A 144179-nucleotide genomic window follows, 5' to 3' on the forward strand; every position below is an offset into this window, starting at 1 on the left:
TACCTCGTAGTACAACCCGTTTTCATCACTCGGTTGGGGGGGGGGGGGGGGGGGGGCGCAGCATTCCTGGAGCTGCTGGGCTGCCCACAGATACTCTGGCTGCACTACTGGCTCTTCCTCAGTGACAGACAGGAACCGAATTCTGTACAATAATGTCACAGTGAAGCACCCTGCTTACTGTCATTGAGGAGGAGTCTGCATTTTGGTGTCACCCCCCTGACAGGGTGATACCCAGGTGAGGTCTGCATCCACCTAGTGACCCAGTGATTTTATGGACTGTGCTAGATAACTGATAACTAGAACCTTATTGCAACTTCTGCACTTCATTTCTCTTGAAGGTTTGATTCATCTCCCCTACCGTCATACTTGCCTACTCTCTCGGAAAGGGCAGGGACGCTTCTGAATCTCAGATGGCACTCCCCGCCGCCCAGAAGAGTATTCAACTCTCCAGGAGCCTTCCCACAATCACCGATGCCACCCACTTCCGAAGTAATGTGAACAGTCACCCACTGTGCCAACCGGGCGGCCCGAAGGAGGCAAGTATGCGCTACCATCATACTGCTATACAGTGACTGCTATACACTAATTATTCCAGGGCGATTTGTGTCCCAGTGCACTAACACCCTCTTTCCACACATAGTCAATGATTGAGGGGTTCAGTGGCCTTTAAATGGACGGGAAACGTGGTTCTTGTTGCACTCACATAAATCATTGCACCCGCTTCATATATAGCTGAAAAAAAGAAAAAGGATCCATGATTTAGTGACATTCCTTAGCAAGAGCAAGATGAAATAAATGTGCTAAAGTGAAAAGAGTCTATTTACAGAAACTGCAGCTACGCCTAAGGGGAACAAATACAATGAGCAGTAAATCTTTAAGAACAATGTGCAGGATTACGTTTGATAACAGTCATTATCTTTCATTACCTGTAGAGAGGAGAAGAGGAATATATGAATTCTGCCTCCTTTTCAATAGGTGGCATGAACCTATTTTTGTTCCAGTTTGTTGGTCGTCTAAGATCGTAGCTGATAAGAAACATCTCCTGGGATGTTGAGGACAGGGAGCTACAGTGGCATTAGGAGCTGTAATTAAAGGACACATCCCCTTTTGAAGGACATGCCTTATATTGATGTCTTGGACCCAGTCATACATATTTGTCACCACACCACAGAAACAGAATTTGACGACAGATAAGAACCACTTGGCCCATCTAGCCTGCCCTAAACATGTACATGAATGCACTTACACACTGGGGTTCATTTTTATTTTGGGAACTAATTAACAAACAAGTATATTTTTGGATTGAGGGAGGAAACCAGAGTACCCAGAGAAAACCCACGAAAGCACGGGGAGAATATACAAACTCCACACTGTTAGGGCCATGGTGGTAATCGAACTCAAGACCTCAGTGTTGTGAGGCAGTAATGCTAGCCATTACACCATCCGTACTGCCCTATGTCACCTCTGAGGTTTATTTATTACTAGACTTTGGGCTCTATTCATGTACATTATGAATCGGTTACAGTAAAATATCACTATATATTGTATCATATTGATGTGATATATAGTAATGTTTTGTAGTATTTACCTGTCTGCCAATAAATGTCCCCTCCACGATCCTTGCAAGCAGTGCGAAGACTGACATATCGGGAGTCTGATAAGGCCTCTTCCAAGTGTGCATGAGCTGGCAGTGTATTGCTCTCCAGTGTAAACCCAAGTTACATGACAGACGTTGGACTAAGTGGCAGTGCCGTTTCTTGCTGCGGGCGAGCCGTGCAACAGCATGGGGTGCCCGCCGCGGCACTTCCTGAGCACTTTCAAACCCACCTCCCCTCTCCTCCCAAGTGCCCAGCTCGGGGGGCGGGGTTTCGCGGAATGACGCGTTTGCGTCGTGATGTCACGACGCAATCGCGTCATTCCGCGAAACCCCGCCCCCCGAGCTGGGCACTCGGGAGGAGGGAGAAGGGGGAGCCAAGCCGGCCAGCGCTGTGCAGACGAGGGAGAGGCGGCTGAAGAGCGGGAAGAACCGCTTCAAATGTAAGTCAGCCCCTCTCCCTCTCTCTCTCTCCCTTCCCCCCCCCCACCACCACCTGCCGTACTGTGTAAAATGGGGACACTTGTCTGCCGGAATGTGTAAAATGGGGACGCTTGCCTGCCGTAATGTGTAAAATGGGGACTCTTGTCTGCCGGAATGTGTAAAATGGGGACACTTGCCTGCCGGAATGTGTAAAATGGGGACACTTTCCTGCCGCAATGTGTAAAATGGGGACACTTTCCTGCCGCAATGTGTAAAATGGGGAAACCTGCCTGCCATGCTGTGTAAAATGGGGTCACGTGCCTGCCGCAATGTGTAAAATGGGGACACTTGCCTGTTGTACTGTGTAAAATGGGGGCACGTGCCTGCCGCAATGTGTAAAATGGGGACACTTGCCTGTTGTACTGTGTAAAATGGGGGCACGTGCCTGCCGCTATGTGTAAAATGGGGACACTTTCCTGCCGCAATGTGTAAAATGGGGGCACGTGCCTACCGTGCTGTGTAAAATGGGGACACTTGCCTACCGTGCTGTGTAAAATGGGGACACTTGCCTGCTGTAATGTGTAAAATGAGGACTTTTTTTTTTTTATATATCCTGTGGTGGCCGTGATGATGAGATCAGATGAGATCACACCCATCTTAACAAAGCCACGCCCATTTTAACGAAGTCATGCCCCTTGCCGGGAGCGCGCATACTTTTCCTCTTTATATCTATGGGGGGGCGCATTTTTTCTTATGTGAATGGGGGGGGGGCGCATTTTTAAATCTCGCACTGGGAGCCAAATTGGCTAGAAACGGCCCTGCTAAGTGGGCCGGAGACACAGAGATGCAGCAGGAGCACCTTTACCCCTACAGACGCAAAATAAAATGTAGAAGCGAAATGGAAGCATGGCCTTTTCCGTTCTTCTCTGAATCTCACTCCCCATAATAGTATATGGTGAAACAATATTTACACTCATCAGGGGAAGCACTGGAGAAATCTTAAGGCGTGTACACACGGTGAGATTTATCCTTGCGAGTTTGCATATATAGTAAAAATCGCAAGGAAAGTTAGTGCAAATCTCACTGTGTTAGGTAGCTTGGGATACCGATGCGATACAGGTGCGCACTCCCACGGGGTCGGTTTCGCAAGGCTAGATAGACTGTGCAGGCAAGTCAATCTTGACTATATAGTGTACTATCTAGTACAAAGTATAGTCAAAATTTGCAAGGTACAACTAGTCAAAAAATCGGTGCTACTGGGCTCTAGGGGAGTTCAGGGCAAATCGCATAGTCAAAAATAAGATTTTAAACCTACCGGTAAATCTTTTTCTCCTAGTCCGTAGAGGATGCTGGGGACTCCGTAAGGACCATGGGGAATAGACGGGCTCCGCAGGAGACATGGGCACTATAAAGAACTTTAAATATGGGTGTGCACTGGCTCCTCCCTCTATGCCCCTCCTTCAGGCCTCAGTTAGAGAAACTGTGCCCAGAGGAGACGGACAGTACAAGGAAAGGATTTTTGTTAATCTAAGGGCAAGATTCATACCAGCCCACACTATCCACACCGTATAACATGGAATATACGAACCAGTTAACAGTATGAAACAAAACAGCATCAGCCCGAGACTGATCAAAACTGTAACATAACCCTTATGTAAGCAATAACTATATACAAGTCATGCAGAATGTAGTCCGCACTGGGACGGGCGCCCGGCATCCTCTACGGACAAGGAGAAAAAGATTTACCGGTAGGTTTAAAATCTTATTTTCTCTTACGTCCTAGAGGATGCTGGGAACTCCGTAAGGACCATGGGGATTATACCAAAGCTCCAAAACGGGCGGGAGAGTGCGGATGACTCTGCAGCACCGATTGAGCAAACATGAGGTCCACATCAGCCCCAGGGTATCAAACTTGTAGAACTTTGCAAAGGTGTTTGAACCCGACCAAGTCGCTGCTCGGCAAAGCTGTAATGCCGAGACCCCTCGGGCAGCCGCCCAAGAAGAGCCCACCTTCCTAGTGGAATGGGCCTTTACCGAATTTGGTACCGGCAATCCAGCCGTAGAATGAGCCTGCTGAATCGTGTTACAGATCCAGCGAGCAATAGTCTGCTTAGAAGCAGGAGCGCCAACCTTGTTGGCTGCATACAGGACAAACAGAGCCTCTGTTTTCCTCACCCTAGCCGTTCTGGCTACATAAATTTTCAATGCCCTGACCACATCAAGGGACTCGGAATCCTCCCAGTCCCGTGTAGCCACAGGCACCACAATAGGTTGGTTCATATGAAAAGATGAAACCACCTTGGGCAAAAATTGAGGACGAGTCCGCAACTCTGCTCTATCCACATGGAAAACCAGATAGGGGCTTTTGTGAGATAAAGCCGCCAATTCCGACACTCGCCTTGCCGATGCCAAGGCCAACAACATGACCACTTTCCAAGTGAGATACTTAAATTCCACCGTTTTAAGAGGTTCAAACCAGTGAGACTTAAAGAAACGTAACACCATGTTAAGGTCCCAGGGTGCCACTGGAGGCACAAAAGGAGGCTGTATATTCAGCACTCCCTTCACAAAAGTCTGTACTTCCGGAAGAGAAGCCAATCCCTTCTGAAAGAAAAGGGATAGGGCCGAAATCTGAACCTTAATGGAGCCTAATTTTAGGTCCAAATTCACTCCAGTCTGTAGGAAGTGAAGGAAACGGCCCAGATGGAATTCCTCCGGAGGAGCATTCCTGGACTCACACCAAGAGACATACTTCCTCCAAATACGGTGATAATGTTTCGCTGTCACGTCTTTCCTAGCCTTTATCAGAGTAGGAATGACCTCATCCAGAATGCCCTTTTCCGCTAGGATCCGGCGTTCAACCGCCATGCCGTCAAACGCAGCCGCGGTAAGTCTTGGAACAGACAGGGCCCCTGTTGTAACAAGTCCTCTCTGAGAGGAAGAGGCCACGGATCTTCTGTGAGCATTTCCTGCAGATCCGGATACCAGGCCCTTCGAGGCCAATCTGGAACAATGAGAATTGTCTGTACTCCTCTTCGTCTTATGATTCTCAATATCTTGGAGATGAGAGGAAGAGGAGGAAACACATAGACCGACTGGAACACCCATGGTGTCACCAGGGCGTCCACTGCTACCGCCTAAGGGTCTCTTGACCTGGCGCAATACCTCGGTAGCTTTTTGTTGAGGCGGGACGCCATCATGTCTATCTGAGGCAGTCCCCACTGACTTGCAATCTCTGTGAAGACTTCCTGATGAAGTCCCCACTCTCCTGGATGTAGATCGTGTCTGCTGAGGAAGTCTGCTTCCCAGTTGTCCACACCCGGAATGAAGACTGCTGTCAGAGCGCTTACATGATTTTCCGCCCAGCGAAGAATCCTGGAAGCTTCTGCCATTGCCACTCTACTCCTTGTTCCGCCTTGGCGGTTTACATGAGCCACTGCGGTGATGTCTGACTGAATCAGAACCGGTAGGTCGCCAAGCAAATTCTCCGCTTGATGAAGGCCGTTGTATATGGCCCTCAACTCCAGTACGTTAAAGTGAAGACCAGCCTCCTGGCTTGACCAGAGACCCTGGAAGTTTCTCCCCTGTGTGACTGCTCCCCAACCTCGGAGGCTCGCGTCCGTGGTTACCGGAACCTAGTCCTGAATGCCAAACCTGCGACCCTCCAGAAGGTGAGCACTCTGCAGCCACCACAGAAGAGATACCCTGGCCTTGGGGGACAGGGTGATCATCTGATGGATCTGTAGATGAGACCCGGACCACTTGTCCAGAAGGTCCCATTAAAAAGTCCTCACATGGAACCTGCCGAATGGAATGGCCTCGTAAGTCGCCACCATCTTTCCCAGAACTCGAGTGCAGTGATGCACCGACACCCTTTTTGGCTTCAATAGGTCCTTGACCAAAGACACGAGTTCTTGGGCCTTTTCTGTCGGAAGATAAACCCTTTTCTGGTCTGTATCCAGAACCATGCCTAAGAAAGGCAACCGAGTCGTTGGAAGCAACTGTGACTTCGGGATATTGAGAATCCAGCCGTGCTGTTGCAATACCCTCAGGGAGAGTGATACGCTGTCCAGTAACCGTTCTCTCGATCTCACTTTTATTAGGAGATCGTCCAAGTAGGGGATAATTGTGACACCCTGCTTGCGCAGGAGCACCATCATTTCCGCCATTACCTTTGTGAAAATCCTCGGGGCCGTGGAAAGCCCAAACGGCAACGTCTGAAATTGGTAATGACAATCCTGTACAGCAAACCTCAGGAACGCCTGATGAGGCTGATATATGGGGACATGAAGGTATGCATCCTTTATGTCCAGGGACACCATATAATCCCTCCCTTCCAGGCTGGCGATGACCGCTCTGAGCGACTCCATCTTGAACTTGAACCTTTTTAAGTATAGGTTTAAGGATTTTAAATTCAAAATGGGCCTGACCGAACCGTCCGGTTTCGGGACTACAAACAGGGTTGAGTAATACCCCATCCCCTGCTGCAGCAGGGGGACTTTGACCACCACTTGCTGAAGACACAATTTTTGAATTGCATTTAAAACTATCTCCCTTTCTGGGGGAGAAGCCGGTAGGGCCGATTTGAAAAACCGTCGAGGAGGCACCTCTTCGAATTCCAGCTTGTAACCCTGGGACAAAATTTCTATTGCCCAGGGATCCACCTGTGAGTGAACCCAGACGTGGCTGAAAAGTCGAAGACGTGCCCCCACTGGGGCGGACTCCCTCAGCGGAGCCCCAGCGTCATGCGGTGGATTTTGTAGAGGCCGGGGAGGACTTCTGCTCCTGGGAACTAGCTGTGGTTGGCAGCTTTTTCCCTTGCCCTTACCTCTGGCAAGAAAGGAAGATCCCCACACTCTCTTGGGTTTATGCGACCGAAAGGACTGCATCTGATAATGTGGTGCTTTCTTAGGCTGTGAGGAAACATAAGGCAAAAAAGCTGATTTACCTGCCGTAGCCGTGGAGACCAGGTCCGTGAGACCTTCCCCAAACAATTCCTCACCCTTGTAAGGTAAAACCTCCATATGCCTCTTCGAGTCGGCATCGCCCTTCCATTGTCGGGTCCATAGGGCTCGTCTAGCCGAAATCGCCATAGCACTGGCTCTGGAACCCAGTAGGCCAATGTCTCTCTGAGCATCTCTCATATACAGGACAGCATCTTTAATATGACCCAGGGTCAATAAAATGGTTTCCTTATCCAGCGTATCTATATCAGCAGATGAGGTATCTATCCATGCTGCTACAGCGCTACAGACCCAAGCCTACACTATAGCCGGTCTGAGTAAGGTACCAGTACGTGTGTAAATAGACTTCAAGGTAGTCTCCTGCCTGCGATCAGCAGGATCCTTGAGGGTTGCCGTATCTTGAGATGGCAGCGCTACCTTCTTGGATAAGCGTGTCAACGCTTTATCCACCCTCGGGGAGGATTCCCACCGTATCCTGTCCTTAGTCGGGAAAGGATACGCCATAAGAATCGTTTTGGGAATCTGCAGCTTCTTGTCTGGAGATTCCCAAGCCTTTTCAAATAATTCGTTCAGCTCGTGAGATGGGGGAAAGGTTACCTCAGGTTTCTTTTCCTTACACATGCGCACCCTCGTGTCAGGGACAGAGGGGTCATCTGTGATATGTAACACCTCTTTTATAGCAATGATCATATAATGAATACTTTTAGCCAATTTTGGCTGCAACTTTGCATCATCGTAGTCGACACTGGAGTCTGAATCCGTGTCGGTATCAGTGTCTACTATTTGGGATAGTGAACGCTTTTGAGACCCAGAAGGTCCCTGCGGCATAGTGAAAGGCAGGGTTTGACTCCCTGTACACTACCTGGACTCAGTTTTGTCCAAACTTTTGTGCAATAAATTCACATTGCATTTACAACATTCCACATATCCAGCCAGTCAGGTGTCGGCGTTGCCGACGGAGACACCACACTCATTTGCTCCACCTCCTCCCTAGAAGAGCCTTCCGCTTCAGACATACCGACACACGCGTACCAACACACCACACACTCAGGGAATTCTCTATCTGGAGACAGTTCCCCCACAAGGCCCTTTGGAGAGACAGAGAGAGAGTATGCCAGCACACACCCAGCACTAATGACCCAGGGAAAAAAGAAAATTACCCAGATAGCGCTTTTAGTATATATCTATATAACACTGCGCCAATTTATGTGCCCCCCCCCCTCTTTCAAACCCTCTGTCACCGTGTTCAGCAGGGAAGAGTCGTGTTCAGCAGGGAAGAGTCCAGGGAGCCAGCTTCTCAGCGGTGTGCTGTGGAGAAAATGGCGCTGGTGAGTGCTGAGGATCAAGCTCCGCCCCCTCAGCGGATCTCGATCTATTTAAAAAAACCGGCGGGGGATCTCTGATATATCACGTAGAGCCCATATATGCCCTGATTTTGCCAGCCAGAGGTTTAATTGCTGCCCAGGGCGCCCCCCCCTACGCCCTGCACCCTTACAGTGCCTGCCGTGTGTGTGTTGTGTGGGAGCAATGGCGCGCAGCGTTACCGCTGCGCGTTACCTCAGTGAAGATCCGAAGTCTTCTGCCGCCTCTGAAGTCTTCTTTCTTCTCATACTCACCCGGCTTCTATCTTCCGGCTCTGTGAGGAGGACGGCGGCGCGGCTCCGGGACGAACAGCTAGGAGAGACCTGCATTCCGACTCCCTCTGGAGCTAATGGTGTCCAGTAGCCTAAGAAGCAGAGCCTAGCAGTTAAGTAGGACTGCTTCTCTCTCCTCAGTCCCTCGATGCAGGGAGTCTGTTGCCAGCAGGCTCCCTGAAAATAAAAAACTTAACAAAATTACTTTCTTTCAGGAAACTCGGGAGAGCTCCCTGTAATGCACCCAGTCTCCTCTGGGCACAATATCAAACTGAGGTCTGGAGGAGGGGCATAGAGGGAGGAGCCAGTGCACACCCATATCTAAAGTTCTTTTTAGTGCCCATGTCTCCTGCGGAGCCCGTCTATTCCCCTTTGTCCTTACGGAGTCCCCAGCATCCTCTAGGACGTAAGAGAAATCAAAGATAGTCAATATCTCACCGTATGTATGCACCTTTAGACATCTCCATTGTATATCCCTCCCCATGTGTATGCACCTTTAGACATCTCTATGGTATATCCCTCCCCGTGTGTATGCACCTTTAGAGATCTCCATGGTATCCCTCCCCGTATGTATGCACCTTTAGACATCTCTATGGCAGGGCCGAAACTAGGTTTCTCGGCACCCGGGGCGAGGCGGTAATTTAGCGCCCCACTCCCACCCACCCCCCCAAAAAATAATAATAATAATAATAATAAATATATATATATATATATATATACATAAAAATAAATAAATAAATAAAAATAATAAAAATATCTATATATATACGTGTACAGTGTGTATATATATATATATATATATATATATATATATATATACACACACGCACACACTATATAGTGCCAGTCAAAAGTTTGGACACACTTTCTCATTCATTTGAATGAAAAAGTGTGTCCAAACTTTTGACTGGTGGTGTGTGTGTGTGTGTGTGTGTGTGTGTGTATATATATATACACACACATGTATATGTATATATACACATGTGTGTATGTATATATATATATATATAGAGAGAGAGAGAGAAATGAAGTGCATGAGAGCGCCTAATAGTGTTTAAAAATTGTCAAATCAATTCACGATGTGAAAAAGTGCAAAGTGTAAATTTTAAAAAAGAATCGACTTAGCTTCCTTGGGAAACTGCTTCAGTCTGATGACACTTTGAGACATGCAAAATAGAAAAAGCCAACATAGTGTGTACTGTTTACATGGTATGCAATGCTCCAAAAGTTTAGGGGCCTTGCTGGTCCCAATATAAATAAAAGAACTGGATGAGCAATTCCAATTCCAATAGGTAGGAGCTATACACAATTGTAATACATAAACAATATAAAAATGAATAAACAGCTTATCTATCCATAGGTAAAAGTCACAAGGTGAGCAGCAGCCCAATCCTGTTAGCACGTAAACAAATGTCCTGAAGCAAATGCAGGTAGCATACGTACAGAATAAATAGATTAAAATGGCTTAATGTCCATTCAAGGAAGTCAAGGGTGAGTAGTAAGTCCCGGTCCCGACGCGTTTCGTCCTGTAGCATAGGACTTCATCAAGGGGATACTCAGTGGGAGCACAGCAGGATATTTATAAGGTAGACAATTGATCACATGTCTACCAGGAAGTGGACATCACTTCCTGTGAGTGCTGGAGTGATGTCCACTTCCTGGTAGACATGTGATCAATTGTCTACCTTATAAATATCCTGCTGTGCTCCCACTGAGTATCCCCTTGATGAAGTCCTATGCTACAGGACGAAACGCGTCGGGACCGGGACTTACTACTCACCCTTGACTTCCTTGAATGGACAGATAAGCCATTTTAATCTATTTATTCTGTACGTATGCTACCTGCATTTGCTTCAGGACATTTGTTTACGTGCTAACAGGATTGGGCTGCTGCTCACCTTGTGACTTTTACCTATGGATAGATAAGCTGTTTATTCATTTTTATCTTGTACGTGTGCTACCTACATTGGCTTCAGGAGATATTATATTAAAATTATTGTTTATGTATTACAATTGTGTATAGCTCCTACCTATTGGAATTGGAATTGCTCATCCAGTTCTTTTATTTATATTGGGACCAGCAAGGCCCCTAAACTTTTGGAGCATTGTATACCATGTAAACAGTACACACTATGTTGGCTTTTTCTATTTTGCATGTCTCAAAAGTGTCATCAGACTGAAGCAGTTTCCCAAGGAAGCTAAGTCGATTCTTTTTTAAAATTTACACTTTGCACTTTTTCACATGGTGAATTGATTTGACAATTTTTAAACACTATTAGGCGCTCTCATGCACTTCATTTCTCTACATTTTATCCATATACTGGGCACGAGCTGCCACCCATAAATTCATGGGGGTGTTAAAACATTTTCCATTCAATCATAAATATTTTGTCACCTAAGCACATCCATTATACTTTAGCTTGTGTGTCATTTAGGATCAGCATTGGCGCTATTCTCCATTTTTATATATATATATATATATATATATATATATATATACACACATATACTATATATATTGTAAAGCCTCTTTCCCAGCCCCCCTCCCTCACAATGCCCACTTGCCTCAGTGCAAAGTATTGGAAGCTGTTAACTTGTCTCCGGCTCTGTACTCTCTCAGCATCCCTCCGGAGGTCTTGGCAAGCAGTTAGACCGCCGGGCAGGAGAGAGTGCGGAGGCGCTCCGAAGCGGGAGGGCAGAGGGTGGCCGGCGGCCGCACATGCAGAGGGAGGCAGATGGAGACTTTGCAGCAGCGGCTGGACCGTAACGTGACGGTCACGGTGTCATGCGCGGCTGCTGCTGCTGCAGGAGATGATCGCGGCGGGCAGGTGGGGAGAAGCAACCAGGTAAGGGGACCTGGGAAGTGTTCTCTGTTGTCTGCGCCCCCCTCAAGTCCCGCGCCGGGGCACGTGACCCCTTAGCTTCCCCCTAGTTACGCCCGTGTCTATGGTATATCCCTCCCGGAATACCAGGAAGCCATGAGAAGCACTGTTTTCTGAAGTGCTGCATAAACAGGACTATTCACTGTTGCATGAACAGACTCCTTTGTCAGAATATTTACACTCAATTACCAATTCCACACATTTTACGACAGAAAAGTAGGTTTTTGGTAACTAAGGACCAAGTGAACACATGATAAGTTTACAAATTGGAATGTTGTATGCATGGCACTTATCTTGTGCATAATTATACTAGTGATGTGCACCTGAAATTTTTCGGGTTTTGTGTTTTGGTTTTGGGTTCGGTTCCGTGGCCGTGTTTTGGGTTCTGACGCGTTTTGGCAAAACCTCACCGAATTTTTTTTGTCGGATTCGGGTGTGTTTTGGATTCGGGTGTTTTTTTCAAAAGACCCTAAAAAACAGCTTAAATCATAGAATTTGGGGGTCATTTTGATCCCATAGTATTATTAACCTCAATAACCATAATTTCCACTAATTTTCAGTCTATTCTGAACACCTCACACCTCACAATATTATTTTTAGTCCTAAAATTTGCACCGAGGTCGCTGGATGGCTAAGCTAAGCGACCCTAGTGGCCGACACAAACACCTGGCCCATCTAGGAGTGGCACTGCAGTGTCACGCAGGATGGCCCTCCAAAAAAATACTCCCCAAACAGCACATGACGCAAAGAAAAAAAGAGGCGCAATGAGGTAGCTGTGTGACTAAGCTAAGCGACCCTAGTGGCCGACACAAACACCTGGCCCATCTAGGAGTGGCACTGCAGTGTCACGCAGGATGGCCCTTCAAAAAAATACTCCACAAACAGCACATGACGCAAAGAAAAATGAAAGAAAAAAGAGGTGCAAGATGGAATTGTCCTTGGGCCCTCCCACCCACCCACCCTTATGTTGTAAAAACAGGACATGCACACTTTAACGAACCCATCATTTCAGCGACAGGGTCTGCCACACGACTGTGACTGAAATGACTGGTTGGTTTGGGCCCCCACCAAAAAAGAAGCAATCAATCTCTCCTTGCACAAACTGGCTCTACAGAGGCAAGATGTCCACCTCATCATCATCGTCCGATTCATCACCCCTTTCACTGTGTACATCCCCCTCCTCACAGATTATTAATTCGTCCCCACTGGAATCCACCATCTCAGGTCCCCGTGTACTTTCTGGAGGCAATTGCTGCTGGTGAATGTCTCCATGGAGGAATTGATTGTAATTCATTTTAATGAACATCATCTTCTCCACATTTTCTGGAAGTAACCTCGTACGCCGATTGCTGACAAGGTGAGCGGCGGCACTAAACACTCTTTTGGAGTACACACTGGAGGGAGGGCAACTTAGGTAGAATAAAGCCAGTTTGTGCAAGGGCCTCCAAATTGCCTCTTTTTCCTGCCAGTATACGTACGGACTGTCTGACGTGCCTACTTGGATGCGGTCACTCATATAATCCTCCACCATTCTTTCAATAGTGAGAGAATCATATGCAGTGACAGTAGACGACTTGTCAGTAATCGTTGGCAGGTCCTTCAGTCCGGACCAGATGTCAGCATCAGCAGTCGCTCCAGACTGCTCTGCATCACCGCCAGCGGGTGGGCTCGGAATTCGTAGCCTTTTCCTCGCACCCCCAGTTGCGGGAGAATGTGAAGGAGGAGATGTTGACGGGTCGCAGTCCGCTTGACTTTACAATTTTGTCACCAGCAGGTCTTTGAACCTCTGCAGACTTGTGTCTGCCGTAAAGAGAGATCGAAGGTAGGTTTTAAATCTAGGATCGAGCACGGTGGCCAAAATGTAGTGCTCTGATTTCAACAGATTGACCACACGTGAATCCTGGTTAAGCGAATGAAGGGCTCCATCCACAAGTCCCACATGCTAGCGGAATCGCTCTGTTTTAGCTCCTCCTTCAATGCCTCCAGCTTCTTCTGCAAAAGCCTGATGAGGGGAATGAACTGACTCAGGCTGGCAGTGTCTGAACTGACTTCACGTGTGGCAAGTTCAAAAGGTTGCAGAACCTTGCACAACGTTGAAATCATTCTCCACTGCGCTTGAGACAGGTGCATTCCACCTCCTTTGCCTATATCATGGCCAGATGTATAGGCTTGAATGGCCTTTTGCTGCTCCTCCATCCTCTGAAGCATATAGAGGGTTGAATTCCACCTCGTTACCACCTCTTGCTTCAGATGATGGCAGGGCAGGTTCAGGTGTTTTTGGTGGTGCTCCAGTCTTCTGTACACGGTGCCTGCACGCCGAAAGTGGCCCGCAATTCTTCTGGCCACCGACAGCATGTCTTGCACGCCCCTGTCGTTTTTTAAATAATTCTGCACCACCAAATTCAAGGTATGTGCAAAACATGGGACGTGCTGGAATTTGCCCAGATGTAATGCACTCACAATATTGCTGGCATGGTCCGATGTCACAAATCCCCAGGAGAGTCTAATTGGGGTAAGCCATTCTGCGATGATCTTCCTCAGTTGCCGTAAGAGGTTTTCAGCTGTGTGCCTATTCTGGAAAGCGGTGATACAAAGCGTAGCCTGCCTAGGAACGAGTTGGCGTTTGCGAGATGCTGCTACTGGTGCCGCCGCTGCTGTTCTTGCAGCGGGAGGCAATACATCTACCCAGTGGGCTGTCACAGTCATGTAGTCCTGAGTCTGCCCTGCTCCACTTGTCCACATGTCCGTGGTTAACTGGACATTGGGTACAACTGCATTTTTTAGAACACTGGTGAGTCTTTTTCTGACGTCCGTGTACATTCTCGGTATCGCCTGCCTAGAGAAGTGGAACCTAGATGGTATTTGGTAACGGGGGCACACTACCTCAAGAAATTGTCTAGTTCCCTGTGAACTAACGGCGGATACCGGACGCACGTCTAACACCAACATAGTTGTCAAGGCCTCAGTTATCCGCTTTGCAACAGGATGACTGCTGTGATATTTCATCTTCCTCGCAAAGGACTGTTGGACAGTCAATTGCTTACTGGAAGTAGTACAAGTGGTCTTCCGACTTCCCCTCTGGGATGACGATCGACTCCCAGCAGCAACAACAGCAGCGCCAGCAGCAGTAGGCGTTACACTCAAGGATGCATCGGAGGAATCCCAGGCAGGAGAGGACTCGTCAGACTTGCCAGTGACATGGCCTGCAGGACTATTGGCTTTCCTGGGTAAGGAGGAAATTGACACTGAGGGAGTTGGTGGTGTGGTTTGCGCGAGCTTGGTTACAAGAGGAAGGGATTTACTGGTCAGTGGACTGCTTCCGCTGTCGCCCAAAGTTTTTGAACTTGTCACTGACTTATTATGAATGCGCCGCAGGTGACGTATAAGGGAGGATGTTCCGAGGTGGTTAACGTCCTTACCCCTACTTATTACAGCTTGACAAAGGCAACACACGGCTTGACACCTGTTGTCCGCATTTCTGTTGAAATACTTCCACACTGAAGAGCTGATTTTTTTGGTATTTTCACCAGGCATGTCAATGGCCATATTCCTCCCACGGACAACAGGTGTCTCCCCGGGTGCCTGACTTAAACAAACCACCTCACCATCAGAATCCTCCTTGTCAATTTCCTCCCCAGCGCCAGCAACACCCATATCCTCATCCTGGTGTACTTCAACACTGACATCTTCAATTTCACTATCAGGAACTGGACTGCGGTGCTCCTTTCAACACTTGCAGGGGGCGTGCAAATGGTGGAAGGCGCAAGCTCTTCCCGTCCAGTGTTGGGAAGGTCAGGCATCGCAACCGACACAATTGGACTCTCCTTTGGGATTTGGGATTTCGAAGAACGCACAGTTCTTTGCTGTGCTGTTGCCGCAAGTCTTTTCTTTTTTCTAGCGAGAGGATGAGTGCTTCCATCCTCATGTGAAGCTGAACCACTAGCCATGAACATAGGCCAGGGCCTCAGCCGTTCCTTGCCACTCCGTGTCGTAAATGGCATATTGGCAAGTTTACGCTTCTGCTCAGCCGCTTTTAATTTTGATTTTTGGGTCATTTTTTTACTGATCTTTTGTGTTTTGGATTTTACATGCTCTGTACTATGACATTGGGCATCGGCCTTGGCAGACGACGTTGATGGCATTTCATCGTCTCGGCCATGACTAGTGGCAGCAGCTTCAGCACGAGGTGGAAGTGGATCTTGATCTTTCCTATTTTTTTAACCTCCACATTTTTGTTCTCCATATTTTGCGCACAACTAAAAGCCACCACAGGTATACAATGTAGATGGATGGATAGTATTATATTACTTATACTTATGGACGACGAGTGACGACACAGAGGTAGGTACAGCCGTGGCCTACCGTACTGCTGCTTAGTGCTTATATATAAATATAATATACTGTATAACGGACCTGGTGGACAGTGTCAGCAGCAGACTGCTAAACTAGTATGAAGAAAGAAAAAAAAAACCACAGGTATACAATGTAGATGGATGGATAGTATAGTATTACTTATACTTATGGACGACGAGTGACGACACAGAGGTAGGTACAGCCGTGGCCTACCGTACTGCTGCTTAGTGCTTATATATAAATATAATATACTGTATAATGGACCTGGTGGACAGTGTCAGCAGCAGACTGCTAAACTAGTATGAAGAAAGAAAAAAAAAAACACCACAGGTATACAATGTAGATGGATGGATAGTATAGTATTACTTATACTTATGGACGACGAGTGACGACACAGAGGTAGGTACAGCCGTGGCCTACCGTACTGCTGCTTAGTGCTTATATATAAATATAATATACTGTATAACGGACCTGGTGGACAGTGTCAGCAGCAGACTGCTAAAATAGTATGAAGAAAGAAAAAAAAACACCACAGGTATACAATGTAGATGGATGGATAGTATAGTATTACTTATACTTATGGACGACGAGTGACGACACAGAGGTAGGTACAGCCGTGGCCTACCGTACTGCTGCTTAGTGCTTATATATAAATATAATATACTGTATAACGGACCTGGTGGACAGTGTCAGCAGCAGACTGCTAAACTAGTATGAAGAAAGAAAAAAAAAAACCACAGGTATACAATGTAGATGGATGGATAGTATAGTATTACTTATACTTATGGACGACGAGTGACGACACAGAGGTAGGTACAGCCGTGGCCTACCGTACTGCTGCTTAGTGCTTATATATAAATATAATATACTGTATAACGGACCTGGTGGACAGTGTCAGCAGCAGACTGCTAAACTAGTATGAAGAAAGAAAGAAAAAAACACCACAGGTATACAATGTAGATGGATGGATAGTATAGTATTACTTATACTTATGGACGACGAGTGACGACACAGAGGTAGGTACAGCCGTGGCCTACCGTACTGATGCTTAGTGCTTATATATAAATATAATATACTGTATAACGGACCTGGTGGACAGTGTCAGCAGCAGACTGCTAAAATAGTATGAAGAAAGAAAAAAAAAACACCACAGGTATACAATGTAGATGGATGGATAGTATAGTATTACTTATACTTATGGACGACGAGTGACGACACAGAGGTAGGTACAGCCGTGGCCTACCGTACTGCTGCTTAGTGCTTATATATAAATATAATATACTGTATAACGGACCTGGTGGACAGTGTCAGCAGCAGACTGCTAAACTAGTATGAAGAAAGAAAAAAAAAACACCACAGGTATACAATGTAGATGGATGGATAGTATAGTATTACTTATACTTATGGACGACGAGTGACGACACAGAGGTAGGTACAGCCGTGGCCTACCGTACTGCTGCTTAGTGCTTATATATAAATATAATATACTGTATAACGGACCTGGTGGACAGTGTCAGCAGCAGACTGCTAAACTAGTATGAAGAAAGAAAAAAAAAAACACCACAGGTATACAATGTAGATGGATGGATAGTATAGTATTACTTATACTTATGGACGACGAGTGACGACACAGAGGTAGGTACAGCCGTGGCCTACCGTACTGCTGCTTAGTGCTTATATATAAATATAATATACTGTATAACGGACCTGGTGGACAGTGTCAGCAGCAGACTGCTAAACTAGTATGAAGAAAGAAAAAAAAAACACCACAGGTATACAATGTAGATGGATGGATAGTATTACTTATACTTATGGACGACGAGTGACGAGTCGACACAGAGGTAGGTACAGCCTACTGCTGCTTAGTGCTTAATTATATATATAATATACTGTATAACGGACCTGGTGGACACTGCAGTGTCAGCAGACTGCTAAACAAACTAGCATGAAGAAAGAAAAAAAAAACACCACAGTGTTTTTCAGGCAGACAAACGTATACTGGACTGGTGGTCACTGTCAGCAAAACTGTGCACTGTACTCCTGCTATAACTGCTCCCCAGTCCCCACAATTAGGCAGTGTGAGCAGTGCACTCAGCACAGATATATCATGCAGCAGTGCAGCACACTGAGTGAGCACAGATATGGTGGAGCGTTTTTTTCAGGCAGAGAAACAACGGATTAAACTCAAAACCCTGCACTGTACTCCCTAACAGCTGCTCCCCGTCCCCAATCCTCCCCACAATTATAACTAACTAAGTTCTAATATAATACAACGGACTCGGACAGGACGCCAGCCACGTCCTCTTCCTATCAATCTCAATGCACGTGTGAAAATGGCGGCGACGCGCGGCTCCTTATATAGAATCCGAGTCTCGCGAGAATCCGACAGCGGGATGATGACGTTCGGGCGCGCTCGGGTTAACCGAGCAAGGCGGGAGGATCCGAGTCGCTCGGACCCGTGTAAAAAAAAAGGTGAAGTTCGGGCGGGTCGGATTCCGAGGATCCGAACCCGCTCATCACTAAATTATACCACCCAACATTTTGGATTGAAAACACCAAAACCCCTGGGATGGCGGGACAGTCCCCGAATAGTGAGACTCTTCGTGGTCAGGACACCCAAAGGCACAATATTAATCCCCCTCCCAGTTTTATTATTTTAATTATGAAGTTATAATTATAAGCCAGTATAATATAATAGGGTTAGGGTGTCAGCCGGATGCCTTGTTGTATTACTGTCAGTGACACCGCCGACTTAAGCGAAGTGTGGATGGATGACATATCACACTGGATCTGCAACCCAAAGAAATGCCTCTGATAACTGGGCAGGCACCTGCAAGACCCGCTGCCGATTGGCCGGCCCCAGGCACAAGTGCACACTGATTGGTCCATCCTTTTATCAGTGACTACAAAACTACTTCCGCTGTACCACAGTCTGTGCCTCATGCCAATAATGAATAAATAATTACTGCAAGGGGTTGACTGCAACAAAGTGGGCATGTTTAAGGCTTATGAAGCACTCAGGGGGAGATTTATCTTGGCAAGAGATAAAGTGGAGAGAGATAAATAGATACGCAAACTAAATCTCCACTTGACATGGAGAAAAGCCAAAAAAGTACATATCGAGAAGTGATATATTATGTACAGGAATTGTGAAATGTTATAATTGCAATGCTCTCTGTATTTAACATAAAAAATATTTCATTAGCTTCAGTTCCCCTTTAAGGCTACAGCTTTTTTTTTATATCTTTACTGCCCTTTAAATCACTTTGTAGATCTCAGCTCTCTCCTCCTTTTACTTTGTTTCAGGCTGGTATTTTTTAAGTTGCTACCATTGATCTTACTTTCTTCTTCTTCTTTTTTTTTTTTTTTTTTAGAGATCCCACCGCTGGCATTTCCTGCTATTATCTACAAAGTCTTTACTGCACTCCTCCCTTTCTTTTAGCCTGAGAAATGTCTTTAGTCTTGACAACCTGAGCCTTAGGGCCTCTGCACGGTGTATGAGAATCAGCAGTACTGCTCCCTTACCGTCTGCTAAAGCACAGTGGTTTATCTTTGTCTTAGCGCTGAGGAAACACCTGCAGCTGTTTTCTTGATGGGAACTGGTTCAAGCAAGGTGCAAAGCTATACTAATTCATCTGATGAAGATACATTTCACAACAGATACAGAGACCATTGTAAATTCTGATAACACCACATGTTCTGCTGTGTTTCAGGAACTTTACAGCTTTTCTGTTGCAGGAGCTGTCAATTCTAAGAATACCATTTAAATGTCAGCAACTTTAAAGGTCTTTTATAGAAGAGGAAATTGCAGAGATCTAGCAAAAGTGTTTTTCCTACTTGTTTTGTAGCATCAGTTTTTGAGCCATTGTATTGGAGTTTAGAGACACACACACACACACACACACACACACACACACACACACACACACACACACACACACACACACACACACACACACACACACACACACACACACACACACACACACACACACACACACACACACTAGCATTAGGGACGCTTTGAAAACCCTAATGGGGAAGCATGTGCCCCATACCTAGCTCCACCTCCAGGCGCTCTGAATGGCCAACATGCTGAGACAGGGAGTGTCGTGAGGCCACGCCCTCTTGACTCATGGCACAACCGCCTTTCCCCCATGATGCACGGCTACACCCTGTGACGCATGGCTGGCTACGTCCCTTTTCACGCACAAAGAATGCTGAGTTCTATTGATGCTCCCATCTGTGCCTGCCTGATTATGGCAGCAGCGCTATATTTTCTGTGATATATTTTGAAAGATGGCACATGCACAGGAGTGCACAGGAGCAAGCACTCTGCAACAGTGCAGATCCATCTTTTCAAATATATAACCTGATGAATATAAGGAGGTCAGCCACAGTGGTTGGTCCAGGGTGCAGGGCATGTGGCACTAGAACCTATAGGCAGAGGCGCCGAGAGGGGATAGGGGGGAACTAATTACCCAGGCACGGGCTTGCTGGCGGGGCACAGCAGGTCAGCTATCATGTCAGCTAGCATTATATATTTACCAGAGGGCACAAAACATGTACTCTGTAATGGTTAGTCAAACCTCTGTGGTGGCTGGCCACGCCCCAGTGGAGCCTGACCACACCCTTAAGCATGGGCCCCTACAACAGCATTCCCTTGGTGGGCCCTTCTTGTCCCTGTGGGGGACTGGCAAGCACACTGATCGTGTCCCCGTAGATCTGCCCCTGGCTTAGGGGCAAATTGTGCCTCCTTGTGCAGGGCGCCCCCCTATTGCAACTATTGTGCAGCCCCTCCTACTGTGCAGGGCGTCGCTTCATGGCACATACATAAGCATTATTTTTAAAGGTTTTTTTAAAGGACACATGGCCACAGCTCTCGTGATTAGGCGTTATCCGGGACACGTCTTCATCTCTGCACCCTTGCCTATAGGCCTGTGTTCATTGCATACCCTACACCCATGATAGATACACAGCTTGTTAGCATGCCAAGATGCTTATAAGCTGGTAGAAAGTTGTTACTTGTTAGGACTGATCATTTTATACTGGGAAGCACACGTAAGGGCCCCATACACTACAGCGATATGGCTGAGGCTGAAGTCAGATGTAATTTTCCTTGAACTCCCCCGGGACCTTCCCGGGAGTGATTCCTTACGATTTGGTACATTTGTGCTATATTTGCATAAGATATATTGCATGCGATTGATGAAGCCGCTATACATCGCATGCAATATATCGTACGGCATACAATTATACCATGAGATATATCTGATGGGCTGGATAGAGGGCTACGGGGGCTGGGAGTGTCCTGAGAATGCCAGTCACACTTCCCTGTGATACATCGCATGCGATATATCACATGCACAAATAACACACTTTTTTCATCCAATTCCGATATATCATTAGTGCAGCACCAACGCCCTAGGGGATCCTATCCATCAGCCACGGGGACGCGCATCAGATTGGACACGATCTAAAACACATACGACTGTACACAATTTCATACAATATATCAGACGGATATATCGGAATTGCATGAAATCGTGTAAAATCGTACTAGTGTATGGGGCCCTTTATATGCACACATTAACCTATGTCATCAAAATATTAACATATACATAAGTGACATTAAATAATGACATCCTCCTGCCCCCTACCGCTCATTAAAGATATAAGGAAGGACCTAACAAGCTAAAGCAAAGGGATGTGCATTTCTTGTCATCGACCCCCTTCCATGTGTATTGCCAATACATACCTACGCCCAGGGGTTAAAGTGTGTGTGTGTGTGGGGGGGGGGGGGGGGACTGAGTTCCACAACCTCTAATGGTAGGGGGAACTAGTTCCACCATCTCCATTGCCCTGCACAGTAATTCCAACAGAAAAGCCCACCCCATCATCTGCCTCAATCGATGATACAGGCGGCACTAGTGTTGCTGATGAGCTGCAGCCACCTACTCCTTCCTCAGGTCCTGGTGCCTCCATGGTCCTCCTCCATGAGTTCCACCACCTCACCAGGACCACTTTAAGCCCTGCCTATGCCACATAACTAGGTGCATTTTCATAAGCTGTTAGAGACATGCGATATACACTACTGTCTATATCAAGCAACTAATGTGATATTAATGTTGGGATTTGTAGTAGACACACAGATAGAGAGATTGGCTGCTGTGGGTTACTTTCTGTAATAATCATAGAGCCTCTTGCATTCATAGTCAATTTCATTTTGTCACGTTACTACAAATATCCCCATGCAGCTAAATACACACCAGTCCCCATTACTCTGTTTACAGAACCCCCATTCATATAATCTAACCACTATTTTCACATCACCTTGGCTTGTACACACACTATCAGGAGGGTAACTGTTTAATGATAGCTGAGACAGGAATGCTTAGGCATGATAAATGATTTTTCCTAACACAGAAAGTATTTTAATCTATATCAAAGATCCAGATGTTTACATGAAAGGAGTCGCAGGAGATGAATAGGTATAACTGGTGTTACCTACCATGCCTGCAGCAGATTGTGGGAGGTCTCTCCGTCTATGGTCCATCAAAGAGATATGAGCAACTCACTGCTTTGTAATGTGCTTAGGAACCAAGTATTAATGCTGTGTAACAGCACTTCAGCTGTTGTAGAACCACAAGTTGTAGCATGCTGTGGCAGGGCATCCTAGATCCTAGCACTTAACTGTGCCTGGAACACCTGCTTTAATGCTCTCAATTGCATTTACACGCAGACCCCCAGGCTGTTAACCAACCAGCCCTGTTCTAGCCACTTAACACCCATCCTCTACTCACTTCACTGGCTGCCTGTAAGATGGCAAATAATAATCTTCAAGATTGGCTTACTGAGTTTCAAAGCACTACATGACCAGGGCCCAAGGTACCTGAAGCAACTACTGCCACACTCGATTACTGCGATCTGTAGATGAAGGACTTTTAGCAGTACCTAGAATCTCTCGTAATTCATCTGGGGGTCAAGCTTTTGATCATGCGGCTCCGACTCTATGGAACTCACTTCCCCGCACAGTGCGAGAGGCCCCAACTATAGAATCCTTCAAAAGTAGACTCAAGACTTTCCTGTTTACTCAAGCATTTCCATAATGTCCCTTTTAGTAGCTTCATGCTTCTGTATTTTATGAAAAGCTTTTCTGTACTTCATTATTTTCTGCACTATATTATGCTATGTATCTGTTAAGCGCCTTGAGTCCTATTAGAGAAAGAGCGCTATATAAATAAAATTATTATTATTATTATTATTATTATTATTATCATCAACTGAGTGACTTAAAGAAGAGTAGATTTGGGGACACTATGTACAAGAATGCTGATGTGTGACTTGATATTAGCTGAATATTCTGTAGCTCTCAGGAACATCTGTTAATCTACAAACAAAACAGCCTGAACTTGTCTGATAGTTACTGAAGGGAACTACCCTCTAATCTTGTGTGCTTTAGAAGAAATGTTCCTAATGAAAGACGTTTCTGAGGGAAGACCTGGCCCGACTCTAGACCATGTGCAGCCCAAGGTAACAAGGAACTCAGGAGCACTCCTCCCTCCATCCCAAAACAATAGAATAATAACATGTAAATAGACGGAGATCTGCATCCGTTATCGCTAACATTAGCAGCAAAGAAATACACTTATTTTACCACTATTTAACATTAGTTACCTGTCCAGTGAGGTCCAGTGGTGTCTCCCTCCTCTGCCTCATCTTCTGATGTGTTGCCACAGCCTAACTCTGCTGGCGATGGGCTACTGACTATAGTGCAGGTACTGTGCGCATCAGGCTTCAACTGGCGAGAACTCAGCAATGTCTGGAAGGGTCCCCGCCTATACGTGGCATAAGGGTTTGCTAAATATGGTACTGATGTCACAACCCCTTTTAGGGCTAATGGGTTATGAGTCAACTTGTTCTTAATTGCGTTAAATTATGTGGCTGAAGACAGCATCTACAAAGTTGCCCCCGGGCCCAACACACCTCCCTAAATTGGGTAAAGAATAGGGTGGTGGTGGGGAAGGGTGGTTCCATCACAGTGGGCATGGCCACATCTGCAATCAGCAATTTTAGCAACAAAAACAACCAACACACAATTTGAAGGGAAATTCATCCCATTGGCCCAGCAATTTCCAACAGCCCTCACAAATCTGCGCGGTTGGGATGTACCGTATGGTATACATAGATACAAGGTGTGTTTCATTCCTGATTGGCAGCACAGTTTTAGAATAGTAGAGTAAATCTTGTGTGAACACTGTCAAAGTCAGAAAAATATCACGCTGCACGTTGCCATATATGCACTTCATGTGTGTGTGCACGCGACATATTTAAATCAAAATAATGTATTTTATAAGTTAATATTCCCCTGAGTTCAGCAAAGTATGGTATATTAAAGATGGCTCTTTGACCTTAGAGATTCCCCAAACAATAGCTTGCATGTTGGGAGGGCTTCACGTGTTCATATGCATAGTTAAGCACAGGAATAGTAATTGAAGATTAATTGTATTCCAAATCAGTATCTTTCCCGCAGACGGAGTACAATAGCCTTTAATTACACTGAGCTTTGAGACTCAATGAGGAGGGCCAACACCTGTGTTTACGAAATGGGGCTGGATTTGTCTCCAGAAGAATGATTGCTGAGATGTCATTGTCTCAACTGAAAGTGGACATCATGAATATCGAACAAAACCCAGAGACAGGGTTTTGTTTTGTATTCGCCAAACAATAGCTTTCTACAAGACGGGAATGTGTTAGTCATCACCCAACATTTTGCATAACCAAGCTCACATGCTCAGCTCACTGATACAAGACAGCCCACATACTGTGAAAGACACACTTCCTGTGGTTGACACACCCCCACAGCTGGAATGCAGGTATGATATTATCCACTGGAAATCACAGGGCTCACTCACTCACACAGCTACCTGGCACCCAGCAGCATGGCTGCTTCATCCCCAGGACTGACCTCCAAGTGAAAGGCTAAGTATTGAATTCACATGGCTAGATAAGGAAATATAGACATATGGCTTTAAGGTCAATGGTGCTGGTTTAAATAGGATATTGTAACTTGTTTGTGTGATAGATCTGGGAATCTGTGATGGTAGCTGGGACATTAGACAACCTGTAGCATAGCATTTGTGGTATTTGTTTGCCTATGGTGATTTAAAATAGATTGTGCTGGTTTGTTATAATATATCTTGTCAATCATGAATACCGCCATGCAGTTACTTGTGAATATGGGTTTTGTAGCAATGGCAGGCTGATATGTGTGGTTACATTGTGATCTGGTCTTGTGATAATTCATATAGCATAGCCATCATACCATATGCTCTGGTTATTGAGATACTGAGTTTGTTTGGAATGTGAAATTGAATAAGATGGTTCTAGGAAGTTGGATTGGAATGTGGGATAAGATTAGTTGGTTTGTAAGAAATGGCTGCTGCTGGGTGTTTTCCCCTCCCCCTTTCAACCATGTGTTGCAGTCTTTGGAATCATGGGAGGTTTTTCCCAAAATGGAGTCTAGCTTCTGCCCCATGCGGCATTGTAGGGACAATTGTGTTGCTGGGTGTTGTGTATATAGGGACAGGCAGCCTGGGTAAGCTCAAGTATTTTCTCCACAAAGATTCTCAGCATTGACTAACTGCGCAGCGATTGTTCCTCACATGTGTAAGCTTCTCTGCAACCATATTGTCTTATTGTTATTGTTAGCCATTCTCTCTCCCCCTCTCTCTCCCCTCCCCCTTAAACGTAATTGTGTCTTTATTGTATTTTATGTGTAGTAACTTGGTTAGATATTCTATGTTATTTTGGTAGTGTATAGCTTGTATTGTATTATTCTTTTTGAACGTTCATTCTCTCACTAAAGGCGTTAGAACCTTAGACCGGTATTTGATTGATTATTATAAATGCATAAAGGTTCTCAGAGCGTCATAGTCGCTCATACAGCTTTTAAGCTAACAAGGTTACACTGCATTACATCTACACATTGTCACTGCACAAATGTTTACAGTATAAGTACATTCCTTAAGGTATAGTTAAGGGAGTACCCTTGCGGTACTTTTTGCGCCAATTGCGTACTGTGTTCTTTAACCTTTAACGTGTTTTTAATAGGACAAATATTATAGACATTGTCAAGTGAGGGCTCCTCCGGTCTTCACATATCTGCACTAGGTAACTTCAGCAGACATTATCGGTCAGCAAAGAGTGGAAGGTAGTATCCCTCGTTAAACCGTTTGGAGGTCGGGGATACTGCAGTGCTGACCAGTTAATTGTCTGCTTCACTTGGTAAGGAGTGCTGAGGGAATTCGGGAACTGGAAGGTAGGAACAGTACGTTATTGTCTTTGAAAATCTGTTTTTTTTTATTTCTATTTGGTGCCAACTACACACGCAGATTGGATGGTTTATCTGTTTAAGTAGGTTTAAAAGTACATTTAAAAGTTGCTGCATAGCCTTGATATAGTTTTTTTTTAAACTCAGGCCTAGAATAACTTTAGGAGTTTGAATGATGACTTTCTTTGTGACAAGAGGCCGCATGGTCTGTCCACCATTTTGTGTGGCCCTCATGGAGGTGAAAGGGGGAGGAGCAGCGGCCATTTTAGGAAGGTCACATTTTTATTTTTTTTCCCTAAGCGGCTGATTTTCAGTTGACTCAGGAAATAATCAGCCATCCATTGTCAAAAAGAAATCATCATTTAATGAGTTTTTTGTCAATGCATTTATTTAATCTATATCATAGTCAATCATAAGTAATAGTGATTGGTACTTATATGTAATATCTACATGCGTGTGCTTACATCAATGTATGTTATTAGATTAAATTTAGAATTGCATGTTCATTTGTGTAATCTTCACATCTCACTTTCCTGGTTGCCATTTCACAATTTGATAACGTGCTAAGAGAGATTTGTTGCTATTTAGTAGTTAAAGAGTAAAAGTAATACATTAAGGGGTAAATTGCAAAGCACGCACGCAGCTCTACCTAAAGATACAAGGAGAGATTGGTGTTGTGCTCGGTAGATGATCAAGGATCATCTACATTGATAAACGTGTAAAAATTGTGTTACGGTGGATATTTGCTTTGTGTACACGTGTCTCTAACAAAGGGTGAGACTCGCGTACGCAACTCAAAGGCCGACGCACGCAGCGTATATTACGCAACGGAGCGTCCGGGTACGCCCACGTAACTCAAATCACACGCTAGTGTTATTGTAACAGGCGAAAAGGTGGCAACGAGATAAATAGCGCAAATCTATTTTAGTGTCCGAAATTTAGACTAACAGATCCTTCTCCAAATTTACAACACATCTGGTCTAAAGGAAAGAAAATTTCTGCGCAGAAATAGAAATAGAAACAAAAGTGTACATGTGGTGAGTGAGTGTTTGCATATATAAGTTTATACAATTTTTTGAGGTTGAACCACAAGAAGTCGAGTTCTCGCAGGGTACATACATGTAAGTGACGTGCATGGTGGCAAGGAAGGCATCCCCTGTTAAACATAAAAATCTGAGCATTAGAGTATAGCAGACCAGGAGGTCTATTGTAGCACAGACCAGGAGGTCCGGAATTGACCAGGAGGTCCAGGTACAGCAGACAAGGAAGTCCGCTATAAATAGAGAAAAGAGCACAACCCAGGGGGTTGGTGCAGAACCCATATAGGCCAATAAAGCTCATGCTGAAGGAATTCGCAGCCGCAATTTTCGATTCCACTGGTCGCTCCGCACATAAGATTAGTTGCTTATGTGCTGAACGATTGTACCGCACGTAATTGTGTGCATTAGTTAGTAATTTGACCCAGTACCATTTGTGTACGAAACGGGTCATAAAAGCTATTTGTACATTCTGACGTGATTTGTGTAATTTTTTATTTTCTGAAGGGAAGTTCGCTGGTCACTCAGGAATTATCCAACAACCAACAGTTACTGGAAAGGGTTAATGCTCTGCGGATCACACTCACATGTTCCAGTAAACAAAGGTTCATAGGGGCCCTGGGTTGAGTACGCCAGCACTAGGGCAGTGTGTAGGTCGTATTGGTCGGCGTGGGCGAGTGAGTGGGGTACTCGGTAAACCGCCACCGTCAGCCTATCTTGAACATTTTGGTTTTTGTAAGGGTTCGCTGAAGACCCTGATTGAAGGTCAGAGGTGGTGAAAGCAACACCTGCAAGTTATGGGGGCCAATTGTTCAGGTAGGGGGCGATCAACCTCGGTTCGGGTTGATTCAGTAAACCGACCAATCGGGTCGGCAAGGTACGTAATGTGTGAAAAATACGGTTCACACACAGAGGTTTTATGTGATGAATGGGAGAGAATGGCGGTGCATGACGGCGAGAAGTTCCCAAGAGTAGGCAGCTTTAGCCCAGATGTGTTACTAAATCTAAGGAGAAGGATAGGTCTCATTAAATCAGCAAAGAGACGAGTTAAACATTTTGATTGTTTACAGTTATGGCAACAGGAAAGTGAATTGCAAAGAGAGTTAACTGACATATCTGACTCTTATCTTGGGAGGAGAGACATGGCAATGGAGAGGATTATGGTTGCAGAGAAATGGCACAATGTTGTACGATAAAAATGCACTTAGTAACTGTATTAAGAATGAAAGTAACAAATGTAATAATGTTTATAAAAAATGAAAGTGTAAAAATCACAAATGTTAACCTGTGCAAGTCGCACCCCATGTTAAACTTCCCTCAGGAATACAAGCAAGAAAGTGAGCCCAGCCCGATGTCAGCACCCCTTCCAGCAGCCATCACACAAGACATCCAGGTGGACGCGACCAAATCGGTAAAGGCAATAATCAAACCCCCTAACGGAGGGTCAGGTGAGGTCGTGTCCACAGGTACGTACAATGTTTTATATCACGCACAAACAAATGTACCCCATATTGTAAGACCAACACAAGGTGATGTAATTGAATTTAGTCCTGTCAGGGTGATCACAGTCCCCAATGGGAAGACTGACGATCAGGGAATCATTCCCGTCAAGGACAGTGCAATGCGCCATCCCTGGTCCCGGACAGAATTGAGATCAATCATGTCTGATTTCCCAGATCCTAGGAAAGATCTAAGTGTATGATCAAAGATTCACAGAAGGTATATCAACTCCCTAGACAACGACATAATCATGGTATCCAAGGAATCAGGGAGGTACAGGGAAAGCGGTTGATGGTGATGAGCATCCAAGCGTTTGAGGAGGCATCAAATCAACCAAGACCCCATTTCACTGACACTTGGAGGAAGCCCAGGGTTTGTGATCTTTGCAAAAGAGAAGGGCATTATGCCAGTAACTGCAACAGCCCACACAAAGTCAGACCCCCTAGACATGAATATGAGCATGAATATGACACACCAAATTATAAAAGGTGATCATTAGGACTGATGGTAAGCCTGAGGTAACAGTTAATAAATTGGGAGGTCATTCCCTGAAGACACAGGAATGACCGGGTGAAACGTTGTAAATGTATCTGTGAAATGTTTCTTTTCTCTCCCCATCTCTGACGATTATTGATAGGACTCAAACATTGCATATCTGCTTGGTCTTTGCAGAAGTCTACCAAACCCCAGCATGACCTATCCGCATCAATGTATCCTGGCCAGATACAGAGGGTGGAGTATGGAGGTGCTGGTGGGAGGGACTGCGCAAGGAAACCATTGGACATGTAGATATGACAGCCTGATGATCTGAAAATGTTTTAAAAATGTTTGAAAAATGTTTTTTTTCCTGTTGTTGTTTATTGATGTGTTATGTTATATATATATATATATATATATATGAATTGTTCTCTCTCTCTTTTGTTTTTTTTTTGTTTTCTCTCTTCTCACTCATGTTTTCATGTTTTAAAGATGGTATGTCACACATCAGTTAGACAAATGGTAATGCAAGATTTTTGCTCCTTACAGAAAGTTCGCTGGTTTGGAAGGAATATTGCATCACCGGAATGTTCGTTTGGAAGACTGAGAGACAGCACCTTAAGAACAACAAGACTAGAGAACTAATTATCGTAACAAGTTTCTCTCCCCCTCAAACTGTTTTCCTATACCCCCATTACAAATTTCTCCTTTTCTCCTCCTGTAAGATGGACTCGCCTCAAGAGACTGTGATCCGTGTTTTCATGTTGACCCTGATGTTGACCAGAGCAGTCTGTTTCGGTGAGAGTACCAGTGAGGTCGAGAAAGGATCCAGAATGGGTTTCTGATGACTGAGACGGAGGTGTAAATTTCCAATAGCAACACAATCACCAAGCAAAGGCAAGTACCGGAAACGATCTAGCAGCCATGTTATTTGTAAACATTTTGAAGGATTGTTAGCTGAGAAAAGAACTGTATCTGTAGACTCTGTGACAGTGTAGTAGAGGATGGGTGCATCAAGAAATGTCAGTCCAGTTTTAATATCCATATGGACAGGCATCCATTGAGTGACTATCACTTCTTAGTGGGTAAAGTGTTAAATCAGACAGATTGTTGGGTATGCTCTCAAGTACCTCAAGGCCACAGCAAGCCAGGACTAGTACCATTTCCTTTTAACGATAGGGGAGGTACTTGAGCTAAGTGGTGGGAGGCCGGTGGACAGGAGGTTTAATATCTCTAGTCCTCCTAGTTTGAAGCTCCACCAATATCATGTGGATAGACCCCTAGTATGTTTTAACATTTCCAATCCCCGAAAGCCGGGAAATTGGGAAGTGTCATGGAGTAACCAAACCATGACCTTTTCATATAGAGCAGATAGAATGCCGACAGATACAGAGCTTATACGCCACATAGCCAGTAGAGAAAAATCTTTCCGATATAGGTATACCCTAGGAAGTAGGATTACGAGAGTTGGAGAGGTATCACCAGGATACTGTGCACATATCGTACAAACTGATACGTGTACCAGACAGATGGGAGAATTAGGGTTAGGAGATTTCACATGGAAGATGTGTAATATGGTTATGTCCTACTCCGTCCCATATGTTCTCCCCGATGATGCATATTTCATATGCGGGAGGAAGGCGTATAAGTGGCTTGCCCCAAACTCTGAAGGATTGTGTTATATTGGAAAAGTACTGCCTGAAGTAATGACTGTATCACATGCCAAAATGAAAGATATACACTGTGGTGCCCAAGCTCCTTATACTCACACCCACTACGAGCACGTAGTTAAAAGGCAACTGACAGAAAGGACAGAGCATTCGGCCTCTGACATGATCCATGAATCCACCGGGATTCAGGTCCTACTTGCGTTAGATTTCACTCGCACCGCTAGAGGAGTGCTGAACTATAGATATATCTCTGCGCTTGCAAATTTGTTAGACAATATCACAGAAATGTATGATGACACGTTTAGGTATACTGGAAGAGAACTTCAAGCTTATAAAACAGAACTGGTTCAGCATAGAATGGTTCTTAATTATCTCACAGCAGTAACAGGTGGATATTGTGTCACACTGGCAACGCAGTACGGCGTGAAATGCTGCACATATATTACGAATAGCACCGAGGACCCGGTCGAGGTCATAGACCAAAAGATGGACGACATTCTCCAATTAAAGTGGGAATTTCGCAGGAGACACAATCTCACCCTTGCTGCTGTGGGTAATGAGCTGACTGGTTGGGTGTCATGGTTGAACCCGCGAAATTGGTTCTCTGGTTTAGGAGAATGGGCTCAAGGAGTCATAATGGATGTTGGGAAGTTTCTCCTATGTATCTTAGGTGTTGTCATAACGATTGGCTTGATATTTAGATGCGGTCAGGCTTTAACGAAGTGCAAACGTAGTACCAGGGTAATGAGTCTAAGGAGTGAGGAAATTGTAATTCCAATGGATTTGATTTATGACCCAACTGTAGAAACAATGATGTGATGAAAATGCGATTATACGGTCCGTTTCTTTCACCTGTTTTTCCGGTTTTTCCAAGGTAAAAAGACCCACTTTTGACGAGGAATTTGATGACCCTGTATACAGACAACTGATGGATTAAAGAAGAAGTTTTGACAACCTTATACACAGATATTTGATGAACTATGCCATAGACCCCCAGTTTCCCTAGAAATTTTAAAATTACGCTAGCCCAACACTTTTGTAAGTCTATGGACATTGACAAAGCTTTTTGCCCACACCTTTTGGCAAAAGCCCAAAGAAGACTGCATTCAACAGACACCGAACAAGACTTCAACCGACAAATGTTCATTAACCTGACATAGAATACCACTGCATTTACCATAATTGTGTCTTATCTTCATCTCTACAACCTTCAGGTATTTACTCACATAGTCGATAGGGAATACCCGCACAGATATCAGCAATCACATATTCCCCCATTCATGTATCATCAACTAAAATGTGCTCCCCCATTTTGTTACAATCAAAAGCCAAAGAGAGCTCGGTAAAGTTTGACAGCCCATCCACAGACCCGTACCACGGGATAAGAAGGAATTCAAATGTATACTTCGCAATACCTCGAAGCTTGATTTAAAACACGTACGGCACGATGATACATGACCCCCCAAACATGGATTCATACACGCATGCTTCTGCTATCTCACTAGGGTGCATACGCATGCGCAGTAGTGACCTGATCGCAGCGCAGCGAAAAATCCTAGAGTGCGATCAGGTCTGAATGACCCCCATAGGTATTTTTTCCATGCACATATCCTTTGAGCAATGTATGCCCGATGCAATTCCAACTCTGGAGAGATTCTTAGAATGAGTTAAAGAGATAGAGAGAGCGCCTGTTTAGGGGAGAGGGGTTATCTGCTTCTACTGACCAGCACACAACCATTTCTGCTCAGCAAAAGTACTTCAATCTTGACAAAGCTCTGAGCTGGTGGAGATTGAGTCTCCAGCTGTATGTATAGTTGGATGCATTTTGCACCTTCCAATGGCAGAGAAGCATATTGAGGCATATTTTGAGGCTCAATTAATATGCAGAATTTCTAAGTTAAATAAAGTTAGTGCCAATAAATCTTATGATTAATTTTATGCCCCATAATAGTGTTCTAGTTTATTTTATGAACTATAGTAATGTCCTAGTTCACATTATGTCACATTGTAGGGCTGCCAGTACACAATATGCAACACAGTGCCGCCAATTCATATTATAACAAACAGTGTCTCCAGTTCATGTTATGCTAGTTTATATTATGCTGCATTACAGTGCCCCTAGTTTATATTATGCCGCATTACAGTGCCCCTAGTTTATATTATGCTACATTACCGTGCCCCTAGTTTATATTATGCTACATTACCGTGCCCCTAGTTTATATTATGCCACATTATAGTGCCCCTAGTTTATATTATGCCGCATTACAGTGCCCCTAGTTTATATTATGCTACATTACCGTGCCCCTAGTTTATATTATGCCGCATTACAGTGCCCCTAGTTTATATTATGCTGCATTACAGTGCCCCTAGTTCATATTATGCCGCATTACAGTGCCCCTAGTTTACATTATGCTCCATTACCATGCCCCTAGTTTATATTATGCCGCATTACAGTGCCCCTAGTTTATATTATGCCGCATTACAGTGCCCCTAGTTTATATTATGCTACATTACCGTGCCCCTAGTTTATATTATGCCGCATTACAGTGCCCCTAGTTTATATTATGCCGCATTACTGTGCCCCTAGTTTATATTATGCCGCATTACAGTGCCCCTAGTTTATATTATGCCGCATTACTGTGCCCCTAGATTATATTATGCCGCATTACAGTGCCCCTAGTTTATATTATGCCGCATTACTGTGCCCCTAGTTTATATTATGCCGCATTACAGTTCCCCCAGTTCATATTACAGTATAATTCCCTCCTGATCTTTTTATACCGTTTTAAAATGAGCAGGTCCAGGGGCATAACTAGATCTATTGTAGGCCACAAGTTTGTAAGTGCCTCTATGCATCACCCAATGGGGAAAAATGTATATGACACATGTATATTTGTCAGGGAAAGTGGGCCCCCCTCAGGTCTGGGCCCCATAGCAGCTGCACTCCCTGCACCTATGGTAGCAACACCCTTGCCCCCTGGTGTCTGTGATGATGACACTGCTTGGTCCTGTCGGTAAAAATGCCAGTGTGAGGATAGAGGGATGGGAGTAAAGAGCTGCTTGTTTAGTGGCAGGAACAGGCCCTGGCAGAGGAGGCTGTAAACAAGAGAGAGTAACCACCTCTCATCATATTAATCTTTGATATTAGTGCAGTGCCACCTATCATGTGTGATCTTCCAGGGCACTGGGACGTCTCCTGCATGCATCATGTCATAGAAAATTGTGCTGCTATGAAGAAAAATGTAAATTGCTCTAAGGACATAAGGGGACTTTGAGGCATAAGGTGGCTCTGAGGAATATATAGGAGAATGATGACGCTCAGAGTTATTTAAAGATGCATGAGGGGCTGGCATATCAGGGCAAGAGGACGCTATGAGGCATTAATGGGGATTCAGTATGATACCCCAATGGACAGGATGCCAGCGGTCAGAATCCCGGCAGCGGCGTCCCGACCATCAGATCCCCAATAGCCCCCCAGAAATTACTGTAATCCTCACCGTTCCCTACCCTTACCCTCCCTTGTGGGTGCCTAACCCTAACCCTCCCTTCCCCGCTGCCTAAACCTAACCCTCCCCGTTTAGTGCCAAACCCTAACTTCCCCTTCGTAGTGCCTAAGCCTAACCCCCACTCCCCGGTACCTTAACATACCTGCACCCTAACCCTTCTCCTGATTTCTAAACCTAACCTCCCACCTCCCGCGGCAGGACGTGAGCATGTCCTACTGACAGAACAATTGGGATTCCGGGCGTCTGTATTTTGACAGCATCCTGTCCTCCGTTGGGATTTAGATGCTGGTCTTATGGGGTCCTTCGGGATTCCGGCGTCGGTATTTCAACCATCAGGATCCCGTCCTCCGGTAGATTAACTACACCCCTTTAAAGAGACATGATGGAAAGTAAAAAGAATCCAAAGACAAATGTGGGCGCTGATTAGTTCAAAATTAGCAAGAATAATATTATAATTTTTTTTTAAAAATGCTGGCCACCCTTCTGGCTGCCCACAATGGTAGACCTGGGTATCCACCGTACTAAGCAGAAAAAGAAAGGAAATAATGTGGGCGCTCGGAGGGGATAATAGTGCAACAGCTGCTGGTTTTGTAAATGTACAAATTTATTGGTAAAAAGTTATTTCTAAAAATAGACACTGAATGGCTGAATGCCTCAACATTACATATACACAGTTAACTGTGTATATGTAATGTTGAGACATTCAGCCATTCAGTGTCTATTTTTAGAAATAACTTTTTACCAATAAATTTGTACATTTACAAAACCAGCAGCTGTTGCACTATGATGGAAAGTAACCTGAAATCTGACAATAAAATGGTTGCAGCCCTACTGCTGTTTGGTAACGCCCTCTGTGCATGACCCCTGTATAGGAAAATATAATTAAAAAACGCAAGTGTCACTATTGTCCCAAGCCCTGGTAGCAACACACTGCCAGGCATGCTGACGCTTGTAGAACTACAGGTGCCAGCATACCCTCAGCTGCCAAAGCATGCTTGTGCTTGCAGAAAATGTTTCCACTGGCAATATTGAGAGTCAGCTTTATAACAATGTAATGTAGAGGCGTCCCAGTTTAAACCTTATTTGTGAGTGTCATTTCATTTTATGGGGATTACTGGGCATGAGATGTTACAGGTGATAAAATCAGCCAGACTGATAAGTATGACTGTAACACAAAATGGAATCTTTTATTTCTTATTGTTATATGTCAGCTGGTCAAAGGTTGTACATAGTGGCAGAGCCGTCCCAGCAGCTCCAGACAGACAATAATAAACTATAACAGTGAGTGTGGATGGGCGTCAAAAGTGTCAACATTTCCATGTAATTCTTTGGAAAATTGTACCACTAGTAATTCATGTTTCTACTTCTAAACCAGCGTTACCATGTAGAGCAGAGGTTCCCAAACTGTGTGCCGTGGCTCCCTGGGGTGCTTCGGGACACTTGTAGGGGTGCCCTGGGTTGGCGGTCCAGGACCAATTCAAATTATTCATGGTCAATATAATAGGCAAAACCAGTGCTGGTGGCTGCCAGTCATAAAATATGTGGCCAAACAGAAGCAAATCTTGTCCCTCACCACACACCTGACCCTAAGGATGACATATAAACGCCATCTACTTAATGTAATATTTCTTTCTAAATTTCTCAATAAGAAATTGTTGGCCTAGGGGTGCCGTGAAAATAATTCTGATATTCTAGGGCGCCGTGATTCAAAAAAGTTTGGAAACCACTGATGCAAAAAGGCACCAGATTTGTGACATGGAAGGTCTATTTCAAAAACAAAGGCAAAAGTGGCATAAAAAAGTTTTTCACTTTGCAACTTTTGCCATATTTATATATACATATTTATAATATATATTTAAATGCCGGTACAGCCTGTGGTAAAGGCCTGTCCTGGTGAGATTTTAAACATCTTTCGTAGTTGCAACAGATGTTTGAATGCGCCGATCAGCGTCAGCGCGATGATAATGATGATTAGTGAAGTGGCTGTGGGGGAGAAGAGGGAGCCGGCCAGGGCTGGGGGAGCCACTGGGAAAGCGGAGACTACGGAGCCGGCAGGGACAGTGGAGGAAAGTGGGAAGAAAATGCCCTCTTCCCTGCCTTCCTCTATTTCTGCAGGTAAGAGGATACAAAACGCCATTTGGAGATGGCATTATGTTTTTCAAAAAATACATACATACCATTCCAGCACAGCCCACTTTATAGCCAATGGGAGCTGCAGGAATGTGTAAGGAAATTAAAAGTCGGTGATTTCTCTGCACCTTTCATATAACTAAAAAGAGAGAGAGAAAAAGAATGGCTTTCCTCAGCTAAAATGCTGGAGAGAAAAAAAACATATTTTTGTTTATTAAATAGACCCCATGGAGTAAGTTGGGAAAATTAAGCTATGTAGTGATAATAAAATACTGCAATCCAGCTGCATCCTCTACCAACTTACCTCTGCTTTATCCTAGTCAGTCATCTGGAAATCCCTAGTAGTGGGAACTATGGGCATTGGGGGTAATTCCAAGTTGATTGCAGCAGGACATTTTTTAGCAGTTGGGCAAAACCAAGGGGGTAATTCTGAGTTGATCGCAGCAGGAACTTTGTTAGCAATTGGGCAAAACCATGTGCACTGCAGGGGAGGCAGATATAACATGTGCAGAGAGAGTTAGATTTGGGTGGGTTATTTTATTTCTGTGCAGGGTAAATACTGGCTGCTTTATTTTTACACTGCAAATTAGATTGCAGATTGAACACACCCCACCCAAATCTAACTCTCTCTGCACATGTTAAATCTGCCTCCCCTGCAGTGCACATAGGGGGTCATTCCGAGTTGTTCGCTCGCAAGCTGCTTTTAGCAGCTTTGCACACGCTAAGCCGCCGCCTACTGGGAGTGAATCTTAGCTTATCAAAATTGCGAACGAAAGATTAGCAAAATAGCAAGTAGACACTTCTTAGCAGTTTCTGAGTAGCTCCAGACTTACTCGGCATCTGCGATCAGTTCAGTCAGTTTCGTTCCTGGTTTGACGTCACAAACACACCCAGCGTTCGCCCAGACACTCCTCCGTTTCTCCAGCCACTCCCGCGTTTTTCCCAGAAACGGTAGCGTTTTTTCGCACCCACCCATAAAACGGCCTGTTTCCGCCCAGAAACACCCACTTCCTGTCAATCACATTACGATCACCAGAACGAAGAAAAAACCTCGTAATGCCGTGAGTAAAATACCTAACTGCATAGCAAATTTACTTGGCGCAGTCGCACTGCGGACATTGCGCATGCGCATTAGCGACTAATCGCTCCGTTGCGAGAAAAAAATACAGAGCGAACAACTCGGAATGACCCCCATATGGGGGTAATTCCAAGTTGATCGCAGCAGGAATTTTGTTAGCAATTGGGCAAAACCATGTGCACTGCAGGGGAGGCAGATGTAACATGTGCAGAGAGAGTTAGATTTGGGTGGGGTGTGTTCAATCTGTAATCTAAATTGCAGTGTAAAAATAAAGCAGACAGTATTTACCCTGCACAGAAATAAAATAACCCACCCAAATCTAACTCTTTCTGCACATGTTATATCTGCCCCCCCCTCCTGCAGTGCACATGGTTTTGCCCAATTGCTAACAAAATTCCTGCTGCGATCAACTTGGAATTACCCCCATAGAAAGGAACAAAAAAAGCAGCAAATGTGCACCTTGCCAAAACTATAGGTGGGACAGATATTTAAAATATGTTTAGAGATTTAGAGGTCTGTTTATCACCATCTGCATCACATAGATGTATCAACTATCGCACGCGGAAACAGAGCTTGCAGTCAAGCTTTGTGCCTGCGATGCCTCTTCGCAGCATCATCGGGGTATTCTTCGTAAAAAATACCCTGATGGCCTGCTGCGCACGCGCCGCTGCCCGTCGCTGCCGCCGGGTCTCCCCCCCCCCCCCCCCGTCGCGACTTCGCCAGATAGAGTACCCCCCCTCGGATTCATACTTATCAGTCCCAGGAGCCGGTGTCCACTGCTCCGGTGAGCGCTGCCGAGCGCCTGGTTCTTCTTCTGCGCTGTGACCCGTGGTGCTATAAAGTGAGCTGCCGTTTTGCAGAGTCTCTTTACTGCACCGGGGTCACTGCGCAGCATATGGGGGACCCAGCGCTCACCAGAGCAGCAGACACCGGCTCCTGTGGCTGCTAAGTATAGTTTTGTTTTTTTTTCCTTTTGTTTTCTTTTTTTTACACTGTGATCAGCTTGTGAGTCCATCGGACACATATACAGTAGCTGATCACTGGAGCCCGGTCCCCGCACAGCTTTCTCTGCCAGGGGGCAGAGAAAGCTGGGGAAAGGGTGCAGATCACAGTGCTGCCCTGTGATCTCGCTAGCCTGAGCTGGCGAGATTATTACAGGGCACACTGCGGTATTTAAAAAAAAAAAATTACAATTAAAGGGTTTGGACTGGAGTAGCTTTTCATGAAAACTGCTCCAAATGCCCTTTAATACATTCAGGTGATACTAAAATAATGTGAAAAGGGTGTGAAAACACCCTTTTTTCACATTATTTTAGCAAAAATAAAGCTAATAAATAGGACCCTTACAGTTAGGAAGTGTCCAAGCTTCAGTCTAAATTTAGGCATAAAAATGTTTCTACAGTATTATTTGTTTGCTACATGATAAAGCAGCCTGTTTTATTACCATATGCAAAACAAATAAAAAATAAACAGATGCTTTTGCACCCCTTGCTTTGCAACATAGGGGGTAATTCAGATCTGATCACTGCTGTGCGTTTTCGCACAGCGGGCGACCAGATCCGAACTGCGCATGCACCGCAATGCGCAGGTGCGACGGATGGCTGCAAAGGGGAACACCAGTCAGCGACGGGTTTGTGCGAAGGATCCATTCGCACGGGCATTCGCAAGGAGATTGACAGGGAGAGGGCGTTTGTGGGTGGCAACTGACCGTTTTCAGGGAGTGTCTGCAAAAACGCAGGCGTGTCCAAACGTTTGAAGGGAGGGTGTCTGACGTAAAATCCGGCCTGAACAGGCTGATGTGATCGCAGCGGCTGAGTAAGTCCTGGGCTGCGCAGAGACTGCACAAAATCAGTTTGTGCAGCTCTGCTACACATGCGTTCGCAGACTTGCACAGAGAAAATACATTTCCCCTGTAGGCGGCGACTATCGGATCGCAAGGCTGCAAAAATCGTTGCCCAGTGATCAGATGTGAATTACTCCCGTGGTTAGGTCCAGGTGCACATTTGTTTTTTTGCTCCTTATTCTCCATACGCTCCTATACCTCTATTATGCCTGGTAGCTTTACCTTGGCTATCTCTATGCTATTACTGGTTAACTTTAGCTGTTATCTCTGGTAGCTATAATTGTTGTAGTTTTACTTCTGCTATCTTTCTACTATTGCTGGTAGCTACTACATATCCCTGTTGTAAAATGCAGCAGCATGTTCGCAACACATTCAGCCTACTCATAAACTGAGTTTATGGGGCATATTTATCTAGGAATATTTGTGGGACATCCCCTGAAAGCACACACTTTTGCATGGCACACACAAATATTAAGGAACCCCTGAAAGCATCTATCCTATTTTCTATTGCAAAAGTTGCCCCCAAAGGTTTCTATGGGTGCTGCTTAAATGCCAAATTTACCAAGCTTGGCCCCAGGAGCTAACACCAACATCAGATGGTGGCATTAGCATGGGCTACATATCTCAAATGTTACCAGGGGGTAGGGTTGGCCATCGGTGGGTTAACAATCGATGGTCACCATCAATGGTTAACCATACCTCCCAACTTTCTTCTGTTGTAAAGATACATATATAGTGATACCTCCAGTATAATAGAAATATATAGTAATGCCTCCAGTATAATAGAAATATACAGTGATACCTCCAGGATGATAGAAATATACAGTGATGCCCCGAATTTAATAACAGTATATAGTAATGCCTCCATTATAACAGGAAAATACAGCTACTGTCGCACTCCCAGTAACCATACCTCCCAACTTTTCATTCTTAGAAAAAGGCGCGCTCCCGAAAAGGGGGCGTGACCTATTAAAAGGGTGCGTGGCTTCACGGGAGTACCCGCGATCGCGAGCCACGCCCATGTTTTCGTCACTGAGGGGGCATGCCCAGCACTCTGTGAGCCGCTAGCATGCCCCCTCTCCTCCTGTCTCCCCTGAATAGATGCTGTGCATATGCGCACAGCGTCTATTCACCACTGCTCTGCTAAGCAGAGCAGCGAGTGCAGGAACCTCCCACCTGCCCCCACCACCGCGGGACACTGCGGCCCGCGGGTGGGACAGCGGGACAGTCCCCAAAAAACAGGACTGTCCCGCGAAAATCGGGACAGTTGGAAGGTATGGGTTAACGTCAATGATTTAAAACTATTTGCAAGGGAACCATAGCTGGTTTCACCCACCGATGGTAATCCCTGCTTTTCTTGCTTCTGGGCTGCAGACCAAGCAGAGCCTGGGGGTGGAGCTTAGTGGGTGTCGGGGGTGGAGCGATGGTCCATGTCCCAGAACCTTGTAGAAACCCCGCCCCCACCCAAAAACATCTGGTAGTTTTATACCATCAATGGTGGGAAACCATCTGGTTCTCCCCCATCAAGGGTAAAAGTATTCTACATCGGGCTTAGATCATCGATGATTTAGAACCTTTGATGGCCATCCCTACCAGGGAATGCATTTACTAAAATTATGTTTTGATTTGATGTTTAAGATTTTTAAATTCTCAGAATTACTAAAGCTAAAACCAAATGAAAATCAACTAAAAAAAACAACTTTTACACTAGTGAACCAACATCTATGCTTTTTCATAGAAACCTATACAAATCTCTCATTTACTAGCTGTCGGTTTGAGAATCGACTTAAAATTGACTCAAAACCGACTAAAAAAATAAACAAACAAAAAATAAATAGACTAATAAGAAGTAGGTCTGTTTAACTTCTAAAACAAGTGCAACTATATAATGCAGCTGCTCCCCAGTCCCCACAATTAAGCAGTGTGAGCACAGATATATGCAGCACACTGAGCACAGATATGGAGTGTTTTTCAGGCAGACAACGTATACTGGTGGTCACTGGTCAGCAAAACTCTGCACTGTACTCCTCCTATATAATACAGCTGCTCCCCAGTCCCCACAATTAAGCAGTGTGAGCACAGATATATGCAGCACACTGAGCACAGATATGGAGTGTTTTTCAGGTAGACAACGTATACTGGTGGTCACTGGTCAGCAAAACTCTGCACTGTACTCCTCCTATATAATACAGCTGCTCCCCAGTCCCCACAATTAAGCAGTGTGAGCACAGATATATGCAGCACACTGAGCACAGATATGGAATGTTTTTCAGGCAGACAACGTATACTGGTGGTCACTGGTCAGTAAAACTCTGCCCTGTACTCCTCCTACATAATACAGCTGCTCCCCAGTCCCCACAATTAAGCAGTGTGAGCACAGATATATGCAGCACACTGAGCACAGATATGGAGTGTTTTTCAGGCAGACAACGTATACTGGTGGTCACTGGTCAGCAAAACTCTGCACTGTACTCCTCCTATATAATACAGCTGCTCCCCAGTCCCCACAATGAAGCAGTGTGAGCACAGATATATGCAGCACACTGAGCACAGATATGGAGCGTTTTTCAGGCAGAGAACGTATAATACTGGTGGTCACTGGTCAGCAAAACTCTTCACTGTACTCCTCCTATATATAATACAGCTGCTCCCCAGTCCCCACAATGAAGCAGTGTGAGCACAGATATATGCAGCACACTGAGCACAGATATGGAGTGTTTTTCAGGCAGACAACGTATACTGGTGGTCACTGGACAGCAAACCTCTGCACTGTACTCCTCCTATATAATACAGCTGCTCCCCAGTCCCCACAATTAAGCAGTGTGAGCACAGATATATGCAGCACACTGAGCACAGATATGGAGCGTTTTTCAGGCAGACAACGTATACTGGTGGTCACTGGTCAGCAAAACTCTGCACTGTACTCCTCCTATATAATACAGCTGCTCCCCAGTCCCCACAATTAAGCAGTGTGAGCAGGGGCGGAACTACTGGCAGTGCAGCCAGTGCATTGCACTGGGGCCCTGCCGCACTCAAGGGCCCACAGCCGCCGGCATTACAATGAGTCACAAATGACTCATTGTATCATGCCTCCGCACACCAGCGCTCCCGTCGGGTCTGTGTCCCGCCGCCCGCTTGTGTAACGAACAGATCACGGACAGCCAGAGCCAGCAACAGACACGCTGCCGCTGCTGCCGCCCGCCGCCTCTGTACACACTCAGCGGCAGCGCCTGCGACAGCCCGGCTAAAGGGGAAGGAGCAGGAGGGGTCCCGGCCGAAGAGGGAGGAGGGTCCGTCCCTCCCTCATACAGACGTACTGGTCGGTCAGACTCAGGTCTCACTGGCTGCTGCTGCTGCTGCTGGCTCTCTCCAGCGCCTCCTCCTCCACACGTCCTCGGTCCTCCTCCTATAATAAAATGCTGCTGCACAGTGTCTTGTGATGTCAATCAGGAAAGGGAGGAGGGGCAGCTAACTCAGCTCCTCCCCCTTCCTGTTTATATTCCGCCCCTCCCTCGGCTTCCTCTCTCTCTCTCTCTCTGTGTTTGGGCGCCGGGGATCTGACAAGCATCACGCCAAGATCTCGTGGCCGTCCCCGGCGCCCACTGTCATAATGGGAGGGACTGGGAGAGAGAGGAGCTGGAGCTGCTGCTGCTGGTCATTCCCTAATTTCCCTATGTGCATGGTGAATCTCCATTTGCTTGTATTGCTGCCTGCAGCAACCCTCTCCCTCTGGTAGGAATTAGGTGTTTTAATTGTGTTGCATCACATGTGTAAACACAACAAAAAATATATATGCCTGCCGCAATGTGTAAAAATGGGGAATCTGCCTGCCGCAATGTGTAACAAGGGCACGCTGTCTGCCGTAATGTGTAACAAGGGCACGCTGTCTACCGTAATGTGTAACAAGGGCACGCTGTCTGCCGTAATGTGTAAAAAGGGTACGCTGTCTGCCGCTATGTTTAACAAGGGCACGCTGTCTGCCGTTATGTGTAAAAAGTGTACGCTGTCTGCTGCTATGTTTAACAAGGGCACGCTGTCTGCCGTTATGTGTAAAAAGTGTACGCTGTCTGCCGCTATGAGTAACAAGGGCACGCTGTATGCCGTTATGTGTAAAAAGTGTACGCTGTCTGCCGCTATGAGTAACAAGGGCACGCTGTATGCCGTTATGTGTAAAAAGTGTACGCTGTCTGCCGCTATGTTTAACAAGGCCACGCTGTCTGCCGTTATGTGTAAAAAGTGTACGCTGTCTGCCGTTATGTGTAAAATGTGTAAAAAAAGAAATCTATCCGCTGTAAGGTGTAAAAGGGTCTCTAGCTGGTGTAGTGGTGCTACTGTGCGGCGTAATTTGAAGAATGGAGACTACTGTGCACCGTTTTATGAATTGGTATTTTGTGGCCACACCCCTTCCCCACGAAGCCAAGCCACTATGTATTTTTGCGCGCGCCTACGGCGCGCACTGCACCTATTTTGCATGCAGGGGTGGGGCTCCGATGCCGTTTCTTGCACACAGTGATAAAATGTCTAGTTACGGCACTGTTGCTAGGTATCCATTTCTCTGGCTCTGAGCAGGTCCCCCTCACCAGATCCTCTCCAGGGGTGAGGGGGTGGACTTGGATGGGAAGGGTGGGGGGGCCCAAAGCATTTTGTCGCACCTGGGCCCACCGCTTGCTAGTTCCGCCACTGAGTGTGAGCACAGATATATGCAGCACACTGAGCACAGATATGGAGTGTTTTTCAGGCAGACAACATATACTGGTGGTCACTGTCAGCAAAACTCTGCACTGTACTCCTCCTATATAATACAGCTGCTCCCCAGTCCCCACAATTAAGCAGTGTGAGCACAGATATATGCAGCACACTGAGCACAGATATGGAGTGTTTTTCAGGCAGACAACGTATACTGGTGGTCACTGGTCAGCAAAACTCTGCACTGTACTCCTCCTATATAATACAGCTGCTCCCCAGTCCCCACAATTAAGCAGTGTGAGCACAGATATATCATACTTACCGACACTCCCGCATTCTGCGGGAGGCTCCCGTTTTCTCGCCCAGTGTCCTGCTACCCCGGAAAGCCCTCACAATCCCCCGGAATCCACCCAGCCATGTCTGAAAACCGGACTGAGCATTGGCGACTCTGGGTGCAACGGGGGCGGAGCTTGATGCCCGACCATGCAGTAAGGCAGTGTAACCGTGGAATCAGCAGCGGATCACCGGCGGCATCAGCAGATGATCACTCCCCCTTGCCGCCCTCCTCCTCCCCACACATCGGGACTGGAGCAGCTGTTAGTTGGTAGTGATGGGGGATCTTGTGTGTCGCGGAGCGCTCTAGTGGAAAGATTGAGGCACCTGGGAGTCCGGAGGAGAGGCAGGAGAAGAGGTAGGAGTGTCTGTATTTGTGTGTGTGACCTATGTGCGTAGTCTGCCACCACTGTGTGTGTGTGTGTGTGTGTGTGTGTGTGTGTGTGTGTGTGTGTGTGTGTGTGTACTGTACTCTGCCACCACTGACCACTGTGCTGTGTGTGTATAGTCTGCCACCATTGACCCATGTATGTATGTGTAGTCTGCCACCACTGACCACTGTATGTATATGTGTGTGTCTGTGTAGTCTGCCACCACTGACATTTGTATGTATGTGTGTTTTGTTAGTGAATTAATATTGGTAAATAGGTACCAGAGCAATAACTGGAGGTTGTGCCAGCATCGCCGACACACAGCAAATATGCAGTGATGGCACAGAACCACCAGCAGCACCCACACAGCCATGCTGCCACCGCCGCAATAGCCTGGCTACATGTTACATAGGTAGCCGGGCAGTGCTGCAGCTTCCCGTTCTTCCCAGCTTGTCCGCAGGGTCTGAAGAACACACAGCCACGTGTAAAAGGGCCAGCTGGTGGAAGCTGCTTCTCCAGAGCCAAACATAAATATAACACACACACGCATAAAAGGGGCTCTACCTGGCATAATGTGTAAAAGGATCTCTGCCTGGCATAATATGTAAAGGGAGGCTCAACCTGGAGTAATGCGTAAAAGGGGCTCTACCTGGAATATTGTGTTAAAGGGGCTTTACCTGGCATGTGTGTATAAGCTGACACTGTCCCGTGTCACTGGCGTATCCATAATGGGTGCAGTATGTGTGCTGTACACGGGCCCGAGTCAAGAGGGGGCACACGCTGCACCCACTGTTTGAATACTTACCCCTCCGGAGTCCCGCGCCGAAGTCAGCAGCGCTACAGAATCACTGTGAAAAGGGTGCAGCAGCCATTTTCCTGGTGATCTGCGCATGCGCAGTAGGGTCTGAGCCCTCTAGTGCTCAGACTCTCCAGCGCTGCCGGCAGAGAGGAGGGAGTCCGAGCACAGGGGCCTCCTCTTCTCTTAAAGCGTCCCTGCCCTGTGTGTGTATATGTAGGCTAGCAATAACTCCTGTGTGTGTAGAGTGGCATTAACACCTGTGTGCCACTGCAGGACAGCCCCCTGCAGTAGGCACGCCCATAGGTGGAGCTAGACATGCCCTTAAGGCGGAGCATGACATGCCTCACTCAGCAGTGTGCCGCAAGAACTCCCATACCGTATAGAATCTCCCTGAAACTGGTTTCCAAAAGTAGGCAAGTATGAGATATATGCAGCACACTGAGCACAGATATGGAGTATTTTTCAGGCAGAAAACGTATACTGGTGGTCACTGGTCAGCAAAACTCTGCACTGTACTCCTCCTATATAATACAGCTGCTCCCCAGTCCCTACAATTAAGCAGTGTGAGCACAGATATATGCAGCACACTGAGCACAGATATGGAGTGTTTTTCAGGCAGACAACGTATACTGGTGGTCACTGGTCAGCAAAACTCTGCACTGTACTCCTCCTATATAATACAGCTGCTCTCCTGTCCCCACAAATAAGCAATAAGCAGCACAAATATTATTAATAAACGGAGAGGACGCCTGCCACGTCCTCTCCCTAACATTTCCAATGCACGAGTGAAAATGGCGGCGGCGCGCCCCTGGTTATATAGAATCCGAATCTCGCGAGAATCCGACAGCGGGATGATGACGTTCGGGTGCGCTCGGATTAACCGAGCCATACGGGAGAATCCGAGTATGCCTCGGACCCGTGTAAAATGGGTGAAGTTCGGGGGGGGTTCGGTTTCCGAAAAACCGAACCCGCACATCACTAGTTGTGGATGAGGCTCTTTATTTTCTCAGATGGTAAAGCTGCCCATTCTTCTTGGCAAAAATCCTCCAGTTCCTGTAAATTCTTGGGCTGTCTTGCATGAACTGCACGTTTGAGATCTCCCCAGAGTGGCTCAATGATATTGAGGTCAGGAGACTGAGATGGCCACTCCAGAACCTTCACTTTATTCTGCTGTAGCCAATGACAGGTCGACTTGGCCTAGTGTTTTGGATCATTGTCATGTTGGAACGTCCAAGTACATCCCATGCTCAGCTTCCGGGCTGATGAGTGCAAATTTGCATCCAGTATTTTCTGATAGCATGCTGCATTCATCTTGCCATCAATTTTGACCAAGTTTCCAGTGCCTTTGTAGCTCACACATTGCCAAAACATCATCGATTCACCTCCGTGTTTCACAGTAGGAATGGTGTACCTTTCATCATAGGCCTTGTTGACTCCTCTCCAAATGTAATGTTTATGGTTGTGGCCAAAAAGTTCAATTTTGGTCTCATCACTCCAAATGACTTTGTTCCAGAAGTTTTGAGGCTTGTCACTGTGCTGTTTGGAGTATTGTAAGTGGAATGCTTTGTGGCATTTGCGTAGTAATGGCTTTCTTCTGGCGACTCGACCATGCAGCCCATTTTTCTTCAAATGCCTCCTTACTGTGCATCTTGAAACAACCACACGACTTTTTTTCAGAGAGTCCTGTATTTCAGCTGAAGTTATTTGTGGATTTTTCTTTGCATCCCGAACAATTTTCCTGACAGTTGTGGCTGAAATTTTTGTTGGTCTACCTGACCGTGATTTGGTTTCCACAGAATCCCTCATTTTCCACTTCTTAATTAGAGTTTGAACACTGCTGATTGGCATTCTCGATTGCTTGGATATCTTTTTATATCCCTTTCCTGTTCTTTACAGTTCAATTACCTTTTCCCGCAGAGCCTTTGACAATTCTTTTGCTTTCCCCATGACTCAGAATCCAGACACGTCAGTGCAGCACTGGATGAAAGATGCAAGGGTCTTTCAGGAGTCCAGAAACTCACTGACCTTTTATACACACAAACACACACACACACACACACACACACACACACATACACACACACACGCTGATTACAAGCAAACAGATCACAGGTGAGGATGGTTACCTTTAGTAGCCATTCAAACCCGTTTGTGTCAACTTGTGTGCATGTTATCAGGCCAAAATCTCCAGGGTATGTAAACTTTTGATCAGGGTCATTTGGGTAGTTTCTGTTGTCATTATGATTTAAAAAGAGTAAACACAGTTGTTTGACAATAAATGGCTCCACCCAACCACTAACCATGAGTGAAAGAAAAGTTTGTGAGTTATCATTCATATTCTCTGACAAATGGCCAGAAAATCACAAATTCTGCTAGGGTATGTAAACTTATGAGCACATCTGTATATATACACTGCTCAAAAAAATAAAGGGAACACTAAAATAACACATCCTAGATCTGAATGAATGAAATATTCTTATTAAATACTTTGTTCTTTACATAGTTGAATGTGCTGACAACAAAATCACACAAAAATTATCAATGGAAATCAAATTTATTAACCCATGGAGGTCTGGATTTGGAGTCACACTCAAAATTAAAGTGGAAAAACACACTACAGGCTGATCCAACTTTGATGTAATGTCCTTAAAACAAGTCAAAATTAGGCTCAGTAGTGTGTGTGGCCTCCACGTGCCTGTATGACCTCCCTACAATGCCTGGGCATGCTCCTGATGAGGTGGCGGATGGTCTCCTGAGGGATCTCCTCCCAGACCTGGACTAAAGCATCCGCCAACTCCTGGACAGTCTGTGGTTGGTGGATGGAGCGAGACATGATGTCCCAGATGTGCTCAATTGGATTCAGGTCTGGGGAACGGGCGGACCAGTTCATAGCATCAATGCCTTCGTTTTGCAGGAACTGCTGACACACTCCAGCCACATGAGGTCTAGCATTGTCTTGCATTAGGAGGAACCCAGGGCCAACCGCACCAGCATATGGTCTCACAAGGGGTCTGAGGATCTCATCTCGGTACCTAATGGCAGTCAGGCTACCTCTGGCAAGCACATGGAGGGCTGTGTGGCCCCCCAAAGAAATGCCACACTGGTCATGCTGGAGGATGATGCAGGCAGCAGAACATTCTCCTTGGCGTCTCCAGACTCTGTCACGTCTGTCACATGTGCTCAGTGAGAACCTGCTTTCATCTGTGAAGAGCACAGGGCACCAGTGGCGAATTTGCCAATCTTGGTGTTCTGTGGCAAATGCCAAACGTCCTGCACACAGTGCATGGTGTTGGGCTGTAAGCACAACCCCCACCTGTGGATATCGGGCCCTCATACCACCCTCATGGAGTCTGTTTCTGATCATTTGAGTAGACACATGCACATTTGTGGCTTGCTGGAGGTCATTTTGCAGGGCTCTGGCAGTGCTCCTCCTGTTCCTCCTTGCACAAAGGCGGAGGTAGCGGTCCTGCTGCTGGGTTGTTGCCCTCCTACGGCCTCCTCCACATCTTCTGATGTACTGGCCTGTCTCCTGGTAGCGCCTCCATGCTCTGGACACTACGCTGACAGACACAGCAAACCTTCTTTCCACAGCTCACATTGATGTGCCATCCTGAATGAGCTGCACTACCTGAGCCACTTGTGTGGGTTGTAGACTCCGTCTCATGCTACCACTAGAGTGAAAGCTCCGCCAGCTTTCAAAAGTGACCAAAACATCAGCCAGAAAGCATAGGAGCTGAGAAGTGGTCTGTGGTCACCACCTGCAGAACAACTTCTTTATTGGGGGTGTCTTGCTAATTGCCTCGTGATTTGATTGACTTGGAGTTGCATTGTGTTGTTTAAGTGTTCCCTTTATTTTTTTGAGCAGTATATATATATATATATATATATATATATATATATATATATATTAGTGATGTGCACCTGAAATTTTTCGGGTTTTGTGTTTTGGTTTTGGGTTCGGTTCCGTGGCAGTGTTTTGGGTTCGAACGCATTTTGGCAAAACCTCACCGAAGTTTTTTTGTCGGATTCGGGTGTGTTTTGGATTCGGGTGTTTTTTTCAAAAAACCCTAAAAAACAACTTAAATCATAGAATTTGGGGGACATTTTGATCCCATGGTATTATTAACCTCAATAACCATAATTTCCACTCATTTTCAGTCTATTCTGAACACCTCACACCTCACAATATTATTTTTAGTCCTAAAATTTGCACCGAGGTCGCTGGATGGCTAAGCTAAGCGACACAAGTGGCCGACACAAACACCTGGCCCATCTAGGAGTGGCACTGCACTGTCAGGCAGGATGGCACTTCAAAAAAATAGTCCCCAAACAGCACATGATGCAAAGAAAAAAAGAGGCGCACCAAGGTCGCTGTGTGACTAAGCTAAGCGACACAAGTGGCCGACACAAACACCTGGCCCATCTAGGAGTGGCACTGCAGTGTCAGACAGGATGGCACTTAAAAAAATAGTCCACAAACAGCACATGATGCAAAGAAAAAAAGAGCTGCACCAAAGTCGTTGTGTGACTAAGCTAAGCGACCCAAGTGGCCGACACAAACACCTGGCCCATCTAGGAGTGGCACTGCAGTGTCACGCAGGATGGCCCTTCAAAAAAATACTCCCCAAACAGCACATAACGCAAAGAAAAAAAGAGGCGCAATGAGGTAGCTGTGTGACGACTAAGCTAAGCGACCCTAGTGGCCGATACAAACACCTGGCCCATCTAGGAGTGGCACTGCAGTGTCACGCAGGATGACCCTTCCAAAAAATACTCCCCAAACAGCACATGACGCAAAGAAAAAAAGAGGCGCAATGAGGTAGCTGTGTGACGACTAAGCTAAGCGACCCTAGTGGCCGACACAAACACCTGGCCCATCTAGGAGTGGCACTGCAGTGTCAGACAGGATGGCACTTAAAAAAATAGTCCCCAAACAGCACATGATGCAAAGAAAAAAAGAGCGGCACCAAAGTCGTTGTGTGACTAAGCTAAGCGACCCAAGTGGCCGACACAAACACCTGGCCCATCTAGGAGTGGCACTGCAGTGTCACGCAGGATGGCCCTTCAAAAAAATACTCCCCAAACAGCACATGACGCAAAGAAAAAAAGAGGCGCAATGAGGTAGCTGTGTGACGACTAAGCTAAGCGACCCTAGTGGCCGACACAAACACCTGGCCCATCTAGGAGTGGCACTGCAGTGTCACGCAGGATGGCCCTTCCAAAAAATACTCCCCAAACAGCACATGACGCAAAGAAAAAAAGAGGCGCAATGAGGTAGCTGTGTGACGACTAAGCTAAGCGACCCTAGTGGCCGACACAAACACCTGGCCCATCTAGGAGTGGCACTGCAGTGTCAGACAGGACGGCACTTAAAAAAATAGTCCCCAAACAGCACATGATGCAAAGAAAAAAAGAGCTGCACCAAAGTCGTTGTGTGACTAAGCTAAGCGACCTAAGTGGCCGACACAAACACCTGGCCCATCTAGGAGTGGCACTGCAGTGTCAGACAGGATGGCACTTAAAAAAATAGTCCCCAAACAGCACATGATGCAAAGAAAAAAAAAACTGCACCAAAGTCGTTGTGTGACTAAGCTAAGCGACCCAAGTGGCCGACACAAACACCTGGCCCATCTAGGAGTGGCACTGCAGTGTCACGCAGGATGGCCCTTCCAAAAAATACTCCCAAAACAGCACATGACGCAAAGGAAAAAAAAGGGCGCAATGAGGTAGCTGTGTGACGACTAAGCTAAGCGACCCTAGTGGCCGACACAAACACCTGGCCCATCTAGGAGTGGCACTGCAGTGTCAGATAGGATGGCACTTAAAAAAATACTCCCCAAACAGCACATGACGCAAAGAAAAATTAAAGAAAAAAGAGGTGCAAGATGGAATTGTCCTTGGGCCCTCCCACCCACCCTTATGTTGTAAAAACAGGACATGCAGACTTTAACGAACCCATCATTTCAGCGACAGGGTCTGCCACACGACTGTGACTGAAATGACTGGTTGGTTTGGGCCCCCACCAAAAAAGAAGCAATCAATCTCTCCTTGCACAAACTGGCTCTACAGAGGCAAAATGTCCACCTCATCATCATTGTCCGATTCATCACCCCTTTCACTGTGTACATCCCCCTCCTCACAGATTATTAATTCGTCCCCACTGGAATCCACCATCTCAGGTCCCCGTGTACTTTCTGGAGGCAATTGCTGCTGGTGAATGTCTCCATGGAGGAATTGATTATAATTCATTTTAATGAACATCATCTTCTCCACATTTTCTGGAAGTAACCTCGTACGCCGATTGCTGACAAGGTGAGCGGCGGCACTAAACACTCTTTCGGAGTACACACTGGAGGGAGGGCAACTTAGGTAGAATAAAGCCAGTTTGTGCAAGCGCCTCCAAATTGCCTCTTTTTCCTGCCAGTATACGTACGGACTGTCTGACGTGCCTACTTGGGTGCGGTCATTCATATAATCCTCCACCATTCTTTCAATGGTGAGAGAATCATATGCAGTGACAGTAGACGACATGTCAGTAATCGTTGGCAGGTCCTTCAGTCCGGACCAGATGTCAGCATCAGCAGTCGCTCCAGACTGCCCTGCATCACCGCCAGCGGGTGGGCTCGGAATTCGTAGCCTTTTCCTCGCACCCCCAGTTGCGGGAGAATGTGAAGGAGGAGATGTTGACGGGTCGCGTTCCGCTTGACTTGACAATTTTCTCACCAGCAGTTCTTTGAACCTCTGCAGACTTGTGTCTGCCAGAAAGAGAGATCCAACGTAGGTTTTAAATTTAGGATCGAGCACGGTGGCCAAAATGTAGTGCTCTGATTTCAACAGATTGACCACCCGTGAATCCTGGTTAAGCGAATGAAGGGCTCCATCCACAAGTCCAACATGCCTAGCGGAATCGCTCTGTTTTAGCTCCTCCTTCAATGCCTCCAGCTTCTTCTGCAAAAGCCTGATGAGGGGAATGACCTGACTCAGGCTGGCAGTGTCTGAACTGACTTCACGTGTGGCAAGTTCAAAAGGTTGCAGAACTTTGCACAACGTTGAAATCATTCTCCACTGTGCTTGAGACAGGTGCATTCCACCTCCTTTGCCTATATCGTGGCCAGATGTATAGGCTTGAATGGCCTTTTGCTGCTCCTTCATCCTCTGAAGCATATAGAGGGTTGAATTCCACCTCGTTACCACCTCTTGCTTCAGATGATGGCAGGGCAGGTTCAGGTGTTTTTGGTGGTGCTCCAGTCTTCTGTACGCGGTGCCTGTACGCCGAAAGTGGCCCGCAATTCTTCTGGCCACCGACAGCATCTCTTGCACGCCCCTGTCGTTTTTTAAATAATTCTGCACCACCAAATTCAAGGTATGTGCAAAACATGGGACGTGCTGGAATTTGCCCAGATGTAATGCACGCACAATATTGCTGGCGTTGTCCGATGCCACAAATCCCCAGGAGAGTCCAATTGGGGTAAGCCATTCTGCGATGATCTTCCTCAGTTGCCGTAAGAGGTTTTCAGCTGTGTGCGTATTCTGGAAAGCGTTGATACAAAGCGTAGCCTGCCTAGGAACGAGTTGGCGTTTGTGAGATGCTGCTACTGGTGCCGCCGCTGCTGTTCTTGCAGCGGGAGGCAATACATCTACCCAGTGGGCTGTCACAGTCATGTAGTCCTGAGTCTGCCCTGCTCCACTTGTCCACATGTCCGTGGTTAAGTGGACATTGGGTACAACTGCATTTTTTAGGACACTGGTGAGTCTTTTTCTGACGTCCGTGTACATTCTCGGTATCGCCTGCCTAGAGAAGTGGAACCTAGATGGTATTTGGTAACGGGGGCACACTACCTCAAGCAATTGTCTAGTTCCCTGTGAACTAACGGCGGATACTGGACGCACGTCTTATACCACATAGTTGTCAAGGCCTCAGTTATCCGCTTTGCAACAGGATGACTGCTGTGATATTTCATCTTCCTCGCAAAGGACTGTTGGACAGTCAATTGCTTACTGGAAGTAGTACAAGTGGTCTTCCGACTTCCCCTCTGGGATGACGATCGACTCCCAGCAGCAACAACAGCAGCGCCAGCAGCAGTAGGCGTTACACTCAAGGATGCATCGGAGGAATCCCAGGCAGGAGAGGACTCGTCAGACTTGCCAGTGACATGGCCTGCAGGACTATTGGCTTTCCTGGGTAAGGAGGAAATTGACACTGAGGGAGTTGGTGGTGTGGTGTGGTTTGCGCAAGCTTGGTTACAAGAGGAAGGGATTTACTGGTCAGTGGACTGCTTCCGCTGTCGCCCAAAGTTTTTGAACTTGTCACTGACTTATTATGAATGCGCTGCAGGTGACGTATAAGGGAGGATGTTCCGAGGTGGTTAACGTCCTTACCCCTACTTATTACAGCTTGACAAAGGCAACACACGGCTTGACACCAGTTGTCCGCATTTCTGTTGAAATAATTCCACACTGAAGAGCTGATTTTTTTTGTATTTTGACCAGGCATGTCAATGGCCATATTCCTCCCACGGACAACAGGTGTCTCCCCGGGTGCCTGACTTAAACAAACCACCTCACCATCAGAATCCTCCTTGTCAATTTCCTCCCCAGCGCCAGCAACACCCATATCCTCATCCTGGTGTACTTCAACAGTGACATCTTCAATTTGACTATCAGGAACTGGACTGCGGGTGCTCCTTCCAGCACTTGCAGGGGGTGTGCAAATGGTGGAAGGCGCAAGCTCTTCCCGTCCAGTGTTGGGAAGGTCAGGCATCGCAACCGACACAATTGGACTCTCCTTTGGGATTTGGGATTTCGAAGAACGCACAGTTCTTTGCTGTGCTTTTGCCGCAAGTCTTTTCTTTTTTCTAGCGAGAGGATGAGTGCTTCCATCCTCATGTGAAGCTGAACCACTAGCCATGAACATAGGCCAGGGCCTCAGCCATTCCTTGCCACTCCGTGTCGTAAATGGCATATTGGCAAGTTTACGCTTCTCCTCAGACGCTTTTAATTTTGATTTTTGGGTCATTTTTTACTGATCTTTTGTGTTTTGGATTTTACCACCCAAATTTCCAGACTACCCACACGCATTCAGAACCCAGCCAACCTGATCCCCATTTCCCCCGTCCCCTCCCTTCCCTTCTCCTGTGCACTCTGGAATGCTAGATCAATCTGCAACAAGTTGCCAACTATCCACGACCTCTTCATCTCCCACTCTTTTAACCTTCTCGCCATCACTGAAACCTGGCTCTCCTCCTCTGACACCACCTCCCCTGCTGCCCTCTCCTACGGAGGCCTCTCCTTCACCCACACGGTCAGACCTGATGGCCGCCAAGGTGGAGGCGTGGGCATTCTTCTCTCTCCTAACTGCACCTTTCGTGTCATCCCACCTGAGCCCTCCCTCACCTTCTCCACCTTTGAGGTCCACACTATCCGCCTCTTCTACCCCATTCACCTCCATGTGGCAGTGATCTACCGCCCCCCTGGCCGCTGTACACCTTTCCTTGACAACTTTGCTGCCTGGCTTCCCCACTTTCTCTCCTCCGACCTCCCCTCTATCATCCTCGGTGACTTTAACATCCCTATCGACATCACTAACGCAGCTTCCTCTAACCTTCTTGCTCTTTCCACCTCCTTTGGACTTTCTCAATGGTCCACCACCCCTACTCACAATCTCGGCCACTCCCTCGACCTTGTCTTCACCCACCGATGTGATCTCTCTAATTTCTCTAACTCTTCCTTCCCTCTCTCTGACCACCATCTGCTTTCTTTCACCCTCTCATCTTCCCCTCTCTGCTCCACACCCAGACCCACCATCACCAGACGCAATCTCGGGTCCCTCAACCCCACTATCATGTCCTCCCTCGAGACCTTCCTCTCTCCTCTTTCCACTATGACTTGTCCCAACCAGGCAGCCTCCTTCTATAACTCTTCCCTTACTGCTGCTCTTGACTCTGTGGCCCCCTCTCATCTGTCCCCCTCCGCCGCTCCAAACCCCAACCCTGGCACACCAAACTCACACGATTCCTACAAAAATGTTCACGGTCTGCAGAACGCTCCTGGAGGAGATCCCACTCTCTGGCGGACTTTCTCCATTTCAAGTTTATCCTCTCTTCCTATAGCTCTGCTCTTTCTCTAGCCAAGCAATCCTTTTTCCAAACACTCATCTCTTCTCAGTCCTCCAGTCCACGCCGACTCTTTGAAACTTTCAACACTCTCCTTCGCCCCCCTCCTCCTCCCCTCCCCTCTTCCCTCACTCCCACTGACTTTGCCTCCTTCTTCATCTCCAAAATTGAGGATATTCAAAATTACATCTCCTCCCGTCACCCCTCTGCTGCCCCCCTGCTCCCACCATCCCTCCCGTCCATCTATCCCACTCTGTCCTGCTTCCGTCCCACCTCAGACAAGGAAGTCCACTCCCTCATCTTATCCTCTCCCCCCACAACCTGCCACTTGGACCCCCTCCCGTCTTCTCCGCTCCCTCCCCCCCTCTGCATGCTCCCACCTTGCTCACCTCTTTAACCTATCGCTCTCTACTGGCATCTTTCCCTCACCATTCAAACATGCTCTGGTGTCCCCTATTCTCAAAAAATCCAACCTCGACCCTTCATCACTCACTAGCTACCGCCCCATCTCTCTTCTCCCTTTCGCCTCCAAACTACTTGAACGACTGGTCTACAGCCGTCTCACAAGCTACCTCTCTGACCACTCCATCCTTGATCCACTACAATCTGGCTTTCGCCCACTCCACTCCACCGAGACTGCCCTGGTGAAAGTCACCAGTGACCTGCTTTCGGCCAAATCCAAGGGCCACTTCTCTTTGCTCATCCTTCTGGACCTCTCTGCTGCCTTTGACACCGTGGATCACCCTCTCCTCCTCCGCACACTCCAAAATGTTGGCCTCTCTAGCATCGTCCTTGACTGGTTTACCTCATACCTCACTAACCGCTCCTTCTCTGTGTCTGCCTCCGGAACCACCTCACACCCTTCCACCCTTCCTGTTGGTGTCCCTCAGGGTTCTGTCCTAGGCCCCCTTCTGTTCTCCCTCTACACCTCTTCCCTGGGTGCGCTCATTAACTCCTTTGGCCTTCAATACCACCTCTATGCTGATGACACACAACTCTACCTCTCCTCTCCTGATCTGTCCCCCTCTGTCCTCTCTCAGGTCTCCAGCTGCCTCTCTGCCATCTCCTCCTGGATGTCTGAGCGCTCTCTGAAGCTCAACATGGATAAAACTGAACTTATTATCTTTCCCCCAGCCAGAGCAACACCCCCTACAAACATCTCTATCACTGTTGACAACACTATCATCTCCCCCGTTCCCCAACTCCGCTGCCTGGGCGTCACTCTTGACTCCTCCCTCTCCTTTGCACCCTACATCCAAGCTCTGGCGCAATCTTGTCGGTTCCAGCTACGCAACATTGCTCGCATCAGGCCATTTCTCTCCCAGAGTGCAACTAAACTAATCATCCACTCACTGGTCATCTCACGACTTGACTACTGCAATGTGCTCCTCACTGGCCTCACTTGCTCCCACATCGCTCCCCTCCAATCTGTCCTCAACTCTGCAGCTAGGCTCATCTTCCTCTCCCGCCGCACCACTTCTGCCACTCCCCTTCAACAAAATCTACACTGGCTCCCATTCCCCTACAGAATCCTCTTCAAACTCCTCACCCTCACATACAAGGCCATCTCTAATTCCACTGCTCCCTACATCTCCAACCTCCTCTCCCTTCATACTCCCTCCCGCCCACTACGGTCGGCTGATGACCGTCGCCTCTCCTCTGCCTTGGTCACTGCTTCCCATGCACGAGTTCAGGATTTTGCCCGTGCTGCACCCCTTCATTGGAATGCGCTCCCCCGCTCCATTAGACTCTCCCCGACCTTGCAAAGCTTCAAACGGGCATTGAAAACCCACCTATTCATCAAAGCGTACCCCTCCAATGCATAACCTAGTCCTTAGGTTGCTCCTCCATCCCCCTGCCCCATGCCTTGGACATCTCTGCTTTGCTCGCATACCACCATCAGGCTTACCTGCTTGCACCTCATGTCATCTGTCTGTTGCCCCTCCCCACTAGATTGTTAGCTCTTCAGAGCAGGGCCCTCTTTCCTCTTGTCTAAACCCTCTTCTTGACACATTTCACTCAGCGACCATCTTTACCTGCTTTCTCTCCTGCTGGTAAAGGCTCATCTCTATCTATGGCCGCCAGCCCCAAGTAGTACAATGATTACTCCTTCGCTACTTACATCTAAGCTGTATTATGTTTTGAGAATTGTGTTGCTCTTTGTTACCTGCACTCCATTTTTGTTATTTATTGTTATGCTAAGTTTTGTCTCCCTGTACTGTCCTTTGTACGGCGCTGCGAAACACTTGTGGCGCCCTATAAATAAAATGTAATAATAATAATAATATGCTCTGTACTATGACATTGGGCATCGGCCTTGGCAGACGACGTTGATGGCATTTCATCGTCTCGGCCATGACTAGTGGCAGCAGCTTCAGCACGAGGTGGAAGTGGATCTTGATCTTTCCCTATTTTTTTAACCTCCACATTTTTGTTCTCCATATTTTAATGCGCACAACTAAAAGCCACCACAGGTATACAATGTAGATGGATGGATAGTATAGTATTATATTACTTATGGAGGACGAGTGACTGACGACACAGAGGTAGGTACAGCCGTGGCCTACTGTACTGCTATATATATATAATATACTGTATAATAATAACGGACCTGGTGGACACTGTCAGCAGACTGCTAAACTAGTATGAAGGAAAAAAAAAACCACCACAGGTAGGTATACAATGTAGATGGATGGATAGTAAGTATAGTATTATATTACTTATGGACGACGAGTGCACTGACGACACAGAGGTAGGTACAGCCGTGGCCTACCGTACTGCTTATATATATAATATACTGTATATAACGGACCTGGTGGACACTGTCAGCAGACTGCTAAACTAGTATGAGAAAAAAAAACCCACCACAGGTAGGTATACAATGTAGATGGATGGATAGTAAGTATAGTATTATATTACTTATGGACGACGAGTGCACTGACGACACAGAGGTAGGTACAGCCGTGGCCTACTGTACTGCTTATATATATAATATACTGTATATAACGGACCTGGTGGACACTGTCAGCAGACTGCTAAACTAGTATGAAGAGAGAAAAAACCACCACAGGTAGGTATACAATGTAGATGGATGGATAGTAAGTATAGTATTATATTACTTATGGACGACGAGTGCACTGACGACACAGAGGTAGGTACAGCCGTGGCCTACCGTACTGCTTATATATATAATATACTATATATAACGGAACTGGTGGACACTGTCAGCAGACTGCTAACTAGTATGAAGAGAAAAAAAACCACCACAGGTAGGTATACAATGTAGATGGATGGATAGTAAGTATAGTATTATATTACTTATGGACGACGAGTGCACTGACGACACAGAGGTAGGTACAGCCGTGGCCTACCGTACTGCTTATATATATAATATACTGTATATAACGGACCTGGTGGACACTGTCAGCAGACTGCTAAACTAGTATGAAGAAAAAAAAACCACCACAGGTAGGTATCCAATGTGGATGGATGGATAGTATAGTATTATATTACTTATGGATGACGAGTGCACTGACGACACAGAGGTAGGTACAGCCGTGGCCTACCGTACTGCTTATATATATAATATACTGTATATAACGGACCTGGTGGACACTGTCAGCAGACTGCTAAACTAGTATGAAGAGAAAAAAAACCACCACAGGTAGGTATACAATGTAGATGGATGGATAGTAAGTATAGTATTATATTACTTATGGACGACGAGTGCACTGACGACACAGAGGTAGGTACAGCCGTGGCCTACCGTACTGCTTATATATATAATATACTGTATATAACGGACCTGGTGGACACTGTCAGCAGACTGCTAAACTAGTATGAAGAGAAAAAAAACCACCACAGGTAGGTATACAATACAATGTAGATGGATGGATAGTAAGTATAGTATTATATTACTTATGGACGACGAGTGCACTGACGACACAGAGGTAGGTACAGCCGTGGCCTACCGTACTGCTTATATATATAATATACTGTATATAACGGACCTAGTGGACACTGTCAGCAGACTGCTAAACTAGTATGAAGAAAAAAAAAACCCACAGGTAGTTATACAATGTAGATGGATGGATAGTAAGTATAGTATTATATTACTTATGGACGACGAGTGCACTGACGACACAGAGGTAGGTACAGCCGTGGCCTACCGTACTGCTTATATATATAATATACTGTATATAACGGACCTGGTGGACACTGTCAGCAGACTGCTAAACTAGTATGAAGAAAAAAAAAAACCACCACAGGTAGGTATACAATGTAGATGGATGGATAGTAAGTATAGTATTATATTACTTATGGACGACAAGTGCACTGACGACACAGAGGTAGGTACAGCCGTGGCCTACCGTACTGCTTATATATATAATATACTGTATATAACGGACCTGGTGGACACTGTCAGCAGACTGCTAAACTAGTATGAAGAAAAAAAAAACCACCACAGGTAGGTATACAATGTAGATGGATGGATAGTATAGTATTATATTACTTATGGACGACGAGTGCACTGACGACACAGAGGTAGGTACAGCCGTGGCCTACCGTACTGCTTATATATATATAATATACTGTATATAACGGACCTGGTGGACACTGTCAGCAGACTGCTAAACTAGTATGAAGAAAAAAAAAACCACCACAGGTAGGTATACAATACAATGTAGATGGATGGATAGTATAGTATTATATTACTTATGGACGACGAGTGCACTGACAGTGACGACACAGAGGTAGGTACAGCTGTGGCCTACCGTACTGCTTATATATATAATATACTGTATATAACGGACCTGGTGGACACTGTCAGCAGACTGCTAAACTAGTATGAAGAAAAAAAAACCCACCACAGGTAGGTATACAATGCAATGTAGATGGATGGATAGTAAGTATAGTATTATATTACTTATGGACGACGAGTGCACTGACGACACAGAGGTAGGTACAGCCGTGGCCTACCGTACTGCTTATATATATAATATACTGTATATAACGGACCTGGTGGACACTGTCAGCAGACTGCTAAACTAGTATGAAGAAGAAAAAAAACACCACAGGAGTGTTTTTCAGGCAGACAAACGTATACTGGACTGGTGGTCACTGTCAGCAAAACTGTGCACTGTACTCCTGCTATAACTGCTCCCCAGTCCCCACAATTAGGCAGTGTGAGCAGTGCACTCAGCACAGATATATCATGCAGCAGTGCAGCACACTGAGCACAGATATGGTGGAGCGTTTTTTTTAAGGCAGAGAAACAAAGGATTAAACTAACTCACTGGTGGTAAACCCTGCACTGTACTCCCTATCAGCTGCTCCCCGTCCCCAATCCTCCCCACATAACTAAGTCACTCAGTTTACTCTGTTCTTTTCTAATATAACGGAGAGGACGCCAGCCACGTCCTCTCCCTATCAATCTCAATGCACGTGTGAAAATGGCGGCGACGCGCGGCTCCTTATATAGAATCCGAATCTCGCGAGAATCCGACAGCGGGATGATGACGTTCGGGCGCGCTCGGGTTAACCGAGCAAGGCGGGAGGATCCGAGTCGCTCGGACCCGTGTTAAAAAAAAGGTGAAGTTCGGGCGGGTCAGACCCCGAGGATCCGAACCCGCTCATCACTAATATATATATATATATATATATATATATATATATATATATACACACACATTAGAGATGTGCGGCTGACACTTGTTGTGTTTTGTGTTTTGGTTTTAATTCCACTTTTGTGTTTTGGTTTTGGCTTGGTTTTGCCAAAACCACCCTTTCGTGGTTTGGTTTTGGTTTTGGATCTGGATGATTTTTTTAAAAAACATATAAACAGCTAAAATCACAGAATTTGGGGGTAATTTTGCTCCTCGGTATTATTAACCTCAATAACAATCATTTCCACTCATTTCCAGTCTATTCTGAACACCTCACAATATTGTTTTTAGGCCAAAAGGTTGCACCAAGGTTGCTGTATGACTAAGCTAAGCGACACAAGTGTGCGGCACAAACACCTGGCCCATCTAGGCGTGGCACTGCAGTGGCAGACAGGAGGGCAGATATAAAAAAAAGGCCCCAAACAGCACATGATGCAAAGAAGAAAAAGAATTGCAATGAGGTAGTTGTATGACTAAGCCAAGCGACACAAACAATTAGCCCATCTAGGCGTGGCACTGCAGTGGCAGACAGGAGGGCAGATATAAAAAAAAAGGCCCCAGACAGCACATCATGCAAAGAAGAAAAAGATTTGCAATGAGGTAGTTGTATGACTAAGCCAAGCGACACAAACAATTGGCCCATCTAGGAGTGCACTGCAGTGGCAGACAGGAGGGCAGATATATTAAAAAAAAGGCCCCAAACAGTACATCATGCAAAGAAGAAAAAGATTTGCAATGAGGTAGTTGTATGACTAAGCCAAGCGACACATACAATTGGCCTATCTAGGCATGGCACTGCAGTGGCAGACAGGAGGGCAGATATAAAAAAAAAAGGCGGCCCCTAACAGCACATGATGCAAAGAAGAAAAAAAGGTGCACCGAGGTTGCTGTATGACTAAGCTAAGCGACAAAACCACCTGGCCCATCTAGTAGTGTCACGCAGTGGCTGAATGTCGAGAGTGGGCCGCAATTGTTCGGTCCACTGACAGCATCTCCAGCACGCTCTAGTCACTTTTTTTAAAAACTGCAATTGGTGGACTTATACGGCAGTGCCGCAGGACTAATACAGCAGTACCCCTGGACTCATACGGTAGCGTCACACAGGATGGCACTTTTCAAAAACTAGGCCCCAAACAGCACCTCATGCAAAGATGTTGAAGAGGTGCAATGAGGTAGCTGTATGACTAAGCCAAGTGACACAAACAATTCCAACTGGAATTATACGTCCAAATCACTGGAATTAATTGGCAAGATCACTGTAATTAATAATTGTAAATCACTGACATTAATTGCCAAAATCACTGTAATTATACGTCCAAATCACTGGAATTAAATGGCAAGATCACTGTAATTAATAATTATAAATCACTGACATTAACTGGCAAAATCACTGTAATTATACGTCCTAATCACTGGAATTAAATGCCAAAATCTCGCGATCGCCTGCCTAGTGAAGTGGAATCTAGATGGGATTTGGTACCAGGGACACAATACCTCCATCAATTAATATAAATATAAAATAAATCCCACTGCACTAATGGCGGATATCGGGCGCACGTCTAACACCAACATAATGCCACTTTCAGATCGCAAATGCCGGATCCCACCCGGTAAGAGAAACGTGTCCTTACCGGGTGGGATCCGGCATTTGCTCTGCTTTGGTGGCTTTCCGAACCCGGCAATATACCGGGTCGGAAAGCCATAGCAGCGGGGGGCGCAGCAGGGGCGGGGGTGGAGGTGGCGCTGGGAGATAAGCTCATCTCCTGCGCCGCCTCTACCTATGCTGTGAATGGGAGCCGTGTCGCATCGAAATGGCTCCCATTCACACTGCACCTGACCCGGTATTCAACCCGGTAATAATAACCCTTCTTTTTTACCGGGTTGAATTACCGGGTCAGGCAACCCGCTAATTCAGCCAAAGTGCTTTCACATCGCACACTGACCCGTTTTGACACGGCAATATGCCGTGTCGATACCGGATTATTTGTGCGATGTGAAAGGGGTATAAGTGTCAAGGCCTCAGTTATGAGGGCTTCCATCGTCATGTGAAGCTGAACCACTAGTCATGAACATGGGGGGTAATTCTGAGTTGATCGCAGCAGGAACTTTGTTAGCAGTTGGGCAAAACCATGTGCACTGCAGGGGAGGCAGAGTTAACATGTGCAGAGAGAGTAAGATTTGGGTGTGGTGAGATCAATCTGCAATCTAAATTGCAGGGTAAAAATAAAGCAGCCAGTATTTACCCTGCACAGAAACAAAATAACCCACCCAAATCTAACTCTCTCTGCACATGTTATATCTGCCTCCCCTGCAGCGCACATGGGGGGTCATTCCGAGTTGTTCGCTCGCAAGCTGCTTTTAGCAGCTTTGCACACGCTAAGCCGCCGCCTACTGGGAGTGAATCTTAGCTTATCAAAATTGCGAACGAAAGATTAGCAGAATAGCGATTACACACCTCTTAGCAGTTTCTGAGTAGCTCCAGACTTACTCGGCATCTGCGATCAGTTCAGTGCTTGTCGTTCCTGGTTTGACGTCACAAACACACCCAGCGTTCGGCCAGACACTCCTCCGTTTCTCCAGCCACTCCCGCGTTTTTCCCAGAAACGGTGGCGTTTTTTCACACACTCCCATAAAACGGCCTGTTTCCGCCCAGAAACACCCACTTCTTGTCAATCACATTACGATCACCAGAACGAAGAAAAAACCTTGTAATGCCGTGAGTAAAATACCTAACTACATAGCAAATTTACTTGGCGCAGTCGCACTGCGGACATTGCGCATGCGCATTAGCGACTAATCGCTCCGTTGCGAGAAAAAAATACAGAGCGAACAACTCGGAATGACCCCCATGGTTTTGCCCAACTGCTAACAAAGTTCCTGCTGCGATCAACTCAGAATTAGCCCCCTAGGCCAGTGCCTCAGCCGTTCCTTGCCAGTGTCGTAAATGACATATTGGCAAGTTTCTCCTCAGACCATTTCAATTTCTTTTTCTCTAACGTCCTAAGTGGATGCTGGGGACTCCGTAAGGACCATGGGGAATAGCGGCTCCGCAGGAGACTGGGCACATCTAAAGAAAGCTTTAGGACTATCTGGTGTGCACTGGCTCCTCCCCCTATGACCCTCCTCCAAGCCTCAGTTAGATCTCAGTGCCCGAACGAGAAGGGTGCACACTAGGGGCTCTCCTGAGCTTCTTAGTGAAAGTTTTAGTTTAGGTTTTTTATTTTCAGTGAGACCTGCTGGCAACAGGCTCACTGCATCGAGGGACTAAGGGGAGAAGAAGCGAACCTACCTAAGTGGTGGTAGCTTGGGCTTCTTAGGCTACTGGACATTAGCTCCAGAGGGACGATCACAGGCCCAGCTTGGATGGGTCCCAGAGCCGCGCCGCCGGCCCCCTTACAGAGCCAGAAGGCAGAAGAGGTCCGGAAAATCGGCGGCAGAAGACGTCCTGTCTTCAACAAGGTAGCGCACAGCACTGCAGCTGTGCGCCATTGCTCTCAGCACACTTCACACTCCGGTCACTGAGGGTGCAGGGCGCTGGGGGGGGGCGCCCTGAGACGCAATAAAAAACACCTTGGATGGCAAAAAATGCATCACATATAGCTCCTGGGCTATATGGATGCATTTAACCCCTGCCAGAATATACAGAAAAACGGGAAGATAGGCTCCGCCCCCTTATCGGCGGCCTTACCTCCTCAGCACACTGGCGCCATTTTCCCTCACAGCTCCGTTGGAGGGAAGCTCCCTGGCTCTCCCCTGCAGTCACTACACTACAGAAAGGGTTAAAAAAGAGAGGGGGGCACTAATTAGGCGCAGTATTAACTATACAGCAGCTATAAGGGGAAAAACACTTATATAAGGTTATCCCTGTATATATATAGCGCTCTGGTGTGTGCTGGCAAACTCTCCCTCTGTCTCCCCAAAGGGCTAGTGGGGTCCTGTCCTCTATCAGAGCATTCCCTGTGTGTGTGCTGTATGTCGGTACTTTTGTGTCGACATGTATGAGGAGAAAAATGATGTGGAGACGGAGCAGATTGCCTGTAATAGTGATGTCACCCCCTAGGGGGTCGACACCTGAGTGGATGAACTGTTGGAAGAAATTACGTGACAGTGTCAGCTCTGTATAAAAGACAGTGGTTGCCATGAGACAGCCGGCTACTCAGCTTGTGCCTGTCCAGACGTCTCATAGGCCGTCAGGGGCTATAAAGCGCCCGTTACCTCAGATGGCAGATATAGACGCCGACACGGATACTGACTCCAGTGTCGACGGTGAAGAGACAAATGTGACTTCCAGTAGGGCCACACGTTACATGATTGAGGCAATGAAAAATGTTTTACACATTTCTGATAATACGAGTACCACCAAAAAGGGGTATTATGTTCGGTGAGGAAAAACTACCTGTAGTTTTCCTGAATCTGAGAAATTAAATGAGGTGTGTGATGATGCGTGGGTTTCCCCCGATAACAACTGATAATTTCTAAAATGTTATTGGCATTATATCCTTTCCCGCCAGAGGTTAGGGTGCGTTGGGAAACACCCCCTAGGATGGATAAACGCTCACACGCTTGTAAGGGCTCTAACCTCTCCTGAGATGGCCGCCCTTAAGGATCCTGCTGATAGAAAGCAGGAGGGTATCCTAAAATTTATTTACACACATACTGGTGTTATACTGCGACCAGCAATCGCCTCAGCCTGGATGTGCAGTGCTGGGTCGGCGTGGTCGGATTCCCTGACTGAAAATATTGATACCCTAGATAGGGACAGTATATTTTTGCCTATAGAGCATTTGAAAGATGCATTTCTATATATGCGTGATGCACAGCGGAATATTTGCCGACTGGCATCAAGAGTAAGTGCGTTGTCCATTTCTACCAGTAGAGGGTTATGGACACGTCAGTGGTCAGGTGATGCGTATTCCAAATGGCATTTGGAAGTATTGCTTTATTAAGGGGAGGAGTTATTTGGGGTCGGTCTTTTAGACCTGGTGGCCACGGCAACAGCTGGGAAATCCACGTTTGTACCCCAGGTCGCCTCTCAACATGAGAAGACGCCGTATTATCAGGCGCAGTCTTTTCGTGGACAAGCGGGCAAAAGGTTCCTCTTTTCTGCCCCGTGACAGAGGGAGAGGAAAAAGGCTGCAGAAATCAGCCAGTTCCCAGAAACAGAAACCCTCTCCCGCCTCTGCCAAGCCCTCAGTATACGCTGGGGCTTTACAAGCAGAATCAGGCACGGTGGGGGGCCCGTCTCAATGAATTTCAGCGCGCAGTGGGCTCACTCGCAAGTAGACCCCTGGATCCTTCAGGTGATATCTCAAGGGTACAAATTAGAATTCGAGACGTCTCCCCCTCGCCGTTTCCTAAAGTCGGCTTTACCGATGTCTCCTTCTGACAGGGAGACAGTTTTGGAAGCCATTCACAAGCTGTATTCCCAGCAGGTGATAATCAAGATACCCCTCCTGCAACAGGGAACGGGGTATTATTCCACACTGTGGTGGTACTGAAGCCGGACGGCTCGGTGAGACCGATTCTAAATCTAAAATCCTTGAACACTTACATACAGAGGTTCAAATTCAAGATTGAGTCACTCAGAGCAGTGATTGCGAACCTGGAAGAAGGGGACTACATGATGTCTCGGGACATCAAGGATGCTTACCTTCATGTCAAAATTTACCCTTCTCACCAAGGGTACCTCAGGTTTATGGTACAGAACTGTCACTATCAGTTCAGACGCTGCCGTATGGATGGTCCACGGCACCCCGGGTCTTTACCAAGGTAATGGCCGAAATGATGATATTCCTTCGAAGGAAGGGAATTTTAGTTATCCCTTACTTGGACAATTCCCTGATAAGGGTAAGATCCAGGGAACAGTTGGAGGTCGGTGTAGCACTATCTCAGGTAGTGTTGCGGCAGCACGATTGGATTCTCAATATTCCAAAATCGCAGCTGGTTCCGACGACTTGTCTTCTGTTCCTAGGGATGATCCTGGACACAGTCCAGAAAAAGGTGTTTCTCCCGGAGGAGAAAGCCAGGGAGTTATCCGAGCTAGTCAGGAACCTCCTAAAACCGAGCCAAGTCTCAGTGCATCAATGCACAAGGGTTCTGGGTAAAATGGTGGCTTCCTACGAAGCAATCCCATTCGGCAGATTCCACGCTAGAACTTTCCAGTGGGACCTGCTGGACAAATGGTCCGGGTCGCATCTTCAGATGCATCAGCGGATAACCCTGTCACCAAGGACAAGGGTGTCCCTCCTGTGGTGGTTGCAGAGTGCTCATCTTCTAGAGGGCCGCAGATTCGGCATTCAGGACTGGGTCCTGGTGACCACGGATGCCAGCCTGCGAGGCTGGGGAGCAGTCACACAGGGAAGGAATGTCCAGGGCTTAGGGTCAAGCCTGGAGACATCACTTCACATAGATATCCTGAAGCTAAGGGACATTTACAATGCTCTAAGCTTAGCAAGACCTCTGCTTCAAGGTCAGCCGGTGTTGATCCAGTCGGACAACATCACGGCAGTCACCCACGTAAACAGACAGGGTGGCACAAGAAGCAGGAGGGCAATGGCAGAAGCTGCAAGGATTCTTCGCTGGGCGGAAAATCATGTGATAGCACTGTCGGCAGTATTCATTCCGGGAGTGGACAACTGGGAAGCAGACTTCCTCAGCACGACCTCCACCCGGTAGAGTGGGGACTTCACCCAGAAGTCTTCCACATGATTACAAACCATTGGGAAAAACTCGACAGGTATTGCGCCAGGTCCAGGGACCCTCAGGCAATAGCTGTAGACGCTCTGGTAACACCGTGGGTGTACCAGTCAGGGTATGTGTTCCCTCCTCTGCCTCTCATACCCAAGGTACTGAGATTGATAAGATGGAGAGGAGTAAACACTATATTCGTGGCTCCGGATTGGCCAAGAAGGACTTGGTAACCGGAACTTCAAGAGATGCTCACGGAGGATCCGTGGCCTCTACCTCTAAGAAGGGACCTGCTCCAGCAAGGACCCTGTCTGTTCCAAGACTTACCGCGGCTGCGTTTGACGGCATGGCGGTTGAACGCCGGATCCTGAAGGAAAAAAGGCATTCCGGATGAAGTCATCCCTATCCTGATCAAAGCCAGGAAGGATGTAACCGCAAAAACATTATCACCGCAATTGGCGAAAATATGTTGCGTGGTGCGAGGCCAGTAAGGCCCGACGGAGGAAATTCAACTGGGTCGATTCCTACATTTCCTGCAAACAGGAGTGTCTATGGGCCTGAAATTAGGGTCCATTAAGGTTCAAATTTCGGCCCTGTCAATTTTCTTCCAAAAAGAACTAGCTTCAGTCCCTGAAGTTCAGACGTTTGTAAAAGGGGTACTGCATATACAGCCTCCTTTTGTGCCTCCAGTGGCACTTTGGGATCTCAATGTAGTTTTGGGTTCCAAAAGTCACATTGGTTTGAACCACTTAAATCTGTGGAGTTAAAATATCTCACATGGTAAGTGGTCATGCTGTTGGCCCTGGCCTGGGCCAGGCGCGTGTCAGAATTGGCGGCTTTATCCTAAAAAAAGCCCTTATCTGATTTTCCATTCGGACAGGGCGGAATTGAGGACTCGTCCTAAGTTTCTCCCTAAGGTGGTTTCAGCGTTTCACCTGAACCAACCTATTTGTGGTGCCTGCGGCTACTAGGGACTTGGAGGACTCCAAGTTGCTAGACGTTGTCAGGGCCCTGAAAATAGATGTTTCCAGGACGGCTGGAGTCAGGAAATCTGACTCGCTGTTTATCCTGTATGCACCCAACAAGCTGGGTGCTCCTGCTTCTAAGCAGACTATTGCTCGTTGGATTTGTCGTACAATTCAGCTTGCACATTCTGTGGCAGGCCTGCCACAGCCAAAAATCTGTAAATGCCCACTCCACAAGGAAGGTGGGCTCATCTTGGGCGGCTGCCCAAGGGGTCTCGGCTTTACAACTTTGCCGAGCAGCTACTTGGTCAGGAGCAAATACGTTTGTAAAATTCTACAAAATTGATATCCTGGCTGAGGAGGACCTGGAGTTCTCTCATTTGGTGCTGCAGAGTCATCCGCACTCTCCCGCCCGTTTGGGAGCTTTGGTATAATCCCCATGGTCCTTACGGAGTCCCCAGCATCCACTTAGGACGTTAGAGAAAATAAGAATTTACTTACCGATAATTCTATTTCTCATAGTCCGTAGTGGATGCTGGGCGCCCATCCCAAGTGCGGATTGTCTGCAATACTGGTACATAGTTATTGTTACCAAAAAATCGGGTTATTGCTGTAGTGAGCCATCTTTTCTAGAGGCTCCTCTGTTATCATGCTGTTAACTGGGTTCAGATCACAAGTTGTACGGGTTCAAAATCCTTCCTTATTGTGTACGCTCGTCCGGGCACAGTATCCTAACTGAGGCTTGGAGGAGGGTCATAGGGGGAGGAGCCAGTGCACACCAGACAGTCCTAAAGCTTTCTTTAGATGTGCCCAGTCTCCTGCGGAGCCGCTATTCCCCATGGTCCTTACGGAGTCCCCAGCATCCACTACGGACTATGAGAAATAGAATTATCGGTAAGTAAATTCTTATTTTTTGGGTCTTTTTACTGAACTTTGGCTTTTTGGATTTTACACGCCCTCTGCTATCACATTGGGCATCGGCCTTGGCAGACGACGTTGATGGCATTTCATCGTCTATGTCATGGCTAGTGGCAGCAGCTTCATCACTAGGAGGAAGTGATTCTTCTTGATCTTTCCCTATTTTATCCTCAAAATTTTTGTTCTCCATTATTTTTTGGGAGTTATATGAGACAATATATTAGAGATGAGCGGGTTCGGTTCCTCGGAATCCGAACCCGCCCGAACTTCAGGTTTTTTTACACGGGTCCGAGCGACTCGGATCTTCCCGCCTTGCTCGGTTAACCCGAGCGCGCCCGAACGTCATCATCCCGCTGTCGGATTCTCGCGAGGCTCGGATTCTATTGCGAGACTCGGATTCTATATAAGGAGCCGCGCGTCGCCGCCATTTTCACACGTGCATTGAGATTGATAGGGAGAGGACGTGGCTGGCGTCCTCTCCGTTTATAGAGAAGAGAGTGAGACTAGAGTAGAGAGAGACACAGTATTTACTTTAGTAATTTTGGGGAGCATTAGGAGGAGTACTACTACTTGCTGAAGTGATAGTGTGACTGTATATCTGACTTGTGGGGGAGACAGTGGGGAGCAGTTAGAGTCTGAGAGCAGGAGTACATATTTTAACGTACAGTGCACACTTTTGCTGCCAGAGTGCCACACTGCCATTGTGACCACACTGACCACCAGTATATATTGTGATTGTCTGCTTAGGAGTACTACTTGCAAGTTGCTGATAGTGTGACCAGTGACCTGACCACCAGTTTAATTAATCACCACCAGTTTAATATATATATATATATATATATATATATATAATTGTATATAATATATATATAATTGTATACCACCTACCCGTGTTTTTTTTTTTTTTCTTTCTTCTTGATACATACTACTATAGTAGCTTACTGTAGCAGTCTGCGGTGCTGCTGAGCTGACAGTGTCCAGCAGGTCCGTCATCAGTCATTACATAATAAATATATATACCTGTCCGGCTGCAGTACTAGTGATATTATATATATATATATATATATATATATATATATTAATTTCATCTCATTATCATCCAGTCTATATTAGCAGCAGACACAGTACGGTAGTCCACGGCTGTAGCTACCTCTGTGTCGGCAGTCGCTGGTCCATCCATAATTGTATACCACCTACCCGTGTTTTTTTTTTTTCTTTCTTCTTGATACATACTACTATAGTAGCTTACTGTAGCAGTCTGCGGTGCTGCTGAGCTGACAGTGTCCAGCAGGTCCGTCATCAGTCATTACATAATAAATATATATACCTGTCCGGCTGCAGTACTAGTGATATTATATATATATATATTAATTTCATCTCATTATCATCCAGTCTATATTAGCAGCAGACACAGTACGGTAGTCCACGGCTGTAGCTACCTCTGTGTCGGCAGTCGCTGGTCCATCCATAATTGTATACCACCTACCCGTGTTTTTTTTTTTTTTCTTTCTTCTTGATACATACTACTATAGTAGCTTACTGTAGCAGTCTGCGGTGCTGCTGAGCTGACAGTGTCCAGCAGGTCCGTCATCAGTCATTACATAATAAATATATATACCTGTCCGGCTGCAGTACTAGTGATATTATATATATATATATATATATATATATATTAATTTCATCTCATTATCATCCAGTCTATATTAGCAGCAGACACAGTATGGTAGTCCACGGCTGTAGCTACCTCTGTGTCGGCAGTCGCTGGTCCATCCATAAGTATACTAGTATCCATCCATCTCCATTGTTTACCTGAGGTGCCTTTTAGTTGTGCCTATTAAAATATGGAGAACAAAAATGTTGAGGTTCCAAAATTAGGGAAAGATCAAGATCCACTTCCACCTCGTGCTGAAGCTGCTGCCACTAGTCATGGCCGAGACGATGAAATGCCAGCAACGTCGTCTGCCAAGGCCGATGCCCAATGTCATAGTACAGAGCATGTAAAATCCAAAACACCAAATATCAGTAAAAAAAGGACTCCAAAATCAAAAATAAAATTGTCGGAGGAGAAGCGTAAACTTGCCAATATGCCATTTACCACACGGAGTGGCAAGGAACGGCTGAGGCCCTGGCCTATGTTCATGGCTAGTGGTTCAGCTTCACATGAGGATGGAAGCACTCAGCCTCTCGCTAGAAAAATGAAAAGACTCAAGCTGGCAAAAGCACCGCAAAGAACTGTGCGTTCTTCGAAATCCCAAATCCACAAGGAGAGTCCAATTGTGTCGGTTGCGATGCCTGACCTTCCCAACACTGGACGTGAAGAGCATGCGCCTTCCACCATTTGCACGCCCCCTGCAAGTGCTGGAAGGAGCACCCGCAGTCCAGTTCCTGATAGTCAGATTGAAGATGTCAGTGTTGAAGTACACCAGGATGAGGAGGATATGGGTGTTGCTGGCGCTGGGGAGGAAATTGACAAGGAGGATTCTGATGGTGAGGTGGTTTGTGTAAGTCAGGCACCTGGGGAGACACCTGTTGTCCGTGGGAGGAATAAGGCCGTTGACATGCCTGGTGAAAATACCAAAAAAATCAGCTCCTCGGTGTGGAAGTATTTCAACAGAAATGCGGACAACATTTGTCAAGCCGTGTGTTGCCTTTGTCAAGCTGTAATAAGTAGGGGTAAGGACGTTAACCACCTCGGAACATCCTCCCTTATACGTCACCTGCAGCGCATTCATAATAAGTCAGTGACAAGTTCAAAAACTTTGGGCGACAGCGGAAGCAGTCCACTGACCAGTAAATCCCTTCCTCTTGTAACCAAGCTCACGCAATCCACCCCACCAACTCCCTCAGTGTCAATTTCCTCCTTCCCCAGGAATGCCAATAATCCTGCAGGCCATGTCACTGGCAATTCTGACGAGTCCTCTCCTGCCTGGGATTCCTCCGATGCATCCTTGCGTGTAACGCCTACTGCTGCTGGCGCTGCTGTTGTTGCTGCTGGGAGTCGATGGTCATCCCAGAGGGGAAGTCGTAAGCCCACTTTTACTACTTCCACCAAGCAATTGACTGTCCAACAGTCCTTTGCGAGGAAGATGAAATATCACAGCAGTCATCCTGTTGCAAAGCGGATAACTGAGGCCTTGACAACTATGTTGGTGTTAGACGTGCATCCGGTATCAGCCGTTAGTTCACAGGGAACTAGACAATTTCTTGAGGTAGTGTGCCCCCGTTACCAAATACCATCTAGGTTCCACTTCTCTAGGCAGGCGATACAGAGAATGTACACGGACGTCAGAAAAAGACTCACCAGTGTCCTAAAAAATGCAGTTGTACCCAATGTCCACTTAACCACGGACATGTGGACAAGTGGAGCAGGGCAGGGTCAGGACTATATGACTGTGACAGCCCACTGGGTAGATGTATGGACTCCCGCCGCAAGAACAGCAGCGGCGGCACCAGTAGCAGCATCTCGCAAACGCCAACTCTTTCCTAGGCAGGCTACGCTTTGTATCACCGGTTTCCAGAATACGCACACAGCTGAAAACCTCTTACGGCAACTGAGGAAGATCATCGCGGAATGGCTTACCCCAATTGGACTCTCCTGTGGATTTGTGGCATCGGACAACGCCAGCAATATTGTGTGTGCATTAAATATGGGCAAATTCCAGCACGTCCCATGTTTTGCACATACCTTGAATTTGGTGGTGCAGAATTTTTTAAAAAACGACAGGGGCGTGCAAGAGATGCTGTCGGTGGCCAGAAGAATTGCGGGACACTTTTGGCGTACAGGCACCACGTACAGAAGACTGGAGCACCACCAAAAACGCCTGAACCTGCCCTGCCATCATCTGAAGCAAGAAGTGGTAACGAGGTGGAATTCAACCCTATATATGCTTCAGAGGTTGGAGGAGCAGCAAAAGGCCATTCAAGCCTATACAATAGAGCACGATATAGGAGGTGGAATGTACCTGTCTCAAGCGCAGTGGAGAATGATTTCAACGTTGTGCAAGGTTCTGCAACCTTTTGAACTTACCACACGTGAAGTCAGTTCAGACACTGCCAGCCTGAGTCAGGTCATTCCCCTCATCAGGCTTTTGCAGAAGAAGCTGGAGGCATTGAAGGAGGAGCTAAAAGGGAGCGATTCCGCTAGGCATGTGGGACTTGTGGATGGAGCCCTTAATTCGCTTAACAAGGATTCACGGGTGGTCAATCTGTTGAAATCAGAGCACTACATTTTGGCCACCGTGCTCGATCCTAGATTTAAAACCTACCTTGGATCTCTCTTTCCGGCAGACACAAGTCTGCTGGGGTTCAAAGACCTGCTGGTGACAAAATTGTCAAGTCAAGCGGAACGCGACCTGTCAACATCTCCTCCTTCACATTCTCCCGCAAATGGGGGTGCGAGGAAAAGGCTCAGAATTCCGAGCCCACCCGCTGGCGGTGATGCAGGGCAGTCTGGAGCGACTGCTGATGCTGACATCTGGTCCGGACTGAAGGACCTGACAACGATTACGGACATGTCGTCTACTGTCACTGCATATGATTCTCTCACCATTGAAAGAATGGTGGAGGATTATATGAGTGACCGCATCCAAGTAGGCACGTCAGACAGTCCGTACTTATACTGGCAGGAAAAAGAGGCAATTTGGAGGCCCTTGCACAAACTGGCTTTATTCTACCTAAGTTGCCCTCCCACAAGTGTGTACTCCGAAAGAGTGTTTAGTGCCGCCGCTCACCTTGTCAGCAATCGGCGTACGAGGTTACTTCCAGAAAATGTGGAGAAGATGATGTTCATTAAAATGAATTATAATCAATTCCTCCGTGGAGACATTGACCAGCAGCAATTGCCTCCACAAAGTACGGATGTGAGGAGCGGGATGTACACGGTGATATATCGGAGGATGATGATGAGGTGGACATCTTGCCTCTGTAGAGCCAGTTTGTGCAAGGAGAGATTAATTGCTTCTTTTTCGGTGGGGGTCCAAACCAACCCGTCATTTCAGTCACAGTCGTGTGGCAGACCCTGTCACTGAAATGATGGGTTGGTTAAAGTGTGCATGTCCTGTTTATACAACATAAGGGTGGGTGGGAGGGCCCAAGGACAATTCCATCTTGCACCTCTTTTTTCTTTCATTTTTATTTGCGTCATGTGCTGTTTGGGGAGTGTTTTTTGGAAGGGCCATCCTGCGTGACACTGCAGTGCCACTCATAGATGGGCCAGGTGTTTGTGTCGGCCACTAGGGTCGCTTATCTTACTCACACAGCTACCTCATTGCGCCTCTTTTTTTCTTTGCGTCATGTGCTGTTTGGGGAGTGTTTTTTGGAAGGGCCATCCTGCGTGACACTGCAGTGCCACTCCTAGATGGGCCAGGTGTTTGTGTCGGCCACTAGGGTCGCTTATCTTACTCACACAGCTACCTCATTGCGCCTCTTTTTTTCTTTGCGTCATGTGCTGTTTGGGGAGTGTTTTTTGGAAGGGCCATCCTGCGTGACACTGCAGTGCCACTCCTAGATGGGCCAGGTGTTTGTGTCGGCCACTAGGGTCGCTTAGCTTAGTCATCCAGCGACCTCGGTGCAAATTTTAGGACTAAAAATAATATTGTGAGGTGTGAGGTATTCAGAATAGACTGAAAATGAGTGGAAATTATGGTTTTTGAGGTTAATAATACTTTGGGATCAAAATGACCCCCAAATTCTATGATTTAAGCTGTTTTTTAGTGTTTTTTGAAAAAAACACCCGAATCCAAAACACACCCGAATCCGACAAAAAAAATTCGGTGAGGTTTTGCCAAAACGCGGTCGAACCCAAAACACGGCCGCGGAACCAAACCCAAAGCCAAAACACAAGACCCGAAAAATTTCAAGTGCACATCTCTACAATATATACGGCACAGGAAAGACTGGAATGACTGATGAGACAGGACACTACCACTGGTCTGATGCAACACAACACAACAATACTGTAAGAGACTTGTGGTTTTTGTTGTTATTATTATTATTATACAGCAGCAGTGGACATATAGCAGCAGCGTATATCGTCACTGGAATGACTGATGAGACAGGACACTACCACTGGTCTGATGCAACACAACACAGTCAACAACACTTTATACAGCTACACTGGCAGGAGAGGACACCAACACTGTGACTAGCTGGACTGATGCAGCATAAGACACTGACTACACTGGACTGGACTGAGCAGCACAACACAGCACTAGACTCGCCACCCCACTTTCCCGCCCCCACACAGACACTGAGGAAGATACGTCCTCTCACTACACTCTCCGAGACTGGAGTGAAAATGGCGGGGACGCGCGGCTCTTTATATGGAATCCAAATCCCGTGAGAATCCGACAGCGGGGTGATGACATTTTGCCGCATTTGGGTTTCCGAGTCAGGTGGGAAAACCCGACCATGACTCGGATCCGGGCTCGGAAGGAAAAGTTCGGTAGGGTTCGGTTCTCTGAGAACCGAACCCGCTCATCTCTAATATACATCATACACTGCATTACTATACATACATATATTGCATTACTACACACCATACATACACTGCACACCATACCAACCCCATCCACGGCACCCCTTACCCCACCCATGACACCCCTGCACCCGTCCCTCCCCCACCCGCGCCACCCCTGTCACCGTCACTCCCCCACCTACGGCACACCCGCACCCCGCCCTCCCCCACCCGCCGCTCCACCGTAACAGCCCCTCGCCCACCTGCAGCACCCCCGCAACCACCCCTCCCCCACCCACGGGACCCCTGGACCCACTCCCCCATCCACGTCTCCCACGCACCCGCCACTCCCCCATCCACAGCACCTACTAGGTGATTCATCGTGCCCTGCGTGCGCTCTTCACGCCGCCACAAGGGGCTACGGCCCCTTAACCATCGCACTGCCTTTGTCCGTGCAATATTTAAACACTCACAGAACTATAATTGGAGGTAATACTCTATATAATATAAATATTGCACAGCCCAAGGGCGTGCAAGGGTTAAGGGGCGTGGCCCCTTGCGACGGTGTGAAGAACCCCCGTAGGGCGCAATGAGTCACCTAGTGCAGAGTAAATAATAATAATAATAATTACAAAATAATTATAAGAAAAAGAAGAAAAACAGGCTACATTTTACTAATAAAAATAGACATGCATTTTTTAAATATATTTTGCTTGAAGTTGTCTTTATTTTTATTAATAAATCCTCTCAAAAGGTGAACAAATGACATATTTGGAGAGGCAAAAATATTAGGAGAGTTCAGAACAATGCATTATTTATTCTACACAAGAGAGCACCATGTGACTTGTTAACCTGGCCCTGAAGTCAGCACGGTAGCAGGGGCGTTTTAAGAGAGGAGGGGACCTGCGTGCAGCCTCCGTTGTGGGCCCCCTCCTCTCCGGCAGCTTTTTGCCAGAGTCGACTGCATATGCGCAGGTCTCTGGGAACATGGCGCCCGCCATGGGGACGTCTCCAGTGCGCATGCGCAAACCACTCGAAAATGGCTGCGGCGGCCATTTTCTGAGAAATTTGTGCCTGCTCTGCAGGGTCGCCGCCGCTGGACTCTGGAAGGGCAAGTATACAATATGGGTGCAGCGTGTGTGGTGTGGCCCCTCCCCCGGACCTAGGGCCAGAGCACACTGCACCCATTATAGAAACGCCAATAAACAGTAGCATAGGCATCTGGCTTACACCACAGACACATTTATAACCTTCATGCGCTCAGTTTAAACAAGAACACAAATGCACAATATATTCCAGGCAGTCAACAAATGATCAATCAACATCAGCAGAGCATTCACAAGCAGCCAATCACAAGAGGTTGGCTTAATCTGGTGGCTGACATAATCATTTTTGTACCTGCTCCTGAAGACCTTCAAATAACATTATAGGTTGTAAATGCGGCTTTCTCCCAGTCTGCAGTTGCACAAACACACCCTTACTGTATTAGTATTTAGGATGCCCCCGTCCTGCTGATCTTGGTGCATGTGATGTCAGTCTCATGCAAATCTGCAAGGGCACATATGGATATGCGCAGAGGCACATATGTATCCACTGGTCCCAGTGAAAACAAAGAATCAGGAGTGAAGTAACAGAGTGATATTAATGACACAATAAATAAACACAGTTAAATAATTTGAATAATTTATTGGTAACTAGCTGAAGAACAGTGCTTCGCTACGGGATGAGGATGGTAAATTAGAATTATAGTTCGTTAATTTACATTGGTTGGAGATCTAGTATATAGGCATATCCTGCTTCCCTGACGCACTTTGTGTAGTGGCCGCACCCCTTTTTGGTCTCCCAAGGGACCCTGCTCTTCCCACTATACAACTCTCTGTCAGGAATCGGCGGTCAGCTGCGTCTCACCTACCAGCGCGCTGGTGTGCAGGCCTCCGGAGGTCATGCCCCAGTCGCGGCTGCATGGATGCACTGACCGCGAGTGTCATCACCCGTGTCGCTGAGTACCCCTGAGTCTGGTCCTGCGTTTGTGTTCCGCTGTGTGCCGGCATCCGGTCTGTATGGATGCTGCTATGACACCTGCACTCAGCTAATCCCGGCATCTAATCCAGCCCTGTGTTTCCAGCCAGAACACTGCGACCAATCACTGCAGAGCAAGGGGTATAAGTTCCTGTCCGGGGCTCACTCTCATCGCCTCGGACAACGAGTCACATACCCTGTGTCTAGTTCTCCCAGTTCCTGCGTTCCTGTTTCCAGCGTTCCCCTGTGGATACCTCATTTGTTCCAGCTTCCATTTCTACAGCTCTTGTGTTACTCCGGACTTCAGCTACATCCAGCTTCAAACCCATCAGCAGTAAGAGACTCTCCTCAGGTGTTCTTTCTCATTACTTACCTGTGCACTAATTGTCAGCATACCATCTGTGCAACTCATCAGTATACAGAGACTTTTATGTTGTTTGGATTCAGTTACCTGTCATAGTTTTCCACATTACCGGTTTCCATTGTATTCAGTATTATACCATCTGCTTTGCATTAATAAATATCAGCGCTTATGCGCAGGACTTTCATATTGCCTCCCCGCTTTGTACATCGCACCAACACTGACCCACTAGCGCCCCCGCCGGGGACAGACAAAACCAGAGACCTGACAGATTGTCCGAGGCCCATGGACCCGGACGGTGGTCAGAGTGGTCAGAGTGTGGGGTCAGGGACACTCCAAGGCTTAGTGTCACGACTAGATGGTCAAGAGGCTGCGCAGCAGCAGATTATACAATACCTGCAGGAAATGTCTTCTCGCTTAGATACTCTGCAACAGTCATTTCCAACTTCAGCTCCTCCAGTGTCCCCATCAGTTCCTGTTCCTAGTTCCATAGTTTCTAGCTCTCCAGTTGCTTCTATTCCAATGTCTCGCATCCATCTTTCTACACCAAGTAAATTTGATGGTAATCCTAAAATGTGTCGTGGATTTTTGAATCAATGCGAAGTCCACTTTGAATTGCAACCACAGAACTTTCCAACACCTAGAGCAAAGGTTGCATATATTGTCTCTCTTTTAGCTGGTTCTGCTCTGAATTGGGTCTCTCCGCTGTGGGAGCGAGCAGATGCATTGCTGAATAATTATACAGAGTTTGTTGCTGCATTCCGACGCATCTTTGACGAGCCTGGGCGTACGACTTCTGCTTCCTCAGACCTCCTTCAGATCCGCCAGGGAACACGTACTGTGGGTCAGTACGTCATTCAGTTCCAGACATTGGCATCAGAGGTGAAGTGGAACAACCAGGCATTGGTTGCCGCCTTCTGGCATGGTCTGTCTGACCGCATAAAGGATGAATTGACTACCCGAGATCTACCAGAGCAACTGGAGGCTCTAATCTCTCTATGTGTCAAGTTGGATCTACGTTTACGCGAGCGAGCCTGTGAACGCTCTCGAGGTGATCTTCGCAAGCACCGAGTTATGCCTTCTGTACAGTCTCCACCTATTACTGCTGACGAACCTATGCAGGTAAACAAATTTCGTTTAACACCTGAGGAGCGGTCCAGAAGATTAAAGGGAAGACTGTGTCTCTATTGTGCTGCTGATGGTCATCTGATTGGTTCCTGCCCTGCTCGGTCGGGAAACGCCAGGTCCTAACTTGCAAAGGAGGAGTCAAGTTAGGGACCTTGAATAAAGCTACTTCATCTCAAGACCTAATATTGCCTGTCACTTTAGAAATGCCAGATGGATTCCAGTCTTTGTCCGCTTTAGTGGATTGTGGTGCTGCTGGGAATTTTATCACACAAGCTGCAGTGGATAGACTTTCTCTCCCAGTGTCAAAGCTGTCTCATCCGGTTTATCTTACTGCCGTAGACGGAAGCCGTATTGCTGAAGGATCCATCACTCAGCAGACCAAGTTGGTAGTTCTGGGAGTGGGCTTCCTGCATTCTGAGCTCATCAAATTCCTGGTCATACCAAAAGCTACCTATGAGATTGTACTGGGTATGCCTTGGCTTCAATTGCACAATCCACAATTTGACGGCGTGGAGTCCCTCCTGTCTCCATTCATGCTTAGCTCAAGTATGTCCAATAAAATCCACAAGTGTAAAACCTCAGTCTGGCCTTCCAGAGGCCTATCAGGAATTCACTGACGTCTTCAGTGAGATTTGGTTCCAGGGAGCAAGCCACCTAGAGGGCGTACATACCCTCTTTCAGTTCCAGAGACTCAAGCAATGAGCGAATATATAAAGGAGAATTTACAGAAAGGGTTTATCCGTCCATCTTCTTCCCCGGCCGGTGCGGGATTCTTCTTCGTTAAGAAGAAGGATGTAGGACTACGCCCCTGTATTGATTATCGGGGTTTAAATGACATCACAATTAAAAACAGCTACCCGTTACCTCTCATCACAGAGCTGTTTGACAGAGTTAGAGGTGCCTCCATCTTCACGAAACTGGATCTTCGCGTGGCTTACAATCTTATCAGGATTCGAAGTGGTGATGAGTGGAAAACCGCCTTCAATACTCGTGATGGCCACTACGAATATCTAGTGTTGCCCTTCGGTTTGAGTAATGCCCCGGCTGTGTTTCAAAACTTTGTCAACGAAGTATTTAGAGATCTCCTGTATAGTGTGTGGTAGTTTACCTCAATGACATCCTGATATTTTCCCGTGATTTAGTTTCTCATCGCCAACAGGTAAAAGAGGTTCTTCGACGTCTTCGACAGAATCATCTGTATGGCAAACTATCTAGATGCACGTTTGAAGCTTCTTCAATATCTTTCCAGGGATACATCATTTCCGGAACAGACCTTCAAATGCACCCGGCTAAACTAGAAGCAATAGAGAACTGGTCTCTTCCAACAACACTCAAGTCAGTTCAACGTTTTATTGGCTTCGCTAATTACTACAGGAAGTTTATAAAGGGCTTTTCCACATTAATAGCCCCAATTACCTGCCTAACCCGAAAAGGGGGAAATCCTTCCCAATGGTCTGATGAAGCGCTGTCTGCTTTTCATAAAATAAAACAGGCTTTTATTTCAGCTCCCGTGTTACAACAGCCAGATGTCCATAAGGCCTTCATCTTGGAAGTAGACGCCTCAACGGTTGGCGTGGGCGCAGTCCTGTCCCAGGTGGGCGTTGATGGTAAGACTCACCCTTGCGGGTTTTTCTCTCGTAGATTCTTGCCCGCAGAAATGAACTATACCATCGGTGACCAGGAGCTGTTGGCAATCAAATTGGCCCTTGAAGAATGGAGATATCTGCTGGAGGGTGCGAGATTCCCTATTACCATCTACACGGATCACAAGAACCTTCTTTACTTGAAGGCAGCGCAGTGTCTGAATACCCGACAAGCAAGGTGGGCCCTATTCTTTTCTCGTTTTGATTTTAAGTTGATGTTTAGACCTGGCTCACAAAATGTTAAGGCAGATGCATTATCTCGCTCTGAGTTCAACTGAGGAATCATCAGAACAAGCTGCTCGACCCGTATTAAATCCTGTGGTGTTCGCAGCTACAGGGGTATCCCAAGTTCCACCTCCAGGCAAGATGTATGTCTCTCCTGAGCTTCGTCCAAATCTCCTGTCCTGGGCTCATACGTCTAAATTTACTGGTCACCCTGGAGTCCTAAAAACTTTCAAGTTTCTGTCCCAAACTTATTGGTGGCCTCATATGAAAGTAGATGTTCAAGAATTCATAGCTTCATGTCCCAAATGTGCTCAGCACAAAGTTCCTCGTCAGGCTCCTGCAGGCCAATTGCTACCAAATTCCATTCCCAAGCGCCCCTGGTCTCATTTATCAATGGACTTTATTTCAGACCTTCCTCCCTCTAATGGATATGATACCATCTGGGTAATGGTTGATAGGTTTTCAAAAATGGCACACTTCATCCCACTCATGGGGTTACCCTCTGCTCCAAAGCTGGCACAGTTATTTCTTCGTGAAATCTTTAGGTTACATGGACTTCCAACAGAAATAATATCTGACCGTGGTGTACAGTTTGTGGCAAAATTTTGGAGGGCTCTGTGTTCTGCGCTACAAGTCAAACTTAAGTTCTCTACGGCCTATCACCCTCAAACAAATGGGCAGACGGAGAGGGTAAATCAAGAGCTTGAGACCTATCTAAGACTGTATATTTCCTCTTCACAGGATGACTGGGTAGATTTATTGCCTTGGGCGGAGTTTGCTCATAATTTCCGTTATCATACTTCTACAGATACAACTCCTTTTTTCGCAGTTTATGATCAACATCCTAGAGTACCGGATTTCCAAGATTTACCCGTCATAGACGTGCCTGCAGCTGCTTCTGCTCTTCAACGGTTCTCTCAAATTTGGAAGAAGATTCATCTATCTCTTAAAAAGGTTTCTCAACGGTATAAAATGTTTGCTGATCGAAAGAGACGAGCAGTTCCTAGTTTAAAGCCAGGCAACAAAGTCTGGTTATCTACTCGGAATCTCCGTCTCAGAGTTCCTTCGATGAAATTTGCCCCACGGTTTATTGGACCATTTCCAGTAGAAAGTGTTATTAATCCGGTGCCTTATAAGTTAAAACTGCCTTCCTATTTGAAAGTTCCCAACTCATTCCATATTTCTCTCCTCAGACCACTAATTCTCAATCGTTTCGAGAGAGCGCTTCCAGTAGCCCCAAAGGTACAAACTCATCGGGGCGTGGAATACGAGGTGGAAAAGATCTTGGACTCTCGTCATCGCTACGGTCATTTGCAATACCTAATTGACCGGTCTGGATATGGTCCTGAAGAGAGGAGTTAGGTAAACACTACGGATGTGCACGCTCCACGGTTGGTACAAGCCTTCCACAGACTCTTCCCTGCCAAGCCTCGTGGGTGTTCGGTGCCCACCCATAAAGGAGGGGGTACTGTCAGGAATCGGCGGTCAGCTGCGTCTCACCTACCAGCGCGCTGGTGTGCAGGCCTCCGGAGGTCATGGCCCCAGTCGCGGCTGCATGGATGCACTGACCGCGAGCGTCATCTCCCGTGTCGCTGAGTAACCCTGAGTCTGGTCCTGCGTTTGTGTTCCGCTGTGTGCCGGCATCCGGTCTGTATGGATGCTGCTATGACACCTGCACTCAGCTTTTCCCGGCATCTAATCCAGCCAGAACACTGCGACCAATCACTGCAGAGCAAGGGGTATAAGTTCCTGTCCGGGGCTCACTCTCATGGCTTTGGACAACGAGTCACATACCCTGTGTCTAGTTCTCCCAGTTCCTGCGTTCCTGTTTCCAGCGTTCCCCTGTGGTTACCTCATCTGTTCCAGCTTCCATTTCTACAGCTCTCCTGTTACTTTGGACTTCAGCTACATCCAGCTTCAAACCCATCAGCAGTAAGAGACTCTCCTCAGGTGTTCTTTCTCATTACTTACCTGTGCACTAATTGTCAGTATACCATCTGTGCAACTCAGCAGTATAACATCTACTGGCTTAGAGACTGTCTCCTGCTTTAGCCTAAGTGTGACTATATGGACTTGTGCTTTACAGAGACTGTGAGTTACTCATATATTCCGGAGTTCTGCTTTCCTAACCATTATCAGTTTGCCCTGTGTTATTCAGAGACTGTGTATTTCCAAATACTACTGGAGTTCTGTTATTTCACCTGCATTCATTATCAAGTTATTTTACGTTCTGCTGCAAGAGACTTTTATGTTGTTTGGATTCAGTTACCTGTCATAGTTTTCCACATTACCGGTTTTCATTGTATTCAGTATTATACCATCTGCTTTGCATTAATAAATATCAGCGCTTATGCGCAGGACTTTCATATTGCCTCCCCGCTTTGTACATCGCACCAACACTGACCCACTAGCGCCCCCACCGGGGACAGACAAAACCAGAGACCTGACACTCTGTCTGTGGCTTCCTTCTGCCTCCATTCCCCTCCTCACATCATGTCAGTGCCCCTGTGAAATTATCGATTTTTTTCACAGTTTATTATATAGCACAGCACATTATGTATCTCCTGATATACTCTGTGCTGCTGGGGACCCTGCTCCTCCCACTATATAACTCTCAGCGTGTGGCTTCCTGCTACCTCCATTTCCCTCCTCACATCATGTCATTGCCCTGTCACATGCAGCCCTGTCGTCACTGACATGTCATGCATGTCCTGATATAGTCTGTGCTGCTGGCCCACCCCTAGGGGTGCTAGTGGTGTGTTATCCCCACAGTGTTTGTTCCGAGAGTGTAAGTCATATGTGTACCAAGTTTGGTGTAAATTGCTCAAGGCATTCCACAGTTATGCTCAGGGACGTGCGGTGAGCTAAATAGCTCAGGAGGCACTGACTAGCACCAGAGCCAGATTTACATGCAAAGGGACATGCTGTATACTGAAATTATCAGTTTTTTATTACCAGTTATTTGTATAGTGCACACATATTCCACTGTACTGTACAGAGAATATTTGCCCATTCACATCAGTCCCTGCCCCAGTGGAGCTTACAATCTATATTCCCTATCACATGTACAAAGACACATTCACGCTAGGGTTCATTTTTGTTGGGAGCCAATTAACCTACCAGTATATTTTTGGATTGTGGGAGGAAACCGGAGTACCCGGAGGAAACCCACGCAAGTACGGGGAGAATATACAAACTCCGCACAGTTAGGGCCATGGTGGGAATCGAACCCATGACCTCAGTGCTGTGAGGCAGTAATGCTAATGTGATCGTGTTGGAACTGCGCATGCGTTGGCGCCGCAGTGCGCTGGCGTATGCCAGCCGTCGTTGCCTAGCGATCGCCTCTCAGGAAAAGGCGGTCGCTGGATGGGAGGAGGCTGGATGGCGGCGTTAAGCTGCCGTTTAGGGGGCGCGGTCCGGCCAATGCAGGCTTGGCTGGACCGTTGGGGGGAACGGGCCGCGGTGGCTGCGTGTGGCGACCCGAGGTAGCGAAGAGGGTCTCCCGGCCAGCCACAGGAGCTGCGCTGGCTGGGAGTAACTCCTGAGATGCAAAAGCATCGCCGCTGTGCGATGCTTTTGCATTTCTGCGGGAGGGGACGGAACTGACATGCGGGGCGGACTAGCCCTGTGGTGGGCGTCCCCCCGCGTGTCTGAGTGCCTGATCGTAGCTGTGCTACATTTAGCACAGCTACGATCAACTCGGAATGACCCCCATGGTTTTGCCCATTAGCTAACAAATTTGCTGCTGTAATAAGGTCTGAATTAGGCCCTATATTCAAATACAGCACATCACATCACATCCATGAGCCCTGGTCCTACGTGGTAGGCTGGATACAGGTTACACAGTCCCAGAACTTTTGTGGGCAGTCTGGGTTTCTGGGTCAAGGCTCAAACCTTCAAAAATGATTATAGGACTCTTAACAAAGGGCCTAATTCAAAGTTATTATTACCAGTTATTTTTATAGCGCATACATATTCCGCAGCGCTTTACAGAGAATATTTGGCCACTCACATAGTACATTTATACGCACACACATTCATACTAGGGTTAATTTTTGTCAGAAGCCAATTAACCTACCAGTATATTTTTGGAGAGTTGATCGCAGCAGCAAATTTGTTAGCAGTTGGGCAAAACCATGTGCACTGCAGGGGGGGCAAGGGCACATGCCCAGAACAGTAAATACACATATCAGGATGTGTTTACTGTTCTGGGCATGTGCAGGGGCACATATGTATATGCCCACTGTTCTGGGCATGTGAAGGGGCACATATGTGTGTGTTTACTGTTCTGGGCATGTGCAGGGGCACATATGTGTGTTTACTGTTCTGGGCATGTGCAGGGGTACATATGTATATGCTTACTGTTCTGGGCATGTGCAGGGGCACATATGTATGCACTCACTGTTCTGGGCAGGTGCAGGGGCACATATGTATGTGTTTACTGTTCTGGCCAGGCGCCGAGGGTATTTATTTATTATTATTATTATTATTACATTTTATTTATAAGGCGCCACATGTGTTTCGCAGCGCCGTACAAAGGACAGTACAGGGGACAAAACATTGCATTACAGTAAATAAATAACAGAAATAGAGTACAGGTAACAGAGCACCACACATTCTCAAGACATAATACAGCTAAGATGTAAGTATTGACGGAGTGATCATCGTACTACTAGAGGCTGGTGGCCATAGATGGAGATGAGCCTTTACTAGCAGGATAAAGATGGTCGTTGAGTAGGGGAGAGCTGTGAGTGAAATGTGTTGAGACGAGGGCTTAGATAACAAGAGGAAAGAGGGCCCTGCTCTGAAGAGCTAACAATCTAATGGGGAGGGGCGACAGACAGATGACAAGAGGTGCAGGCAAGTGGGAGGTAGCCTGATGGCAGTATGCAAGCAAAGCTGAGATGTTCACGGCATGAGGCAGGGGAGTGGAGGCGCGGCTTCAGCACTGGGTTATGCATCGGGAGGGTATGCTTTGATGAATAGGTGGGTTTTTAGTGCCCGTTTGAAGCTGTGCAAGGTTGGGGAGAGTCTAATGGAGCGGGGGAGTGCGTTCCACTGAAGGGGTGCAGCACGGGCAAAATCCTGAACACGTGCATGGGAAGCAGTGACCAGGGCGGTGGAGAGGCGACGGTCATTAGTCGACCGTAGGGGGCGGGAGGGAGTATGAAGGGAAAGGAGGTTGGAGATGTAGGGAGCAGTGGAATTAGAGATGGCCTTGTATGTGAGGGTGAGGAGTTTGAAGAGGATTCTGTAGGGGAATGGGAGCCAGTGTAGATTTTGTTGAAGGGGAGTGGCAGATGTGGTGCGGCGGGAGAGGAAGATAAGCCTAGCTGCGGAGTTCAGGACAGATTGGAGGGGAGCAAGATGGGAGCAAGCGAGGCCAGTGAGGAGGACATTACAGTAGTCAAGTCGTGAGATGACCAGTGAGTGGATGATGAGTTTAGTTGCACTCCGGGAGAGATATGGCCTGATACGAGCAATGTTGCGTAGCTGGAAACGACAGGATTGTGCCAGAGCTTGGATGTGGGGTGCAAAGGAGAGGGAGGAGTCAAGAGTGACGCCCAGGCAGCGGAGTTGGGGAACGGGGGAGATGGTGGTGTTGTCAACAATGATGGAGATATTGGTCGGGGGTGTTGCTCTGGATCGGAGGAAGATGATGAGTTCCGTTTTGTCCATGTTGAGCTTTAGAGAGCGTTCAGACATCCAGGAGGAGATTGCAGAGAGGCAGCTGGAAACCTGAAAGAGGACAGAGGGGGACAGATCAGGAGATGAGAGGTAGAGTTGTGTGTCATCAGGATAGAGGTGGTATTGAAGGCCAAATGAGTTAATGAGCGCACCCAGGGAAGAGGTATACAGGGAGAACAGAAGGGGTCCAAGGACAGAACCCTGAGGGACACCAACAGGAAGGATGGAAGGGTGTGAGGTGGTGCTGGAGGCAGACACAGAGAAGGAGCGGTTAGTGAGGTAAGAAGAAAACCAGTCAAGGACAGTGCTAGAGAGGCCAGCGTTTTGGAGTGTGCCGAGGAGGAGAGGATGATCTACAGTGTCAAAGGCAGCAGAGAGGTCCAGAAGGATGAGCAGAGAGAAGTGGCCCCTGGATTTGGCTGAAAGCAGGTCATTGGTGACTTTCACCAGGGCAGTCTCAGTTGAGTGGAGTGGGCGAAAGCCAGATTGTAGTGGATCGAGGATGGAGTTGTCAGAGAGGTAGCTTGTGAGACGGCTATAGACTAGTCGCTCAAGTAATTTGGAGGCGAAAGGTAGAAGAGAGATGGGGCGGTAGTTAGTGGGTGATGAGGGGTCGAGGTTGGGTTTTTTGAGAATAGGCGAGACTAGAGCATGTTTGAATGGTGAGGGGAAGATGCCGGTGGAGAGGGATAGGTTAAAGAGGTGAGCAAGGTGGGAGCAGGCAGTGGGGGAGAGGGAGCGGAGAAGACGGGAGGGAAGGGGGTCCAGGGGGCAGGTGGTGGGGGGGGAGGATAAGATGAGGGAGTGGACTTCCTTTTCTGAAGTGGGATGGAAGGAGGACAGGGTGGGATAGATGGAGGGGAGGGATAAAGGGGGCAGGGGGGTAGCAGAGGGGTGACGGCGGGAGATGTCGTGTCGGATATCCTCAATTTTGGAGATGAAGAAGGAGGCAAAGTCAGTGGCAGTGAGGGAGGATGGGAGGGGAGGAGGAGGGGGGCGAAGGAGAGTGTTGAAAGTTTCAAAGAGACGGCGTGGACAGGAGGACTGAGAGGAGATGAGTGCTTGGAAAAAGGATTGCTTGGCGAGGGAAAGAGCAGAGCTGTAGGAGGAGAGAATAAACTTGAAATGGAGGAAGTCCGGCAGAGAGTGAGATTTCCTCCAGGAGCGTTCAGCGGAGCGTGAGCATTTTTGTAAGAAACGTGTTAGTTTGGTGTGCCAGGGTTGGGGTTTGGAGCGGCGGAGGGGGACAGAGGAGAGGGGGGCCACAGAGTCGAGAGCAGTGGTTAGGGAAGAGTTATAGAAGGTGGCTGCCTGGTTGGGACAAGTCATAGTGGAAAGAGGAGAGAGGAAAGTCTCGAGGGAGGACATGAAAGTGGGGTTGAGAGACCCGAGATTGCGTCTGGTGGTGGTGGGTCTGGGCGTGGAGAGGAGAAGGGAGGATGAAAGGGTGAAAGAAAGCAGATGGTGGTCAGAGAGAGGGAAGGAAGAGTTTGAGAAATCAGAGAGATCACATCGGTGGGTGAAGACAAGGTCGAGGGAGTGGCCGAGATTGTGAGTAGGGGTGGAGGTCCATTGAGAAAGTCCAAAGGAGGTGGAAAGGGTAAGAAGATTAGTGGAAGCAGTATTAGTGATGTCAATAGGGATGTTAAAGTCTCCGAGGATGACAGAGGGGAGGAGGTCGGAGGAGAGAAAGTGGGGAAGCCAGGCAGCAAAATTACCAAGGAAAGGTGAACAGTGGCCAGGGGGGCGGTAGATCACTGCCACAAGGAGGTGAATGGGGTAGAAGAGGCGGATAGTGTGGACCTCGAAGGTGGAGAAGGTGAGAGAGGGCTCAGGTGGGATGACACGAAAGGTGCAGTTAGGGGAGAGAAGGACGCCCACGCCTCCACCCTGGCGACCATCAGTTCTGACTGTGTGGCTGAAGGAGAGGCCTCCGTCGAAGAGGGCAGCAGGGGAGGTGGTGTCAGAGGAGGAGAGCCAGCTTTCAGTGATGGCGAGAAGGTGAAAAGAGTGGGAGATGAAGAGGTCGTGGATGGTTGGCAGCTTGTTGCAGATTGATCTAGCATTCCAGAGTGCACAGGAGAAAGGAAGGGAGGGGACAGGGGAGATAGGGATAAGGTTGGCTGGGTTCTGAGTGTTTGTGGGTGATTTTGAATTTGGGGGGTGAGACCTGGCAGTGAGGATTGGTATGTGACAGGATCGAGGAGCCATAATTTGGTACAGTAGTGTTCAGGGGAATAGAATGGTGTAGGTGTAATATAGAATGAACAAGGAGAATGTGGGGTGTAATGTAAGCAAAAGACAGTGCAAACAGAATTTTAAGAAATAATGTTAGGAACGGAAAGGCTGAGATGGATACACAGTGGTTGTAGATTGTGTAAATGAGAGTGTGAGCAATGTGTGAGAGCAGTAGGGCTGCTACTTAATCAGACAGGTTGTTCAGTATCCAGGCTGTGCAGGCTGCAGGCATTACTGGTAGTGGTATGGGTAACCAGAGCCGGTCATAGGCATAGGCAAACTAGGCAATTGCCTAGGGCATTTGATATGCCTAGGGGCATCATCAGCTTCTGCTGATTAAAATGATATGCGGCATGCCTATATTCTGTGTGTAGCATTTCATATGCATATACAGCCACAGTCTCACACAGTATATTGGCATGCTGCATATCAGTTTAATCAGCAGAAGCTGCTTGTGCATCCTAGCCACATAGCAATGCAAATAAGTTGCATTTTCATAAAAAAAAGGTGTGCCCGACGTTAGCATTGAGGCAAGATTTATGAGGACACATCTGTATCCAAGCAGAGGCAGAGGGCACAGTGTTAGTGGCAGTGTGAGTGCTGTGTGCATGTGAGTGGGTTGGTTGTGCAGTAGTGTTCGGAATATGTGTAAGGAGCATTATGTGTGTCATGTAAAAATGCATTAATAATGTGCAACATATGTGTAAAGGGGCACTATGCGTGTCATTATGTGTATAAGGGCATTAATAATGTGCGGCATATGTGTAACAAGGTACTACTGTATGTGTGTCATTATGTGTATAGGGGCACTAATAATGTGCAGCAAATGTGTAGGGGGCACTATGTGTGTCATTATGTGTATAAGGGCATTAATAATGTGCGGCATATGTGTAAGGGACATTATGTGTAAAAGGGCATTAATAAAGGTTGTCATAATGTGTAAGGCACATTATGTTTATAAGGACATTAATAATGTGTCTCATATGTGTAAGGGGCATTACTGTGTGGAATTATGTGTATAAATGCATTACTAATGTGTGGCATTATGTGTATAAGGTGCTCTACTATGTGGCATTGTGTATAGAAAGGGCACTACTGTGTCGTCTAATGTGAATAAAGAGCAATAGGGTGTGGTGTAATGTGAATAAGGAGCAATTCAGTGTGATGTAATGTGAATAATGGGCTCTACTGTGAGGAGTAACGTTTATAAGGTAAAGTGATACTACTGTGGGCTGTAATATGAATTATGGACACTATCGCATGATAAAATGTGAATAAAGTTGCAGTACTGTGTGGTGTAATTGGAATTGGGGTTACTATTGTGTGGCCATGACCCTTGCCAGCAAAAACACACCCCTTTTTGGGCTGTGCGTCAAATGTGCGAACTGTTCCTACTGTATTTAAAATATAGGGGGTACAAACACCAAAATAAGGACTGAGGGGGTGAGGGGTGATGGTGCTGGGAAAGAGGTGCAAGGTCAGAGGCGGAACCAGCGGTGGTGCTAGGGGGCACCAGCCCAAACTAGGGCATCATATTGGTTAGGGCCGGCTCTGTGGGTAACTCACTGTAGTCTGTTGTTTGCAGTTCTTTTGTGGAGACGGGGGAGATAGTCTGCTGTCCCTCTGTTTCTCTCCTGTTCATCTCCGTATATCTCCAAATATTATATCATACTTTGCACTAACATACTTAGCAACTAAAATGCTTGCAGCCTAAGATGCTTGCAGCATTGATCTATACTAGTTAAATAACCATGCAGACATGGGTATTCACACAAGGTACTGGCGTAGTACCCACGTAGCATGACTGAGGTCACTTCTGCACACCAGAAAACAGAAGAAAGGCGCTTTAAACTAGTCATTTCAGAATTTAAACATATTTCTTCATCTGTTAGTAGCAGATGAAGAAATTAAGTTAGTAACATCTCATTAGCAATAGCAGGATGGAAAAATATATGGTCTAGCCTAGAGTTATAGTTATGGTATGACACTTATCACCATAGCAGAATACATGCAATACATAGCACAATATAAGCCTGGCACAACAGATAGGTTTTCTCATTCAGAACATTTCCCCCAAGAGCTCACTGATCTTCCCATAGAGTGCTCATGTCTACAGACAGTGCAGTGCTGGAGGTGGCTGCTGACAGTACTCTACATCACTGTCTTGCTCATGTTTGCTGTTGACACTCTGGAATCCCAGTTCTGTCACATTCCATTATCCTGGGGTTTAGTTGCCAGGTAACTTACTGCATAAAACGAGAAAAAAACCAACACAAAAAAAACAGCTATTTAAAACAGTACTTTCTTTTTAAGTTTATGTCCCAATTTCTATTTTACTTTATGATTTAAGCAAGGACAAGGTGTTTTTCATTTATGGTGACTGGAAAATTGTACAAAAGAATGTCCAATCCGATCAGACTTAGGTTCGGTCCCCTAATATGTGTCATCTGCAGCCTGTTATAGAGAACACATTTAGTGACGGTGGAGCCATCTGCTAGCTTTATCCTGCTTGGTATGTTCAATAAAACGTCACCTGTCACAGTAACATTTCCCACAGTATTTTTCCCTCTCTGGTTGGAAGAACGGGACGTTAAATGAGCTCTTTAGCCAGATCCGTAAGAAGAAGGTCTCTTTATTGATAGAATATTTGGTGTATACTGTGTGTAGGGAATGTGCTGTAATGGGCAGACACTGTTACTCAATGGGAAATTTACAATCCAATGTTTATAGTTTCAAGAGAAGAAGAAGAAGAAGAAACCACAAACAAACACGGATATTTACTAAGCAGTGATAAATCGGAGGCATCCAATATACAACCCTATTCTTCACTGAGCTGAGATTCATTGCCCTGTTGTGTGAATTAGATTGGCCAAAAATCTCTTTGTGTGTGGGCTATATCAGAATAAAACTGTTGGCCATTAGCCTGTGACCACAAAGTTCTGTATAAAGCTGTCAATGGTCAAAATTCAAGTGTGAGGATCCATGGGTTCTGGCCAAATGATCAGACTGCCTAAACTGACCACCAACGTATGCTGCCAAAGTAAACTCATATTTAGTCATAGAAACATAGAATTTGACAACAGATAACCACTTGGACCATCTAGTCTGCCCATGTACACACACACTATAATATTAATATTAATATTTGTCGTGAGCCATTTAACCTACCAGTATAATTTTGGATTGTGGGAGAAAACCCACACAAGTATGGGGAGAATATACAAACTCTACACAGTTAGGCCTGTGATGGGAATTGAACCGACAACTTCAGTGCTGTGAGGCAGTAATGCTAACCGTTATACCATCCGTAATGGTCATTCGGGTTGTGGGACCATCAGTCTATTAATTGACTATATTTGCTTTCATTGCTGATAGATTATACTGCAAACTTATTATTACACTTCTACACAGTGGGCCTGATTTGAGTCGGACACTCTAACGATTTTGTGTATAGTCGCGGCATTGTACTTCCTTTCATATGCTAATGCAACAATCCAATCGAGTCGCAAACCTGTGCATTTGAAAATGCAAGCCTATCCTGCCCACTCTCCTAGTGTCCACATATGCAATTCCATCATTAGTATCGGCAATGCACCAGCCCCAAGGTGGGGCATCAGAAACAGGCCTCCCTTATCTGTACGCGAATCTCAGAACGTCACGGAGGTGTAGATACATGCCCATGACACTCCCATCAGAAACAGCTGCTCTGTGTGTCTTGATACTCGCTGCTCAGTCATTGCCCAGAAATGCCTACTTCACATTGGTCTCCATTTGCATCATACTTGCCTACTTTTGAAAAAGCATTTCAGGGAGATGTGAAAGTATCACCTATCAGTGTGGACGTGTACTGCTATATCTGAGAGGCCTGTCATGAAAATGACTTACATCCAAATGTAAATGAGCCCCAAAGTTAGTAAGATCTACTTGTTGAAGAAAAGACACTGATATTTTGCAGAATTTGTTCGTGTATTGTGTTTTACAAGAGGTTCCAACTTCCATATACTGTAAGTGGCCACAAGAAACCTTTAAAATGCATGGAGCCATAGGGATCATTGTGCCTTATAACCAATATAGGGAAATGGCACTGATGATACCATTTAAATGTATGTATCTATGATTTATTTTTTTTCAGTGAGATTGAGGGACCATTCAGGGAGAGAGGGAGATTGCTACTATTTCAGGGAGTCTCCTGCAGAATGAGGGGGGTAGGCAACTATGATTTGCATACGATGCTGCATGCACGCACCTAGCTGTGACTTTTGACACAACGTGTGGCACATGCGCACACCATGTATTGCAATTCAAATATGTGAGCAGTCGGGTCGAAATCGGGAAATGCGTTAGACTCATCCCCAGGATGTCCATCTGAAATACATTTTTGTTCCATTATCTGATAATCTTTAAATTGGGATGCAGCGTCAGGATCCCGACGGCTGGGAACGACAACAACTTAGACCTGTAAGTATGAGGGATAGGGTTAAACTGTGGTAGTGGTGGGGATGGGGGGGTGAGGTTATGGGCAGGGCTGGTGAGGGTGGTTAGGCTGCAGGGGGAGTTATCATTAGACTGCGGGGGGGAGGGTTAGGGATAGGCTGCGGGGGGATGTAGGGTTAGGCTGCAGGGGGGAGGTAGTATTAGGCTGTGGGGGGAGGTAGGGTTAGGTTGCAGGGGGAGGTAGTGTTAGGCTGTGGGGGGAGGTAGTGTTAGGCTGTGGGGGGAGGTAGGGTTATGCTGCAGAAGGGGGTGGTTAAGGGTAGGCTGCAGGGGGGAGGTTAGAGTTAGGCTTCGGTAGTGGGGGGTTAGGCTGTGGGAGGGGGATTAGGTTTAGGCTGTGGGAGGAGAGGTTTAGGCTGCGGGAGGGAAGGTATAAGATGTGGGGGGGAGGGTTAGAATTAGGCTACGGGAGGGGAGGTTAGGATGCAGGAATGGAGGGTTAGGCTGCGGGGTAGTGGGGAGGTTAGGGTTAGGCTGTGGGAGGGGAGGGTTAGGCTGCAGGAGAGGGGGTTAAGGTTTAGGCTGCAGGAATGGAGGGCTAGAGATAGGGATAGGCTGTGGTGGGGGGGGTTAGGGTTAGGCTATGGGAGGATATGGCTGGGATTAGGCTGCCGGAGGGGAGGGTTAGGATTGGGCTGCCAAAAAAAGGAGGGATAGGCTGCGGGAAGAGGGGACAGTTAGGGTTAGACTGTGGGAGGGGTGGATTAAGGTTGGGGTTAGGGTTAGCCGGAGAACACTTACCAAAGATTGCCAGCATTTTAACAGTTGTGATTCTGCTGCCGGCATTCTGACGATCTGAATTCTGACCGTTGGGATTCCGACCATCAGGATTCCATACTCAACCCCTTTAAACTATATAACATTTGGGTGTGGTATGTTAGAAAGACTAGACTTAGGTCGACCACTATTGGTCAACAGTAAGTAGGTCGACATGGGTTCTAGGTTGACAGGGACTCTAGGTTGACATGTACCATGTTGACATGAAAAAAGGTCGACATGATTTTTTTTTTAAAAAATTGGTGTCGTTCTCTTCGTATATTGACCGGGAACCCCAATTAGTGCACCATGTCCCCTCGCATGGTGAGCAAAATTGCCATGCTTCAGGCAAGGTGCCTCGCTCCGCTACTGCTGTGCTCAGCACAGGTTACCGTTCCCAATTGTAGTCCACGTGGATCGTAAAGTATGAAGAAGTTCAAAAAAATAAAAAATTGAAAAACTGATGTCGACCTTTTGTCATGTCGACCCAGTGCATGTCGACCTAGAGTCCCTGTCGACCTAGAAACCATGTCAACCTACTTACTGTCGACCAATAGTGGTCAACCTAGACATTGTCGACCTAAGTCTTGTCGACCTAGAGACCGGATCCCATAACATTTAAGATGAGAATTCAAATGATCACATCTGTGTAATATGTGACAAGGTTGTAACTGCTGGATTGAGATTGAAGAGAAGACAAGCTTAACCTTTTCAATGACCTGAAATGCAGCAGTGCCTATTGGAAGAAACATTTTCTGTAAATAGACTCCGTAGCCTATCATTACTTAGCGCTGCATACTGCCATTTCCACAGGATTTTAAGGGGAAAGGGGATTAGTAAATAGGCACCTTAATCACATTTGGTCAAGGTCTGAAAAGTGTAATGGATATGAGGAATAAAGACAGTACAGGGTACCAAAAATAAGAACACTACCTACATACTAATCGGGGAGAAACTAGGGAAATCTGTACTGAAAAAAGATTTAGGTATTCACATCAGGGCCGGCTCTACCATTAGGCAGCTTTAGGCGGCTGCCTAGGGGCGCCAGCTCCCGGAGGGCACTGCTGAATTCATCTAGCAAAATCTGAAGAATGTATCTGTATGCGGCCTCTTCCTTTTATACTATGCTGGCTGCTGCTGCAGATCTAATCAGGTGCACCTGCCGCTATCAAGCTGAACCACATAGTAGTATCTAGACTCTCTACACGTTACATCTGCCCCACCTGCAGGGCAGCATAATTTTGCCCATTAGTGTACTTTTTTGGTTTGCTAATAAACCCGAATGAACCCCAAAGTCACAAAATTTTGTGACTTTGTTTACAATATACTTTATCACTTTAAAAGTCCTTGAGTGTTGTCCCTTTTCTCTGTATATGTATAATGATGCTATTCACTGCAGCCCACGTAGTGGCCATCTACACCTTCCCTCCGAGAGATGGTGGGATTTACAGGTTAGAGGGCGTTAGGCTGAAGCTTTGCCTAGGGTGCAGAAAGACCTTGCACCGGCCCTGATTCACATAGATAACAAACTTAACAGCAGTACCCAAAGTAGGATTGCAGCAAAAAAGGCAAACAAGGTATTAGCATACATTAAGAGGGGAATTGATGCAAGGGATGAGCGTGTTATACTCCCACTATATAAATCACTTGTGAGGCCACATCTTAAATACTGTGTACAATTATGGGCACCATACTACAAAAAGGATATCCTGGAACTAGAAAAAGTTCAGAGAAGAGCGACCAAATTGATAAAGGGGATGGAGACTCTAGAATACGAAGAAAAGCTTGCTAGGCTAGGCATGTTTACATTGTAAAAAAAGGAGATTAAGAGGGGACATGATTAACATTTACAAATATATAAGGGGTCAACACACAGAGCAAGCAGGGGGATTTGTTTTTGGTAAGATCATCAAAAAGGACACATGGACACTGGACACCCACTTGGGTTGGAGTAGATTTCGCACAATGAGACGGAAAGGTTTCTTCACAGTAAGGACAATACGTATATGGCAGGGACGTGCAGTCAGGGGAGGCAGTGCCTCCCCTGTGATTAATTATTAAAATAACACAAAGAACATACTTATGACACATATTCTGTGTCATAAGTATGTTCTTTATTTTATTCTAATAATTTTAGGGCTTGAAATAGGTTTGGGAGGCACTGATAGCAGTGCCTCCCGTAGATAATGGAAACGGGGATCGAGCGGGGGTCGGGGCCAAGAACTGGGCTGTAAAAGCCCATTGAAAAACATAGGCAAAGCGGCATCTCTAGAAGTGCCTCGCTGACATCACTGTCAGCAAGGCAGAAATGATTGGACAGCGGATCCAGCACTGGATCCGCTGGTCCAATCATCCATACGAGGCGGCGGGATAGTAAGCTGCTCCCCTCCCTTCATCCCCCCCCCCTTACTCCGCCACCTGCTGCTGGCGATCGCCCCTGCCTGGGGCCCTGTGTATGAGACAAGTGCAGCGGCGGCAGCGGGCGCGTCTGGAAGGCAAGTGCTAAAAGTTCAGCAGCGGCGGGCGGCGCTCGCCTCCTCCAGCCTCAGCATCGGGTGTCTGTCTGCAGCGGAGCCGCGTCCGGAGTGCAGGGACAGCCTGAGGCGCCTGTGGTGAGTACAGCACATCTCTCTCTCTCTCCCTCCCTCCCTCCCTCCTGTGGATTGAACTATGGCCGTACACACTGGCCGATATATCGGCTGTTCTCTTGAACAGCCGATATATATCGCTAGTCCGTCGGCCAGTGTGTACGGCCGATACGTCTGTGAACTCTGTCGTTCACAGACGTATTGCGTCGGCCCCGCAGCACAGCCGATGGCCAATATATCTACCGATATATTGGCGCGTCGCTGTGTGTGTACGGCGGTCGGCCGACCGCCCGTACACATGCTGCGGCGGCCGGCGGTGATTGACAGCTGAACTGGGCGGGCGTGTGTACACGCCCGCCCAGTTCATGACGTCAGTCCCCGACGGATCGGGCAGTGTGTATGCTCAACACACTGCCCGATCCGTCCGTACATATATCTGCCGATCAATTGATCTGCAGATATATCTTTCTAGTGTTTACCCACCTTAAGCCTAATTTTAATTTTTACAGGTACCCCTATTGGATTCTACTGGACAAGTGGACGTGACCGGCGTGGGATGTAGGTAAGTAATCTCTCTCTCATTTTTACAGGTACCCCTATTGGATTCTACTGGACAAGTGGACGTGACCGGCGTGGGATGTAGGTAAGTATGTGTGAGTGTGTAAGTGTGTTTTTAATAAACTTTTACTTTCACGGTGTGCGAGTTGTGTTTTTATTTGGGTATTATTATTTTTGTAGAACTACAGGTACCAGCGGGCCCATTATTTCCTCGCATGCTGGTACATGAGGTTCTCCAAGTACCAGCAAGCGGGGGAGGCTTGCTGGGCCTTGTAGTTCCACAACAAAAAACAATATTCTTTTTTTTACACACGTGGCTATCAGCCTCCCATCCACCGCCCACGGATGGGGGGGGACAGCCTCGGGCTTCACCCCTGGCCCCTGGGTGCCTGGAGGGGGGGGACCCCTTGATTTATCCAGGGAACCCCGGCCAGGGGTGACTAGTTGGGGGGGTAATGCCACGGCCGCAGGGACCTACATAAATGTGTCCCCCGGCTGTGGCATTATGTCCCTGGCTAGTGGAGCCCGGTGCTGGTTTTAAAATACGGGGGACCCCTACATATTTTGTCCCCCGTATTTTTGGAACCAGGACCGGACAAAGAGCCCGGTGCTGGTTGTTTAAATACGGGGAACCCCTGTCCAATTTCTCTGACGTCCTAGTGGATGGGGAATAGACGGGCTCCGCAGGAGACTGGGCACTCTAAAAGAAAGATTAGGTACTATCTGGTGTGCACTGGCTCCTCCCTCTATGCCCCTCCTCCAGACCTCAGTTAGATTTCTGTGCCCGGCCGAGCTGGATGCACACTAGGGGCTCTCCTGAGCTCCTAGAAAGAAAGTATATGTTAGGTTTTTTATTTAACAGTGAGACCTGCTGGCAACAGGCTCACTGCAACGAGGGACTAAGGGGAGAAGAAGCGAACCTACCTGCTTGCAGCTAGCTTGGGCTTCTTAGGCTACTGGACACCATTAGCTCCAGAGGGATCGACCGCAGGACCCATCCTTGGTGTTCGTTCCCGGAGCCGCGCCGCCGTCCCCCTTACAGAGCCAGAAGCATGAAGATGGTCCGGAAAATCGGCGGCAGAAGACTTCAGTCTTCACCAAGGTAGCGCACAGCACTGCAGCTGTGCGCCATTGCTCCTCATACACACTTCACACTCCGGTCACTGAGGGTGCAGGGCGCTGGGGGGGGCGCCCTGAGCAGCAATAAAAACACCTTGGCTGGCAAAATAATCACAATATATAGCCCCAGAGGCTATATATGTGGTAATTACCCCTGCCAGAATCCATAAAAAAGCGGGAGAAAAGTCCGCCGAAAAAGGGGCGGAGCCATCTCCCTCAGCACACTGGCGCCATTTCTCCCTCACAGTTCCGCTGGAAGGAAGCTCCCTGGCTCTCCCCTGCAGTCTGCACTACAGAAAGGGTAAAAAAGAGAGGGGGGGCACTAAATTTAGGCGCAGTATAACTTATAGCAGCTATAAGGGGACATAATTCAGTTAGTCCCTGCATTATATAGCGCTCTGGTGTGTGCTGGCATACTCTCTCTGTCTCCCCAAAGGGCTTTTGTGGGGTCCTGTCTCCTTTAAGAGCATTCCCTCTGTGTGTGTGGTGTGTCGGTACGACTGTGTCGACATGTTTGATGAGGAGGCTTATGTGGAGGCAGAGCAGATGCCTATAAATGTGATGTCACCCCCTGCGGGGCAGACACCTGAGTGGATGGACTTATGGAAGGAATTACGTGCAAGTGTCGACTCCTTACATAAAAAATTTGACGACATGCCAAATGCGGGACAGCCGGCTTCTCAGCTCGTGCCTGCCCAGACGACTCAAAGGCCATCAGGGGCTCTAAAGCGCCCACTACCTCAGATGGCAGACACAGATGTCGACACGGATACTGATACCAGTGTCGACGACGAAGAGTCACATTTAATGTCCACTAGGGCCATTCGTTGCATGATTGAGGCAATGAAAGAGGTATTACACATTTCTGATATAAACCCAGGTACCTCAAAAAAGGGTATTATGTTTGGGGAGAAAAAACTACCAATAGTTTTTCCCCCATCTGAAGAATTAAATGAAGTGTGTGAAGAAGTGTGGGCTTTCCCTGATAAAAAATTGGTAATTTCAAAAAAATTACTAATGGCGTTCCCTTTCTCGCCAGAGGATAGGTCACGTTGGGAAACTCCCCCTAGGGTGGATAAAGCGCTCACACGTTTGTCAAAAAAGGTGGCACTACCGTCTCCGGATACGGCCGCCCTAAAGGAACCTGCTGATAAAAAGCAGGAGGCTATCCTGAAGTCTATATATACACACACTGGTGTTATACTGAGACCAGCTATTGCTTCAGCGTGGATGTGCAGTGCTGCTGCTGCTGCATGGTCAGATTCCCTGTCTGAAAATATTGACACCCTAGACAGGGACACTATATTGCTAACCGTAGAGCATATAAAAGACTCAGTCTTATACATGAGAGATGCACAGAGGGAGATCTGCCGGCTGGCATCTAGAATAAGTGCATTGTCCATTTCTGCTAGGAGAGGCTTATGGACTCGGCAGTGGACAGGGGATGCAGATTCAAAAAGGCACATGGAAGTTTTGCCTTATAAGGGTGAGGAGTTATTCGGGGATGGTCTCTCAGACCTAGTTTCCACAGCAACAGCTGGGAAGTCAGCATTTTTGCCCCATGTCCCCTCACAGCCTAAGAAAGCGCCGTATTATCAGGCACAGTCCTTTCGACCTCAGAAAAACAGGCGTGGAAAAGGCGGGTCCTTTCTGTCTAGAGGCAGAGGTAGGGGAAAAAAGCTGCAACAAACAGCAGGTTCCCAGGAACAAAAGTCCTCCCCCGCTTCTTCCAAATCCGCCGCATGACGGTGGGGCTCCACAGGCGGAGCCAGGTACGGTGGGGGGCCGCCTCAAAAATTTCAGCGATCAGTGGGTTCGCTCACGGGTGGATCCCTGGATCCTTCAAGTAGTATCTCAGGGGTACAAGCTGGAATTCGAGGCGTCTCCCCCCCGCCGTTTCCTCAAATCCGCCTTGCCGACAACTCCCTCGGGCAGGGAGGCTGTGCTAGAGGCAATTCACAAGCTGTATTCCCAGCAGGTGATAGTCAAGGTGCCCCTACTTCAACAAGGACGGGGTTACTATTCCACACTGTTTGTGGTACTGAAACCGGACGGTTCGGTGAGACCCATTTTAAATTTGAAATCCTTGAACACATACATAAAAAGATTCAAGTTCAAGATGGAATCGCTCAGGGCGGTTATTGCAAGCCTGGACGAGGGGGATTACATGGTATCCCTGGACATCAAGGATGCGTACCTGCATGTCCCTATTTACCTTCCTCACCAGGAGTACCTCAGATTTGTGGTACAGGATTGCCATTACCAATTCCAGACACTGCCGTTTGGACTGTCCACGGCACCGAGGGTGTTTACCAAGGTAATGGCAGAAATGATGATACTCCTTCGAAAAAAGGGAGTTTTAATTATCCCGTACTTGGACGATCTCCTTATAAAGGCGAGGTCCAAGGAGCAGTTGTTGGTCGGAGTAGCACTATCTCAGGAAGTGCTGCAACAGCACGGCTGGATTCTAAACATTCCAAAGTCACAGCTGGTTCCTTCCACACGCCTACTGTTCCTGGGGATGGTTCTGGACACAGAACAGAAAAAAGTGTTTCTCCCGCAGGAGAAAGCCAAGGAGCTGTCATCTCTAGTCAGAGACCTCCTGAAACCAAAACAGGTATCGGTGCATCACTGCACACGAGTCCTGGGAAAAATGGTGGCTTCATACGAAGCAATTCCATTCGGCAGGTTCCATGCAAGGACCTTCCAGTGGGACCTCTTGGACAAGTGGTCGGGATCGCATCTTCAGGTGCATCGACTGATAACCCTGTCTCCAAGGACCAGGGTGTCTCTACTGTGGTGACTGCAGAGTGCTCATCTTCTAGAGGGCCGCAGATTCGGCATACAGGACTGGGTCCTGGTGACCACGGATGCCAGCCTTCGAGGCTGGGGGGCAGTCACACAGGGAAGAAATTTCCAGGGACTTTGGTCAAGTCAGGAGTCGTCCCTACACATAAATATTCTGGAACTGAGGGCCATTTACAATGCCCTAAGTCAGGCAAGGCCCCTGCTTCAAAACCAGCCGGTACTGATCCAATCAGACAACATCACGGCAGTCGCCCATGTAAACCGACAGGGCGGCACAAGAATCAGGATGGCGATGGCAGAAGCCACAAGGATTCTCCGATGGGCGGAAAATCACGTCATAGCACTGTCAGCAGTGTTCATTCCGGGAGTAGACAACTGGGAAGCAGACTTCCTCAGCAGACACGACCTACACCCGGGAGAGTGGGGACTTCATCCAGAAGTCTTCCAACTGTTGGTAAACCGTTGGGAAAGGCCACAGGTGGACATGATGGCATCCCGCCTCAACAAAAAGCTAAAGAGATATTGCGCCAGGTCAAGGGACCCTCAGGCGATAGCTGTGGACGCTCTAGTGACACCGTGGGTGTACCAGTCGGTTTATGTGTTCCCTCCTCTGCCTCTCATACCAAAGGTACTGAGAATAATAAGAAGGCGAGGAGTAAGAACGATACTCGTGGTTCCGGATTGGCCAAGAAGAGCTTGGTACCCAGAACTTCAAGAAATGATATCAGAGGACCCATGGCCTCTACCGCTCAGACAGGATCTGCTACAGCAGGGGCCCTGTCTGTTCCAAGACTTACCGCGGCTGCGTTTGACGGCATGGCGGTTGAATTCCGGATCCTAAAGGAAAAGGGCATTCCGGAGGAAGTCATTCCTACGCTGATAAAAGCCAGGAAAGAAGTAACCGCAAACCATTATCACCGTATTTGGCGAAAATATGTTGCGTGGTGTGAGGCCAGGAAGGCCCCTACAGAGGAATTTCAGCTGGGTCGTTTTCTGCACTTCCTACAGTCGGGAGTGACTATGGGCCTAAAATTGGGTTCCATTAAGGTCCAGATTTCGGCTCTGTCGATTTTCTTCCAGAAGATTTTCTTTCTTTTGTAAAGGGAGTGCTACATATTCAGCCCCCTTTTGTGCCTCCTGTGGCACCTTGGGATCTCAATGTGGTGTTGAGTTTCCTGAAATCACATTGGTTTGAGCCACTTAAAACAGTGGATCTGAAATATCTCACGTGGAAAGTGGTCATGTTATTGGCCTTGGCTTCGGCCAGGCGGGTGTCAGAATTGGCGGCTTTGTCATGTAAAAGCCCTTATCTGATTTTCCATATGGATAGGGCAGAATTGAGGACTCGTCCCCAGTTTCTCCCTAAGGTCAGTGGCAAACGCAGGATTTGCATGGGGGGGTTTCCAGAACTGGGCGGAGCCAATCACGGGGGTGGGGACTGAGGTGACCCAGTATATGCTGGGTCCGTAAAACTAGTGTGTCTGTGTGTGTGTGTGTGTGTGTGTGTGTGTGTGTGTGTGTGTATATATATATATATATATATACATATATCTAAACACACATATATATATATATATATATATACATACACACACATACATATACACGGGTGGTCTTCAGTATGCCAGCGGTCGGGCTCCCGGCGAACAGCATACCGGCGCCGGGAGCCTGACCGCCGGCATACCGACACTTATTCTCCCTCGTGGGGGTCCACACCCCCCCTGGAGGGAGAATAAAATAGTGTGGCGCGCGTAGCGTGGCGAGCGCAGCGAGCCCGCAAGGGGCTCATTTGCGCTCGCCACACTGTTGGTAAGCCGGCAGCCGGCCTCCCGGCGCCGGTATGCTGGTCGCCGGGAGGCCGGCCGCCGGGAGATCGTAGTGAACCCATATACACATATACATAGCATATTAAACATGCATACATATATATATATATATATATATATATACACACACACACACATACAGTACACATATATATACACATGTATATATATATATATATATATATATCATGTGTGTGTGTGTGTGTGTGTGTGTGTGTGTGTATGTGTGTGTGTGTGTGTGTGTGTGTGTGTGTGTGTGTGTGTGTTTATATGTATGTATGTATGTATGTATATACATGTGTATATATGTAGGCACATGGATATATATGTAGTATAATTAAAATAAAGTAAACTTTTATTGCACTTGCAAGTGCCACCAGGAAGACAGCAGGCTGCAGAGGACGCTAGACAGTCATTAATAATACTCATGCAGCTAAAAAAAAAAAAATTTTTTTTTTTTTAGTGGAGGGGGGTTTCTGGGTACTCGGAAAACCCCCCTGGGTGCGCCACTGAAGGTGGTATCAGCTTTTCACTTGAACCAACCTATTGTAGTGCCTGCGGCTACTAGGGACTTGGAAGATTCCAAGTTACTGGACGTAGTCAGGGCCTTGAAAATTTATGTTTCCAGGACGGCTGGAGTCAGGAAAACTGACTCGCTTTTTATCCTGTATGCACCCAACAAAATAGGTGCTCCTGCTTCTAAGCAGACTATTGCTCGCTGGATTTGTAGCACAATTCAGCTGGCGCATTCTGCGGCTGGATTGCCGCATCCTAAATCAGTAAAAGCCCATTCCACAAGGAAGGTGGGCTCATCTTGGGCGGCTGCCCGAGGGGTCTCGGCTTTACAACTTTGCCGAGCTGTAACTTGGTCAGGGGCAAACACGTTTGCTAAATTCTACAAATTTGATACCCTGGCTGAGGAGGACCTTGAGTTCTCTCATTCGGTGCTGCAGAGTCATCCGCACTCTCCCGCCCGTTTGGGAGCTTTGGTATAATCCCCATGGTCCTTACGGAGTTCCCAGCATCCACTAGGACGTCAGAGAAAATAAGATTTTACTCACCGGTAAATCTATTTCTCGTAGTCCGTAGTGGATGCTGGGCGCCCATCCCAAGTGCGGATTGTCTGCAATACTTGTATATAGTTATTGCCTAACTAAAGGGTTATTGTTGAGCCATCTGTTGAGAGGCTCAGTTATATTTCATACTGTTAACTGGGTATAGTATCACGAGTTATACGGTGTGGCTTCCTTATTGTGTCAGCTCTTCCGGGCACAGTATCCTAACTGAGGTCTGGAGGAGGGGCATAGAGGGAGGAGCCAGTGCACACCAGATAGTACCTAATCTTTCTTTTAGAGTGCCCAGTCTCGTGCGGAGCCCGTCTATTCCCCATGGTCCTTACGGAGTTCCCAGCATCCACTACGGACTACGAGAAATAGATTTACCGGTGAGTAAAATCTTATTTTTTCCCCAGTACTTAAACAACCAGGACCGGCTCAAAGAGCCCGAGGCTGGTTATACTTTGGAGGGGGGACCTCATGCATTTTTTTTTAACCCATTCAGACCCTTTTCCATTAAGTTAATGGAAGCCCTGGACAACAAAATTGCATTCATGTCCTCCTCCCATTCCCTTCCCAGTCCCAAACACTAATTTTATTTTATTTTTCTATAAAAATGTACAATATATCACAAGTATGATGAGCAGGCAGGCAGCGGGCATTGGCGGCATCGGACTGAGATGCAAATTAGTGGTGGAGGGCTGGGTCAGTTGATGGTGGGTGAGTTTGTAAGCCATTGGTGGTGGCAGCAGGCAGCGGCTCAGGGCAAGTAGCGGGCATTGGCTCGGCGGCGGTAGGGGCCATCGGCAGGATTCGGCAGACTTTATGGCTGTAGTGCCTCACCAGCCACTGACCTCACCGCACGCCACTGGTATATGGAATTCCCGACCTGACAGAGTAGTGATGGCGGACTCAGTCATTACTTTTAAAATGGGCTTGATAAATTCCTTATAGATAAGGATATACAGGGTTATGGTGGTTAAATCATGCACTATAGTGTAAACGTCAGTTTACGTACAGGACTAAAAGCAACACTTTAAAAAGACATTCAATACACTTTAAATGGAGCCGCTGCAGCCGCTGTACTCAATCCTTAGCCTACGTACTTTTTACACCATTAGCGTACAGAGCCCCGTACCGTGTACGTACTTTGCGTACAAACGCCGCGCTGGCCGTACAAAGTACACTCAGTGCGTACACACCCAAAGATACACCGTGAGCACTTAGCAGCTGCACGTGTGACTGAAATACACTTATAACCTTAGCAAGGAAAGGAGACACGACACCAGACTGTACTTAAAATGCCGGGTTCCGACACACCAACATATAATTACTGAAAGGGGGTTACAATAACAATACAATACAATAGAATAATGGCTACAATCAATGGTACATACATGTTTGGTTTCGCCTGCGCTTCCCAGTCTGGTCCTCAGTCATCAAGGTAGATGACCTTCAGAGTCTGTGTGTGACCTGGCATGCAGCTGGCTCTTTTATACAATAGTCCAAAACCTAATACAATGGATACTGTAATCTCTTTGTCCATTGAACACAGGGATGGTCATTTACAGCACAGGAGAGGTCATAGGTTGGTTTGAATAGGTGGGCGATGTCTGTTCCAGGTGCACTTGCAGATGTTCTCCTCTGGGTTCCCGCCGCATACCAAATGTACAGTAATTACAGTTAATATTTATATTCGGCTCCTGCACATAACTATTTGAAGGAGCGTGCGATCTTTTGCAAACCAACACCGGAATATTTCCCTTAATATACCCTACAGCTGGATACCAAACACCACCTTGTAACCTAGTCCTGTCCCCTCCTATCCTGTAAAGGTGAATCCCTTTGTTCTGATACCATTTAAACTATTGTAACTTGCTGATGTGGTGCAGGGAGACTATGTGTACATTGTGCACTATTTGGATTAAATATGTAATGTGTTTTGATGGCTTTTCCATGCAAACACAAACTCTACCGTAATTACTCATACCACGCGCTAATACGCAGGACCGCGGGAGCGAACCTACGCAAATTGCGAATATGCGCACACACGGCAAAACAAGTATGCGCACGCTGGCCATCTGTGTGTAGTTTGTACGTGATGTGTGTACTGCAATATTTTTCGACTTCAACAGTCCGCCCTTTGGCAGTCACCAATAACTGCCACTAACAAATCAATAAACAGAAAAATATCTATACATTATATACAGGAACTTGTTTGATCGGGGAAGAGTTGTAGGTGGGAAATGTATGACCTTGTGGGATAGTAAAAAGCATGTATGTATGAATCAATGTCTGAGGGGCATGTATCATCGTGCCTTATATGTTCTAAATAAGCTTCAAGGTATTGCGAAGTATACATTAAATCCTTCTCATCCCGTATTAAGGGTCTGTAAATGGGCCAACAAACACTACCGAGCTCTTTTCGGCTTCTTGTTCCAACAAATTAGGTGCACATTTAGTTGATGATACATGGAGGGGGAACATATGTGAGTACTAGTATATGTGGGTATTACCTGTCGACTATGTGTGCCATTAACTGGAGGTTGCAGAGATGAAAATAAGACACATATATAAAAATACATTCACATAAACATTTTGGGTAGGGCTGACGTCTTTTCCGGTTGGATGTATCTGGTCAGAGGGGGAGACAAAGAAAAACGGGTGAAATAAACAGGCCATGAAATTCATTTGCAATCCTTATCATAACACTGTCTCTATGGATGGATCATAAATTAAATCTGCTGCTGTAACAGCGCCCTCGCTCCTTAGACTCATCAAATTTGTGCCGTGCTTGCGCCGCGTTAGAATTTGAACACACCTAAATATCAAACCAATAATTATGATGACTCCCAGGATACAAAGGAGAAACTTCCCCACACTCATAATGACATTTTGAGCCCACTCTCCTAAACCTGAGAACCATTTGCGTGGGTTCAACCATGAGACCCAGCCGTTCATTACCCACAGCCGTTAAGGTAAGGTTGTGCTTCCTCCTGAACTCCCACTTCAACTGCAAGATCTCGTCCATCTTCTGATCGATGGGGTCGTCAGTGCTGTTCATAATATATGTACAACACTTCATGCCATATTGAGTTGCCAGAGTAACACAGTACACACCTGTCACGGCTGTAACGTAATTAAGGACCATCCTGTGCTGGATCAGTTCCTTCTTGTAGGCTTGTAACTCCCTTCCCGTACACCTGAAGGTGTCATCATACATCTCAGTGATATTATCTATCAAGTTCGCTAGCGCATGGATATAGCTATAATTTATAGTTCCTCTGGCAGTACGGGTGATGTCTAATGCGAGAAGGAACTGAATCCCGGTGGATTTGTGGATCAAATCAGAGGCTGCGTGCTCTGCCCTATCTATGAGGTGTCTCTTGATGATGTGTTCATAGTGAGTATGAGTATAAGGACCCTGAGCACTGCGGTGAACTTTCATCTTATCATGGGTTATGGTCATGACCTCCGGTAGTACTCTCCCAATATAACACAATCCCTCTGAGCTCGAGGCAAGCCACTTGTACGCCTTCCTCCCACATATGAAATAGGCATCATCTGGGAGAATATAGGGGACAAAATGTAACATCACCATATTGCAAACTTTCCATGTAAAGAAACCAATCCCTAGTTCTCCCATTTGCTCAGTACAAGTATCGGGCTGGATGATATGGGCACAATACTTGCTTGTATATCTGAGTCTCTCATCTCTCTCTGGCTACACTTTTCACACCCCAAGGAAGTTTGTCTGCAAATGTCTGTGATCCTTCTTCAATGCAAAATAACCTCTGTTAATTAGCTGAACTTCTGATTGCATACCTCCCCCTTTGCCAGCTGATATAGTTGGAGCATTTAAGAGCAATATTATCAAGGCCTGCAGTCAGGACTTGGCCTGCTTGCAATTGTGAAGATTGCAATTGTTAAGAATGTGATTTAAGAATGGAGTTAGAAGCGGAACTGAAAACCATTTCTCCTCTCTTCACAGGTAAAAACACCATCTTCATGCTTGTATATCTGAGTCTCTCATCTCTCTCTGGCTACACTTTTCACACCCCAAGGAAGTTTGTCTGCAAATGTCTGTGATCCTTCTTCAATGCAAAATAACCTCTGTTAATTAGCTGAACTTCTGATTGCATACCTCCCCCTTTGCCAGCTGATATAGTTGGAGCATCTAAGAGCAATATTATCAAGGCCTGCAGTCAGGACTTGGCCTGCTTGCAATTGTGAAGATTGCAATTGTTAAGAATGTGATTTAAGAATGGAGTTAGAAGCGGAACTGAAAACCATTTCTCCTCTCTTCACAGGTAAAAACACCATCTTCATGCTTGTATATCTGAGTCTCTCATCTCTCTCTGGCTACACTTTTCACACCCCAAGGAAGTTTGTCTGCAAATGTCTGTGATCCTTCTTCAATGCAAAATAACCTCTGTTAATTAGCTGAACTTCTGATTGCATACCTCCCCCTTTGCCAGCTGATATAGTTGGAGCATTTAAGAGCAATATTATCAAGGCCTGCAGTCAGGACTTGGCCTGCTTGCAATTGTGAAGATTGCAATTGTTAAGAATGTGATTTAAGAATGGAGTTAGAAGCGGAACTGAAAACCATTTCTCCTCTCTTCACAGGTAAAAACACCATCTTCATGCTTGTATATCTGAGTCTCTCATCTCTCTCTGGCTACACTTTTCACACCCCAAGGAAGTTTGTCTGCAAATGATCTGTGATCCTTCTTCAATGCAAAATAACCTCTGTTAATTAGCTGAACTTCTGATTGCATACCTCCCCCTTTGCCAGCTGATATAGTTGGAGCATTTAAGAGCAATATTATCAAGGCCTGCAGTCAGGACTTGGCCTGCTTGCAATTGTGAAGATTGCAATTGTTAAGAATGTGATTTAAGAATGGAGTTAGAAGCGGAACTGAAAACCATTTCTCCTCTCTTCACAGGTAAAAACACCATCTTCATGCTTGTATATCTGAGTCTCTCATCTCTCTCTGGCTACACTTTTCACACCCCAAGGAAGTTTGTCTGCAAATGTCTGTGATCCTTCTTCAATGCAAAATAACCTCTGTTAATTAGCTGAACTTCTGATTGCATACCTCCCCCTTTGCCAGCTGATATAGTTGGAGCATTTAAGAGCAATATTATCAAGGCCTGCAGTCAGGACTTGGCCTGCTTGCAATTGTGAAGATTGCAATTGTTAAGAATGTGATTTAAGAATGGAGTTAGAAGCGGAACTGAAAACCATTTCTCCTCTCTTCACAGGTAAAAACACCATCTTCATGCTTGTATATCTGAGTCTCTCATCTCTCTCTGGCTACACTTTTCACACCCCAAGGAAGTTTGTCTGCAAATGTCTGTGATCCTTCTTCAATGCAAAATAACCTCTGTTAATTAGCTGAACTTCTGATTGCATACCTCCCCCTTTGCCAGCTGATATAGTTGGAGCATTTAAGAGCAATATTATCAAGGCCTGCAGTCAGGACTTGGCCTGCTTGCAATTGTGAAGATTGCAATTGTTAAGAATGTGATTTAAGAATGGAGTTAGAAGCGGAACTGAAAACCATTTCTCCTCTCTTCACAGGTAAAAACACCATCTTCATGCTTGTATATCTGAGTCTCTCATCTCTCTCTGGCTACACTTTTCACACCCCAAGGAAGTTTGTCTGCAAATGTCTGTGATCCTTCTTCAATGCAAAATAACCTCTGTTAATTAGCTGAACTTCTGATTGCATACCTCCCCCTTTGCCAGCTGATATAGTTGGAGCATTTAAGAGCAATATTATCAAGGCCTGCAGTCAGGACTTGGCCTGCTTGCAATTGTGAAGATTGCAATTGTTAAGAATGTGATTTAAGAATGGAGTTAGAAGCGGAACTGAAAACCATTTCTCCTCTCTTCACATGTAAAAACACCATCTTCATGCTTGTATATCTGAGTCTCTCATCTCTCTCTGGCTACACTTTTCACACCCCAAGGAAGTTTGTCTGCAAATGATCTGTGATCCTTCTTCAATGCAAAATAACCTCTGTTAATTAGCTGAACTTCTGATTGCATACCTCCCCCTTTGCCAGCTGATATAGTTGGAGCATTTAAGAGCAATATTATCAAGGCCTGCAGTCAGGACTTGGCCTGCTTGCAATTGTGAAGATTGCAATTGTTAAGAATGTGATTTAAGAATGGAGTTAGAAGCGGAACTGAAAACCATTTCTCCTCTCTTCACAGGTAAAAACTAGTGATGAGCGAGGTTCGGTTTTACTCGGTTTTACTCGGTTTTACTCGGTTCTCAAAACGGCATCTTATTGGCTATCCAAAACACGTGACATCCGTGAGCCAATAAGATGCCGTTTTGAGAACCGAGTAAAACCGAGTAAAACCGAGTAAAACCGAATCCGCTCATCACTAGTAAAAACACCATCTTCATGCTTGTATATCTGAGTCTCTCATCTCTCTCTGGCTACACTTTTCACACCCCAAGGAAGTTTGTCTGCAAATGTCTGTGATCCTTCTTCAATGCAAAATAACCTCTGTTAATTAGCTGAACTTCTGATTGCATACCTCCCCCTTTGCCAGCTGATATAGTTGGAGCATTTAAGAGCAATATTATCAAGGCCTGCAGTCAGGACTTGGCCTGCTTGCAATTGTGAAGATTGCAATTGTTAAGAATGTGATTTAAGAATGGAGTTAGAAGCGGAACTGAAAACCATTTCTCCTCTCTTCACAGGTAAAAACACCATCTTCATGCTTGTATATCTGAGTCTCTCATCTCTCTCTGGCTACACTTTTCACACCCCAAGGAAGTTTGTCTGCAAATGTCTGTGATCCTTCTTCAATGCAAAATAACCTCTGTTAATTAGCTGAACTTCTGATTGCATACCTCCCCCTTTGCCAGCTGATATAGTTGGAGCATTTAAGAGCAATATTATCAAGGCCTGCAGTCAGGACTTGGCCTGCTTGCAATTGTGAAGATTGCAATTGTTAAGAATGTGATTTAAGAATGGAGTTAGAAGCGGAGTTTGAACTGGATTTGGACTACGCTAAAATCTCGAATAATACAATTTCCCCAAACACTGCAACTCAGGACCATCATGTGGCCTCTCCTCACCTCTGCCTTGAGAACACCAGGACCAATGCCTACTACTTCTCTGTCCAAGAACATCATGACTGCCCCCAAGACTACCCCTCAAGCTGAGCAGGGAACTGAGGGGCGTGCGCATCAGGACCAGATTTTGCTGGGTCAGTTCCATTGGACATTAGTGTGCACTCCACATTCTTACACCCACCCGCACTGCTCCCCACACTCTCACACCCACCCGCACTGCTCTCATGAGACCAGGACATTTATCATTTTCACAAATTAATGTTTTCCTGCAAATGTGTCTTTCTCTTCTTTCTTCTTACAGGGTACTTTCCCCCCACTGTGTGCTATTCCTGTAATGTGTACCTCCATTGGTTGCACACCCTGCCAGCAGTAACCTACACAGTGCACCTCACATGGCTGCCTCGGATGGTTCCTCCATGGGCAGGGTGTGCTTCATTTGGATCTTTCCATGCAGGGTATAGCATACTCCTACACTCGTGTCAGTTTTCCCGTGAATGCATTTGGCCCTTGTATGGCTCATCTCCCACTGTGTAACCTTCGTAGTGCGCCCAACATGGCTGCCTTATCTGGTAAACTTGTTGATGGGATGAAAAATACATGGACCTGATGGTTTTATTGGAACCCTACTCTGAACCTAAGGACTCTGCAATCTCCCCGTTTTGTGTTCTCTTCTAGGGGTGGACTATTCCACCCTGGGTAATCCTACGCAGAGCGCCTAAGATGGCTGCCGCACCTGGTACCTTGTGAGGGTGGAATACACAACCCCTGGAGGTTATTACCCAAAATGCTTACACCAACCCTGCATTATGCTTTCTGTCTTTATTGTCTGTGTGGGTTATCTTTTGATGTAATACTTAAATCTTCTGTATTATGTGCATTGTTTGAGTTCTAGTTGGCGCCGCGGATGGCTGCCTCGGTGCTGCTCTGCCAAGCAGCCTTTGTGTTTAGTCCTACGTGTTAATATGTCTAATATGTTGAGTCTATTGTACAGTTGCAATGTGCAGTATCAACTCATACGTGTAATGTGTGTAATGTATGCTATGTTCTTCCCCCTTCGTATGCTATGTATTCCCCCTTCATGTTGCTGCTTGGCGATGCATTGTACCACAAAGAATTCCTAGTGTACGTGAGTACACCTGGCCAATAAAGCTGATTCTGATTCTTCTGATTCTGATACCCTGACGATACTTTTCCAACCCACATGATGGTCTTGCTTCCACGGGTCTACCTATACCGAAAATACCTCCCACTGTTGGCTATTTGGCGTACAAGTTCAGAGTCTATGGGTATCCTATCAGCTCTGTGTGAAAAGGTCATTGTCTGGTTATTCCACGTCACTTCCCAATTTCCTGGTTTTCGGTAATTGGAAATATTAAAACACAATAAGGACCTGTCTACATGATACTGGTGGAGCTTCAAGCTAGGGGGCCTAGAGATATTGAATTTTTTGTCCACCGGTCTCCCACCCCGTAATTCAAGTACCTCATCTATTGCTGAAGGGTATGGTCAGGGCCGGCGCTACCACTAGGCAACTTTAGGCAGCTGCCTATGGGCGCCAGCTCTTGAAGGGCGGTGCTGAGTAAAACAACATAAAAAAATATATATATATGTAAGGCCACCGCTCTCTGCTCACCACTCCTTCACTGCTGCGTCGTTCACTCCCCCTCCCTTCTGTTACCCGCCCCGATGACCGGGGGCGGCACCTTCACCCAGGGAGGAAAGGACTTCTTCCACTAACGGCAGATCCGTCACCCCTCGCAGCGGGTGGGTGGGTCCCTGGGACACGCTCCACAGCAGCCCGGCTGGATTGGACTGGATGGAGGGACTGGATGTTTCCGCAGCGATGGGGGAGTGGTTCCCAGTGTTCCCGTGGCTGGTGCGCAGGGGGGTTTGGAGAGGACGCGAGGCCGAGCGCTCGGCTCCTGCGGGGGTAAATGGCATCCTGCTCAGTGTCCCCGTGTCTGGTAGGCAGCCGGGGGAACGTGGGTCCTGATGCTCAGTGCTCGGCTTCGGCGGGGGAGAGTTGCAGCTGGCTGTGTGCTCAGTGTCCCTGTGGCTGGGGGGGGAGGGAGAGGAGACGCTCATCGCTCTGGTGGGTGTAAGTGGCAGGTGTGCTTATTGTTCCCGTGGTGGTGATGGCGGGTATCTGTGTGCTCTGTGTCCCAGTACTGCTCAATCTGCCATCTACCCTTACCCCCTCCCTACTCTCCAGCACTGCGTGCCCCTAACCCTCTCCTTACCATAACTGCCATCTACCCCAACTCCCCAGCACTGCCCATAGTACTAGCTGTCTTTAACCCCCTCTTTTCCCAAGTACTGCCCCAGTTATATACCCCCTACCCCCCAGGCACTTTCCATAGTACTGCCTACCTCCCCTTGCCCCAGCTATCTAATACCCTTCCTACTCCCCCTGTACTGCCTCTCCCAATAAACCTCCTTGCCCCCACTTGTGCCCTAACTACTAGCCACCCTTACCATCTCCCTACCACTCAGTGTTACCTGCCTCTAACCCCCTCCTTGCCCTCCAGTACTGCCCCAGCCGCTATCTACCCTTACCCCCACCCTATCCTCAGCACTGCCCCAACATCTGCATGACCCCTCCCCCACACACACACAAAAATGCCAATAATATGTTATGGGACCCAGAAATGGTGAAGTGTGACCCCAATTTTCTATAGTGAGGGGTCCCAGGGACCCACAATTTTTTTTGCTCCGTGCGATCACTGATGTTGGCTCGGCTGCCGGCGGCTGTGTAGAGCGCTGTACTAGCTCACAGCCATACGCCGCTCACCACCGCCAGCCACTCACTGCTCACCGCTCACCATCTGCCAGCCACCAGCCGCAACAAATGAGTCAGGTAATGTTCCCCTGCTGTCACCCTCTCTCCCTGTCGTTACTGTCCCTGTCCCTACTGTCACTCTCTCTCTCCCTGTCATCACTCTCTCTCTCCCTGTCGTCACTCTCTCTCTCTGCTGTCACAATTTTGGCTCATTCAGTGTGCTATAATGTGTTATTTCGTCTCATTCAGTGTGCTATAATGTGTTATTTCGTCTCATTCATTGTGCTACAATGTGAATTTGGGCTCATTCAGTATGCTACAAGGTGAATTTCGGCTCATACAGTGTGCTACAATGTGAATTTCGACTCATTCAGTGTGCTATAATGTGAATTTTGGCTCATTCAGTGTGCTATAATGTGAATTTTGGCTCATTCAGTGTGCTATAATGTGAATTTTTGCTCATTCAGTGTGCTACAATGTGAATTTCGGCTCATTCAGTGTGCTACAATGTGAATTTCGGCTCATTCAATGTGCTACAATGTGAATTTCAACTCATTCAGTGTGCTACAATGTGAATTTCGGCTCATACCGTGTGCTACAATGTGAATTTCGGCTCATTCAGTGTGCTATAATATGAATTTCGGCTCGTACCATGTGTTATAATGTGAATTTCGGCTTTATACATTTAATTGTCTTTTATTTTAAATCACACATTTCTTAGCAGTCATACCCAGGATTAGAACCCAAGACCTGTTACACTAACAGCAGACACTTTACTGATGGTGTTATTTGCTCCTGTAGAGGAAGCATGAGAATTCTAACTATGTGAAGTTACGTGTAATTGTCAGAGAAGTATCTTCATATAGTTAAAATTCTCATATTTCCTATACAGGAGCAAATAGCCTCATAAGTAAGGTGTCTGCTTCCAGTGTAATAGGTTGTGGTATCTAATCCTGGGTATGACACTTGTAAAATGTGTATAATAAAGAGGGTGTGATTTGTAAGGTGCAGGGACCAGTGAGGAAGTCGGCCACTGAAAAGACAGCGGCAGCTATCAATTAACTTAATTCAATGGTGTCACAGAATGGGAGGAGAGGTGCCCCCCTTCAGAGCAGGAGCCCGGTGGCAGATGACTCTGTTGTCTCCCAGAGTTCTGCCTCTGGTTCTACTACACTGGATATGCCCCCTTTTGGATGACCACACCCCCTTTTCTGGAGCGCGCGCGCATAATTGCGTCCTTGACTCTTGCATACCCCCACTTAAAAATTTCCACTTCGACCACTATATATATATATATATATATATATATATATATATATATAATGTCACAATCCTGACTGTAGGTTTCATATTTGGTGACTTACCCCTGCCATCTGTCCCGGATCCTGTGTCTTTTTACTCACTGAGTTAAACAGCTTGTCAGCACTATGAGTTTTCCTGAGTTCTCTGCCTGAAAGGTAATAGTTAATTAGCTCCACCTGTGGTGATCTCCTGTGTGAGGCTGAATTCAGTAATATGAAGTTCAGGCTTCAGTGTTCTCTCGGCCTGCTAGGCCTCATTCTACATCATAGCCTAGTCTGGAGTAGTCACATGACAGTGACTGTTCACCTGATCCAGAGTTGTCCAATCCTCTGCCAGCCTGAGACTCTCTGCATCACCTAATCCTGCTCACCAATCACCAAGAACCAGGAAGTATAAGTTTGGAGACTGAGTTGGAAACTGGGCCAGTTCCTCGTGTCACACACAGCTTTGTGTGAGTCTTCAAGCTGAGCTCCCTAAAGGTAATCTTTGTACCTAAGTTCCTGTGGAAACTCTGTTCCCTTGTTACCGTTTGGTTTACTTTTGTGTTGCCATTGATTTCACCATTTCCATGAGTCTCAATGTAAAGGCACAGCTGCAGTGGTTCATCTTAAAGGCACAGTACTGAATTCCGTATTCTCCACTGAAAACCACAGCTGTCGTGTTTCAGTTTTACTGCTGTTGTAGTTGTGATCTCCAGAGCTCCCGTATCCCTGTGGCTTCTGTGTCTCTGCACCTCCGTGCCTCAGTACCTCCGTGCCTCAGTACCTCCGTGCTTCCAGCATCTCCGTGACTCAGTACCTCCATGCTTCCAGCATCTCCGTGACTCAGTACCTCCGTGCCTCAGTACCTCAGTACCTCCGTGCTTCCAGCGTCTCCGTGACTCAGCACTCCGTGCCTCCAGTACCTCTGTGCGTTCGGCATCCCGTGCCTCAGCGCCTCCGTGCTTCCAGCATCTCCGTGACTCAGTGCCTCCGTGCTTTCGGCGCCCCGTGCCTCAGCACCTCCATTCCCCCCAGCATCTTCGTGCCTCCAGCGCCTCGTGCCTCCGGCGCCTCCGTGTCTCTACGCACCCCAGTGTCTCTACGCACCCCAGTACCTCCAAGCACCTCAGTGCGTCCAAGCACTTCCGTGCCTCCAGTACCTCTGTGCTTTCAGCATCCCGTGCCTCAGCACCTCGTGCCTCCAGCACCTCCGTGTCTCTACTCACCCCAGTGTCTCTACGCACCCCAGTACCTCCAAGCACCTCAGTGCGTCCAAGCACTTCCGTGCCTCTGTGCTTTCAGCATTCCGTGCCTCAGCACCTCGTGCCTCCAGCACCTCCGTGTCTCTACGCATCCCAGTGTCTCTACGCATCCCAGTGTCTCTACGCACCCCAGTGTCTCTACGCACCCCAGTACCTCCAAGCACCTCAATGCGTCCAAGCACTTCCGTGCCTCCTAGTACCTCAGTGTCTCCAAGCGCCTCCGCGCCTCCTAGCACCTTAGTTTCTCCAAGCATCTCAGTGTCTCCAAGCAACAGTGCACTTTAGCACAGTTGTACCTGGTATCTTCACTGATTCATCAGCACCTTTCCAGTTCTGTCTTTCAGGAGACCTTCAGCGTCCACACGTTAGTGATGAGCGGATTCGGTTTTACTCGGTTTTACTCGGTTCTCAAAACCGAATCTTATTGGCTATCCAAAACACGTGACATCAGTGAGCCAATAAGATTCGGTTTTGAGAACCGAGTAAAACCGAGTAAAACCGAATCCGCTCATCACTACCACACGTGCCTCCTGTCTGCCGACCTAATCCTGCATGAGGAGAACCTAGATTCGGCCATCTCTGCTGCGGTTCCTCTTCCCAGTCACCGGAAGAAACCCCGAGTTCACAACACTCCCAAACCAGGTCAGTGGTAGTATTCACATAATCCTCCAGTCGCCCGCACAGACTTCACTAACACCGGGTTCACAAAACCACAGTCATGACATATAATATATTTGCATAAATACAAAAGTCCCGGCACTCCTCTTAAGGTAAATACGTGCTGCGGTGCCCTCCCAGTGGAATGAATCCTCTATGCATAAACGTGGAAGAATGGCGGCACTCGGACAGTGTATATATATATATATATATATATATGTGTGTGTGTGTGTGTGTGTGTGTGTATATATATATATATATGTGTGTGTGTGTGTGTGTGTGTGTGTGTGTGTGTATATATGTATGTGTATATATATATATATATATAATTATTTTTTTCATTTGGTTTTCTTGGGGGGGGGGGGGGGGGGGAATTTGCCGAAGATTTGCCTAGGGTGCTGGGAAACCTTGCACCGGCCCTGGGTATGGTACTAATCCTGACTTACTCTGACCTTGAGGTACCTCTGAGCACACCCAGCATTCTGTCTGGTTTAAGACCTTACCCACTAGTGAGTGGTAATCACGCAATGGATGGCGGTCCATGTCGATATTAAGGTTGGACTGACATCTCTGGATGCACCCATCCTCGACTATATTCTCACAATTCCTGCAAATACAATATTCATCAGACAATAACCCTTCACAGTGCCTCCGAGCTCCATGACTACCAGAGCGCTTACTGATACCAGCCTTTACTTGAGTGATGTGCTGCTCCTGAGATCCTACAAATTCATACTCGCCATCAGAACCCATTCCAGATCCCTGCTCGACCTCTCTGGGACCCTCACCAAAGCAAATTGTCCTGATCAAAAACAGAATTACTAGCAGAACCCGAAACGCAGTCTCTTGTGATAGATCCATTTCGTTAGGGGAAAGAAGGAAAATAAGGAGGAGAAAAGAAAGGAAAATGCAGGGGGAGGTGAAAAAAGAAAATGGTGCAACAACCGTCCTAGGTCTTGTTGCTCTCCGTGCTCAGATGCCTTTCAACAGTCCTGCCTCTCAACTTTCCCGGAACAAACACTCTAGTGATACGAGGAACTCTTTGCCTTGCTCTTTGAACACACAGTTCACTTTGAACACACAGTTACCAAACTACTTTGTCACGAGTTCTCTCCGGGTCAGCAACCTTCTTGCAGTTGGACGAGTGGACCCAAGTCTCTCTTTCGGCGACCTTTAGTGCTGTTGTGCTGGTTAACAAGACTTGGTATGGTCCTTCCCACCTGTCTATGGGGGTAATTCCAAGTTGATCGCAGCAGGATTTTTGTTAGCAGTTGGGCAAAACCATGTGCACTGCAGGGGAGGCAGATATAACATGTGCAGAGAGAGTTAGATTTGGGTGGGGTGTGTTCAATCTGCAATGTCATTTGCAGTGTAAAAATAAAGCAGCCAGTTTTTACCCTGCACAGAAATAAAATAACCCACCCAAATCTAACTCTTTCTGCACATGTTATATCTGCCTCCCCTGCAGTGCACATGGTTTTGCCCAACTGCTAACAAAATTCCTGCTGCGATCAACTTGGAATTACCCTCTATGAGGCAACCTGAGCGTAAGAAATTTCGAATCATCACATAATCCCCAGGCTCAATGTCATGACAATTACTGTTCGGTAGGTCAGGAATCACCAGCTTTAGATTTCTTTGTTGATTTCTCAGCTGCTGGCTCATCCCAACCAAATATTTCACAGTCACTTCATTATTGCATTTCAAATCATCCTGGGGGTCTGTCATTACATGAGGTTGTCGACCAAAAAAGAATTTCAAAGGGTGATAAGTTAAGTGGAGACCTGGGAGTGGTTCTGATGCTGTACAACACTAGTGGCAAAGCTTCTGGCCACAGCAATCCAGTTTCAGCCATCATTCTGCTCAGCTTGTTCTTAATAGTGCTATTCACTCTCTCTACCTTTGCACTCGCCTGTGGCCGGTACGGAGTGTGCACCTTGCTATTAATTCCCATCAGTTTGCACATGACCTGAAAGACTTCACCTGTAAAATGGGTACCCCTATCACTTTCAATTATTCTAGGGATACCATATCTACACACAAATTCCTGCACAATTTTCTTTGCAGTGAACGTAGCAGTATTTGTGGCAGCAGGGAACGCTTCTACCCAGTTGGAAAATACATCAATACAAACTAACACATATTTCAAATTCCTACAGGGTGGTAACTGTATGAAATCGATTTGTATTACCTGAAAAGGTCCATCTGTAGGAGGGATATGGGATGGCTCTGTTGGTATTTTCTTACCAATATTCTTCCTCAAGCAAGTAAAACATGTCATTGCTCTCTTACCTGCATGAGAAGAGAATCCTGGCGCACACCAGTAGGCTCTTACCAACTTGCACATACCCTCTTTGCCCAGATGAGTCAGACCGTGTGCCGCCTCAGCTAGACTTGGAAGATATGCTCTGGGGGCCACCGGCTTACCGTGTCCACCTGTCCAAAGTCCTGAGGACTCCTGGCCATACCCCTTTGACCTCCAGACTGCCTTTTCCTGTAGGGAACACAAATTTTGCATTTTAATTTACTATTGTGTGTTATCAGTTGTGTGAAGTAAACCGTCTCTGGATGAGAGAAGAGAGGGGAAAAATAGTAAATAAAAAAGAAAATGTCAGGTTTGGCATTCACCAACAGGCTGTCACACCATCATGCATATCGGTGTCTGTACACAATCTCCCTTCACAAGTATTCTCATTCTCCACCCTTTGTGCATGACCAGGCACACTGCATTAATACTGGTGTCCTTATGCTGGTGAGATATACTGGATTTGGGCAGAACTCTGAAGGACCGAGTAGACATGTGGCGTTTGAACTGTAATCGGGTCCATGTATTTTACCCTCCTGTCGGTGAACGTAAGAGATGAGGGGAAACTTTGAAGAAAAATCACATAGAGGTTAGTAACATATAAGTTTGTAGAGGCTAAGAGGATTTTACAAAATTTGACAACTGGATTGGGCGCTATGGTGAAATGATTCTCTACTGTCTATACCCCTAAAAAAAAAAATTCTATGTGTGTTGTATCTCTACTGGGACTATCCCAGCCATCAATCCAGTGTCCTGTCCATCCTAAATTCATAGGGAACCCGGTATCTGTGAGATTATTTCCTCTACCTGTGATGGACATGCATCTAGAACAGTGAAATGCAACCTTAGTCTTCGTGGGTATCCAACATACTTTGTACTTCCTGGGCGGGAGCACGCTATATGTATACCATCTCTAACAAAACTCCTGTTAAGTTAATCAGGGGCCTTGTCTGCTAGAGAAAGAAGCAAAAGTTTAGAGGCCTCATCTTAACCCCAGCAAGTTTTGTCAAAAGGGTAAAGTTGCATTTATTCCGTTCTTCCCATTAACCGAATCTGTGTTTTCTATATGGCTCGTGATTTCTTACTATATGTCCCTTGATCCCGTCTATGTGTTTAATAATGTGGCTTGTTTTCTCTGTCTAGGGGTCTATATTGACTGTGTTCTACTACTCTTACAGTTTCTAGCAAAATGCCCTTTATTTTTACAAATGTAACATATTCTCTGTCTTTTCCAAACAGCAGGGGTCTGGGGTTTGGTCTGATGGTGCTTTCCTGTCAGAGCCTGTAAACTTATTGTCATTAGCTTCTCCTCCTGTTGTTCTCTGCGCCTAGCAATATTATTATGGTGTTCAATTGCGCACTTTCTAAGACAAGCTACTGTGGCCCCTCTCCAATAAGCAAAGATGTTTGTACCCTGTCCGTTACTGTCTTATTGAGCCAGCCACCTCCCTGTAATTCGCATCTTTCCCTGTATCTGATATCCCAACGTATCTATCCATTATTTGCAGGGCCCAATGGAAATATTCAGATGCGATTTCATTTTCCCTCTGTTTTATGGAGAAAATTCTTCTCCACTTAACAGTAGTTGGGAAATACAACTCTAGTTGCCTATTAATTCGTTCCACATTCTCCTGATTGTTTCCGTCAGTCATAGGACTATCTGACTCTAATCTACAATCAGTGATGAATTTCTGGGTGTCAATATTAGGGGGTAGGCACGCTTTTAAAAATATCCGCCAATCTTTGTTAGCTGGTTCATGAGCATTACCCAGATCTCTGATAAACTTCTGACATCTGGCTAAATGCTTCCGGGGATCGGGGAATTCTGAAATGATTGACCGCAGCTCAGCTCTGGACCACGGGCAATACATTGCATTATTCCTGGTGAGGATTACTCCCTGACTATCGGTTCCCCCATTGGGAGTTACTATTTCCAAGACAGGATGTAATCCTACCATTCCGTTCCTAATCTGTTTGCTGTAAGGTGTTGTCTCTGTGCAATGACCCGTCTCACACTTACCGGTAGCTGTGACCTCACCAGTTCTTTCAGTGGGGAATACTGTTACTGCTCTAACTGGATGGACAGGCCCCACCTGAGTTTCCTGCAAGGTGAATGCCTGAATGAGAGCTGCGATTGGGCTGGGTCCTTCATCTTCTTGTGACCTATAACCTTGAAAAGACTTCAAAACAGAATACATCTTGCAAAAATTAGAGTTAATACATTTCTCTTGCATTCTACTATCATTCATAAATATACCATTGACTGTAGCCACCTGTGTCGATAATGGTGTTTGTGTCCTCATTCCTGCTAGGTTTGGAACTTGCTTTGCGAGTTTGTTCCCTTTGCATCTCCCCCTCTTGTTGCCACAGTTTTAAACAATCGTTATATCTAATCCTTTGTTTTCTGGATTTAAGCAGACATATTTTACTGCCTACATTCTGCAGTACCTCTGGTTCAAATCTGCCCACCCTAGGGAATGATACCCTATCATTGTCAGTCATACGTCACAATAAACTTCAGCGTGTGGACCATATTTCTCACACATTATAAACCTCGCGGACCTCTTGGGCCACAACTCTTCTGCCTGAACCCTGGCTACCATACGTCCCTTAGTTGAGCAACTGGCTCCCATAATTGTGGGCCTTTTCCCACAAACACCAAAATACTCAATATAAGCCGACAGTGAAAGTTCTCCGAGCACTTTCACCCACTCTCGCCCACGTTGGCTGGTACTACCATACACTGTCGATAGCGAAGGCGGTGTACCCAACTTAGGGCCCCTAATTGACCTATATTTACTGGAAGTTTTTAGGAGTAACTTACCTTTTCTAGTAAATATCTGCAGTTGGAGGAGATTTTCCTGAGAGAGACCAGCGAAAACTCCCTTTATGCACTTGTACACAAATCACGCTTGTGTATGCTCTATACAGCGATAATGACACCGTGACTTTACGCAAAAGCTCGTAAAAGGGGTATCAAGTTGCGCTATGTATCGCACCCACAAACATGCGGTCCAATCGCGCAGCGTATAGGTACTTGTTTTCTATCCGCTCTACGACCACTGGAATCGAATCACAAGCTGCAAAACCTCAGCCAGGGCGTATCGCCAAAACTATATGGGTCACAATCACAATTTACAATTCCCTACCATGCTCCTGTCTTTGTCTCCTCACGACTTACGTATTCCAATCTATACTAACGTGAGTCAGCCGCCTCACGCCGCCAAGCCTCCACTCACTTGGTGTACCACACGACGGGGTTCAATACGTTCACTCCTACTTTCACTCACTCAAATATGCTTTGTTTTTTTCTGTACATAAAGTGTTTCACTCGTTCTGATCGGCAGCTTTACCCCCAGAGGCAATACAGTATAAACAAAAGTCTTATACTAATCTGCTTTTGAAACCGGATAGTTATGTGCTCTTGTAGCATGGCTACTGTCCCACCTTTTAAAGGAACGAAACTATAGTGTAATTTGTAATAAGCGTCTGCACTCTTACGCACTTTGCATAAACACGCGACCGTGCGTGTCTTTTACGCCGCATGCGTGGCCTTGTAGTTTCTCCGAGACACGTGTACAAAACCGTGCCTCTATAAATGTGAGCAATACTAACTATAATCGCTCACAAGCACAACCGCTTGTTCTGTGTAACCCTTTACGACAGGGCCAGACCTGCGTGTTGTGCTTTATATTTACTTCCTTAAACACTTTTATTTCAAATTTAACTATATAGCAACAAATGTATCCGTTTCACACAGATCTAAACAAATCTAGCAATCTAAATCTTGCGGCAACGATGTGAGAGAGTATGCAAAGTATCGGTGCCCTTTGTGTACGCTTTTGGCGCCAAAAAAAATTCACAGATTTTTAAATAGCTTTTTTCCTGTTTTACGGGTTCTATGAGCACCTCTGCAGACCAGAAAGAGCAGACGCAATCTAACAGCACACAAATAGGGTTTCTAGAACATCCACCGACCAGGAAAAGGTTACGTAGGATAACTTTCCACCCTTTGCTGCTAGATTAAGTCTGCTGTGACCTGTTAGGCTGTGAGCATGTGAAAACCGGATCGAGCCCCCAATTGTAAACGTCGGTTTACGTACAGGACTAAAAGCAACACTTTAAAAAGACATTCAATACACTTTAAATGGAGCCGCTACGGCCGCTGTACTCAATCTTTAGCCTACGTACTTTTTACACCATTAGCGTACAGACCCCGTACCGTGTACGTACTTTGCGTACAAACACCGCACTGGCCATACAAAGTACACTCAGTGCATACACACCCAAAGATACACCGTGAGCACTTAGCAGCTGCACGTGTCACTGAAATACACTTATAACCTTAGCAAGGAAAGGAGACATGACACCAGATTGTACTTAAAATGCCGGGTTCCGACACACCAACATATAATTACTGAAAGGGGGTTACAATAACAATACAATACAATAGAATAATGGCTACAATCAATGGTACATATGTGTTTGGTTTCGCCTGCGCTTCCCAGTCTGGTCCTCAGTCATCAAGGTAGATAACCTTCAGAGTCGGTGTGTGACCGGGCATGCAGCTGGCTCTTTTATACAATAGTCCAAAACCTAATACAATGGATACTGTAATCTCTTTGTCCATTGGACACAGGGATGGTCATTTACAGTACAGGAGAGGTCATAGGTTGGTTTGAATAGGTGGGCGATGTCTGTTCCAGGTGCACTTGCAGATGTTCTCCTCTGGGTTCCCGCCGCATACCAAATGTACAGTAATTACAGTTAATATTTATATTCTGCTCCTGCGCATAATATTTGCAGGAGTGTGCGATCTTTTGCAAACCAACACTGGAATATTTCCCTTAATATACCCTACAGCTAGATACCAAACACCACCTTGTAACCTAGTCCTGTCCCCTCCTATCCTGTAAAGGTGAATCCCTTTGTTCTGATTCCATTTAAACTATTGTAACTTGCTGGTGTGGTGCAGGGAGACTATGTGTACATTGTGCACTATTTGGATTAAATATGTAATGTGTTTTGATGGCTTTTCCATGCGAACACAAACTCTACCGTAATTACTCATACCACGCGCTAATACGCAGGACCGCGGGAGCAACCCTACGCAAATTGCAAATATGCGCACGCACGGCAGAACAAGTACGCGCACGGAGGCCATCTGTGTGTAGTTTGTACATGATGTGTGTACTGCAATATTTTTCGACTTCGACAATAGTAATACAAAAACTGAGTATTTTCGTTTACAGCTAAACACTCACCACAGTTAAACTTAGTGGTCTCCTACACTGGATTATTATTAAGACTAACAGGTTAAACTTGATGGACAGATTGTCTTTTTTCAACCTCAGAAACTATGTTACTATGTTAAGATATAATGAAGACTGGTAACATTGAAAGAGCTGTAACCATTATCCCAATGTCTCAATATTGAAGAAAACACTACAGGCTAACATTCCTGTATGAATTATCTCAGTGGCAAAACCATGTACAGTACGAGACCCTTCATGAAAACCACTGTGGTTAGCTGCCAGTGTCCCGGGATAGAAACCCTAGGGACTATAGACCCGATTCCGAGATGTACGCAAACCCCGATGGCTTTTACACATCTTCGATGATCTGAGATCTGCACACGCACAGGATATGTACTGCGCATATGCACATCTGACTGTGAGATTGCTCGCAGTGCCTCCTGTTTGGTGGTGGGGAAGGAATGGTGATGCACAGCAGTCCAGAAAACGGAGGGCAAGCCGAGGCTGTGGCTCTGTCCTCGCACACAGAGGATTATTCAGATGATCGTTGTTTACACAGAGTGATCCGAAGCTGCATCTCTGGATGCAACAGCGGATCACAGAAGCCAGCAAGATGGACCTATTTACACAAGAAGCCTCCTGTTGCATTAGCATATTATAGCACAGCCTCCCTGCTGTACTAATGCATCCAAGTCTGAATCAGGCCCAACAGACACATGAAACAAAAGTAGCACTGACACTGCTAGACAGCTGCTATGGTACGGAACGGCCTACCCTCCCGGCCCCCCAGAAAGGTAGGCAAGTCTTCCGCTTTCCCTGCCAGCCCCCCACATTCCCTCTTGGATGCCCACAGCAGAGCATAAGTGGGATGTCCGAGGGGGACCCGATGACGTGTTTCCCACTGAATCGTGTCATCATAGCTATGCCACCCCACTAGTCAGTGCCTATTTCCGCAGCACTGTATAGCGGAGAGGCGGTGCCATGATGACGTGATCGTGATGTCACGCCCTATGCGCTTCCCACGCTGCCCCCTCCCTGAGAAATAGAGAGAGAAAGAAAATGCACATTTATGAGCTTTCAATTATTTGCTCATGTAAACTCTGTTGCACTTCATTGGGTTCCCACAGCCTGAAAGCCATTCGCCTAGGAATCATTGATACTGATGTGAGTGAACACACAGGTATTTAGGACATAGGTCACAGAGTAATACTACGGTGTTATTGGAAGATGTCCAAAGTCAAGGTCATTTGTAATGAAGAGGATTGTGGATAATTACCAAGCATGGGTTTGCGCCTGTGGACAGGCCAAAGAAATCCAGATATGATGCGGAGTATTGGAAAAAATCAGTTTACAATTTATCAGTCAAAATGAAAATTGCAATGTGTGATGCTGTGTTATCATGCTGACACAATGTATGATAACAGTGCTAAAGCCAGCAGGGAACAGAGGTCAGAGTAGCGTAGGATTGGGACTTCCTGAGTCAGGAAGCTGGCTGGGGGAATGTCCATACAAGGAAGCAGAGTCTAACGCTGCTACTGGCTCCTTCTCCAAGTTCTCTTTATTTTCATGCTTGCTTTTCTTTTTTTTCTTCTTGAGTAAAAAGGGTCCCCTCTGTGTACTAACAATTGTAGGAAGCAATAAGCTATGTACGTAAGGTTTGGATACAACAGCATGCCATGTGACAGAAAATCTGCACAGAAACAAACACAGCTTAAGCTTGTATGTTGTATTATTTTTCTGTGGTAACATTGCAACCCACTACAAAGAATAAATCTTATTGTTTAGTAATTTACTTTTGTTATCAGTATAGTGAGGTGGAGACGCCAGAACAAGGAGTGGGGTGGTACAAGTATTGCCGCCATCCTCATGAAATAAGGTTTTCTCTGTGCCACAGATCTGTCGGGATCTGAATTAGGCCCCGTGTGCAGTATATATAATTGTCGTCATCATATAGGGCCTTATTCAGCACAGATCAGAGATGCAATGCAATCGCATCCTCCCAATCCACGGACAAGTTTGCATGCGCAGAGTCCATTCTGCGCGCGTGCGGGCCGGGAAATGTGATTGCATTGCATTGATGTTATTTATTTATTATTATTTATTACCATTTATTTATATAGCGCACACATATTCTGCAGCGCTTTACAGAGAATATTTGGCCATTCACATCGGTCCCTGCCCCAGTGGAGCTTACACTCTATATTCCCTATCACATGTACACTAGAGATGAGCGCCTGAAATTTTTCGGGTTTTGTGTTTTGGTTTTGGGTTCGGTTCCGCGGCCGTGTTTTGGGTTCGACCGCGTTTTGGCAAAACCTCACCGAATTTTTTTTGTCGGATTCGGGTGTGTTTTGGATTCGGGTGTTTTTTTCAAAAAACCCTAAAAAACATCTTAAAACATTGAATTTGGGGGTCATTTTGATCCCATAGTATTATTAACCTCAATAACCATAATTAACACTCATTTTCAGTCTATTCTGAACACCTTACACCTCACAATATTATTTTTAGTCCTAAAATTTGCACCGAGGTCGCTGGATGACTAAGCTCAGCGACCCTAGTGGCCGACACAAACACCGGGCCCATCTAGGAGTGGCACTGCAGTGTCACGCAGGATGTCCCTTCCAAAAAACCCTCCCCAAACAGCACATGACGCAAAGAAAAAAAGAGGCGCAATGAGGTAGCTGTGTGAGTAAGATTAGCGACCCTAGTGGCCGACACAAACACCGGGCCCATCTAGGAGTGGCACTGCAGTGTCACGCAGGATGTCCCTTCCAAAAAACCCTCCCCAAACAGCACATGACGCAAAGAAAAAAAGAGGCGCAATGAGGTAGCTGACTGTGTGAGAAAGATAAGCGACCCTAGTGGCCGACACAAACACCGGGCCCATCTAGGAGTGGCACTGCAGTGTCACGCAGGATGTCCCTTCCAAAAAACCCTCCCCAAACAGCACATGACGCAAAGAAAAAAAGAGGCGCAATGAGGTAGCTGTGTGAGTAAGATTAGCGACCCTAGTGGCCGACACAAACACCTGGCCCATCTAGGAGTGGCACTGCAGTGTCACGCAGGATGTCCCTTCCAAAAAACCCTCCCCAAACAGCACATGACGCAAAGAAAAAAAGAGGCGCAATGAGGTAGCTGACTGTGTGAGAAAGATAAGCGACCCTAGTGGCCGACACAAACACCGGGCCCATCTAGGAGTGGCACTGCAGTGTCACGCAGGATGTCCCTTCCAAAAAACCCTCCCCAAACAGCACATGACGCGAAGAAAAAAAGAGGCGCAATGAGGTAGCTGTGTGAGTAAGATTAGCGACCCTAGTGGCCGACACAAACACCTGGCCCATCTAGGAGTGGCACTGCAGTGTCACGCAGGATGTCCCTTCCAAAAAACCCTCCCCAAACAGCACATGACGCAAAGAAAAATAAAAGAAAAAAGAGGTGCAAGATGGAATTGTCCTTGGGCCCTTCCCACCCACCCTTATGTTGTATAAACAAAACAGGACATGCACACTTTAACCAACCCATCATTTCAGTGACAGGGTCTGCCACACGACTGTGACTGAAATGACGGGTTGGTTTGGACCCCCACCAAAAAAGAAGCAATTAATCTCTCCTTGCACAAACTGGCTCTACAGAGGCAAGATGTCCACCTCATCATCATCCTCCGATATATCACCGTGTACATCCCCCTCCTCACAGATTATCAATTCGTCCCCACTGGAATCCACCATGTCAGCTCCCTGTGTACTTTGTGGAGGCAATTGCTGCTGGTCAATGTCTCCGCGGAGGAATTGATTATAATTCATTTTAATGAACATCATCTTCTCCACATTTTCTGGATGTAACCTCGTACGCCGATTGCTGACAAGGTGAGCGGCGGCACTAAACACTCTTTCGGAGTACACACTTGTGGGAGGGCAACTTAGGTAGAATAAAGCCAGTTTGTGCAAGGGCCTCCAAATTGCCTCTTTTTCCTGCCAGTATAAGTACGGACTGTGTGACGTGCCTACTTGGATGCGGTCACTCATATAATCCTCCACCATTCTATCAATGGTGAGAGAATCATATGCAGTGACAGTAGACGACATGTCCGTAATGGTTGTCAGGTCCTTCAGTCCGGACCAGATGTCAGCATCAGCAGTCGCTCCAGACTGCCCTGCATCACCGCCAGCGGGTGGGCTCGGAATTCGGATTTGGGATTTCGAAGAATGCACAGTTCTTTGCTGTGCTGCTTTTGCCAGCTTGAGTCTTTTCATTTTTCTAGCGAGAGGCTGAGTGCTTCCATCCTCATGTGAAGCTGAACCACTAGCCATGAACATAGGCCAGGGCCTCAGCCGTTCCTTGCCACTCCGTGTGGTAAATGGCATATTGGCAAGTTTACGCTTCTCCTCCGACAATTTTATTTTAGGTTTTGGAGTCCTTTTTTTTCTGATATTTGGTGTTTTGGATTTGACATGCTCTGTACTATGACATTGGGCATCGGCCTTGGCAGACGACGTTGCTGGCATTTCATCGTCTCGGCCATGACTAGTGGCAGCAGCTTCAGCACGAGGTGGAAGTGGATCTTGATCTTTCCCTAATTTTGGAACCTCAACTTTTTTGTTCTCCATATTTTATAGGCAGAACTAAAAGGCACCTCAGGTAAACAATGGAGATGGATGGATTGGATACTAGTATACAATTATGGACGGACTGCCACGGTTAGGTGGTATAAAAAAACCACGGTTAGGTGGTATATATTATAATAATAATACAATTATGGATGGACGGACTGCCTGCCGACTGCCGACACAGAGGTAGCCACAGCCGTGAACTACCGCACTGTACACTGGTTGATAAAGAGATAGTAGTATACTCGTAACAACTAGTATGACACTATGACGACGGTATAAAGAAAGAAAAAAAAATACCACGGTTAGGTGGTATATATTGTAATACAATTATGGATGGACGGACTGCCTGCCGAGTTCCGACTGCCGACACAGAGGTAGCCACAGCCGTGAACTACCGCACTGTACTGTGTCTGCTGCTAATATAGACTGGTTGATAAAGAGATAGTATACAATACATACAACAATATACTACTATACTGGTGGTCAGGCACTGGTCACCACTAGTCACACTGGCAGTGGCACTCCTGCAGCAAAAGTGTGCACTGTTTAATTTTAAATTAATATAATATTATGTACTCCTGGGGGCTCCTGCTATAACAACCTGCAGTGCTCCCCAGTCTCCCCCACAATTATTATAAGCTTTGCCTTTTATACATTGATGTGCAGCACACTGGGCTGAGCTGAGTGCACACAGACTGAGTCACACTGTGTGACTGGCTGCTGCTGTGTATCGTTTTTTTTCAGGCAGAGAACGGATATAGCAGAGAACGGATATATTATATTAAAATAAATAAAAGTTAACTAACAACAACTGCACTGGTCACTGTGGTAAACTCTGTCTGACTCTGCACAATCTCTCTCTCTCTTCTAATCTAATTTCTAATGGAGAGGACGCCAGCCACGTCCTCTCCCTATCAATCTCAATGCACGTGTGAAAATGGCGGCGACGCGCGGCTCCTTATATAGAATCCGAGTCTCGCGAGAATCCGACAGCGTCATGATGACGTTCGGGCGCGCTCGGGTTAACCGAGCAAGGCGGGAGGATCCGAGTCTGCTCGGACCCGTAAAAAAAACATGAAGTTCGTGCGGGTTCGGTTTCAGAGAAACCGAACCCGCTCATCTCTAATGTACACACAGACACATTCATACCAGGGTTAATTTTGTTGGGAGAAAATTAACCTACCAGTATATTTTTGGATTGTGGGAGGAAACCGGAGTACCCGGAGGAAACCCACGCAAGTACAGGGAAAATATACAAACTCCGCACAGTTAGGGCCATGGTGGGAATCGAACCCATGACCTCAGTGCTGTGAGGCAGTAATGCTAATCATTATACCATCCGTACTGCCCTGATTGACAGGCAAAGGCTTTCATGAGGCGATCTGTGGCTTGCGGATGCATGGTGACGGGAACGCAGGCGGGTCTAGGACAGTTTTTTGGGGCTGCTGCATGACATCACACGCAGCCACTTCAAAGCAAAACATGGCGGTGGCGGTGCGCCTGCTGCACAGGCAGGGGGCTACCCTGGTTTTGCGGTGTCATAGCTGCCATTAGCATGCTGGATGGCCTTGCCCTGTCCTGGGCGGTCCCAGCATGCAATTCTAGCCAGTTGCAGTTTTGCTAAATTAGCAAAACTGCAACTGATACTGAATAAGGCCGATAGGCTCATTCAACAATTTCTTTATTTGTTTTAGTTCTCCATATTGCTAAAATAAAAAAACATGACACCTCCCACTGAATATAAAAGTCCTCTATCCCCTACATCCCACAAGATACTACAGGTACTGCCTTTGCTTGTGATAAATTAATTAAAATTCATATTCATTATAAACCCAACCCTTTCATAAATCAATTCATTTAGTACAGGTAACTGCTATAGAAAATGTAGTGGCCAGTTGGGTGCAGAGGGGTTAATTCAGAGTTGATCGCAGCAGCAAATTTGTTAGCAGTTGGACAAAACCTTAGGGGTCATTCCGAGTTGATCGTAGCTGTGCTGATTTTAGCACAGCTACGATCAGGCACTCAGACATGCGGGGGGACGCCCAGCACAGGGCTAGTCCGCCCCGCATATCAGTGCTGCCCTCCCCCACGCAGAAATGCAAAATCATAGCACAGCAGCGATGATTTTGCATCTCTGGAGTTACTCCCGGCCAGCGCAGCTCCTGCGGCAGACCGGGAGAACCTTTTCGCTGCCCTGGGTCACAGCGGCTGCGTGTGACATCACGCACCTGCCGCGGCCCGCCACCCCATCAGTCAGGCGTGGCCGGACCGCCCCCCCCCCCCTAAATGGCGGCTTAACGCCGCCGTCCAGCCCCCTCTCACCCAGCGCCGGCGCATGCGCAGTTCCGACCCGATCACTGCACTGCGATGAACTGCAGCGAGCGATCGGGTCGGAATGACCCCCCATGTGCACTGCAGGAGGGGGGGTGCAGATGTAACATGTGCAGAGAGAGTTAGAGTTGGGTGGGGTGTGTTCAATCTGCAATTTACCCTGCACAGAAACAAAATAACCCACCCAAATCTAACTGTTTCTGCACATGTTATATCTGCCTCCCCTACAGTGCACATGGTTTTGCCCAACTGCTAACAAAAAACCTGCTGCGATCAACTCGGAATTAGGCCCAGGGAGCGTTATACTGGGTCATGTGTGGGGGGGTAGTTGTTTTGGGCAGGGGTCCCGGGGCCTTTTCCTATTGCAAATACTTGTTAAACTTAAGTGGATTTCCAAATCAATATTTTTGTTTCAGACTGATAAAATGAATAAGGTATTAATCATGTTTTCTTCAAAAACAAGTGGTTTTACAGCATATGACTATTTTGAAAGATTAGCGGAGCATTAAATCTATTAGCATTGCACACCATTAACCAACAGTGAGATTAAAGTTAATGAATTTCATTAAACAACAGCTGCCCCTAGTTAATATATCACCACCGCAATGAAGATTGTCTGTACTTCAGACATGTCCCTAACTTGCCAGGTACGGTATTCTGAGAAATGTTTGCAAAAATACAATATGGCGACATTCACAAACAAGGATTCATTTAGAGATGGCAATTTTTTGCGAAGCAGGGCCGGCCTGGCCATCTGACAGTTCCGGCAAATGTCAGAAGGGCCAATGGCCAGATGGGCCAGTCCAGCCATTTTGCTGAGGGGGCCCGGGTGGCAGGCACAGCAGTGTGAAATGGATTTGGAGCCACTGGGATGTCAGTGCGCCGACAGCTGAATCACTTAGACAGTGCTACCATCAGTCAACAGCGCCAGTCTCAAGGCAATCAGAGCTCACGGACCAGCAGCCAATCAATTTACATTTACTTATGTCTCTGCAGGGGGTGTAGTAGGGTATGCCGGCGGCCGGGCTCCCAGCGACCAACATACCGGCTCTGGAATCCCGACCGTCGACATACCAACAGCTGGGCGAGCGCAAATGAGCCCCTTGCGGGCTCGCTGCGCTTGCCACGCTGCGGGCATGGTGGCATGCTATGCACGCCACGCTATTTATTCTCCCTCCAGGGAGGTCGTGGACCCCCAAGAGGGAGAACAAGTGTCGGGATTCCGGCGCCGGTATACTATGCGCCGGGATCCCGACATACTGGCAAACTGAAGACCACCCTCTGCAGCAGTGCCGTAACTAGGTGTGTGCAGAAGGTGCATTGCCCACAGCGCATTTGCCCTGTGGGCGCACCTTCTACATACACCTCGACTCCCCGAGTGGCCGCATATTCCCCCCCAACTGACTGACGCTCCGCCCGCTTGCATGGTGCCCGCAGCCCCAAGCTCCTGGTCTCCGCCTCTGCTCCGAACAGGCACAGGGGGAGGTTAGTACTGCCCGGGACCGCCTCTAAGGGTGGGCTGCGCCTGTGATCATGGACCTTCTCTGCCGTAGCTGCCGCTTCCCCGCTGGATCTGCCTCGTCAGGAGCAGGTAAACATTGGGGAGACGCAAGTTACTGGAGCCTGTAGCGCTGCAGTAACTCGCAGCACGGCTCCTTCTTTCAACAGGTCACCTCAGCGCTGGCTTTTCTCACACTGCCACCAATGTCTCGCAGCCTAGGGCAGCAGTAAAAGCTGCATATTATGAGTAAACGAAGGTCTCTTTCTGTTTAACCCCCTCCTCACCTCGATCAGGGTAAATGGGGCTGTTTAGGGGGTAATTATAACAGGTATCACCTGGAGGGAAGGCAGAACTACACTAATCTACACTATACTACACTACTTTTCAGTACTTTACACTACCCTACATTACACTACACTACACCCTAAGAGTAGGGAGGGGTATGTAAGGTGCTCTACCTGCGTAATGTGTAAAAAGGGGACTCTGCCTGCCGTAATGTGTAAAAAGCGAATTCCACCTGGCGTAATGTGTAATACGGTGTAGTGGTGCTGCTGTGTGGCGTAATTTGAATAATGGAGACTACTGTGCAGCGTAATGTGAATTGGTATTATTTTGTGGCCACTCCCCTTCCCCGTGAAGCCACGGCACATATTTTTGGGGCACGCTTACGGCGCGCACTGGCCCTGTTTTAAATGGGGGGGGGATGCAGTTTCTTGCACACAGCGCTAAAATGTCTAGTTACGGCACTGCTCTGCAGGATGAGCTCTGTTCTGAATATTTTAATACAGAGAACAATGTACACTTGTATATTCTAATATTAATTATATTTGCAAGTGTATAGTCTAAGAAGTGGGAGGAGTCAGGAAGAATAAAAGGAGGAGTCTATGCCAGCAGCCAGATGCTAACACGAGGTGGGCTTGTAGGCTTTTAAAATGCCAGGGCCTATTTTTAGTCCCAGTCCAGCCCTACTTGGACGTTTATATATATACCAAAATGTGTCCGTATCTACACTTCTTCAGATTATACACCTGGTTCTCTTACGCCTGCAGAGGCAAAACATGGTGGACAATTGTAAGTTGAGAACAGCCAGGACTTGCCGTTTCTGATTGACTGTTTATGTGTTTAGTGTAAGTTCATTCATTACCCTCACATCTGTATTATTACAAAGACACAGCTATTTATATTTGCAATATTTGACATTTCCATTTGGACATGCAGGAAGAATTACTGCTTAATTTTTAAACAGTCACACAACAGATGTCAATGTTTTTGTTGCTTATATGAAAAATGTGACTGACATATTTACTAAGAACTGTCAAGACAATGGGGCAGGTTCCATTAAGCACGAGTGGAGTGCAGGGGCGGATTTATGGGTGAGGGTCCCCCTAGGCACCACAGTAATTTTTTATTTTTCAAATTGTTTTTATTTCTGGATTTTAACAGTTACACCCAAAGAAACAACATATCTAGAGGGTACAAGTCAGCACACATATATAGAAGAAATGCACAAAGCATATCAACATAACAAAGACAACAAAGTTAGGTGACATAATAATAATAATCAGGAGAGCACCAGTGACGTGCGGTGAGGTCAATGGCTGGTGAGGCACTGGATTCTCCAGTACATCCCCAGCAGCACAAGAACACAAACCTCAGCTCACTTTTTAGGAACAGCAGATACGTTAGAGTACATGGGGGGTGGGCTGGTACTGCAGCCATTGTGTATATACTGTGATTACAGGGCAGCAGGGGTGTATCTACTCTTTGGAAGGATGCCATTCATCAGGGGTGCCGGCGAGAGGGGCGCAGTACAGTAATTGATAGTAGCTGCTACTGGCATGGCACCTATGCAGCATGTACTGTATGTGAGGCCAAGTAAGAGCCCAAGCTGGAGCTTACTGTACCTCGGCCCCTCCACCAGCAACGGAATGCCACGACTTGCCGCCAGTGAAGGGCACTGTCATTAAAGAAGACAAGGCGACACGCTCACCCATAACGTACTCCGCCAGAGGCTTCATTCCCACCCTGCATCTCCCAGAGATGCCTCTGCTGTTCCTCAATCGCTTTCCCTGGCCCGCATACACCGCTCTGAGAGGGGGAACTGTGGGAGATAGAGGAGGGTGGGCCGGCGGAGACAGAAGGTGGCCACAGTTGTCAGAAGATACCAGGGAGGTAGCGGTGGAGCTAATCCGGCAGCTGGTGTCCGACAGCCCGGGAGTATGGGTGAGTGAAGGAGGTGTGTGTGTGTGTGTGTGTGTGTGTGTGTGTGTGTGTGTGTGTGTGTGTGTGTGTGTGTGTGTGTGTATGTACACAGTACATACATAGAGTGATTGGCCTTTCCAGGGGATTCCACACTGATACTGTACATAGACATTATTCTATACAGTAGTAGCATATACAAAAAGAATACTTAAAACGCACACACAGAAGAGAATACATACAGTACATACTAATGTATACACACTGCTGCAGAGTCAGTGGGAGGCGAAGTGCCGGAGACAGTCACTGCCTCACTGGTTCAGCATCCACTTCACCGCTACCCCGCGCCTTACCCGACCCAAATAATTCACACAGCTTCACAAGAGAAGTGTCTTGGAGGAGCCGTGCGCTACCGCTGCGGCTCTCCCTACTTGCAGGCAGACTCTCAGTGCGCCCGCATTATAGTAGATACTGCCTGTGGATTTGTCCTCCACATTAAAAAAAATAAGAATAGTTCAGCAGCGTTGATTGAGTGGCGGCCATGGGGTGGGGGGTTCTAGGTACTCAGAAACCCCCCTGCGTGCGCAGCAGCACTGCTCCAGCGCTTACCTGTCCAAGATGAGTACCTTTATCCTCCTCGCTTCCTGTTGAACGGCTGTAGGCTGGATACTCCGGGGGGATAGGGCGGGTGGGTGGGGGGGGTGGGGGGGGTGAAGGTGTCGAGAGCACTGTATGCTGCTACCGGCTGCTTCTGTGTATCGAGGGGGCGCTTTGTGCTGCAGCCGCCACTTCTGGGGATTCGGTGAAAACCGGACCGGACTAGATTCCGGAACCCAGGACGAGACCTGCTCCCTGCAGCGACCCCTGCCGCTGAGGAGCTTTGTATGTGCGTTCCCGTCCGGGGGGGGGCATGTCTCTAACAGGCTGTCAATGGGGACTGTGTATTAAACTGCATGGGAGCGCTACGGCCCCACATATCTGTGCAGATCAATTAATAATTTATGAAGTAAAACATTCTACCTGGTTCCCCTAAGGAAAATTAAATAGGGGTTCTGACTATGTTTACTTCATAAATTATTAATTGATCTGCACAGATATGTGGGGCCGTAGCGCTCCCATGCAGTTTAATACACAGCCAGGGGGATTGTTTTAATGTTCCTTAGTAACATACAGTATTTGCTCCTTAATACATCTATTGCAACATAATACTTCTGCCTGATGTGTCAGTAGTGCCTGTATCCTCTTTTCTCTGTCTATTATGGTAGTAGGGTACTATATCTCAACAACACTTTTCTTTTCCTATGCAGCGCCGCTCCCGGACCGCAAGGCGTCTACGGTTACCACGGTAACCAGACGCGATACTGATGACGTCATCCAAAAGGGACCGGAAGTGAAGCAGCAGCCAGCGCGGCCAGGACGGCGTCTGCACACTGAGCGGGATTCTAGTGTATTTAAGGTATGTAATTGTCTTTACACACAATTGTTCACTTTGACAAAGGGGTAATATGACCCCAAAACGTTAGTCTTCTTTTGTGGAATACAATTTATCTGCACTTTAAGTCTCCGAGTGCCGCCTCTTTCTTGCTATGTGTGGATTGCCCTTGGAGGGCACCGGAGCCTATTTATAGAAGAAAGTGGGAGTGCCGGTCCGTGTGGACTATATATATATATATATATATATATATATATATAAAATTAACCTTATAGTGACCACGCTTTTAAAAAATATCACAATTAGCTGTCAACATTTTTAAAAGTGTGGTCACTATAAGGTTCATTTTATATATATATATATATATATATATATACACATATATGTTATATGGTATTACCAAGGTTTGATTTTATTGTTAAATGTAATCTCAAATATTAATTGATCCCTCCTTTGCACACAAATGTTTTTTTTGTTCTTTTGTACTGTTATTATATATAACACTGTATTGTATACACCCCCTCCCCTTATGCAGCAAGCGGCTATATATGATATGTATGTACAGTAGCACAGCACCAGCATCTCCCTGTGCTGCTCCCCCCTCCCTCCCTCTTTCCGGGCACAGCAGCAGCGGGGTAGGAGGCTGTCATGTCTCCCCACACACAGCAGCACACGGACCCGTCCGCCCGTCCGCTGTGTGTGCAGGGCTGACAGTCTCTCCACCACAGCATCAAAATCAAGTGAATCATACAGAAACCCCCCAGATATGCATAGAAAAAGTGAGGCAGGAACGTAGAGGCACCATCCAAGTCCCCACTCCACTGGAACAGGAGTACAATGGTTATTGTTACAACTATTTCCTCCCAACACCTAACGCAAACCATAAGCAATGTGGTGCCATGAGAACAGAGTACGACAAATGTGCGTCAACCCAACACCCCCAAAGCATGGACTGAACAAACCACAACCCCCCGAATCCCCCATCCTGTAGAACCAACCCCTCCACCCCCCCAACTTGTGGCCTACCTGGATCCCCAAATACCCCTCCCTAACTAGACTACTAAAACTTGGGGGCAACCAACCCTGTAAACCCTAAGGGCATGGTGTGTACATCAACTATCCCAAAAAAACCATGAAGGAAAGGTGACCCCAGCCTAGGATCAAGGAGCCAGTGTGTAGACTCCGAGATATGGGAAACAGAGTCTTTTAACAAACACAAAGGATAATGTAGCGATAATAAACAAACAGGGTATAAAAATAAAATAAAAAAAACAGAATATAGGATAATACATACAGTGGCAATAAGAGGCATAGCTGAAGTGCAGCAAAACCCTTTATGGTGGGTCAGCACAGCTGGAGGCCTGCAGGACCAGCAGCACCATAACGTCCATGGACAGACACATAAAGGAGAATGAGTCCCAACAGATAAATCAAGACGAAACACAATTTGCCAACTATCAAGGACGAATGTCCCTCCGGTCCCAGCATAAAAAAAAACCAGCAGACAAGGGAAGTCTCCAAATAAAAGTAATAGAAGAATCAGGAGGAGCACTGGCAATGGCGGGTATTGACCAGAAGTCCAGAAATTGTGCAGGAGCATTCCCTGTCACTCTCTTGGGCACAGTGTCCAGGCACACTACAGCAGGAGGTTCACAATGTAAAGGTGATGTGGCAAATGTTGTGCCTGGCCAAGGTGCACTTTCCTCCATTTTCTCTGGCACAGCAACCAGGCAGACCACGGATGGTGCCAAGTTCAAGCGGCCAAGGCATAAATCAGCATGGAGCCCTGCCACTCGTGCCACCATCTAATCCCCTGACTCCATGATAGCTTGAAGAACCTGCTCCATGAGATTCACAGAAAAAAGGAGACAGGGGGAACGCTGAGTAAAGAGAGACAGCCGATGCAAACAAGAGCACAGCCAGAAAAAAGCAGGCACAGAAGCAGCCACGAGATCAGTCACAGAGTTAGCTGTGAAGAGACACAGCTGCCTCTGTGACTGATCTCGTGACTGATCTTGCTTCGCTCGCCATGCTTCGGGCAAGCTGCCTTGCTCTGCTACCGCTGCGCTCTGCACAGGTTACTATTCCCAATCGTACTCCACATGGATCGTTAAGTATGAAAAAGTTAAAAAAAGAAAAAAATTGTGAAACTCATGTCAACCTTTTGACCTGTCAACCTAGAACATGTCGACCTAGAGACCCTGTTGACCTAGAGACCCCGTCGACCTAGTTACTGTCGACCTAGTTACTGTCGACCTAGAGACCGGATCCTGCGTAGCCCAGTACTTACTCCTACAGTGCGATAGAATCAGGATGTTCGGGGCCGGAGCTGACGCCTCCCAGAAAACGCTTGGGAATGCCTGATTTTTTCCTGACACTCCCAGAAAATGGTCGGTTACCACCCACAAACGTCCGCTTCCTGTCAATCACCTTGCGTACGCCTAGCAATCGAAATCTTCGCTCCATTCTGTCGATGTGTGGCATCGCGTCTGTGCATTGTGGTGCATGCGCAGTGGTTCGATAATCGGCCGCTGTTCTAGTCCGCACAACTGCAATCAGGTCCGAATCGGGCCCTTAGTTCTTTATAATGGTCATTTTGTGCCTTTTTATGTAAGAATTATATTGGAATTTTTTCTTAAGAGTTCATTAACGGCTGAAGACACAAAGTGTGCCTGTCGTCTACACAAAGATAAAGCTGCCACACTGCGCGCTGAGACAAAATAGAGCGTATCTTAAGCAACAAGTAACATCACTGAAGCATCATTATGTTACTCACAAATCGGGAGCATTGGCATGAACAGTTGTTCACCAAGAAAACAGCTTCCCTGTCTACTGTATAGGTCACAGGTACTCTAGTATTTGAAAAGTGATTTTGCTGTGAAGCAAGGAGGAAGACTCTTTTTTGGGGGCACACTTATGGTTTGTTGTAATAATCATTCTAAATTTTAATGAACACCCTTGTTGAAAGAATCAAATTTGTAGTGTTCTTTTTTTTTAAAGAAGAAAACAATTCTAAAAAAAAATTGGATTTTAATTACCTACCGGTAAATCCTTTTCTCGTAGTCCGTAGAGGATACTGGGGATCCATTTAGTACCATGGGGTATAGACGGGTCCATTGGAGCCTTGGGCACTTTAAGAATTTGATAGTGTGCGCTGGCTCCTCCCTCTATGCCCCCCCTACCAAAACTCAGGCCAAGGAAACTGTGCCTGAGGAGACAGACATACTTTGAGAGAGTGATGAGATTACGAACCAGTACACAGAACAATAGGAAAGCCAAGCTAACCAAACTTGAAACAAAGCAGAATACTTAACCAAGTAACAGTGCAGGAAGAACGAAGCACCGGGTGGGCACCCAGTATCCTCTACGGACTACGAGAAAAGGATTTACCGGTAGGCAATAAAAATCCTATTTTCTCTTACGTCCTAGAAGATACTGGGGATCCATTTAGTACCATGGGAAAGTACCAAAGCTCCCAAACCGGGTGGGAGAGTGCTGAGGTTCCTGCAGAACTGATTGACCAAACTGAAGGTCCTCAGAGGCCAACGTATTCGAACTTGTAAAACTTTGCGAACGTGTTTGAACCTGACCAAATAGCTGCTCGGCAGAGCTGTAAAGCCGAGACACCCCGGGCAGCCACCCAAGAAGAACCCACCAACCTAGTAGAGTGGGCCTGTACAGATTTTGGAACCGGCAGTCCTGCCGTGAAATAAGCATGCTGGATCATGAGCTTGATCAAGCGTGCAATAGACTGTTTTGAAGCAGGATACCCATTTTTATTGGGATCACAGAGAACGAACAATGAGTCCGATTTTCTGTGACGAGCTGTTCTCTTCGCATACACCTTCAAAGCCCTCACAACATTCAAGGACTTTGAAGTAGCAGAGGTGTCCGTCACAGCCGGAACGACAATAGGTTGGTTGATGTGAAAAGCGGACACCACCTAAGGAAGAAATTGCTGACGAGTTCTGAGTTCAGCTCTGTCCTCATGGAAAATTAAGTAGGGACTCTTGTGAGACAACGCCCCCCCTTCCAACACACGTCTTGCTGAGGCCAAGGCCAACAGTGTGATGGTCTTCCACGTAAGGTACTTTTACGTCAGCCTCCTGTAACGGTTCAAACCAGTCCGATTGGAGGAATTGCAGCACCAAATTGAGATCCCAAGGTGCCGTGGGAGGCACAAAGGGAGGCTGTATGCGCAGAACACCTTTCAAGAACATCTGGACCTCAGGGAGAGAAGCCAATTGTTTCTGAAAGAAAATAGACAAAGCTGAAATCTGGACTTTAATGGAACCTAGGCGTAGGCCAGAATCCACTCCCGACTGCAGAAAAAGCAGGAGACGTCCCAGATGAAATTCCACCGTGGAATATTGTCTGGTCTCACACCAAGAGACATACTTCTTCCATATACGGTGGTAATGTTTAGACTTTACCCCTTTCCTTGCTTGGATCATAGTCAGGATGACCTTGTCAGGAATCCTTCTCCTGGCTAGGATCTGCCGTTCAACCTCCATGCCATTAATCGTAGCCACGGTAAGTCCTGATAGACAAACAGGTCCTGTTGCAGAAGATCCTCGCGAAGAGGCAGAGGCCACGGATCTTCGAGGAGCATCTCCAGAAGGTCCGTGTACCAGGCCCTTCTTGGCCAGTCCGGAGCAATGAATATTGCTTGAACTTTTTCCCTTCTTATTCTTTTTAGAATTCTTGGGAACAGAGGAAGTGGAGGAAACACGTACACCATCTGGTAGATCCACGGAGTTGTCGGAGCATCTACCGCCACTGCATGTGGGTCTCTCGACCTGGAACAATACCGCTTGAGTTTCTTGTTGTCGATTTGTGGATATCCCAACCGACGTGTTAAGCACCTGAACACCTCCGGGTGAAGGCTCCACTCCCACTCGTTGTCTGCTCCCGGAATGAAGACCGCTGACAACGCCATGGCGTGTTTTTCCGCCCAGAGGAGAATTCTTGACACCTCTGACATTGCTGCTCTGCTTTTCGTTCTGCCCTGTCGGTTTATGTACATTACCGCCGTTACATTGTCCGACTGGGCATGAATGGCCTGATTCCGAAGTAGAGATGAGGCCTGCAGAAGGGTGTTGTAGATAGCCCTGAATTCCAGGATGTCTATTGGAAGGATGACTTCCTGACTTGACCATCTTCCTTGAAACTGCACCCCCTGGGTGACTGCCCCCCAACCTCTGAGGCTTGCATCCGTGGTTAGCAAAATCCAATTCTGAATCCCGAATCTCTAACCCTCCACGAGGTGAGAAGTCTGTAGCCACCACAGAAGGGAGATCCTAGCTCTTGGCGACAGACAAATCTTCTGGTGCATGTGAAGATCTGATCTGGACCATTTGTCCAATAGATCTAGCTGGAAGGGCCTCACATGAAAACTTCCGTACTGAAGTGCCTCGTAAGAGGCCACCATTTTCCCCAGAAGGCGAATGCACAGATGCACTGAGATCCGGGTTGGCTTCAGAACAGCACGAACCATCGACTAGATTTCCATAGCCTTCTCCACTGGAAGGAACACTCTCTGAGATTCTGTGTCCAGTATCATTTTCAGAAAGGAAAGCCTCTGCGTTGGTTCCAGGTGAGATTTTGGTAAGTTCAGAATCCACCCGTGATCCAGGAGTAGTCTGGTTGAGAGGCGAATACTGGCCATCAACCGTTCCTTGGACGGTGCCTTTATCAGAAGATCGTCCAGGTATGGAATTATGTTCACTCCCTGTTTGCGAAGTAGAAACATCATCTCTTCCATCACCTCGGTGACCGCTCTCGGTGCCGTGGAGAGACCAAATGGCAGGGCCTGGAACTGGTAGTGGCAGTCCTGCAGTGCAAACCATAGATAAGCCTGATGAGGAGGCCAGATCAGAATGTGAAGGTACGCATCCTTGATATCCAGAGACACTAGGAATTCCCCTTCCTCCAGACCTGAGATCACTGCTCTCAGAGACTCCATTTTGAATATAAACACTCATAAGTACGGGTTCAATGACTTGAGGTTCAAAATCGGCCTTACCGAACCATCCGGATTTGGTACTACAAACAGGTTGGAATAATATCCCTTCTTTTGCAGATGAGGTGGAACTGGAACAATGACCTGAGTCTATACCAGTTTTTGAATGGCGTCCTGTAAGGTTATACTTGCTTCCTGTGAAACTGGTAAGCCTGATTTGAAGAATCTGTGAGGTGGTAGCTCCTGAAACTTCAGTCTGTAGCCCTGGGAAATAAGATCTATGACCCAGGGATCCTGGCATGATGTTGTTCAGATGTGACTGAAAAATTTTAGTCAGGCTCCTACCTGCCGGTCTTCCAGGCATCGCCGTCCACTGTCATGCTGAAGGATTTGAGGAAGCAGAACTTGAGCTCTGTTCCTGTGAACCTGCAGTTTTTGCTTTTCGTGGTTTACCTCTAGCACCTCTGGTGGCTGTAGAAGAACCTCTGGTTTTGCCCTTAAACTTGGCAGTCCGAAAGGACTGTAGATTAGGTCCTAATTAAGCCTTCCTTGTTTGGGGAGCTGCAGAAGGAAGAT

This window comes from Pseudophryne corroboree, chromosome 1, assembly GCF_028390025.1.
Source record: "Pseudophryne corroboree isolate aPseCor3 chromosome 1, aPseCor3.hap2, whole genome shotgun sequence".
Taxonomy (NCBI): domain Eukaryota; kingdom Metazoa; phylum Chordata; class Amphibia; order Anura; family Myobatrachidae; genus Pseudophryne; species Pseudophryne corroboree.